The 144,179-nt window shown below is 43.9% G+C and overlaps 1 protein-coding gene across 2 annotated transcripts; it reads left to right on the top strand.

The window, feature by feature from the left end:
- Positions 1-26,615: 26,615 nt before the first annotated feature.
- LOC121540600 (protein Wnt-7b) lies at positions 26,616-82,467 on the top strand. Of its 2 annotated transcripts, none has more exons than XM_041849604.1 (4): positions 26,616-27,146; positions 38,860-39,086; positions 65,751-66,022; positions 80,800-82,467. In XM_041849604.1, exons 1-4 carry the CDS (start codon positions 27,070-27,072, stop codon positions 81,277-81,279), a joined length of 1,056 nt encoding a protein of 351 aa, XP_041705538.1. In that variant the 5' UTR covers positions 26,616-27,069; the 3' UTR covers positions 81,280-82,467. The 2 variants fall into 2 exon arrangements, with proteins under 2 accessions (XP_041705538.1, XP_041705537.1); XM_041849603.1 differs by lacking the exon at positions 26,616-27,146 and adding an exon at positions 28,872-29,224.
- The last annotated feature ends 61,712 nt before the right edge of the window (positions 82,468-144,179 follow it).

The raw sequence follows: 144,179 nt of genomic DNA, 5'->3' as shown, positions 1-144,179 counted from the left end.
TATAGAACCTGCCTATTTAGCTGCTATAGGTTAAACACATACCCTAAGCCCTAAGGTGTGCAGTGGATCAGATTACATTATAGTCATTATCATACAGGTAGAATACATCATAAAAGTAATCTATCCTCCTCTGGTGGGGTTATCCCAGGTGAAGAAGAGATAATGCAGGCACACATGAAGGAACCTTACCCACACATGAGTCTCACACTCAATTTGCGCAATAACATGCAAAAACTATCACAATGTGGCAGTGGCAGAACTTGGCCCCATGTGCCATGGGTGACAGCTCAGGTTGACACACAGCCAAAACCCAGGACGCACTAACAAGTCAGAGGGCTGTCCTCTATATCCTTATTCTCTGCCTCCTGTGACCTATTTTAAGGTTAACTCTAAAGGATGAGCTCCCATAGGCTGCTGCCAACTGCCTCCCCTAGCTGTCTCTGCTGTCTCTTGTTTGTTTTCACTAGCAGCACAATACACCGATAAGCTTAGGTTGGTTGGCAGATGTATCTTAACAAGCTATCAGGCATCAGGCATTTAAATGAGCTCACAGCCACTCTAGGTCATCATGGGACTCCGTGGACTCCCTCACCCCTGGAAGTAGTAGCTCAGGCAAATCAAACTATTTGCAAGTAAACAAATCATTAAAATAAACTGTTTTACTAGGGCTTCACCATAGCTAAAACTCGATTGGTTCAACACTCAACACTCACAGAGGTAAACGAGAGTACAGACTGAAGAGATTCATAAACAAGACCCCATAAAAGTTAGACTGAAAACAAATATTTATCACTTAATTTTAGGCTTGGCTTGTGCGTACTTGAGTGCACTCTATCTGTCTGCATATGTAATGTGTGTAAGTATACGTTTGTAATTATGCGTGTGTGCAAGGGCGTAACTTTTGTGTTGCATATTGGTGGGGTCAGGGTCAATGGGTTCCAGGGTCAATAGTCTTCTAGGGGGGTCTGGGGGCATACTGCCCCAGGAGATTGTTTTTGAAGAAATAGCTGTGAAATTGTTGTTTCTGGGGATTTTTGAAAGGAAAATACATCTAAAACTTGTCTGATAATTTGGTCAATATATCGCAACCACAACTGAAATAGCAGTAATTTAACTGATGGAGTAACTTGAACAGTTCAAAAAGTAACCACAGTTGGCATTTATTTTGTAGAATGCCTATGAGAAAGTCAGTTCTGGGGTGTGTTGAGTTTGATTGAATGTTTGCTACATTGCGTAATGGCTTGTACTAAACGACACGTTTCCCCAAAACATTCTTCAATGTTCTTGAACAGACTTTGAGGTAGCCTACGTTTGCTCCGTTTGGTGGGCGTGACGGGCTGTGGCTTGAAGCAATGAGTGACGTATTTGAAGGGCAGCGGTGCATTTTGAACCCACAACCCAACCCCTCCCCATTTTTCATCTGGTCGTCCAGAACCACACTGTTTCCGTTTAATTGAACGTTGCATTCCGATTTTTTGGGCTGAACCCAGCTCAGGTGACTTTTCCCCCAATCCCCCTCACCCCCCCACAAAAATATTGTATATGAATACATTTTACTCATCAAGAAACAGTACATACAAACACCAGAACCTGGTTTCCCTTCAATATTGAAATCAAGAAGTTAACAATTATAAAGGATAAATAAACCAGCTTACTGCTGTACAATGTCACATGCATCCCTATCAAAGAAGACTAGGGTGGGACAATTTATTTTGTAGATTTTCTCAATTGACATTACATATATAGGTGGTTCTGGAAGTATTCTTAGGGTGATTATTATGTTACACAACTTTGGCCTTCTAATTTGTTTTCTAAACATAAATAAGGAGGACAGGTTGCTGCTGGTGGTCAGAGTCTGTGAGTCTGACTGTGGAGAGAAACAGGCTTGCTTGAGCCTACTGCCTAAGGTTCAGAGAAACAGCCCTTCTCTAATTCTGTAGCCTACTAGAAACCAGTTGTTTCAAAGTTTATAATACTACCAAAGCTGTCTTTGAACTCACAAAATTTAGCACAATATAACCGTTACCAAATATCACTAGTTTTGAGAAATACTGGTCAGTCGCGAGATGTGCATCTCGTCAATTCGCAAATAAATCTTTCTCCATTTGAAAAATATCATTTTCTATATAATTCTTATTCGTGGTTATGAATTTACTGCGTTAAATGTGACTGTACTTTTTAATTTGTTACAAGTTAGTTCACAGAATTAAGGGTTTGGTAGTTAAATAACTAATTGCCTCATGGGTGGAATGTTATTAATATTTTTCATAATTTCATAATAACAGCCGGAAATCTGGTGTTTCTATGTCAAACAGTTTTGATATATATCAGTCTTCTGTGAGGTATAGTTGTATAATATTGGGATAAAACTCAGAATTGAATACATTTGAACTCTATATCTGACATGGTACAGGTGTCTTCTTTTTTTTAAGCCCATACCATGTGTGTGAGGTGTATACTTTTGTTTCTAAGCAGATTTGTTTAAGACCACCAAGAAACATTCTGTGTGACCCTGATTTAGCCCACTGCAGTAAAATGTTTTAAGAAGAGGACAGAGAGAGAGAAGAGAGAGAGAAAGAAAGAAAAAAAAGAAAGAAAGAAAGAAAGAAAGAAAGAAAGAAAGAAAGAAAGAAAGAAAGAAAGAAAGAAAGAAAGAAAGAAAGAAAGAAAGAAAGAAAGAAAGAAAGAAGGAGAGGAGAGAGAGATAGAGAAAGAGAAGAGGAGAGAGAAGAGGAGGGAGAGAGAAAGAGAGAAGAGAGAGAGACGAGAGAGAGAGAGAAGAGGAGAGAGCGAGAAAGAGAAAGAGAGGAGAGAGAGAGCGAAGAGGAGAGAGAGAGAGAGAGAGAGAGAGAGAGAGAGAGAGAGAGAGAGAGAGAGAGAGAGAGAGAGAGAGGAGCTATTGCTCAATTCTCCTTATAAGCCTTGCGCAACTTTTTTTCCCTTTACAAACCACGGGCCAAACCAAAAGCATAATTGGCGGGTGGGGGGGAGATCCAATCATAAAATGAGGAATTGTGTAATACTGTGTAATGTAAAGCCACAGAAAGCCAATAGCTACAGTGGGAAAATAATTTCCAATCCATCAAATGCATCATAGCATATTATTCAGGGGGTTAAATTGGCCTGTCTCCCCACGCACGCCCGCGTGTGTGTTTGTGTGTGTGTGCGCGTGCTTAGGTGCGTGTGTGGCATATGGTGTTGTTTACCTTAAACAACCTCAATCTGTTGCTTCCAGTGGCATTTATGTCTCGCCCAGTTGGATTCAGTCCTAGGCTAGCTCATATCTGCTCCACTCCAGGGTTCCTCCAAGCATCTGCCCCGAGACCTCCTGAGATTTAGGCTCATTGTCTAGCCAGCTACCAGCCTAGCTGTGGTTATGTTGCAAAACACTTTGTGTGTCATTTGTCATTTGTCATACATTGTCATTTGTCATACATTGTCATTGTCAAAGACGCCTGTGATAAATGTCTAGCATTCTGTTTACCAAACCGATGTGTTGGCTTTGTGGTTTGTCTGTGTTGTTATTATATTTAATTGATTGTTCATGTAAAGTTGTAAACTCCCTTATAAGGACTTGCCGTGTTATTACTCAAAGGAAGCAGGACTTTCAATGTCTAAGTTAAAGTGGTATAACAGATATAACAATGTTGTTTTATCCTTGCCTGTACTTACAGTAAAATCCTGCTTGAGAAACACACCAGCAAGACAATGGCGTAGTGAATGGTTGTGCTAGGCCTGCTGTGGATTTGTAGCAGAACAACATTCTCCCTCCCTATAGTAAGAATGACCTCTCTGAACTTACATTATGGAGCCAGACACACCATGGGCACACAATATCATTACTGTATGTCCCCCTCTCTGCACCCAGTAATGACAAACACGCATTGTCCAAGAGCAGAACCAGAACAATCACTTCCTTTGTGCTGCAGACACTCACGGGTCCAGCAAGGTCAAGGAACTTTTAAGAGTTTCAAGACACTCAATCATGTCAACAGAATCATAGCCATCTACTGTATGTTTATGAAGAAAATGAGTTTTACTAAAAAGATGGCTGTGACTATTACTGGTTTCTGATACTGTAGGAATGCTATTAGAAACAACAAAGTAAAACTCTTATTTCCATATTACTTCAAATATTTGTTGTACAAATTTGGCTAATAAAACTACTTATATTAGATAATCTCGATACAGCTATTAAACTTTCTCAAACATTTTCAATACCCAAACCAATTCCCAAAGCACCCTTCTCACTCTTTAATTGTTGCATTTGTACTTTTTCCTGTGCTCCTTTTAAGTAAGAGGCTCTATCTATTTAAAGGGCGACTGCACTTCCTGATTTGGCCTCATTTTAGATTTTGATAATTAAGAAATGCTAGAGGCCATGACTGAATTCAAAAGTGAGTTGGTTTCGGGGTTTGGTTTGATGTGGGTGTCTCTTAATGTGTGTTCACAGGTGGGAAGAGTTATTTAGCCAATTAAATCAAATCAAATCAAATCAAATTGTATTGGCCACATGCGCCGAATACAACAGGTGCAGACATTACAGTGAAATGCTTACTTACAGCTCTTAACCAACAGTGCATTTATTTTTTATAGAAAAGTAGAATAAAACAACAAAAAAGTGTTGAGAAAAAAAGAGCAGACGTCAAATAAAAGAACAGTAGGGAGGCTATATATACAGGGGGGTACCGGTGCAGAGTCAATGTGCGGGGGCACCGGCTAGTTGAGGTAGTTGAAGTAATATGTACATGTGGGTATAGTTAAAGTGACTATGCATAAATAATTAACAGAGTAGTAGCAGCGTAAAAAGATGGGGTGGGGGGGCAGTGCAAATAGTCCCGGTAGCCATGATTAGCTGTTCAGGAGTCTTATGGCTTGGGGGTAGAAGCTGTTGAGAAGTCTTTTGGACCTAGACTTGGCACTCCGGTACCGCTTGCCGTGCGGTAGCAGAGAGAACAGTCTATGACTAGGGTGGCTGGAGTCTTTGACAATTTTTAGGGCCTTCCTCTGACACCGCCTGGTATAGAGGTCCTGGATGGCAGGAAGCTTCAGCCGGGGCTAGTTAGGGACCTTTAATAAATTACAGAATGTAAATGAGACAATATTTTAATGTTGCACACCTTTTAGTTTTCTCATTATGTAACGATCCCGGCAGTCTGAGTCGGGTCCTGCCTGTGGACTAGTTTTTCTGCTCGGGATCTCCAGTTTCCCGAGGGTTCTGGAACGCTCCGGGGAGCTCTCTTGATTTCCGCACCTGCATCCCATCAGCAATCTGCACACCTGGTCCTGATCATCACCCTTCTTAGGCTCTGGCCTAACATCCATTCCCTGCCGGATCGTTAGCCATGAACAGTAGGTTTACCAGAGTATCAGTCTTAGAGCTTCTAGCGTTAGTTTTGTTGTTTTGCACCTTGTTGGTTTGTTGTTTACTTACCTCCGTTTTGTTCCATCTGCAGTCACTCGTCCGGAACCTTCATCCAACCTCTGCCTGGTGGTCGGCGGCTGCCGAGCCATGATTGGACCAACCACTGCACCCCCAACAACTAATCAACGCCGCCCGCTCTGTTCCCTGGATTATTCAGCATCACTCTTGAATTTGTAAATAAACACTCACCTTCGTTTCAACTTACCTTGTCCTGGTCTGCTTCTGGGTTCTGGCTTTGTAACTCGTGACACATTAAATGCTTAAAATGTTTTTATATTAATTTCTACAATTTATAGTTGGTTGGAGGTGTTTAAGTCATTGAAATTTGGAGCTATTGGAATATTTACACATTGTCCCATGTACATTGTGTAATTTACTGATGGTCCATAACTAGCCCTATAGGGATATCCAAAGTCAACCCAAATGTAATTTATGATTGGGTTGTGTGCAGCTGCACAATTGATGATTACTTGTGTGCTACCAGCTGTGGGCATGAGGGCAGGATTGAAACAAACCCAACCTTTATTTACATTGTGAGGTTGTCAAGACCACAAGTCTCACAAAACTCAGTTTTAGACAGGACTGACTTTATGACCGAAATTGTCCTATTTGCACTTTCTGACCCATATTGATGCCTCATAGGCTGTTTTGTAAATGAGAAGTTGGTTTTTAGAGGCAGTTGCTCTTTAAGAGAGCATTGCCTGCTAGAAATATCTTCCCTCCCTCCCTCCCTCACTCCCTCTCCTCCCTCATTCTCCACAGAGCCTGATTCAGCACACCAGGCTCTGGTGTCCCTCTGCGATGACATCATCATAATAATCATAATCATAATAATCAATATCATCATCATCATCACACGTCTGCCTTGCTGAGCTGGGCCCTTGCATCACCGACGGAACTTGGTCTCCCCAAATGACATAGCCAGAAAGGACAAAAGGGGTGGAGTCAGAGTGGCTTCCACCAGCAGAGCAGGCTCTAAGAGAAGGGGCACTGCCAACCAAAAGTTTCACAGAGTAAAAACTTGAGGGTAAGTAGACAATACAATTTAAAAAAAAAATGTATACCAGGCAAGGAAAGACACATTTAGATGCAGAAACGGTATACCTGCGGTGTCTTTGTGATGCTGTTTTCCCTATGGCTCTCTGAACAATCCAAAGTTTTATCAGATGACCCAAGCTTCATCTCACAAGTACTCCATTCAAGACAACTAAATGGGTTATGGCTGAATACATTCAAATCCTGAACACATTCATATTTGATTTAACTCTGCTTGTCGGAATGCTACATCTGAACAAAGGAAGAAAATCGTCACTCAAACTCTGCAAATGTACAATTGTTTTGAGCTGAACTTCCAGCTGACCCGTATGATTAAAGCGTCAATCAGCAGTTGAAACAATAACAAGTGATTTCCCCGCCCCTGTTTCAGTAAAAAGCTGAGGGATGGGGCTGGAGAAATGTAACCACTCTCAAATTCATAGACAGAGCTATGGATGCAAGGACTGACCATCCACGATATCAAGTTTTACCATGTTTGAGGCTATATAGTGTTTGTTTACATTTACTTTGTTTACAAACATTGGAGTAAAACAAGCTTATATTTGGGGTTATGATGTGGTACGACTGTTGAACTAAGCAATCAAGCATTTATAAGTTATATTCTTCAAGAATCAATGGGTACATATAATTCATTTATAAGTCCAAAAATAGGAACTGCTGATCTATCAATCAAGAAAACTTGTAACACATTTACTGTGAGTGATGGAGTTGACTAGGTTGTGGCTCTGCTGAAAGATGCCAAAACTAGATTGAAAGCGAGAGGAAGTTGATTATGCCGGGGTAGTGGAGTGCACAATATTAATTTTCACAAAGTCTGCTGCCTCAGTTTTGATGATGGCAATTTGCATATACTCCAGAATGTCATGAAGTGTGATCAGATGAATTGCAAAGTCCCTCTTTGCCATGAAAATGAACTTAATCCCCCAAAAACATTTCCACTGCATTTCAGCCCTGCCACAAAAGGACCAGCTGCCATCATGTCAGTGATTATCTCGTTAACACAGGTGAGAGTGTTGACGAGGACAAGGCTGGAGATCACTCTGTCATGCTGATTGAGTTAGAATAACAGACTGGAAGCTTTAAAAGGAGGGTGGTGCTTGAAATCATTGTTCTTCCTCTGTTAACCATGGTTACCTGCAAGGAAACAGGTGCCGTCATCATTGCTTTGCACAAAAAGGGCTTCACGGGCAAGGATTTTGCTGCTAGTAAGATTGCACCTTAATCAACCATTTATCAGATCATCAAGAACTTCAAGGAGATAGGTTCAATTGTTGTGAAGAAGGCGTCAGGGCGCCCAAGAAAGTCCAGCAAGCGCCAGGACCGTCTCCTAAAGTTGATTCAGCTGCGGGATCAGGGAACCACCAGTGCAGAGCTTGCTCAGGAATGGCAGCAGGCAGGTGTGAGTGCATCTGCACGCACAGTGAGGCAAATACTTTTGGAGGATGGCCTGGTGTCAAGAAGGGCAGCAAAGAAGCAACTTCTCTCCAGGAAAAACATCAGGGACAGACTCATATTCTGCAAAGGGTACAGGGATTGGACTGCTGAGGACTTGGGTAAAGTCATTTTCTATAATGAATCCCCTTTCCGATTGTTTGGGGCATCCGGAAAACAACTTGTCCGGAGAAGACAAGGTGAGCGCTACCATCATTCCTGTGTCATGCCAACAGTAAAGCATCCTGAGACCATTCATGTGTGGGGTTGCTTCTCAGCCAAGGGAGTGGGCTCACTCACAATTCTGCCTAAGAACACAGCCATGAATAAAGAATGGTTCCAACATATCCTCCGAGAGCAACTTCTCCCAACCATCCAAGAACAGTTTGGTGACGAACAATGCCTTTTCCAGCATGATGGAGCACCTTGCCATAAGGCAAAAGTTATAACTAAGTGGCTCGGGGAACAAAACATCGACATTTTGGGTCCATGGCCAGGAAACTCCCCAGACCTTAATCCCATTGAGAACTTGTGGTCAATCCTCAAAAGGCAGGTGGACAAACAAAACCCCACAAATTCTGACAAACTCCAAGCATTGATTATGCAAGAATGGGCTGCCATCAGTCAGGATGTTGCCCAGAAGTTAATTGACAGCATGCCAGGGCGGATTGCAGAGTTCTTGAAAAAGAAGAGTCAACACTGCAAATATTGACTCTTTGCATAAACGTAATGTAATTGTCAATAAATGCCGTTGACTCTTATGGAATGCTTGTAATTATACTTCAATATACCATAGTAACATCTGAGAAAAATATCTCATAACACTGAAGCAGCGAACTTTGTGAAGACCAATACTTGTGTCATTCTCAAAACTTTTGACCACGACTGTAGTATAATTTATTCACAATTCTGCTTGCATGTTTAGAGAAGCACAGTCAGACCTCATATCTATTGTAGTGTTAAATCCTTCAAAACCTTATGTCAAAACACTCTCTGTACTACCAGTATTGCTTCAGGTTATGTCTGGCTAACAGTTCTATTCAGGTGTTCAGGTAAAAGAAATGTGTTTCTTCTTAGGAGCTCTCTTTTCCTTTCAACTGAACGTGCTAGAAATTCCCTCATATGGCAGAGAATGAAATGACAATGAATTATATAATTCAGGTGTATTGTATGATTTCCTGGTTCACTCCAAGACATAAGAGGAGACAGCCTAGCCTTTTAATTCCGGTGCAGATTAATCTAAGATAGTTGATTACCTCCAGAATGAAACAGAACCTTTGGTCCGGTCTATCAATAACAACACATGATAGCCAACACGTTGAGAAAAAAACCGTGTTCTGTCTTCATACAGTGTGTGCAGCATCGATCTTTGATCATTTTAAATCACACACACACACATACACTCACACACACACACACTTCTTAGCTATCAATGTAATCCATGGCCTTGGCTGCACTCAGGAAGCGCTAATGAAGTTATTAATGATATGCATGTGTGCTGCGGTGCCGTGCAAGCCCTGGCTCCATAGGGCAGCTGGTAGCTCCTACTCAGCTTTGGTAAGTGGTGATTAATAGTGAGACAGAGAGAGAGGGAGGGGGGGTTAGTGCTGATTACTAGTGAGACAGAGAGAGAGGGGGGTTAGTGTTGATAAGTAGTGAGACAGAGCGAGGGAGGGGGGTTAGTGGTGATTAATAGTGAGACAGAGAGAGAGGGAGGGGGGTTAGTGGTGATTAATAGTGAGACAGAGAGAGAGGGGGTGAGGGTAGGGGGAGATTAGGCTTTTCCCCAGACTCTGTGACATGCAACACCAGGCCTGGGATCCAAATGGCACCCTTTTGCCATTTGGAACGCACATCAGCAGTTTCAGAGAGATGCCTCAGTCACCAACTGTGAAATACTGTGATTGAGTTCTTCTTATCCAGATACTCTGCATGTGAGCCTGGGGACAAGAGAAGGGAGTGCTTATTATACATTGGTAACAACTGACTGTATACACACACACACACGCACACGCACACGCACACGCACACGCGCACACGCACACGCACACGCACACACACATCCATCCACACTCCACAGAAATTCAGTCCCCATGATTACAGTGAGTAGCCGTCAAGGTCGGGTGAAAATGTCTCGATAATGGAGCGAGACATTTCTACCAAGACGGCAGCAATTAAGATGGCGGAATGACTGGAGGACATTCGGAACTCCAGCCCAGAATCACTGTTGGAGATGTTTGAGGCAGGAGCTCCTGCTCTACTCATTGTGAATACTTATGAAATAGCACCCTCTGGTGGGTATTATTGATAAAACCTCAAATGAACTCAAGGTGTTTATACAAATCGTATGCTAAAATAAATGGCCATTGTAAATCCAATTGAATTTGTCATCCATTGTGTGTGTGTGTGTGTGTGTGTGTGTGTGTGTGTGTGTGTGTGTGTGTGTGTGTGTGTGTGTGTGTGTGTGTGTGTGTGTGTGTGTGCATGTGAATCCAGAATGCTCCGCCGTTTGATTTTTTTTGCACCAATTCAGCCACTTAGTTTCTCAAACTAGAACATGTAAAAATATCACACAACACATGTTCTACAGCAGTAGGCAAACATGCATTCAAAGAATACATTCTCTCGTTCTCCCTGTTAATCATTTTTAGACCATTTTATATTGTCTGTTCACCCTGCTCTGTCTCCATCTACTGGGAGGGTTAGGAACTTCTTATTTACTTTCATGTATTTCTCTTTCAAGCCATTACACAACAAACATAGACTGATCACTCGATGCAACAGTGGAGGATTTTCACTGGGTGAGGATGACAGCTACATTGCAGAATATGTGACTGACTATGGCAGTGTCTGTGTGTGTTACAATGACATGACAGAGAAGAATGCATTCACCAACATACAGTATTGGCCAGTTACTCAATCATTTCAACAGAAATGGTAACAAAATACAGAGGATATATACTACAACATCTATACAACATATTGCAATGTATTGAACCACACAAAGACATAAGATATCTTATTTTAACATGCAATGAATGAAAAAGAGTGCATGCAAGGCAGGTCTGAATATCATATGAGTTGCCAGGTACAGACCAACCGACCACCCACTTAATCACTTGGTTATGAAATGATTTATCTGTCCAACAACAATCGGAGCCGGCCCTGTATTCAGGAGCCAATACAGCCATTTCAGTCAAAATTATGATAAATGAAATACTAGTTTATTGCCCTGTTCTGTTCTGGACTGTATAAAAGAGAACCTCATTGTCTAGAGACAGTCCTATCTGACACTTCCTGTGAGCTTTGTGTCTGTGCACGACTCAGCGGTAGCTTCAAATTCCACTGGATTCCAGTAAGTAGCATTTGACAGCTTTCCTGGGCTTAACGGGAAATCACTCGATGGGGACCAAGATTATAACCTCTGTAACCGCTGGTCAATGGAAAAGTCTTAATCCACTCATAGCCAACCACACCCTGGTGTAACATTGGCTTCGGCAGATACGGAGGTGGCCGATTTGACCATAAAGCAAATAAATTCAGTGAAGAAGAAATACATTCCCAGAGGAACAGTATGTTTGGAGTCACTGGATGGCATTTCTAGCCTCTCTTACTAATGGTCACTTCAGCATTTATATGTCCTTCTGTATTTATTTATTCACAGAAACAGAGGCTAAATTAGGTATTATCTAAACTAACAGTTTCTTAGACAGTGTGTCACAACATCAGCTGTGTCTTGTATAGCGCCCCCTGCCCTTAACAGGTTACTGAGGGTCCCAGTCTACGAACTATACTAGCCACAGCCTAGTTATGCTTACTAAACTAATTATTGATCCCAGCTTGTTTTACAGTGTAATCAGAAGCTCCTGGACCCTGAATAAAGACTTGACTTACTTGACTTATTACACTGAGCTCTTAGAGGAGCAAAGGGCCTCATGAGGGCCTCTGGAATAGAGACATAGCAACTTATTCCACGTAAACACATCACGTTGTATGAGAACATGGCTCCCCAGTGAGTCTCACTACACAGGTCTCATGCAGGCAGGAGCTGATGGCGACCAGTTTTACACTTCAGTATGCCCTCTGAGTAATTGTCTAAAGACAACTACAGACCAAACTGCCTTCTTAATTCTCAAAGAAAACACATGTAGTGAACTCATGCACCACAGCAAAATAAAACCAAATGGATGCCTTTCATGTCGAACAGCTCCAGTTTATAGATGGGTTACTCTGTGACTGAAAATGTCATTGTCATCTCTGTGGCAGCTGAGGTAATGGATTCAGCGTAGCCTTGAAGGTGGCTCCCTCTCCGACTCCCTCTCCAGCTGTTGTCACATCGGCCACACACTGGAAAGAAACAAGATGGAGACTGCAGAAAGAGTGACGCAGACTGAAAAAATAAGAAATAATCAATGAGGAGAAGAGAGGAGAGGAGTAAAGAGTCAATCACAAACCAACTCCAACAACAGAACCCAAATATGCCTTTTGATCTTCTGTCACCAAAAACCACAGAATGCTTTCTGCTTGCAGTTCCACTGGAGTTCAGCCGCTCAGCGGGGGCGTCTGGGTCGCCCATGGTGACTGACTGTCACTCTTCTGTCGCCGCAGAAACTGTCCACTTCCCATCCCGTCTCACATGGGCTGAGGGAAAGCCAGGGGGCAAATAGACAGACTGACAGGAGGACAAACAGGAGGACAGAAAGACAGACAGACAGACAGACATACAGGAGGACAGACAGAGCGACAGGAGGACAGACAGAGCGACAGGAGAACAGACAGAGAGACGTACAAACAGAAAGGAGGACAGAGACAGGAGGACAGAGAGGTGGACAGACAGACAAACCACAGGCACCCAAACTGGCTTGACTTCATATAATAGTCATTTCTGTGAGGAAGTCAAGCTCAATGTGACGGTCCATTACTGAAACACAACAAAGCAGCCTTTTCATCGACTCACAAACACCGGGAGAGGAACATGGGGCTCTACAAGATGGGGGCTGAAATAGAGTGTGTTGAGTACAAACGGTAGCTAGAAGACATTGAGAACTTCTTGTGGCTTTTTATAAGTAATGTCCTCAAACTAAAAATCTAATCCTGTTGAGAATAAGTGCAGCATTCCCTCTACTGTAGAGGTTGAAATCCTCCCCTGACCTGACTGAGATGTCATCAGGTTACTGTTGTTAGGTCCCAAACAAACAAGCAGTCTGTGTGTAATGTATCCCACTAAACATTCCTTTGTGTGTGAGGCCCTGTGGAGGCAGAGGCACTCTCCTTGACTGCAGACAGACACAACAAAGGGCACCTGTGTTTGACAGGCAGCACCATGCCAAACCTGAGGTCAGAAAGAACACTAGGACACACACTAGATCTAGGACAGGGGTTCTCAAAGTGGGGTCCATCCGCGGAGGTACTGCATGGGGTCTGCGACCAGAACAAAAAATAAATAAATAATAGATATATCTATTGTGGCAGATCAGGGGGTTGGGTCAAGACATTTACACAGATCAGACACGGACAGAGTATGATTAGCTCGGTTTCAAGGGTGTTTATTAATAAAATAATCAAAAGAAAAGTTTAGGTCTCCCCCATGAGACCCTCTCCAGGATACCGTCTCCAACTACACAGAAGATACCTTACTTCCCCCAGTCCTTCCCCTTCTGGCAGCTTTATGGGCCTTGCACGCCGTCTTCTCCCGGGAGGAGGCTGCCAATGGTACCTGCCAATATCCTTTGGTCAGGTCAAGGGTGCTGATGTACCGGGCCTTTCCCAATCGGTCGATTAGCTCGTCCATCCTTGGCATGGGGTAGAAGTCGAATACGCTTATGTCGTTCACACCCCGGAAATCATTACAGAAGCAGAGGCTACCGTCCAGTTTGGGCACCAACACGATGGAGCTGCACCATGCACTGTGGGACTCTTCAACGACCCCCATCCTCAGCATAGCCTCCACTTCTTGTTTCACAGCCTTCCGTTGGGCCTCCGGAATTTGATACAGCCTCTTACCGTTTACCCGGGCCGGGTACGGATGAGGGTCGTGCGGCCCGGCTTCTCGGAGAACACCGGCGTCTTCCGATCGACAAGCTCCCGGAGCTCTTGCTTCTGGGCCGGGTCGAGGTCCTCACTGCTCGGGACCCACTGGTACCGTTGGCATCCTGGGTGCCGACCATAACATGGCCAAGGCTGTCCTCTCGTGCCACTTCTTCAACAGGTTCACGTGGTAAATCTGTTGAGGTTTCCGTCTCCCCGGTTGCCGTACACGGTAGTTGACAGGTCCCAGTTTCTCAACCACCTCGTATGGTCCGTGCCATGTTGCCAGGAACTTACTTTCGGCCGTGGGGATCAACACCAACACCCTGTCTCCCACCTGGAATTCTCTGGGCTGGGCTCCCCGATTGTAGACCTGGGCTTGGGCGCGTTGGGCCTTCTCCATATGTTCCCTCACAACTGGCCATATGGCTGTCATCCGCTCCCGCATCGTCTCCACGTGCTCTACCACGCTGCGTAAGGGGGTCGGTTGGGCTTCCCACACCTCCTTGGCGAGGTCCAGTAGGCTACGTGGACTCCTCCCGTAGAGGAGTTCAAATGGGGAAAACCCAGTGGAGGATTGGGGTACTTCTCGGATTGAGAACATTAGGTGGGGTAGCAGCTGGTCCTAGTTCTTCCTGTCCTGCTCGATGACCTTCCGCAGCATCTGTTTGAGCATTTTGTTAAAGCGCTCGACGAGCCCATCCGTCTGTGGGTGAAAAAACTGAGGTCCGGATCTGCTTGATCTGCATGAGGGCACACAACTCTTTCATGAGGCGGGACATAAACTCTGTACCTTGGTCTGTCAGGATCTCGTTCGGGATGCCCACCCGGCTAAAGAGGTGGAACAGCCCCGGGTGATTTCCCTCGAAATCGAGAAGGGGGAGGCTGGGCTCCTCCTCCAGTGATTCCCCAGAGGGTTCGGGTTCCGGCTCCCCCTCCGACTCCGACTCCGGACCCGTAGAGTCAGGTTGGTTAACCGTTGGTGTCCTGGCCGCACAGGCGAGGGTTCGTCCCCGCTCTCTTCTTCGGCCGGCTCGTATCTTTTCTTTCAACTCGTGCCCCCATAGGGCTGTGAACAGCGGACAATCCCGTCCCACTAGGATAGGTACCGGCAGCTCTGGTACTGCACCCACCATCACCTTGGCCCTGCCGACTGTCGGTTCGGGGTACACCGCGGTGGGGTTGTCCTTCCGTTCCCTTGCACAGGTCGCCGACTCGTCCCGGCTCCCCCTCAGTGGGGCTTGAATGTTCTGATGCATCTCCACTGCTTCCAGGAGGCCCTCCAAGGTCTGGGGCATGCATAGGCTCGCTGCCCTCTTCATGTCGTGGGGTAGCGCCCCTACGAAGCGATCCAGGACCACTTTGTCAAGGAGGGAGAGGGTGGATAGTCAGTTAGGAGCAATGCCCTGGTGACGCACATAAGGTCGCTCATCTGGGCTCGGGGGATGCGTCGGGTACGAACCTCCAGTCGTGGAACCATTGAGCCTGATGGGCCAGGCTGTACCTGTAGCGGCTGAGTATCTCCCGTTTGAGTCCGTCGTAGTTAGCCGCCTGTTAGTCGTTCAGGTCCCAATACGCCTTTTGGGCATTCCCAGAGAGGAACAGCACCAGCAGACTTGCCCACTTCGGCCTTGGCTATCCTTTGCATAGCGCTGTCCGTTCAAACGTACAGAGGTATGTTTCAATGTCATCATCTTCCGTTAGCTTGATTAAAAACTGGCAGATCAGGGGGTTGGGTCAAGACGTTTACACAGATCAGACACGGACAGAGTATGATTAGCTCGGTTTCAATGGTGTTTATTAATAAAATAATCAAAAGAAAAGGTTAGGTCTCCCCCATGAGATCCTCTCCAGGATACCGTCTCCAACTACACAGAAGTTACCTTACTTCCCCAAGTCCTCTCTCATGTGCTGCCCTTCTGGCAGCTTTATGGGCCTTGCACAGCTGGTGAGCAATCCGCCCTTAATTACTCACGAGCTCCCAATCAGCCCCAATTAGTCCTGTCCGGGGAGCCCATCGAGACCTGGCACATCCAGCAGATGGAGCCACTGCCTCGTGATGTATACTCCATCTGTTACCAGGCCTCGACGAGTCTCCCCCTGGTGGCTGACTTGCTGTACGCCACACTATATATATACAATGGGGGAAAAAAGTATTTAGTCAGCCACCAATTGTGCAAGTTCTCCCACTTAAAAAGATGAGAGAGGCCTGTAATTTTCATCATAGGTACACGTCAACTATGACAGACAAAATGAGAAGAAAAAATCCAGAAAATCACATTGTAGGATTTTTAATGAATTTATTTGCAAATTATGGTGGAAAATAAGTATTTGGTCAATAACAAAAGTTTCTCAATACTTTGTTATATACCCTTTGTTGGCAATGACACAGGTCAAACGTTTTCTGTAAGTCTTCACAAGGTTTTCACACACTGTTGCTGGTATTTTGGCCCATTCCTCCATGCAGATCTCCTCTAGAGCAGTGATGTTTTGGGGCTGTCGCTGGGCAACACGGACTTTCAACTCCCTCCAAAGATTTTCTATGGGGTTGAGATCTGGAGACTGGCTAGGCCACTCCAGGACCTTGAAATGCTTCTTACGAAGCCACTCCTTCGTTGCCCGGGCGGTGTGTTTGGGATCATTGTCATGCTGAAAGACCCAGCCACGTTTAATCTTCAATGCCCTGGCTGATGGAAGGAGGTTTTCACTCAAAATCTCACGATACATGGCCCCATTCATTCTTTCCTTTACACGGATCAGTCGTCCTGGTCCCTTTGCAGAAAAACAGCCCCAAAGCATGATGTTTCCACCCTCATGCTTCACAGTAGGTATGGTGTTCTTTGGATGCAACTCAGCATTCTTTGTCCTCCAAACACGACGAGTTGAGTTTTTACCAAAAAGTTCTATTTTGGTTTCATCTGACCATATGACATTCTCCCAATCCTCTTCTGGATCATCCAAATGCACTCTAGCAAACTTCAGACGGGCCTGGACATGTACTGGCTTAAGCAGGGGGACACGTCTGGCACTGCAGGATTTGAGTCCCTGGCGGCGTAGTGTGTTACTGATGGTAGGCTTTGTTACTTTGGTCCCAGCTCTCTGCAGGTCATTCACTAGGTCCCCCCGTGTGGTTCTGGGATTTTTGCTCACCGTTCTTGTGATCATTTTGACCCCACGGGGTGAGATCTTGCGTGGAGCCCCAGATCGAGGGAGATTATCAGTGGTCTTGTATGTCTTCCATTTCCTAATAATTGCTCCCACAGTTGATTTCTTCAAACCAAGCTGCTTACCTATTGCAGATTCAGTCTTCCCAGCCTGGTGCAGGTCTACAATTTTGTTTCTGGTGTCCTTTGACAGCTCTTTGGTCTTGGCCATAGTGGAGTTTGGAGTGTGACTGTTTGAGGTTGTGGACAGGTGTCTTTTATACTGATAACAAGTTCAAACAGGTGCAATTAATACAGGTAACGAGTGGAGGACAGAGCAGCCTCTTAAAGGAGAAGTTACAGGTCTGTGAGAGCCAGAAATCTTGCTTGTTTGTAGGTGACCAAATACTTATTTTCCACCATAATTTGCAAATAAATTCATTAAAAATCCTACAATGTGATTTTCTGGAGAAAAAAAATCTCAATTTGTCTGTCATAGTTGACGTGTACCTATGATGAAAATTACAGGCCTCTCTCATATTTTTAAGTGGGAGAACTTGCACAATTGGTGGCTGACTAAATACTTTTTTTCCCCATTGTATATGAATTAGGTTTTTTTGGCCCATTTGACCTGCCGAGGTAAACTTTTTCACATGGTCAGGAGCAACTCCTGGCTCTATAGAGCTTGCCAGCTTGTAGTCCTAAAAAACGGAAATGAAACCACTGGTTCGTTCAGCCATATAAGGTCTGAGGTTAACACCAGTTTAGGAGATCTTATACGCTTTGTTCTATGAGATAATATCAGTCAACTCACATGACCTTTATGAATTATGAAACATTTATGTGCTTTATGTGCTTGTTTTGATTACATAAATGCTTCAAAATTCACAAAAAGTGAGGTTAGCTGATCAATATTATGTCATAGAACAAAACGTATAAGATCTCCTAAGCCTGTGTTTACCACATACCTTATTTTCGGCGTTTACCCCAAAACATTAATTTCTTCATAGGCTTTGGACAATGAGCCATTCTTCATAGGCAATGAGCCATGGCGGAGTTAGCCTCCATTAGTGGCTATAAAAATACGCCATTACCATTGCTCTCTATGTAGGCTACATCCTGTGGTGTGTGGCAATAGCATAGCATAAAAGCTGGCTTAATCATGACAAATGGTTTTGAAATTGACTAGTTAAACAAATTGTCAACTAGGTATGCAGTATAACTCATATGACCTACTGTGCCCCTGAGCTTTGAGAATGGCATGGGCTTAGAAGTCAGGAAATACTGGTTTTATTTTCTCAATACCACAGTAATACATTAGTCTGATATTAGACTCACGCTCCAAGCCATCGATGGACATGTGAGGAAATAACAGAGGACCTGCCTGCCGTGATATCAATACTCTGTGGTTGATGTTATGATTATGAAAGGACCTTGTCGCAGTGCCAAGAATGAAAACCCCAATCTTATAGCTAAACATATCAGCCCATGCCATGTTGAAACAAGAGCCTTAAATACACCCAAATACAATGTTAAAGATAAACAGTGAGAATCAATGAAGGACATGGTAGATGTTATGGTGAGAGATTGGGATGGAGGGGAAAGAATGCAAACTCTAAGCTGAAACAAGCGCACCTTAAATACTTGAAAGCTTTTGAATGTATTTGACTACATCTCTCTTCTATAGAGCACCCAGTGCGTACAGCATCATTATGCTGCTATTGTCACCCAGGACAAACTCATCATGCTCATCATGTGTGTGAAACTGCTTGGAATACCAACACAATGTCAATGAATGATGACACAGAACATTGGGAGAACACGCAAGGTACATTACTGGGATTCCGATTGATTTCGCAATGAATTGAGGCTCTTGTTTTTCCAGTGACGGTGCTCTGAGTCTCTCTCTCTCTCTCTCTCTCTCTCTCTCTCTGCAGTGTGTTTTCGTAACAAAAGCTAGGCTTTGAGTGTGGTTGAATGAGCTGGGGCTGGATGGGGATGGACACATTGGCTGTTTGAAGCACAGGGCCGTTGTGGGAGAGGAGAGGAAACTAGGTGAACCACTCACACATCAAACACCCCAGCTGTTCAGAGGAAGAAGAGCGGTGTGTGTGTGTGTGTGTGTGTGTGTGTGTGTGTGTGTGTGTGTGTGTGTGTGTGTGTGTGTGTGTGTGTGTGTGTGTGTTTGCGGGTGTGCGTGTGTGCGTGTGTGCGTGTGTGCGTGTGTGCGTGTGTGCGTGTGTGCGTGTGTGCGTGTGTGCGTGTGTGCGTGTGTGTGTGTGTGTGTGTGTGTGTGTGTGTGTTTGTAGATGGGTCCGTCCATAAGTACAGTCAGGTACAAACGCAGGGCCCTGCCCTGAGTCAATGCAGTCTGTTAAGTTTTTACAGGTATGTAAACTCATGTGGATTCCCATTCATTTTATGTTTCTGTAACGTTTGCCCAAGGAATGACAAGGAGATCAAAGTTAGTACTGTGACCTACCTGGCAACAGCCGCTGAAATAAATCAATAACAACTAAGCAACGCAGTAATATTCAAAACATAATACTAATATGCCACTTGGATGACAGTAGGTCTGTTTCATTAACATTACTTTACAGGATAGGTTTATGCAATTGTGACACGACTACGCCAACATACACAATCTATACTACGCCAATATACACAATTTATACTACGCCAATATACACAATCTATACTATGCCAATATACACAATCAATACTACGCCAATAAGCACTATCTAATAAATGGAGACTATTATTGTCTATCTCTGTCATGCCGTCTATTTGAAACCAAAACTAAAATGTACTAGAAGACTAGTTTCCTCTGGACGTAAAGACAATTTTTATAATTCTAGTATGACAGACAAAATCATGTCCAAAAACAAAATTAGATTTCATTGTCTGTTCTAAACGTTTCTCTCATATCCTCTGGTTTATTAACATAGAACAGAGAGTCATTAGTCGGCCATATACAAGCAATATGTCTGTCAGATTTCATTGTCAATGTAAATCCTTCAGTTCCATTTGCAGACCAGAATGTATTTATGTTTCTTGGGGTAACTGCAATAATTTTTTGTTTTGTTTTTGAATGATGAACTCATATATGACTGTCTGCTATTAGATGAACTGGGCCCTGTCCTTGTGTGCTATTAGATTAACTGGACCTTGTCTACAGGCAGCAGATGAAAACACTAACGCTTAATGCAGTAATTTGTCTACCGCACATTCCAAAACACAACACACATGCTCATTTATGGACAGCCTGTCCTCATTCCATTTGACAATCCCCGTCCACAAATGTGGTGATGGCCTCTTGTCCATCTGATTTAAATTGAAACATCTGCATACAAATTGTTTCTCTAACTATTGCAGCAGGCCTGAGAGCAGAGAGAGTCGGGCTTCTCTCCCTGGAATGAATTGGAGAGACTGATACATAATGACGGGATCTAAGGGGCTTAAGAGAGGCACATTGTGTCCGGATGCGGCGGGCGCTCACATATTCGGCATGGCCGGGAGACGATGATTAAGTGGAGTTCTGGTATGCTACAGTACTCTGCAGGGGAGTGGGTCTCACTCAGTATTACACATGGCCAAAGTGTTTGTTGAGTCTATTGTCTCAGAGCTTTGGGGAGGACACGTCACACAATGGAGTCCCAGACGTGATCATAAGTCATCAACTGACGGTTGTCCCCTGTAATCACCATGACTAGCCAGGGTAATGTGAGATATGACCAGTCCATCATTATAGAGTCACCACTCTACATATGTGTCCTTCAGTTCAATCATGGGACCATTCTGTTTAACAAGCTGTGTGTTGATTTGGGATAAAGCTGAAGTCAAATCGCATTTGGTGTACAATTGACGAATAAAGTGATCTTAATCTTAATCTGTTTAACAGAGTTGAGAAATCACTGGTCGCTCACCTCTGAAGATGGACTCTTCACGTGATTAGTGTTTTCTGCTAATAAGGTGATTTGTTCTGGAAAGACTCCTGACCCCTACTCAACACACACAGTCCACCATGACCCAGACAGAGTAGTGGCAGCACATCCTAATCTAATCTCTATACAGAGAGAGCTCCTCTTCAGTTTGAAACGGAATGCTTTTCTCCCTCTAAGCCACTAGACCATTTTTGTAAATGTACTCTTGACAAAAAGAGCTTTGGCTTTGATTCCCAAACTGTCAGATCTGGGTAAATCGATCCTGGTCTCTTTGCAGTGTCTCTGAGCCCGACTGATCAGAAAACACACTTGACAGGTTGGGAAGAGGCCCCAGTGAGAAGTGAGCCCTGTTTAAAATAGCAACATCGCAAATTATCGTTTGAAGGTTTAACATGAGCAAAACCCCCACTCACTTTTGAGTTTTTTATGAAATCTTTATCTAAGCACCCGATGTGGCATTCGGCTCTGGTAAGCAACAGTGAACCTCAGAAAACCTGTTTTCCATCTAGAGGGCATAGTGGAGCAATTCAGCTTACGCTAATCAGCCAGTGGAGAGAGCCGGGCCGCATGTGGACACAGTCTGGCGTATCCACACACGGCCAGGCAAGCCTCTCCTCTCATGCCCCAATATATCAGTGGGCATGTTGGGGAATTAATCAGGCCTTGGTCCACTCCACACTCCCGTACGGGCGTCCACAGCTGTGTCCGACCAGAAAAGTTCAATCACATCCGTCAGGTTAGGAGGATTGGAGGACTTGTTGGGCGGTTTTAGACCTTTGATCTTTAAATGGTTGAAATACCTCACTGTGTGATATACGAGGTGATGTTTTCAGCGCTGGTCATTCAGGTCACGCCCTCTCTCTCTCTTTCAGACTCTCTGTCCCTTTCTAACTCTCTCTTTCCCGCTCTCTTTCTCTCTCTCTTTCCCTCTCTCTCCCTCTCTCTTCCCCTCTCTCTCTTTCCCTCTCTCTCTTTCTCTCTCTGCTGTGATCCATATCCTGGTCTCAGTTTTTTCTCTATCAGACAGACCGTGAGCTGGGGCCCCCTTTCAGGAATAGGAAGCCCTCTTTCATCCACACCCTCTCCGTGCCAACCTAAATCTTCCCTAGGCTAATTGAGGGAAGTGTTAAAATCTGGAGAGAGAGTGTGGAGCTGATGGAGCCCGGGCCATCAGGGAGCAGCATAATAGCTAGTTGGTTCCCCCTCCGAGCTGCGTCTGCCTGGGGCCTTGGTTTGGCATGCTGCTGCATTCATCCATTTCACTGCACTGCTGCAGCCGCTTTCCAGCTGACAGGACTCCCACACAAACACATGGATGCCCGATGGGTTTCTTATTTAGTTGTCGGTCAAGAGTACTTAATAATATTCAAGAAGACAGTACGACATATCATCTGACGTCTGCCAAAACACAGGCCGATCTTTTTTTAAACTTTCCTTCTTCCCTCCTGTTTGAAAAGATCGCAAATGAAAAGAAGCAGATACAATCTTCAAAATAGTTTCACTGACCGTTAGAAAGCAATGTTGGATTACATAGGAGCATACTGTAGAGATCTCAGAACCTTTTAAGGTAACACCATGTAAATGGGACAAAACTGCCATTACAATTTTGTGTACGATTATAATACAGGTATTATATGGGAAACACAATGTTTATGATTGGGTCAAATAGTGATGGCTCTAGCGACAGGAAAGAGGACGTGATCAAATAGACAAAACAAAACATAATTTTTTGGTCCAGGAGTTTTCCTGATCATGTAGTTGGGGCCCAAGGTTTTGATGCTCCGAAAAAACTCCTGGCCCTATAAAGTGTCTTCAGAAAGTAGTCATACCCCTTGACATTTTCCACATTTTGTTGCATTAAAGCCTACATTTCAAATGGATTAAATTCAGATTTCTTGTCATTGGCCTACACACAATACCCCATAATGTCAAAGTGGAATTATATTTGTACAAATTTTTATAAATTAATTAAAAATGAAAAGCTGAAATGTCTTGAGTCAGTTAGAATTCAACCCCTTTGTTATGGCAAGCCCAAATAAGTTCAGGAGTAAAAATGTGCTTAACAAGTCACATAATAAGTTACATGGACTCATTCTGTGTGCAATAATAGTGTTTAACATGATTTTTTAATGACTACCTCATCTCTGTATTTCACACATACAATTATCTGTAAGGTCCCTCAGCCGAGCAGTGAATTTCAAACACAGATTCAACCACAAAGACCAGAGAGGTTATCCAATGCCTCGCAAAGAAGGGCACCTATTGGTAGATGGGTAAAAAATTATAAAAAGCAGATATTGAATATCCCTTTGAGAATGGTCAAGTTATTAATGACACTTTGGATGGTATATCAATACACCCAGTCACTACAGAGATACAGGCGTCCTTCCTAACTCAGTTGCCGGAGAGGAAGGAAACCGCTCAGGGATTTCACCATGAGGCTAATGGTGACTTTAAAACAGTTACAAAGTTTAATGGCTGTGATAGGAGAAAACTGAGCATGGATCAACAACTTTGTAGTTACTCCACAATACTAACCTAAATAACAGAGTGAAAAGAATGAAGCCTGAATGGAATAAAAAATATTCCAAAACATGCATCCTGTTTGCAATTAGGCACTAAAGTAAAACCCCCAATAATGTGGCAAAGAAATTCACTTCATGTCCTGAATACAAAGCATTATGTTTGGGGCAAATCCAACATAACACATCACTGGAGTTGTTTACCAAGACGACGTTGAATGTTCCTGAGTGGTTAGTTACAGTTTTGACTTAAATCGGCTTGAAAATCTATGGCAAGACTTGAAAATGGCTGTCTAACAATTATCAACAACCAACTTGACAGAGAAGAATAATGTGCAAATATTGTACAATCCAGGTGTGCAAAGCTCTTAGAGACACACAAGAAAATGTAGAATAAGTCAAGGGGTATGATTTATTTCTGAAAACACTGTATATGCTATTGTAACAGGATTGATTATGTTTCCACTTGCCTCTGCAGAAATATGTAGTATAATGGTTATGTATTCCTATTGTTTGGTTGAATTTACATATCAATAAGGTGTTATGCCATTGGTCATGCTTGCAGATAGGGGGTGATTGCGAACGTCAGTTCTTCCCAGTCTACAATTACAAGCAAGCAGTAGGTCACGTTCTAAAGCATTCTTAAAACAGGGTGGTTCGAACCCTGAATGCTGATTGGCTGAAAGCAGTGGTATATGAGACCGTATACCACGGGTATGTGAAAACATTTATTTTTACTATTCTAATTATGTTCGTAACCAGTTTATAATAGCAATATGGCACCTCGGGTTTGTGGTATATGGCCAATATACCATGGCTAAGGGCTGTATCCAGGCACTCTGCGTTGCGTCGTGCATAAGAACAGCCCTTAGCCATGGTATATTGGCCATATATCACAAACCATCTCGGGCCTTATTGCCTTAGTATTCTATTTATGTTATTTACTATTTGTACAAGTTCTTTATGTACACCATACACTGTAAATATGTAACTAATTTGAACATCATCAATATCTAAATACTCTTCACTGTCTGCAACTGTCTTAACTGTCTTAATTAATGATCTAATTAATTACAATCACATGAGTATCACTACAGTTTTCCTTTTGAAACAACTGGCTGCATTGTGTGATATGGCATATGACGTGGCTTGATTGATGAGTCCTCCCTGTCCCTAATGCTCTCATCCCTGCTCCTGTCCCCTAAGCTCTTTAAAGTAGAATAAACACTATAAACACTATGTCATAAGATGTTCCACATGCCAGCCACCTCAGTGTCATGAGTGTGTGTGTGTGTGTGTGTGTGTGTGTGTGTGTGTGTGTGTGTGTGTGTGTGTGTGTGTGCGTGCGTGCGTGCGTGCGTGCGTGCGTGCGTGCGTGTGAAGGCCTATGTGTGTGACATGTCTGTCTGCAATGACAGTGGCGGGTGACGAATGGCGCTGACGCATTTTGTCCCTGGTCTTTGAGGATCGGGTTTAATAAAACATTTAACTCCTTTGAATGTTTTAATTAAACTAAACAGGACCATCCCCACCCAGCCTCTACCAAGAGTTACGTTTGAAGAGAGAGAAACAAGTCCATCTTTTACAGGGACACATCAAATACGTGTCTTTTTATGTCACCCTGGGTCTTTATGTTGACGTTCATTATTTAAAAAAATCCATCTGGAATTTTGATGGAAATGTTTTGAAGGAAAAGGCCTGGAAACCACAAAGCAAGGATGTCTTGAAACAAAGGTTTCTGCAGTGTTGTCTGTTTCTTGTGGTTAACAACAACTCTCAGCAGCACAGAGATGGGTCATGTCTGCAATTTTTGTTTAAACTGCAATTATTATTCCAGTTTAGACGTTTTCCTGCATGTAGTTTTGTTCAAATATGGTATGACTTACATTTTATGTGCTGTTTTAACAAAGTGCATTATAGAATCATAAAATCTTAAGGAATCTTGAATAATGGATTACATTTCTTTGCAAGATAATTAAAATGCACAAAAAAATATATAGAGATTAACAGAACTCGATTTTAATCACATTTGCATATTGCATATTGATGGTGATTTACACTTTCTAAAGATTACACAGGCGCACATCATATTAAAATATAAGTGCATGAAATGAGCCACCAAACTGTCTGTAATTTCATTTACCTCTGACAGTAAGACAACAGTTGTCTCCTTCAACCACCAGGGGGAGTATTATTCAGCAGGAAGGGACCCCTGGGGACAGACACTCAAGGAGTCATTTTTACCTATTGTTCTAAAACGCATTAATTATAGTAGGAAAATCTGTCACGTATTTATTGAAAAGGAGCCCTATGATTTGATGTATCGAAAAATAAGAAATGCATTTCCCTAATGAACTTTAAATAGTGTCTATAATTCATAAAATGGCGCAGTGGTCTCTCCCGAGTGGCGCAGTGGCCTAAGGCACTGCATCGCAGTGCTAGCTGTGCCACTAGAGATCCTGGTTCGAATCCAGGCTCTATCGTAGCCGGCCGCGACCGGGAGACCCATGGGGCGGCGCACAATTGGCCCAGCGTCGTCCAGGGTAGGGGAGGGAATGGCAGGCAGGGATGTAGCTCAGTTGGTAGAGCATGGCGTTTGCAACGCCAGGGTTGTGGGTTCGATTCCCACATGGGGCCAGTATAAACAAATAATGTATGCACTCACTAACTGTAAATCGCTCTGCATAAGAGCGTCTGCTAAATGACTGAAATGAAAATGAAATAAAAGGTGCCATGATTATTTTTTTGCTATACGAATTAAATGCAGAATACACTTCTAGTCACTAGTCACAATGTAAGCTGGTGGACTAATCGCTACTAATTGGCTACTTGATGAGGGTAGTCTAACTCCTGGTGGGCAATACCCAAGGTTGCAACCTCAAATAGCCTATATAAGGACGTTTCGGTTCGTTTATCTGTATGTTACTGTACAACAACCGCACGTGTTCAGCTCAGCCCCGAAGCCCGTCCCATCCCCTGCATATCCATACCAGCTCAAAGGAGGAGGCGTGGATAGGACTTTTGTTACCTGTATTAGAGTACCTGCAGCTACATGGAAAGAATTTAAGATGTCGTCAAGAGAGAGGAACTGCAACCGATGTGTCACGGCTTCAATACAGGCGAGATTCTATTGAAAAAGAGGACATTGCACCGGGTGTAAATGTACCTGGCGCTAGCAAGAACAAGTGAGAATACATAACTTGCCCTACTTTGACACAAAGGACGAAATATAAGAACGCTTCACTCGAGAACTCATCTTTCTCCTCGACCCCTCTTTCTCTCTCTCATAAGTGTTTCGTTTTTGAACACGCACGTTTTGGATCACCATCACTCTGCGACTCTCACCTGTTGACCATGGATTTCAGACGGCTAAAGATTTCAAAGGAGATTAGATTTTACATTTTGGAAAACAGAAGTTACAGGCCTATCTGCATCTGGAAAGGTTAGGTATTGTAGTGTTGCCAATGTGAACGCAAGCGAGACCACTTCATTGTAGTGAATGGCCCGTCCCAGAAGCGATTATGATCATGCACAGACCCCTCCGAAGGTGGAGTTTTTACGTCTTCTTGTGTTTTGGCATCATCTACTTAAGGCTTGGGTAAGTGTAAATGTAATACTTATTGCAAGTGTAAATATGTTTATGTTGCTTTGTTGTGTGTATTATTATTTTAAATATAGCTTACAACATGTTGTACCACATACAGCAATGGATATTCTGAATGCATACAAATGCAATGTAATGCGGACAGCTGACGCACCTACCCTTTTGACCTAAATGACTTATAACAAACGAACTAAAGAAACTCAGTGTGATCCGTCCATGTCAGTGTTCAAATGAACCTGACACCCATAGCCATCAGGGACAACAGCTGGAAGTGCGGAAAAGGTGTCCAAATATTTAGCGGTTTGAAAAAATAAGAAGATTAATCCATATTCAATCTTAGTTTTTGTTCATCTCCTCAGAGTCTGGTTGGTCAGTCGCTCTGTAGCTAGATCATTTGACCCGCTGTCTGTCTCCGCCGCTCCGGCTCACTGCTGCATACCTTCATTAATAGCCGCAGCCTGGTTGAGTTGTATTTCCACATTCCACAGCCCAGACAGAGTTTTTACCTGTTTTGCAATAGCTCACCTTGATGCATAAAGTCAGATAATTTATATATGTTCTGTCTTTGCAAAAGCAAAAACGTCATAGACATTTTTGGATGTAATTATATTCAAACCAAGGGGATGGCTATTTGCGTAAATACAAAGGATATTACGCAAACGGTTAATTCATTTTGTTTACCTGTCTCTATTGTAGGCCTGTATTGTCTCCAAGGTAACCTACCCTGATGGTTTGGACTCGATTGGTATGAGAACAATTATATGCAACGTGTTCATTAAAAATAATAAACAAAACATCTATAGGATATTTCAACAAGAGTTAAGCCTCATCATACAATAATCCATAGCAATTTCATAGTTATCAAAACAACAGGTGTCATCCTCCAGCTCGTTCCATTGGTGTGATCCTTGAATGAAATAGGCCTAACGGGTAACCTCCACAGGTATTGATATCTTAACAGTTCAAATAGGAAAAAAATCACTCCAGGTGAAGCGTCACCAGATATCTCAGGGTTTCATCAAGCCAAACCAGTTAGCTCATTCCCGCGCATACTACCCCCTCCCTCAGCCTGGGAAAATCTTTCATGATGCCCTCTTCACACATAATGAGTGGAGTCTGCAGGTGACGAGTGACCACGTTGGGCTGAAGCGACTGTGCAGACAGAGCCTTTCACTCACCGGATTCAACGCAAAGATGCACCCTGGAGATCCTGAGTATTAAAACGTCTAATTCTGCAGTGAGACTGTGAGAGCTTGTTGGTATTAAAACCTATCAATTGATCATTTATATACAGTTAGTTATTAGGCTATTCACAATGTATGCCTATTAATTGCATAAATATATGGTCACATTAACCTTTTGATTAAGCATTGGATAAAATGTTTGCAAGCCAATTTAATATCTTTGCTTTACGCCATTACGCACATACGTTTTTTTCCAGCCTGATGATGTGTGAGTGTGAAGCAGTAGGCCTAAAGATGAAACCGTCGGTGAGTGCGCCAGTGTTTGTTTACTTTGGAGTTTGATTTGATGAATGAAAGGCAGCTTTTCCAAGGGAGTAGCGGATCACTGTCACCCTATTGTCCTGCTGTGGCGCAGAAGTGGGCGGATAGCAGTGTCTCTCTCTGCCCAATGGCAGCCACGACTCTCATGAGAGTGAAGAAAGGCACTTTTCTGCCATCCAAAATCCCTAAAACCATCATCATTCCGGCTCGGGAACCACACTCTGTAACAGCCTCTACCACTGAGAGATGACAGAGCCAATCTCCGCGCCCGCTGCACACTCACGGCCCTGGGACTGGGAGCTAGGAGCTGCATAGCACCGCCACTCAAGCGAGCACCGCAAACGCATCGCACCAAACCCGGAGTCAGCTCTTTGATTTTGGAGCAAAGGGGAACTAAAACGAGCGACATCAAGGAATTAAAAAGGAGTTTATCACAGTATTTTTTTTCACTCCATCAGAAAGCGGCCATTTGTTCAATGTCATCATGATCATATTCTCGTCGCGCAGTGTACTGCTATCAGTCTACTATCCACAGATCTTCCTCATCCTTACGAGTGGGAGCTACCTGTAAGTTGCCCCAATCAACGGGCCCCTTAATTAGCTCACTTGTGTGATTCTGTGTTTGGAGACATACTGAGTAGGCCTATATGAATTTCATTTTCGATGTACTTGATGGATAATTCTATTGTTAAATGTTTATCCGAAAGATTGGCGCAGGTTGTTGGTTACGGTATGGTTGTTTGCTTCCACAGTGCACATCCCTAATCAAAACGATTTGAATATAAAACATACAACATGCTTGAATATAGAACTAGTCATTTAAGACAACTAGGGTATATCAAAATGAAGATATTTCGATGTCAGCGCTTTTGCACTTTGGGTGTGCATTTTACACACCGAATTTCATTGATTATTTGGGTATTTCCCCACATTCGATTATGTTCTATGGACTTTACCGTTTAAAATGACGAAATGATACTCACATTTTATTCGTTATCAAAGCATATGCTTCAGGTAGCTGGGGCATCGCTCCTGTCCACGTGGTAAATAACGGATAGAGTTATATGTCGATGTCAATTACCTGACGTACTATTTTAAGGGCAGGTTGTAACACTGGACTTGCTTCTGATGAGGTAATATACATTATTTTTTTGTTAGGTCGATGTATTCTTCTTAAGGACCCAAATCCTTCTTACAACATTGTAATGACAGATGGACACGGTTTCATTTGGCCACAGAGTGGCAGAGATGTTCAAGACAATTAAATGAAACGAGAACATTATTTCCCCCTATGTTAGCAAATCCCGAAGGTATGTATAGCTTTTACGCATGCGGTGGATGATTACCTGTCACAATTTGTGGATAGGGATTAGGATTTATGCATTACATCACCATGGTTTTATGCAGATCTACCAAGTTATAATTTAAAGCCACATCTGGAAAGTGGCTGTAAAACATCGGTCTCTGACATGTATGCACGTGACTGACACTGGTCATAATACTTGCGTCGTTGAATCAGTTGCTCTCACAAGACAACGTTTTATTTTCGGCTTAAAAATAATTACCGAACCATACTTTGAATCCATCCCCGTGCTGGAGACCCCAAATTTGATGTTAAAATAGATGTGGTTTATGGTTGCAGTTAAAAGTGGCTATGCCTATGTTTAGTATTGGTTTGCACATCAGAAACTACATACCATTGTTTGTTTTTATAATTTAAACATGCTTTATTACAGTACAGTACACCAAATTAAATAGGTTTTAGGGATGAGGATGTTTTTAAAGTGGAATAAGGAACAGAGAGGATCGTGATCCCCATCCTCCAAAGTGCTCCTTTCTATCTCATTACATGTGCAGCTAATGTTTATATGTGTTAAACTCACATTGAAATTTGGTGAACTGCATGGGTGGCAAGTGACTCCTCCACACACAGAGGGATTAGTCAGAGCACGCTATCATCCCATTAAATACTATTCAATTAAGGTCAATCACACATTTAAAGCTGCCTTTATTGCACCAGGTCACCAAATGGTGATCAGTATAAGGTTTTTAAAATGGGGAACTTAGGAAATACGTTTTTCCATATTAAAGCATCATAACATCAACGTGGAATAAGACATGAAAACGAGCTCCATTGCTGTTCTACTTATTTATAGGCCTACATATATTACACTAGTTTTAAAAGCTTTTGATTACAGAAATATTTGTTATTACTTAAGCTAAATATTATGAATTGATATCATATCCTTAAATTCCACAAAACAAATCTTACAGTTTTATTTCGTTTCACAATTGATGTTCCAGCAATTTGCCACTGAAGCACTTTTGACGAAATTCACAAAAAAATCCACCTTAAATATCTGCCTCATGAGACCATTGTGGCTGACATCTTATTTATCAGTGAAACATACCTGTGAGGTTAATGCTGTGTCACATCAAAGGCATTCTCTCTGATGGAATAGGTGTGTGTGTGTGTGTGTTGGTGTGTGTGTAGGCCCCCACAGCCCCCCTCTGTCATCGAACCCACCACCTTATTTGTAAGAAGGTTATTTTGCCTGCACAATAATACACTGTGGGAATCCCTGGATTTGCTATTGTTAACATCCCTACGTAGCCTACTGTACATTTCTGGTAGCAGAATTGTTTCTATACTGGACAAAAATATAAGCGCAACATGCAACAATTTCAATGATTTTACTGAGTTACAGTTCATATAAGGAAATCAGTCAATTGAAATAAATAAATTAGGCCCTAATCTATGGATTTCACATGACTGGGCAGGGGCACAGCCATGGGTGGGCCTGGGCCCACCGACTTGGCCCATCGACTTGGGAGCCAGGCCCACCCACTGGGGAGCCAGGCCCAGCCAATAAGAATGAGTTTCTCCCCACAAAAGGGCTTTATTACAGACAGAAATACCCCTCAGTTTCATCAGCCATCCTGGTGGCTGGTCTCAGACAATCCCGCAGATGAAGAAGCCGGATGTAGAGGTCCTGGGATGGCATGGTTACACATGGTCTGCAGTTGTGAGACCGGTTGGACGTACTGCCAAATTCTCTAAAACAACATTTGAGGCGGCTTATGGTAGAGAACTTAACTTTAAATTCTCTGGCAACAGCTCTGGTGGACATTCCTGCGGTCAGCATGGCAATTGCATGCTCCCTCAAAACTTGAGATGTCTGTGGCATTGTGTTGTGTAACAAAACTCACATTTTAGAGTGGCGTTTTACTGTCCCCATGCAGCACAAGGTGCATCTGTGTAATGATCATGCTGTTTAATCAGTTTCTTTATATGCCACACCTGTCAGGTGGATGGATTATCTTGGCAAAGGAGAAATACTCACTAACAGAGATGTAAACAAATTTGTGCACAAAACTTGAGAGAAATAAGCTTTCTGTCTGTATGGAACATTTCGGAGATCATTTATTTCAGCTCATGAAACATGGGACCAACACTTTACATGTTAGAGCGTCTGCTAAATGACTAAAATGTAAATGTTGCGTTTATATTTTTGTTCAGTATACGCTACCGGTCAAACGTTTCTTTATTTTTACTATTTTCTACATTGTAGAATAATAGTGAAGACATCACATCTATGAAATAACACATATGGAATCATGTAGTAACCCAAAAAGTGATAAAAACAATTCAAAATATATTTTATATTTGAGATTCTTCAAATAGCCACCCTTTGCCTTGATGACAGCTTTGCACAGTCTTGGCATTCTCTCAACCAGCTTCACCTGGAATGCTTTTCCAACAGTCTTGAAGGAGTTCCCACATATGCTGAGCACTTGTTGGCTGCTTTTCCTTCACTCTGCGGTCCGACTCATCCCAAACCATCTCAATTGGGTTGAGGTTGGGGGATTGTGGAGGCCAGGTCCTCTGATTTACATTTTCATTTTAGTCATTTAGCAGACACTCTTATCCAGAGCGACTTACAGTTAGTGCATACATTTTCATACTGGCCCCCCGTGGGAAACAAATCCACAACCCTGGCGTTGCAAGCGCCATGCTCTACCAACTGAGCTAAAGGGGACTGTAGCTCTGATGCAGCACTCCATCACTCTCCTTCTTGGTAAAATTGCCCTTACACAGCCTGGAGGTGTGTTGGGTCATTGTCCTGTTGAAAAACAAATGATAGTCCCACTAAGCCAGATGGGATGGTGTATCGCTGCAGAATGCTGTGAATTCTCAATAAATCACATTGTAATAATAATAATAATAATACATTGTCACCTGCAAAGCACCCCCACACCATAACATTTCCTCCTCCATGCTTTACGGTGGGAAATACACATGCGGAGATCATCTGTTCACCTACACCGCGTCTCACAAAGACATGGCGGTTGGAACCAAAAATCTCCAATTTGGACTCCAGACCAAAGGACACATTTCCACCGGTCTAATGTCCATTGCTCGTGTTTCTTGGCCCAAGCAAGTCTCTTCTTCTTATTGGTGTCCTTTAGTAGTGGTTTATTTGCAGCAATTCGACCATGAAGGCCTGATTCACACAGTCTCCTCTGAACTATTGATGTTGAGATGTCTCTGTGACTTGAACTCTGTGAAGCATTTATTTGGGCTGCAATTTCTGATAATTCTAATGAACGTATCCTCTGCAGCAGAGGTAAGTCTGGGTCTTCCATTCCTGTGGTGGTCCTCATGAGAGCCAGTTTCATCATTGCGCTTGATGGTTTTTGTGACTGCACTTGAAGAAACTTTCAAAGTTCTTGAAATGTTCCGTATTGACTGATCTTCATGTCTTAAAGTCATGATGGACTCTTTGCTTATTTGAGCTGTACTTGCCATAATATGGACTTGGTCTTTTACCAAATAGGGCTATCTTCTGTATAGAGCATAGAATTAAAAAGGTATTGTCGGACATTATTCATTCTAATCAGACAGGTTTTTTACATGGAAGATACATTGGAGATAATATAAGGCAAGTACTGGAAACAATAGAACACTATGAAACATCTGGGAAACCAGGCCTGCTATTCATAGCAGACTTCGAAAAGGCATTTGATGAAGTACGACTGGGGTTTATATATAAATGCCTGGAGCATTTCAATTTTGGAGAATCTCTTATAAATTGGGTTAAAATCATGTATAGTAACCCTAGGTGTAAAATAGTAAATAATGGCTATTTCTCCGAACGTTTTAAACTGTCAAGAGGAGTGAAACAAGGTTGTCCACTATTGGCATATCTATTCATTATGGCCATCGATGTTAGCTATTAAAATCAGATCCAACAATAATATCAAGGGATTAGAAATCCAGGGCTTAAAAACAAAGGTGTCATTGTACGCTGATGATTCATGTTTTCTTTTAAATCCACAACGAATCCCTCCACAGCCTAATAGAGGATCTAGATACATTTTCTAACCTCTCTGGATTACAACCAAATTATGATAAATGCACTATATTATGTATTGGATCACAAAAAAAATACAATTGTAGTTTACCAATAAAATGGTCTGATGGTGATGTGGATATACTTGGAATACATATCCCAAATGAAATAAATGATCTCACTCCAATAAATTTAAATAGAAAGTTAGCAAAAATAGATAATATCTTGCTACCATGGAAAGGTAAATACCTGTAAATTTGTGGAAAAATCTCCCTGATTAACTCTTTAGTATTATCCCAGTTTACCTATTTGCTTATGGTCTTGCCTACGCTTAGCGAACAGTTTTTTAAATTCTATGAGAAAAAAATATTCTATTTTTTATTTGGAACGGCAAGCCAGACAAAATTAAATGGGCCTATTTATGTAATGAATATGAATTCGGAGGACAGAAATTATTAAATATTAAAGCATTAGACCTATCACTAAAAGCTTCAGTCATACAAAAGTTATACTTAAATCCGAACATGTTCTCTAGCAAATTAGTAAGATTGTCTCACCCAATGTTCAAGAATGGCCTTTTTCCCTTTATTCAGATTACAACCTCTCACTTTCAGTTATTTGAAAAGGAAATCATCTCCCAAATATCACTATTTCTAAAACAAGCCATAGAAAGTTGGTTGTAATTTCAATTTAATCCTCCAGAAACGGCAGAACAAATAACGCAACAAATATTGTGGTTAAACTGAAATATACTAATTGATAAAAAAACATAATTTTTTGACAAAACGTTTAAAAAAGGTATAATCTTCGTAAATGATATCATAGGTAGGACTGGTGGAGTTATGTCGCACATGCTGCAAAAAAAAAAAAAAATGGAAATGTCTGCTCTACCCAAAATTACAATCAAATAATTGCAGCATTACCGCAAAAATAGAAGAGGAAAGTGGAAGGGGGAAAAAGTAAGGGACTTGTCTGTCGGCCCTGCATTAAAGAACATAATTGGTTAAAGAAAATTGTGAGAAATAAAAAAGTATATCAGTTTCATTTAAGGACCAAAGGATTGACAGCCATCCCATATAGATTGCAAAATAGTTGGTAAGAGATTTTTGACGTACCGATTCCATGGCATAGTGTTTATGAACTGATACGCAAAACGACACCGGATTGAAAACTTAGAATTTTTGAATTTAAATTATGATATAAAATTATTGCTACCAATAGAATGTTATTTATATGGGGGATACAATCTTCCCAGATCTGTAGATTTTGCTGCGAAGAGACAGAATCATTAGATCATTTGTTTTGGTACTGTCCATTTATAGCTTGTTTTTGGACACAGGTCCAGGAATGGCTGAAGGATTGCAATATTTACCTGGAACTAACCCTGCAGATAGCACTACTGGGTGATCTGAAAAGTCATAGTCAATCGATCAATAATATAATAATACTTTTAGCAAAAATGTTTATTTTCAATTTACAATCTGTAGAAACAATGAGAATAGAACGGTTCAGAACTTTTGTGAAACATCAAAGTACAGTTGAAAAATATATGGCAAATATAAATCCAATATGGATGGTGTTAAGAGATAGAAGGGAGGTGTTGAATGGAGCTGAAGGATGGGACTAATAACAACTAACAACAACTAATAACAACAAGATAACTAATGTAAAGCATACTGTGTCCATAATAAGTATATTTGGTTATAGGTTGAGAGCTTTTGTGAAAGAGCACAGTTAGAAAGATTTGGCATATAGAAGCAAACCGGATGGACATCATTAAAATGATCAGAGAGGTTGAGGGTAGAGGAAGTTCAGGAGTAAAAACAAACAAAATATAATTATTGTAAAATTGACTGTGTCCATAAAATGTATATAGTATGTATAAGCTGTAAGTAGAGGCCTAAGCATTGTTGTTCACTAGTTTACTCCAATTAGGGAAGGGGTGGTGGGGTTGGAAAGTAATAAAGGGAAATATATATATTTTAAAGATATGTATATGTATGTATATGTATGTTTATGTAGATTAGGTATATGTATATGTGTATATGATGATCTAGCAAGGTAAACAGATGCTCTGAATTACACCATGTGATACAGTCAGGTGAACAAAAGAGTTTGGCAGACAGATCCCAAATATCCTACAACAACAATAATAACAGCAATACCTCTGTGTAGCTTCTTGGTTAGCAACAAGTCCCTGTCCACCTCACTGACTATTAAAGTGATTATGAGGACCTTTTTTTATTTGTTTTATTTTTTATTAGGGGGTAGATCAGCTTTAATATTGCAGATAGATTGTAACTTCCATCAATGTAATTGTCTGCATCACTTCCAATCCCCCATATGTTTTTTCTTTTCTTCTCACTAATATATATATGCCAAACTCTTTTGTTCACCTGACTGTATCACATGGTGTAATCCAGAGCATCTGTTTACCTTGCTAGATCATCAGTTCAGTGCACCTGACTTCATAAACATTAGCATCATGCGGTATAGGATTCACACATACATTTAAACCACAAACTCACTGGGGGTTGTTTTACAATAGAGAAGGTTGGTGGAGCATTTTGATGGTTTTGTTTAGTAGACATCAAGGAACCAGAGTTACTTTAGTGCTCTGTGCTTCACTCATTATTTGCTTTATATCTCAATTTCCGTTTTTGATGGATAAAAATGAAGCCAAGATTTTTAATGACATTTGAGAGATTTTTAATTACATTTGAGAGATTTTCAATGAAATTTGACAGATTTCTAATGACATTTGAGAGATTTCTAATGACATTTGTCGGACCTTGATTATGTACCTGATTTCCTGCATAGTGGTTATGTTATCTTTGCAAAGGTCAAACCATTGGTGAGCTTCATTTATCATATGGTTTTGGATATGAAAAACAGAGAGGTATATGTTACTTAGGATGCACAGCAATTTTGAAGCAAGCAGGGATGTCTGAATCGTCTCTCTTGAACTAATGAAATCCTTTGCTGTTCATTTGAGTTCACTTGGCTTAACCCTCCCGTTGTCCTAGGGTCAAAATGACCCGCCACTGTGTTGAACCAACTTTATTTAATTTTTATATTTTGGGGATCATTTGTGAGAAGGAGGCAGTGATACTTTCTTTAAAGTCTCACTGCCTCCTTCTCACAAATGATCCAAAAAATATAAAAATTAAATAAAGTTGGTTCAACACAGTGGCGGGTCATTTTGACCCTAGGACAACGGGAGGGTTAAATGTTTGAATTTTAAAGAATTTTAAACAACTTTTGCAACTGAAGCTTACACACAACACATCCATAGTACATCCTCCTCTAGTGCAGAGGATGTATCAAAGAGCCTGAATTAAACAAAAGTATTTATTGTTGCCAGAGATGTTGTGTTGCCGTTATAGTTTTATTTGAACATGTCATGTGGTTTTACATTCAAGGTTTATTTTTTATCTGGAGAAAGCCAATCAACAGAAGATGAACATGGTTGGCCATAAGCAATTTCCAATCAATATTCACTCTTTGGGTTCTTTGAGTCAGAGGGGCAGTATGGTTTTGTTCCATAATCCTTTTAAAGGGGAATCCACAAAATGCAGTCGACCCCGCTCTCTCTCTTCTCTCCCTCTTTTCTTTGTCACACTCCCCTCTCTCCCTCTGTCTCTCCCCCTCTCTCCACTCTCTCCCCTCTCTCTCTCTCTCCCCTCTCTCTCTCTCTCTCTCTCTCTCTCTCTCTCTCTCTCTCTCTCTCTCTCTCTCTCTCTCTCTCTCTCTCTCTCTCTCTCTCTCGCTCTCTCTCTCTCTCTCGCTCTCTCTCTCTACCCCTCCTGTCGTTTTTCGCTGACACACAACTTGCCTGCATCAGCCTGCCCTGCTTGTGGTAAAGCCCTTGAAGGCCTACGTCATACATCAAAGCTGGCATTCGTCTTCATGCTCTTTTATGGCTACTTGTCTACTGACATGTTTGAAAGGCATGTATCTGCAGGGTTTGGATGGCTATAAACATTCTGATGGAGAAACAACCCCATTTGTTCAGCAGTCTGTTTTCTGGTACATGACTGTTCCAAGCCCATCCAACATGTGTCAGGAATAGGGATGATATTAAGTCCCAAGGCGGTGATCAGAGGTACTACAAAACAGCCTCTGAGGAGCAGAACCTCCAAGGTGTCATGTCATGGGTTAAATGGCTGCTTGATCTGGGTTAACCCTTGAGGACTAACACCTCATAGGGCATGCAGAGAGGCTGGTGTCGGAAACCTTACTATTAGCCAGGCATACTGTAGCATTGCTCTTAAAATGTGGATAAAGGAAAGAAATCTCGCACAGGAAAGATATTTATAGGCGGTGTATTAAACTGCATGTGTGCTTTAAACACATACATCTCAAATTCTAAGGGATAACATAGTTGTGTGTGACTTCTTGGTTGAAATTGAAGGCACGGTCTATCCACGTTACCTAACAATTAACGCAAAACTCCAACTAATTTCTCCACAATCATGAGCCAAACCAATGCGGAGAGGCACTGTCAGTAAGCAAATAAACACAATGTCATTTTCTGCATTGGATCTGTTTTACAATGCTCTGCAGCGTCGGATAATAGTTTCAGATGCTTTCTTTGCTCTCTCACCTCTAATCTACTAAATTGTAATATTTTTGTAAGACAGCGGTGAGTAACTAAGGAATGCTCATCAAGGCTTTGGTTGAATTTATTCCTGGCCTGGAGAGCCCTAAAGTCTATGTAATCTATCCTCCAGTAGCACTGACTGACTATGTTTGTGTGTGTGTATGTGTGTATGTATGTGTGTGTGTGTGTGTGTATGTGTGTGTGTGTGTGTGTGTGTGTGTGTGTCTTTACCTCCCGATCCATAGGGCCCTGTCTTCTGTGGTGGCGTTGGGTGCCAACATCATCTGCAACAAGATCCCTGGGCTGGCCCCTCGCCAGAGGGCCATCTGCCAGAGCCGCCCGGACGCCATCATCGTGGTGGGGGAGGGCGCCCAGCTGGGCATCAATGAGTGTCAGTACCAGTTCCGCTATGGCCGCTGGAATTGCTCCGCCCTTGGGGAGAGGACTGTCTTTGGACAGGAGCTGCGAGTAGGTCAGTCTGGGCACCTTGGGCCTGTCTTGGCTGGGGGGTATTCGGCTTTGGAGGGGGAGATCATTGTCTGCTGCACTATGGGCTGACGCTGTAATGTCCTCAACTATGTATGTCAGATTCAGATTCCGAGTGTTTAATAGTCACATGTACAGGGTTGCAGGTGTGATTGCAGGGTACAGTGAAAATCTTAGGCTCTGAGCTCCAACATGCAGGACTAAGTTAAATAAAACAATTTAAATGATAATAAAAAACAACAACAATAGAAATAGCACTACATACATCATAACTGTAGCAGTGATGAATAAATACATGTCAGTTGGGGTGGAGGCAGAGTAAAGACTGTTGAGGGGGGGTGACCATAGGGGGAGCAGCATGACCATTGAGGGGATTTGGGGACTATACAAATTACAATAATACTAAAATAAGTTTGCTACATTTGTGGGGAGGCATAAGGCTGACATTTGAAGAGTTACTTCAAATCTTATTTGCAGGGAGGACTGCATTGCAATCAGGGTGCGAAATTAACACCAGCCACCAGCCAAATGTTTGTTGATTTTGGCATTGGCTGGTAGAATGTCTATTTCACCAGCCACATTAGCGAGTGGTCACACAGAGCATTTGGGAGCAGTACATCTTTTTTAAAATCCAAATCCCACATGTAAAAAAGCAACAACAACATGTGGGTGTGTGTGGGTGTCAACTCTGAAAGAGAGAATCTCAACACTACAGTGGTGAAAGTGGGGTGGGGTACAGTGTTTTCTGTTATTTATCTGGTAAACAAATTGAGTGGCTGGTAAAAATTAGGGCATCCACTAGTGGCTGGTGGACCAAAAAATTAATTTCCCACCCTGATTGCAATGGTAGTCATCGGTCATTGTTTCTGACAAAGTATTGAAGCCGTGATGGAAAAGAGGTTACATTTCGAATGGTAGCCTTCTCTAAATGGTAGCCTTAGAGTAGAACTCAATACACTACCAAGCCCCGACACCCCTAGCCTTGTGAAAAATGGCTCTTCACATGCCAAACCCAAGCTGTACACATCAGAGTCAAACTTTAACCAACTGCGCACAACTCTATTGTATAACCATACATATTGGCAATGGTTGCTTAGTGCACTCAACTCAAACTCAAGACGTCTTCATTATGTTACCATTCCAACATATTCCAGTCCGGTGTGTCCTCATCTCAGTTCACACTGTTACTTTTCTGCAGCATGGCTTGGTTTCTGTTGATGTAAGATTTGCATTGAACTTCTGGTTAAAAGTATGCCGTACATTGCTGGCTGCACCAAAGTTATGGAAAGGTTACCAGAAGCACTAAAGTCTAATGGGGAAAAAGTATGGTTGAAAAATGATATAGCAAATGAGGAGACAACCAATGGTATTATTGTAGAGAACGTTGTTGAACCAAAATACTGTAGATGGCCACATCTGTTGTTCATCTTAGGAAACTGGTTGTGTCCATTGCTTGGTTCGTGTGTGTTTGTGTGTGTGTGTGTGTGTGTGTGTGTGTGTGTGTGTGTGTGTGTGTGTGTGTGTGTGTGTGTACATACAGCCAGAACAAGCTACAAACAGACAAACATTTACATTTACTGTGTTTTTGTTCGAAACGGCATTCCGCAGTCCTCTTTTGCATGGCTTTTTTTTACAGGGACTTTTATACATTTCCTTTCATTTAGAAATGTTTTGTTGCTGTTAAAGTGCGGTTTGACTTTGCATTTAATCCAATAGCTCTGTTAACAATCACTGCTATTTAGGAGCGGCTGACTTAGCTCCAACCCCTCGAAAAGCATTTTTCTTTGTTGTAAATCTGGTGCTTTAGTAATGGATCTCGTCGCATTTTCTTCTGTATTCAGCATCTCTTTTGCCCTCCTTTTTCATCTTTTCTTTTTTGCCAAGCTTCAGAGAGACTTGAACTGAACAGTACCGCAGGATATACCTTTCTTATCACTGAGAAAATGAGCAGGCTACAGCATGTCTCCGATTACTGGATCTTCTTTTCTGTAGTCCCTGAAAAACTATACTGCTTATGTTTTTAGACAAATTTGTATGACTTCTTCTAATTATTTGACTCATGAACCCGGCCACGTCTATAGTCAAATCCTTAACTCAGTTAGTTAGTTGTGTACTTTAACTTTAGTGGGATGTTTCACTCCATCCTACACCCAGAGAGAGAAAGAGAGAGAGAGAGAGAGAGAGAGAGAGAGAGAGAGAGAGAGAGAGAGAGAGAGAGAGAGAGAGAGAGAGAGAGAGAGAGAGAGAGAGAGAGAGAGAGAGAGAGAGAGAGAGAGAGAGAGAGAGAGAGAGAGAGAAAGAACCTCTGCTCTAGTGGAGGCAGAGATGAGACAGGTTCCTTGTTCTCTACAGTACTGCCATACTGTCCCCTATGATAATCAGTGGCAGTGAAACCAGGGATGTTTCACTACACTCTCAGAACTAGAGCCAGACGATGGTGGTACTGTACAATATGACTCATAATGGTTAGTGATTGGCTGCTACCAGGGCCTCCATGGGCCAAATACCTGTGAGGTCAACCTTGCCAGTACAGTAGGTAGAAAGGTCATTGGATGGCCATTCAGTCAGTATTCAGCTCAGGGTTTTCATGTCCTTTACTAGGTCATCATGGGACACCACATCAACCACCACTGCTGCATCTCAACTTCCACTTCTAAAGGTGGCCCTATTTAGTGGTTTCCGTAAACACCTTATTGTCAATCCGCCATGGGTTTTTCAATGCCGCTTGTTTTGGAAACTAATTTGATATTTACAATTAGTGAACAATGAGAGTAGCCATGCTCTCTAATTATGTTGCATGTATGACAGTAGTGTTGTTCAGTGTGGGATATGAAGTCATGGAATACCTCCTTAGTAGACAAACGTTCCAATCCTTTTCCTTCTCCTTCGAATCTGCAAATTCCCACATAATCATAATCAACTGCAAGGAAAAGATCCCTGTTCCGTTCCTGCTGAAGTTTTTCATTCAAATCCCCAAATTATGAACACTAAACCTTTCCCCTTCTCAATGATCCAGTCTTCATTTTGGATTAGGAGAAATGCCGTCGTTTTCTGAAGAGTTAAAGATCAGGGAACCACAAGCCTAATGCTTTCTCTCTGTGCTGCTTGCACTTGGATGGAGTCGGTCAGTTTGGCCGAGCTCCGTGGTATTACATTCGCTTTCCAAGAAAGCACCCATTAATAGCTGGGTTATTGAGTATTACAGAACCCCAAATATCTTGATTCAAGGAAAGATTCTGTTTCAGAAAAGCCCAGTAATTTGATATTTATTTCTGTATTATATTGTAAATATAGATCCTTTAAAGAAAAAGGGGTGCTGTTGGCTAACGCAGCGCTCCTTGACACTGGCAGCTCTGTTCGATGGGACTTTAAAGGATGGATGGAAACATGGATGGAACCATGCTCATTACGGTCAAGTCCTTCAACAGTTCCTCTATTGTACAAAGGGTCGTTGGCTCTCCTGTTATGTTCTAACTGACACGTTGGAGACAAGGCCATAAACACTGAACGCTGGGTATTAAAATATGTTTGTGTTTCCTCCTATAGACATTTAGCAAGATGAAGATTTAGCAATCTCACTCACTCACGTTGTATGCCATAGCAGAATTACATTGGCACCGCTCTGTAAGTTGAGCCCATAAAATATGGAGTGAACTATCCCGTGCTAATAGGAGTGGTGTTATTGAACAGTATATTACACTCTATTAACAGTTAATAATACAATTGAAGTCAGATCCATCATCAAGGCAGGGAGGGGCTATGGATAGTCAAAGCAGATTGTCGCAGTAGGGCTGGACAGAGACATGGAAAAAGACAGGATAAATGGCAAGAGAGTGATACTCAGCAGCAAGGTTTTGATACAGTGCTGAATAATAGGGATGTATGGTGGGTTGATTCCATCAGTAGGTTATCACAACCTGTGGGAAGTCAACACCTTGTCAGTTTTAACACTGCTGTCTACTTTGGCCTGTTGCTCACCGGTCAGTTAAGATTATTAATGGCATCTTCAATTGGAAGTAGTTGATGTCAAAAGAACCCTGGTGTTATTTTATGTGAAATGGTAGATTCTAGGGAGCACCAGGGACATGCTAAGCCCCTGAGCCTGAGCACCTTCAGCTTTAACAGCCTCAGCCTGAACAGAAGAGCAGAGGGCTTGATGTTAGTGATTATAGTATGAAAACAGACACCTTTCAACGGCTACACTCAGCATCAAAGGCTCGTATAACTGCCCTGCTCTGGTTACTTTCTGTTTAACTTTCCAACCAGTTTGTCACGATAGGGATTCATGCTTTTCATCTCAAAGAGGTTCTTGTTGTGCTCAGTGATGAAATATTGCAAAAGTTAAATCACTCTAGCCCCTGGCTCAATCAGTCTTTCCCCTGGATCAATCACTCTGTCCCCTGGCTCAATCACTCTGTCCCCTGGCTCAATCACTCTGGGCCCTGGCTCAATCACTGTACCCCCTGGCTCAATCACTCTGTCCCCTGGCTCAATCACTCTGTCGCCTGGCTCAATCAATCTGTCCCCTGGCTCAATCACTCTGGCCCCTGGCTCAATCACTCTACCCCTGGCTCAATCACTCTGGCCCCTGGCTCAATCACTCTACCCCCTGGCTCAATCACTCTGTCCCCTGGCTCATTGCACAATAATGGAAAATGGTTGCAGCACAGGGGTAGGTGAACCTCTCAGTGCAGAATGAAAGAATGCTGCTATTATTTCATACCAACACTAAAAGCCTGGGTTGGGCTGGGGAATCCACTTTCTAGAATCTATTAGAGACTGGAGAACTCAACCCACAGACCTTGATTCAATGACAAAGCAATGCAGTAGTAGTCCATTCCTTAGTTTTTTGACCAGGTTGCTTTTAGACAAAAATATATATTCAATCATCAGAGAGGAGAAGCTGTCAGGCTAAAAGGCAGTTCTTCTCTGTGACCTACATTGCATTGCACCTTTTTTCATTAGCAGAAGCAGCAGGCAGCAGACAGACAGACAGACAGGCAGGCAGGCAGGCAGGCTGGGAGTTGAGTTATAGCGCTGAGCCTGACTCCGTGAGTACAGCTCTGGAGAGAGGCACTCCAAGGCACGACCAGGTAGGAGGCGAACGGACTGCAAGGGAAATGCCGACCAGCTCCAACTGCCTGGTTACCAAGCGAATGAGAGGGCCGGTGCTTTACGAAGAGGAGAAAACAAACAGGGGTGGAATGTGGGAGCTGGTGGGGGGTGGTTCCGTCTCTATTTCCCCTCCCCTGGGCCCATAGCAAACAGTATCATCTCCCCAAGGAAGCACTGTCTCACTCCCACACAGTGGGCTGATGGGTGTAGAGGGGGAGCGGTGAGAGGTGTAGAGGGGGTGGGCTGAGAGGTGTAGAGGGGGTGGGCTGATGAGAGGTGTAGATGGGGTGGGCTGAGAGGTGTAGAGGGGGTGGGCTGAGAGGTGTAGAGGTGGTGGGCTGAGAGGTGTAGAGGGGTTGGGCTGAGAGGTGTAGATGGGGAGGGCTGATGAGAGGTGTAGAGGGGGTGGGCTGAGAGGTGTAGAGGGGGTTGGGCTGAGAGGTGTAGATGGGGTGGGCTGATGAGAGGTGTAGATGGGGTGGGCTGAGAGGTGTAGAGGGGTGGGCTGAGAGGTGTAGAGGGGGTGGGCTGAGAGGTGTAGAGGGGGTGGGCTGAGAGGTGTAGAGGGGTTGGGCTGAGAGGTGTAGATGGGGTGGGCTGATGAGAGGTGTAGATGGGGGTGGGCTGAGAGGTGTAGAGGGGTGGGCTGAGAGGTGTAGAGGGGGTGGGCTGAGAGGTGTAGATGGGGTGGGCTGATGAGAGGTGTAGATGGGGTGGGCTGAGAGGTGTAGAGGGGGTTGGCTGAGAGGTGTAGAGGGGGTGGGCTGAGAGGTGTAGAGGGGGTTGGCTGAGAGGTGTAGAGGGGGTGGGCTGAGAGGTGTAGAGGGGGTGGGCTGAGAGGTGTAGAGGGGTGGGCTGAGAGGTGTAGAGGGGGTGGGCTGATGAGAGGTGTAGATGGGGTGGGCTGAGAGGTGTAGAGGGGGTGGGCTGAGAGGTGTAGATGGGGTGGGCTGAGAGGTGTAGAGGGGTGGGCTGAGAGGTGTAGAGGGGGTGGGCTGATGAGAGGTGTAGATGGGGTGGGCTGATGAGAGGTGTAGATGGGGTGGGCTGAGAGGTGTAGAGGGGTTGGGCTGAGAGGTGTAGATGGGGTGGGCTGAGAGGTGTAGGTGGGGTGGGCTGAGAGGTGTAGAGGGGTGGGCTGAGAGGTGTAGAGGGGGTGGGCTGATGAGAGGTGTAGATGGGGTGGGCTGATGAGAGGTGTAGATGGGGTGGGCTGAGAGGTGTAGAGGGGTTGGGCTGAGAGGTGTAGATGGGGTGGGCTGAGAGGTGTAGAGGGGGTGGGCTGAGAGGTGTAGATGGGGTGGGCTGAGAGGTGTAGAGGGGGTGGGCTGAGAGGTGTAGAGGGGGTGGGCTGAGAGGTGTAGATGGGGTGGGCTGAGGGGTGTAGTGTTGCCGGGGTAGGCCGAGCCAAACAGACGTCTAGCCAGATAAAAGTGCAAGTCAGCAGGTTCATTGAAAGCCACTCGAGTGGAACATTCTAGATCAGGAGCTGAAGATGGAAACTACTACGCCCCTAAACAGACCAGCTCCCCCGCCCTGACCAGCCCCGCCCCAGATCAGACAAGGTCACTGTCAACAGATCACATCGCTCCATAAGTCACAGTGATTAGAGTGTGTTTTTATCTCTGTTTAGAAGTGGGCTGCACAGAGGAAGGTGAATCATGTTTTGGCATTGTGTTGGAAGGAGAGTTTGACTTATACAGGTCACTCAAAAGCAATATCTGTGATTTATAGTGCTGAGCGATTAACCGAAATTCAGGTTATTATTTTTTATTTTTTAATAACAAATTGACCTACGTTGGTTCAATTATTTGAATTCCATTTCGTTCTGTTTTTTTCTGTGAGCTCAATGCGTTTCTCTAGAGATATATCAGATCAAGCCTGAATTGTGCAATGTAGTAGGGAGTTATAGTTTCCAACAGGCCAAGGTTCTACATAGTTTAGCGCAGAAAATGTGGTAATTAACTACAATGACCATAATCCATAAAAGTATGCCTTATTTACTTTATAGAACTACTAAATCAAATAAAACAAATGTAATATACACAACAACTGAAATATTTTATTAAAGTAATGTGAATAAATGATGGTTAATAAGTGATAACCAGTAATGGGCAGTCACTACCATCATAGGATTTTATTAATCGTTTTATTCTGTGTTGTTACAGCATTCAACCCACATCATGCATAGTGCATTTAATGTAAAAAATTATCATATCGAAACCGAAATAGAAAACCGTGATTATCTTTTAATAATAAAAACAAAACAAACCGACCTCAAAAGCACTAATTGCTCAGCACTCGTGATTAAATGTTTGTGTTTATGTTTTTGTATTAATGGCACTGGTCAGATAAAGTATCAGGTGCGCTAGATTGCGGTTGGAGCAAAAACCTACAGGAAGGTATTATTATTATTATATTATATTATATTATTAAATGTTATATAGCTCTCCAGCAACAGGGTTGGAGAGCCCTGTGCTAGGCTCATAGGGGTTCAAATAAATCAGGGTTTCCCAAAGTCGGTCCTGGAGCCCCCCCATGGGTGCACATTTTGGCTTTTGCCCCAGCACTACACAGCTGATTAGCTTGATGATGAGTTGGTTATTTGAATCAGCTGTGTAATGCTAGGGCAAAAAACAAAACGTGCACCGGGTGGGTGTTTGGCCCGACTTTGGGAAACCTTTAAATAAATGACGTCTTAATGGGCAATTCAGCCAAATGAAAACATTGCCTTGTAATGTCCCACAATTATGTCACGTTATTTCCTGTGGTCGTTTTAATCAGATAAGATGCTATCATTGAATTGGCAATAAAGTGCAAGTGATAGTGTAGACCTTGTTCATTTGCGGTTTGAGTGCAAACAAAGAAAGTATACTGTAGCTCTGTCTCATGGACTGTAATATAGCCAAAGCTCACAATTGGAGGACAACTAATAATCCATTCCAATTATAAATGAATTGGTAAGAGTTCCTTCCCTTTCTCAGAATCACTTGATGGTCATTTGTGGTGAAAGAATGCAAATGCAGACAGAATCTCTGTAGAATCTGATCCTAATAATGAGCTATTATGCTCCCAAACCTAACAATGTATTAAAATGTACTGCCAAAATCAAAATCATACACATATGGTTTAATTTATTCATGTATTGTATGCTTTCTTCCAATTTGACTGAATTAAAGGAAAGGCATTTTTCAATATTAATTTTGTCCTGCTGAAAGTTTTCTACAACCGCTACTTTCTTTTAAGAAATATTTTGATGCAGACATTGAAATGGAAAAGTCATATACAAATCTGAAAATAAACATATTTCCTTAAAATATAAACTATTGAGAACCCCCCCAAAAAAAACAACAACAAAAAAAGATTCTTAATGTGAAAGATGAACAGTCAGAAAATATCACCCTCTGCAAAGTAAACGCTATAAATTACTAATTGAATCCCATTATCCCAGTACATTATTACATGTGACAGTGGTCATCTATTTCCCTGACCTCTCCCCATAATTCTACATCCAACATGACTAGTGGGGAGGGAAACAAAGTAATTAAATTCTTGCTAGAATAATGATTTGATGCCCCATCTGATCACACAAGTCTCTGTTGACACACAGTACCTAACACATACCATTCCTCAGCCGAGTACTTTAACTAACCCATCCTTGTTTAATGTAGAGAGGAAAAACCATTTTTTTAAGAAAGCTTTTTTGGAAGAGCAATATAAGTTAATGCTTTGACACCGATGAACTCTCCCAAAATATAATTAATCACCTTAGTATAATACAGCTACTGAGGCCATTCCTTTTAGCGTCACTGTTTCTCCTCTTCCTGTTGGCTATGTTATTCTCAAGCAAATTATTGTAATCAAAGCTGATAATTATGCTATCATACGTTCTACAGCATTATGATGGATAGATATTTAATGTGCAACAACATCATGCCCATGCAGCTCTCAGAAAACGGAGTCACCCATAGCCAAGTAACTCATATCATGTGGATAACCCTATGCAAATGATGCGTATATTGTGCTATGCGAGAGTGGCAGCAAATAAAATACCTATGTTTGGAGCCATCATCATGTGGGTAGGCCTAATCCACTGGCCTCCTCCTTGTCAAGCTGCTGAGGCCAGGGAAAACAGAGTGGGACGAGGGACTCCTGATGGAAACATGTAGGATGTGTATCACCATCTGTAGGCTTTATCAGGATCATTAGAGTTTATCAGGTACTGTACTGTTTTCTGGCTGTGGGTTCCACTACAGTGTGGGCAGCATCTTTAGGCTTTATCAGGTACAGTAGTCTGGCTGTGGGTCGATCTACAGAAGTGGGTTGTTAGTATCCAAGGCATGGCAAAGGTCAGATATTTTTCCCCTTAGACAGTGGGCAGTGTTTTCCCTAATGCGTTTGTTCGCTAGGCGGGGCCCACCACCTACGTCAGGGAAACAGTGATGGCTGGTCTCTCTCTCTCTCTCTCTCTCTCTCTCTCTCTCTCGCTCTCTCTATCTAAATATATATATACCTCTCTCTCTCTCTTTCTCTCTCTATCTATCTATACCTCTCTCTCTCTTTCTCTCTCTTTCTTTCTCTCTCTATCTATCTATCTATCTATCTATCTATCTATCTATCTATCTATCTATCTATCTATCTATCTATCTATCTATCTATATATCTATCTATATATCTATATATCATCTATATATATATATATATATATATACACTACCGTTCAAAAGTTTGGGGTCACTAAGAAATGTCCTTGTTTACCATGAAAACATACATGAAATTAGTTTGAATAGGAAATATAGCAAAATGCATAGGAAATGTAGTCATTGACAAGGTTAGAAATAATGATTTTTAATAGAAATAATAATTGTGTCCTTCAAACTTTGCTTTTGTCAAAGAACCCTCCATTTGCAGCAATTACAGCCTTGCAGACCTTTGGTATTCTAGTTGTCAATTTGTTGAGGTAATTTGAAGAGATTTCACCCCATGCTTCCTGAAGACATCTCACAAGTTGGATTGGCTTGATGGGCACTTCTTACATACCATACGGTCAAGCTGCTCCCACAACAGCTCAATAGGGTTGAGATCCGGTGACTGAGCTAGCCACTCTATTATAGACAGAATACCAGCTGACTGCTTCTTCCCTAAATAGTTATTGCATAGTTTGGAGCTGTGCTTTGGGTCATTGTCCTGTTGTAGGAGGAAATTGGCTCCAATAAAGCGCCGTCCACAGGGTATGGCATGGCGTTGCAAAATGGAGTGATAGCCGTCCTTCTTCAAGATCCCTTTTACCCTGTACAAATCTCCCACTTTACCACCACCAAAGCACTCCCAGACCATCACATTGCCTCTACCATGCTTGACAGATGGCATCAAGCACTCCTCCAGCATCTTTTCATTTGGTCTGCGTCTCACAAATGTTCTTCTTTGTGATCCGAACGCCTCAAACTTCGATTCGTCTGTCCATAACACTTTTTTCCAAACAACCTCTCCCTCAATGTGAACAAGACAAAGGAGATGATTGTGGACTACAGGAAAAAAAAGAGGACTGAGCACGCCCCCATTCTCATCGACGTGGCTGTAGTGGAACAGGTTGAGAGCTTCAAGTTCCTTGGTGTCCACATCACCAACAAACTATCATGGTCCAAACACACCAAGACAGTTGTGAACAGGGCACGACAAAGCCTATTCCCCCTCAGGAGACTGAAAAGATTTGGCATGGGTCCTCAGATCCTCAAAAAGTTATATAGCTGCACCATCGAGAGCATCCTGACTGGTTGCATCAACACCTGGTATGGCAACTGCTCGGCCTCCGACCGCAAGGCACTACAGAGGGTAGTGCGTACGGCCCAGTACATCACTGGGGCCAAGCTTCCTGCCATCCAGGACCTCTATACCAGGCGGTGTCAGAGGAAGGCCCTAAAAATGATCAAAGACTCCAGCCACCCTTGTCATAGACTGTTCTCTCTGCTACAGCACGGAATGCGGTACCGGAGTGCCAAGACTAGGTCCAAAACGCTTCTTAACAGCTTCTACCCCCAAGCCATAAGACTCCTGAACAGCTAATCATGGCTACCCACACTATTTGCATTGCAATTTCTCGCATGGAATAGCCTTCATGTCTCAGAACAACAATAGACTGATGAGTTTCAGAATAAAATTATTTGTTTCTGGCCATTTTGATTCTGTAATCGAACTCACAATTGCTGATGCTCCAGATACTCAACTAGTCTCAAGAAGGCCAGTTTTATTGCTTCTTTATTCAGCACAACAGTTTTCAGCTGTGCTAACATAATTACAAAAGGGTTTTCTAATGATCAATTCGCCTTTTAAAATGATAAACGTGGATTAGCATACACAACGTGCCATTGGAACACAGGACTGATGGTTGCTGATAATGGGCCTCTGTATGCCTATGTAGATATTCCATTCAAAATCTGCCGTTTCCAGCTACAATAGCCATTTACAACATTAACAATGTCTACTCTGTATTTCTGATCAATTTGATGTTATTTTAATGGACCAAAAAATTGCTTTTCTTTTGAAAACAAGGACATTTCTAAGTGACCCCAAACTTTTGAACGGTAGTGTATATATATATATATATATATATATATATATATATATATATATATATATATATATACACTACCGGTCAAAAGTTTTAGAACACCTACTCATTCAAGGGTTTTTCTTTATTTTTACTATTCCACAAATTAACTTTTAAGAAGGCACACCTGTTAATTGAAATGCATTCCAGGTGACTACCTCATGAAGCTGGTTGAGAGAATGCCAAAAGTGTGCAAAGCTGTCATCAAGGCAAAGGGTGGCTATTGAAGAATCTCAAATATAAAATATATTTTGATTTGTTTAACACTTTTTTGGTTACTACATGATTCCATATGTGTTATTTCATAGTTCTGATGTCTTCACTATTATTCTACAATGTAGAAAATAGTAAAAATGAAGAAAAACCCTTGAATGACTAGGTGTGTACAAACTTTTGACATATATATACAGTGCCTTTGGAAAGCATTCAGACACCTTCCCTTTTTCCACATTTTGTTACGTTACAGCCTTATTCTAAAATATATTACATAATATTTTCCTCTCATCCATCTACACACAGTACCCCATAATGACAAAGCAAAAATAGGTTTTTATACATTTTTGCAGATTTATTAAAAATAAAAAACATAGTTACCTTATTTACATTAGTATTCAGATCCGTTGCTATGAGACTCGAAATTGAGCTCAAGTGCATCCTGTTTCCATTGATCATCCTTGAGATGTTTCTACAACTTGATTGGAGTCAACCTGTGGTAAATTCAATTGATTGGACATGATTTGGAAAGGCATACACCTGTCTATATAAGGTCCCACAGTTGACAGTGCATGTTAGAGCAAAAACCAAGCCATGAGGTCAAAGGAATTGTCCGTAGAACTCCGAGACAGGATTGTGTCGAGGCACAGATCTGGGGAAGGGTACCAAAACATTTCTGCAGCATTGAAGGTCCCCAAGAACACAGTGGCCTCCATCATTCTTAAATGGAATAAGTTTGGAACCACCAAGACTCTTCCTTGAGCTGGCCAAACTGAGCAATCGGGGGAGAAGGGCCTTGGTCAGTGAGGTGACCAAGAACCCGATGGTCACTCTGACAGAGCTCTAGAGTTCCTCTGTGGAGATGGGAGAACCTTCCAGAAGGACAACCATCTCTGCAGCACTCCACCAATCAGGCCTTAATGGTAGAGTGGCCAGACAGAGCCACTCCTCAGTAAAAGGCACTTGACAGCCCACTTGGAGTTTGCCAAAAGGCTCCTAAAGACTCTCAGACCATGAGAAACAAGATTCTCTGGTCTGATGAAACCAAGATTGAACTCTTTTGCCTGAATGCCAAGCGTCACGTCTGGAGGAAACCTGGCACCATCCCTACGGTGAAGCATGGTGGTGGCAGCATCATGCTGTGGGGATGTTTTTCAGCGGCAGGAACAGGGAGACTAGTCAGGATCAAGGCAAAGATGAACGGAGCAAAGTACAGAGAGATCCTTGATGAAAACCTGCTCGAGAGCGCTCAGGACCTCAGATTGGGGCGAAGGTTCACCTTCCAACAAGACAATGACCCTAAGCACACAGCCAAGACAACGCAGGAGTGGCTTTGGGACAAGTCTCTGAATGTCCTTGAGTGGCCCAGCCAGAGCCTGGACTACTGAGTAAAGGGTCTGAATACTTATGTAAATGTGAAAATGTCTAAAAACCTGTTTTTGCTTTGTCATTTTGTGTGTAGATTGATTTACATTTACATTTTAGTCATTTAGCAGACACTCTTATCCAGAGCGACTTACAGTTTAGTGAGTGCCTACATTTTTCATACTGGTCCCCCGTGGGAATCGAACCCACAACCCTGGCGTTGCAAGCGCCATGCTCTACCAACTGAGCTACACAGGACATTGATGAGGGGAAAAAAACAATTTAATCCATTTTAGAATAGGGCTGTAACGTAACAAATTGTGGAAAAAGTAAAGGGGTCTGAATACTTTCCAAATGCACTGTATATATATATATTTATTTCTCTCTCTCTCACTCTCTCTCTCTCTGTATACCTCTCTCTATATATATATATACCTCTCTCTCTGTATCTCTCTCTCTCTCTCTCTCGCTCTCTCTCTCTCTCTCCACCTACCCCTCTCTCTCAGACAGCATGGGGTTCCCCTCTCCCCTCCCTCCCCTACAGATTATATTGTTTGCTGACAGGGGCTGGGTTTCCCGGCCTGCCCCACCCCTTGACCCCCTGGGGGCCTGATGCCATGGGCCGGGGTGGGTGGATAACCCACGTGGCGTTATCGTCCGCTGGGATCTGTGTCCGTCTGTGTCCGCCTGGCCGCTAGACGCGGGGGAACAGGATGTGAGAGGATCAACTGTAATCTCAAAACGTGCTTTGTTCCACACAATCCCAGCACTAACTGTATTCACTACCGCAGGGCGGCACTGCACATTTACATGTGCCAACCATCACAGTACTATTGGCCATTAAAGAGAGTTGAGAGACATATACAGAGAGGTTTATGGAGGGAATTGTTAAAGAGGCTTTAACCCCTTATTAAGATGACGATATGAAAATGGAAGGCTTTGCATATTGTTAATGTCGGGATGATCAGATATCCTCTGAGACTTGAATGAGTGGTTGAGTTACAGTTCAACCAGTATGTTGGATATCTAGGTAGCATACTACTGTTGGATATCAAACAAGATGTCAGTAAACAAGATGTCACAAACAATAATTAAAATTGACTAGAACCTCTAACAATGACCTCAAATGAACTTCTTTCTGAGTTGCACAGTTAGATGAGGTCTTGAACTGTCCTGACTCATTATGGGATTTTCCATTAAAGGAGTTTGATGGATTCTGGCTCGTTTTTGACAGTGTCATCATTGTGTCGAAATCTTTATCCTCACCTGGGGGAAGACAGATGGGAGAAGTGTAGGCACATGAACAGTGTTCAAACTGTAGGTCTTATGGCCATGTCTTAGAGGCAGATTGGTTGGCTTCCCAGCATTTAAAACCATTGAACCCAAATGATCCCATATTGTTTTTCAGTTCTAATTACAACTTAACTCTTTCTCTCCTCATCATCACTCTATGGACCAGAACTTAAGACTCATTCTTATTCCGACTGCCCAAGTGTGTGACTCCCACAGTATTTCAGTATACACGCTGTATAATGTGAGTGCATCCAGTATGTAGTTCTGGTAAAACAATATTATTTTATTGTACAGGAACATGGCTGCGCTAATTCCTCTAGCTGCAAACCTCTTGGACCACAACTTTGTCTATAATTTGCTCAGAGCATACAGTATGTTCATAGCAACTGTACATAAAGAGGAATGGAAAACAGTAGTACAGAGCGTATTAGTTGGGGGGGAGAGAGAGAGAGAGAGAGAGAGAGAGAGAGAGAGAGAGAGAGAGAGAGAGAGAGAGAGAGAGAGAGAGAGAGAGAGAGAGAGAGAGAGAGAGAGAGAGAGAGAGAGAGAGAGAGAGAGAGAGAGAGAGAGAGAGAGAGAGAGAGAGAGAGAGAGAGAGAGAGAGAGAGAGAGGTTGGTTGGTTGGTATACAAAGCAGGGGTTTTCCTCTAATGAACCCTGAACCATACTGCTCAACTGCAGCACCTCGTGACTACCAGCAGGTGCCACTTTTTTCTTTGTTCCAAATGAATGATTACGTTTGTGCTGTACATTATGGTCTCTCTCTGTGCCTAAAGCTGCAATATGTAACTTTTTGGGCGATCCAACGAAATTCACATAGAAATGTGAGTTATAGATCTGTCATTCTCATTGAAAGCAGGTCTAAGAAGCGGTAGATCTGTTCTATGTGTGCTATTTATTTCTTAAGTTTCGGTTTTGTGTCTTTTACTTTCGGTTTTGTACACCAGCTTCAAACAGCTGAAAATACAATATTTGTGGTTTTGGAAAATATATTTCAGAGAGGTTTGGGTGGTACAATGATTCTCTACACTATACGTGCTTGTTTTGTCACATAAACTAAAATTAGGTGAACTATTAACATTTTTAGCAACCAGGAAATGGTGGAGAGATTTCTGCATAGTGCACCTTTAATGGAGACTTCAAACTACAACTATATAACTATCCTATAACTGTAATGCATCCATGCTATAAGCAACACACTCCTCCTCTCTCCGCCCTCTCTCCTCTCTCCTCTCTCCTCCTCTCTCCTCCTCTCTCCTCCTCTCTCCTTCTCCACCCTCTCTCCTCTCTCATCCCTCTCTCCTCTCTCCTCATCTCCCCTCCTCTCTCCTTCTCCACCCTCTCTCCTCTCTCCTCCCTCTCTCCTCCTCTCTCCTTCTCCCTCTCTCCTCCTCCTCCTCTCTCCTTCTCCCTTTCTCCTCCTCCACCTCCTCTCTCCTCCTCCCTCTCTCCTTCTCCCTCTCTCCTCCTCCCTCTCTCTATCCTCCTCCACCTCCTCCTCCTCTCTGAGTGCATGTCAGAGACAAGGTCTTTAAAAGTCTTTCCTCTCCAGAAGCCAAGGCTGTACCCCTCTCTTTGACAGACGCTGGGCTTGTGTGTAGAGGCCACTGGTCTGCCCTGCTGGGCTCAGTGTGTATGTGTGTGTGTGTGTGTGCGTGCGATTATTGATGTGTGTGTATCTGTATGTATATCTGTGTGCGTGTGTGTTCTGCCTCTGCTTTGGCTGGGTTCCCACCCTGATTCCGTCCGGGACCGGCTCTCCTCTCCCCAGCTTCTGCTGCTCCCCTCCTCTCCCCAGCTCCCCCTCCTCTCCCCAACTCCCCATCCTCTCCCCCTCTCCCTGCGCTCCGCTCCAGAGCAGTGATTAAGTCATCACTGTGCTCTGTGACTTACTGGGACAGCTCTCTGTCTGATCCTCTGATTCTCTGTCCCCAATCACCTACACAGCCTCTACAGAGACATCACACTACCACTCCAGAGGGATGGTTAGTTGTAGAGTCTCCACTCACTACAGCTTCCAGGCAGCCCAGTGTCCAGGCCAGGAGCTCACCAAAAGGACAGGCCAGGCCAGGGGCTGGCTGTAACCTCAGTACGTGTGAACCGGCTGCTGTTTCTATGGTGACTCTCCCCAATGTGTCCTTTCTGTGTCCTTTTGTGCCCTCTTTTCCTCCCTGGTCAGCAACATCAACATAGGCCTGGCGTGGTGGGGACACTGAGCCCAGAGAGGTCACCAGGAGAGTGTTGCTAGTGTAGCCTAGCACTGCCTGTACTCTCTCAGGTTGTAAATCTCCTTTGCTGTGTCATGCAAAATGTGTTTAGCGGTGCGTTCGCCTCCACTTTAAACACAGATTGTGGTAAAAGCGGCCGGCCACCACATCCAGAAATGTTTGGGTCCATTTGGGACGGCAAGACATGAAGGACACGCGGAGGCCAGGCAGTGGTCAGCTGATGTGAAGGCCATACTCTTACACCCACTCTCTCCGTACATGGTGTATTCCTCCGTACAGGGTGTATTCCACCGTACAGGGTGTATTCCTCCGTACAGGGTGTATTCCTCCGTACAGGGTGTATTCCTCCGTACATGGTGTATTCTTCCGTACAGGGTGTATTCCTCCGTACAGGGTGTATTCCTCCGTACAGGGTGTATTCCTCCGTACAGGGTGTATTCCTCCGTACAGGGTGTATTCCTCCGTACAGGGTGTATTCCTCCATACAGCGTGTATTCCTCCATACTGGCTGTATTCCTCCATACAGGGTGTATTCCTCCGTACAGGGTGTATTCCTCCGTACAGGGTGTATTCCTCCGTACAGGGTGTATTCCTCTGTACAGGGTGTATTCCTCCGTACAGGGTGTATTCCTCCGTAAAGCGTGTATTCTTCCATACATGGTGTATTCCTCCATACAGGGTGAATTCCTCCATACAGGGTGTATTCCTCCATACAGGGTGTATTCCTCCGTACAGGGTGTATTCCTCCGTACAGGGTGTATTCCTCCATACAGGGTTTATTCCTCCATACAGGGTGTATTCCTCCGTACAGGGTGTATTCCTCCGTACAGGGTGTATTCCTCCGTACAGGGTGTATTCCTCATACAGGGTTTATTCCTCCATACAGGGTGTATTCCTCCGTACAGGGTGTATTCCTCCGTACAGGGTGTATTCCTCCGTACAGCGTGTATTCCTCCATACAGGGTGTATTCCTCCATACAGGGTGTAGCGAGCGGTCCTGTATGGCCCCCGGATGTTGACTGGTAGCTGCTCTCAGGGAAGAGCTTGTGCCTTCCTTCCTTCTCCTTCTGTCCATATTGAACACTGTCACAGACACTTGCCACTGAACTCCATTAGACGGCTGGTTTAATATTTCTCTATTCTTCTCAACCAGACCGTTCCAATTTCATTGAGGTTTTTCTGGTCAGTCCAATTTTCCACTGGCAGCCTACAAGGCTATCCCAGGGTGGTTCCTCCTGGAATCCTGTCAGGACTATGGGGCCTGGTGCCTCTTTAGCCTTTCTCTCTTTCATAAACCACATGCCTGTTCAGCAAGCAGGGGCTCCCCAAGGGCATGGGAGTACACTACACAACTCCCATTCATGCTGTAGATGTAGATGTACTGGAGCATCACGCCCAACACAGCATGGAACATCTGTCTTCTCAATACACAATCAACCACCTCACGGATCAATGATTAAATATCTTCACCACCACTACTCCATCAAACCTTTCACTCACTGAGACTCAGAGGCTCAAACACAGAAATGGAGCATCAGAAATGTAAGCAGTATTAAAGTTCCTCACTGCTAGCTAGTCCAAGCATCAAGCAACTCCCTCCCTCACTCACACAGCATAAATCACAACCTTAAAAACACTAGGGTTGGTCTTGGGTCTGCAAACATTCCTTGCACAGTCGTAAAACAGTCAGATTCAAGAAGACGTAAACCAGTTGTAGAGTTAGAGTTAGAAAAATGTATAAAAGTGTCACTCCACATGCGCCAAATACAGTGCCTTGCAAAAGTATTCATCCCCCTTGGCGTTTTTCCTATTTTGTTGCATTACAACCTGTAATTTAAATGGATTTGTATTTGTATTTCATGTAATGGACATACACAAAATAGTTAAAATTGGTGAAGTGAAATGAAAAAAAATAACTTGTTTCAAAAAATTCTAAAGAATAAATCACGGAAAAGTGGTGCATGCATATGTATTCAACCCCTTTACTATGAAGCCCCTAAATAAGATCTGGTGCAACCAATTACCTTCAGAAGTCACATAATTAGTTAAATAAAGTCCACCTGTGTGCAATCTAAGTGTCACATGATCTGTCACATGATCTCAGTATATATACACCTGTTTCGGAAAGGCCCCAGAGTCTGCAACACCACTAGGCAAGGGGCACCACCAAGCAAGCTGCACCATGAAGACCAAGGAGAAAAAATAAGAAAAGGCATGTGGGAGACTCCCCAAACATATGGAAGAAGGTACTCTGGTCAGATGAGACTAATATTGAGCTTTTTGGCCATCAAGGAAAACGCTATGTCTGGCGCAAACCCAACACCTCTCATCACCCCGAGAACACCATCCCCACAGTGAAGCATGGTGGTGGCAGCATCATGCTGTGGGGATGTTTTTCATCGGCAGGGACTGGGAAACTGGTCAGAATTGAAGGAATGATGGATGGCGCTAAATACAGGGAAATTCTAGGGAAACCTGTTTCAGTCTTCCAGAGATTTGAGACTGGGACGGAGGTTCAACTTCCAGCATGACAATGACCCTAAGCATACTGCTAAAGCAACACTCGAGTGGTTTAAGGGGAAACATTTAAATGTCTTGGAATGGCCTAGTCAGCGCCCAGACCTCAATCCAATTGAGAATCTGTGGTATGTGGTATGACTTCAAGTTTTCAGTTTTTTTGTGTTATTTCTTGTTTGTTTCACAAGAAAAAATATTTAGCATCTTCAAAGTGGTAGGTAAGTTGTGTAAATCAAATGATACAAACCCCCCAAAAATCAATTTTAATTCCAAGTTGTAAGGCAACAAAATAGGAAAAATGCCAAGGGGGATGAATACTTCCGCAAGCCACTGTACAACAGTTGTAGACTTTACTGTGAAATGCTTACTTATGAGCACTTTCCCAACAATGTAGAGTTGAAAATTAAGATAATGTGCTAATAAAAAGATGATAATACAAAATACAGATTTTAGAAATCACATTGTGGCCACTCAAATAGCGTTTTGAGACACTAAAAGCAGTCAAAGTCAAAACATGGTCCAATGAAAGTCGTCCAGCAGTAGTAAAGACCATTAAGCATTATGTTGATATGATTGTCTAATGGATAATGCAGATTCCAAGTTGATATCATTGTCTAATGAATAACGCAGATGACCACTAGCAGAGCTCTCATTGTGCTTAGGATCACTGCAGGAGAATAAAGAGAGTGCTGCTCTCTGACCAGTTTTACTGGGCTTAGCCCTCTTAAAGTATCCGCATGCTTCCCAGCCGAAACCGTTCAGAACAGTTTGTGCCAAAACATTTTGACGTTTTAGTTAAATTTCGACTTCAGCAAGTTTTTGGGGGACTGTTCGGGCACACAATTTTTTTTTATTGAGGCAAGTTGAAGTCGGTACCTGAAGTCTATGCCCTCTCGTCGGCGATTGGTCAACAGTAGGGATTCTTCAATGAAGTGCCTGTTGTCATTCAACGAGAGACGACTCATCCTCATGCAAAAAATTTAACTTGAGAAATACTGCATCAAACATCCTAGTCAGAAGTAAAATTGTGCGACTAAGATCCCCTCGGCAAAAACGTCAAATTTAATGACAGATTTCTTAAGTTATACTAGTTTGAGTAAGTGTATACTGGCTACGGCGTCTCAAAATGGACAAACAGGACTATTGAGGCTTTCTTATTTTAGGCAACATGTGTAAGACTGATCAAAAAGGCTAAATATGATTATTATGTAACCACTCTTTCTGATTGTAAGGGAAACTCAGCTAAATTCTGGAAAACTGTCAAATCCCTAAAGGGTTGCACTACCTCCTCTCTGCCCCAGCCAATTAATTCAGACTCTGGCCCCATTACGGGCAAAAATGCCATCATACATTTTATTTCAGCAGGCTATCTTTTTGAAAGAGCGTCTGACCCTTCTATCTCTAACAATGGGCCAAAGGCTGACTCTGAAAATGGTAGTCAAGTTTGGGAACCACTGATCTAAGTGACAGAACTTAGACCATCGTGATTGATGGGGTTAAGTCAGAATTTCTTGAAGTACATGTAGGTGTTCCGCAGGGGTCGATTCTAGGACCCGTTCTTTTCACTATTTATATAAATGCTATTGGTCAATCTGTAAAAAGTTGTACATTTCATCTATATGCAGATTATACTAAAATGTATGCAATTGCTCCGACTGCTGACCTGGCTGTAACAAGGCTACAGTCCGATTTTGCAGCCCTTACTGATTTAAAACTTGTATGCACTCACTAACTGTAAGTTGCTCTGGATAAGAGCGTCTGCTAAATGACTAAAATGTAAATGATGTAATACAGGCAAAACTAAATACATGTTGTTTTCAAGTTCTTGTAAGATTGTCTCAGATGGATTACATCTTCACTCATTGGATGGTTCTATAATCGAACAAGTCTCTGCATACAAATACCTTGGTATTTGGATTTACAATGATTTATGGTTTAAAAAACATACGAATGAGCTTGTTAAGAAACTAAGATTTAAAGTGGGCTTTTACAGAAACATATATTTTCTCTCTCTAGTCAGCAGGAAGCAGATTGTGCAGTCAGCCTTTCTACCTGTTGTTGATTATGGTGATACTATTTATCAAAGTGCAGCTGCCTCTACTCCTAAACCCCTGGATTTATTTCATAGAGCTCTTCATTTTATCACAGGAGACAGTTTTATTACCTATCACTGTATTCTTTACCAAAAGGTTGGCTGGACCTCTTTGAAGTCATGTAGATCACATCATTACGCTCTTTTTGTTCACAAAGCCTTGCTCCACATGCTTCCGACTTACTTAACTTCACTATTAAGATTTAAAATTACGTTATCAAACCCGTTCACAGGGTTGGTTAACTTTGGAGGCTCCTTTGGTGTCTTCAGAGTTAGGTAAATCAGCGTTTAGTTTTCTGCTCCGTATGTTTGGAATAATCTCCAAAAAGCAGTACACATAGAGGCCTTAGTGTCCCTGGGGCAGTTTAGAGAGATGCCTTAGTGTCCCTGGGGCAGTTTAGAGAGATGCCCTAGTGTTCCTGGGGCAGTTTAGAGAGATGCCTTAGTGTCCCTGGGGCAGTTTAGAGAGATGCCTTAGTGTCCCTGGGGCAGTTTAGAGAGATTCCTTAGTGTCCCTGGGGCAGTTTAGAGAGATGCCTTAGTGTCCCTGGGGCAGTTTAGAGAGATACCTTAGTGTCCCTGGGGCAGTTTAGAGAGATGCCCTAGTGTTCCTGGGGCAGTTTAGAGAGATTCCTTAGTGTCCCTGGGGCAGTTTTGAGAGATGCCTTAGTGTCCCTGGGGCAGTTTAGAGAGATGCCTTAGTGTCCCTGGGGCAGTTTAGAGAGATGCCCAAGTGTTCCTGGGGCAGTTTAGAGAGATGCCCTAGTGTCCCTGGGGCAGTTTTGAGAGATGCCTTAGTGTCCCTGGGGCAGTTTAGAGAGATGCCTTAGTGTCCCTGGGGCAGTTTAGAGAGATGCCCTAGTGTTCCTGGGGTAGTTTAGAGAGATGCCCTAGTGTCCCTGGGGCAGTTTTGAGAGATGCCTTAGTGTCCCTGGGGCAGTTTAGAGAGATGCCCTAGTGTCCCTGGGGCAGTTTAGAGACAGAGGAATGTTATAATGAACGTGTTTTATTTTAGTTGATTGTGTATATTTATGTCTGTCTGTATTTTACTTGTTTTATACTGTATTTGATTTTGTAGTTCTATGAAATTGTATATGCAGGGCTGCCTTGAAAAAGAGACATCGGTCTCAATGGTGACTCCCTGCGAAAATAAAGGTAAAATACAAATAAATGTTTTCAAGCGAATGTCTTTTAAGGAACTGAAGCATGTTGACGCCTTTAGCGTTAGTTGACAGTTCCAGACCCAACAGGGGTTGTCAACCAATACCAGCCCACCCCATCATCATAATTTCCCCCATGAGCAGTGTTAGTGCAGGCTGAATGGGCCCAGAAACAGGCCTGTATCTATGGCACAGGGAACCACCCTTCCTACCCTGGAAACTCCAGCCTCCATTCTGTTTTTACCATTACACTGCCCCGCCATGTGTGTGTTCGGTGTGTGTGTGTGTGTGTCTGTGTGCATGTGTCTGTATGCGATTCTGTGTGTGTGTCACTGTGTGTGTGTGTGTGTGTGATGAGGGTTACTGAGAGTGACCACAAGCTGGCAGGGCACAGCTCTGTTGGTAACCAGTAAGGCTGGTGTTTGTGAGTCAGTCCCCATACAGTACATACGGCAGGCAGTGGGCAGGCAGTGGGCAGTGGGCAGGCAGGGCATTAGAAGCAGAAGCAGCAGTCATGGCCGGGCCTATCTCCAGCAGTACAGACTAGCAGCCTCAGCCCTCAGCCTCCACTAGATGTGACCACAGTGTTTCGGGCTGTAAAATAAGGTAGAATAAGCAGTGATTTTAGGTCTAGTAAGTTTCTAAATTGTTAAATATGTATTTGTTTAGCCAAATAATGTGTAACTTTTCACAATTTAGGTTTGTCATGTTTTTTCTGTAATTTGGCTGTATTTATTGCAATATGCAGTGGTCAAGATCCTTTTCCCTTCCCTCATGCTGGTAGCCTGGTACAGTAGGCCTCCTCTGCCTTATGGACCAGACAGCAGAAAGTACATGTCGGTCCAATGATCATAAAATCTCCTGGATATCTGAAATACTTGATTAATATTGTTTACATGAGATGGAACACACATTTGAGTAAGAAGAAAACACAACCATGAATTCTACAGACTGATGTTACAGGCAAAGTATGTTACGTAAAGAAACAGGAACATCCATGTAAAAAAATGATACCCCACTCGCCTCCCCGCAATAAATTCTTAAAGGCCCACTAACCCCACTGGTTTGTCACTAGTAGCATTTGTTCTCCTTCCACCCTCTACCCTCTCTCTCTGAGGCCCAGAGCCCCTCTACCCTCGCTCTCTGAGGCCCAGAGCCACTCTACTCTCTCTCTCTGAGGCCCAGAGCCCCTCTACTCTCTCTCTCTGAGGCCCAGAGTCCCTCTACTCTCTCTGAGGCCCAGAGCCCCCTACTCTCTCTCTGAGGCCCAGAGCCCCTCTACTCTCTCTGAGGCTCAGAGCCCCCTACTCTCGCTCTGAGGCCCAGAGCCCCTCTACTCTCTCTGAGGCACAGAGCCCCTCTACCCTCGCTCTCTGAGTCCCAGAGCCCCTCTACTCTCTCTGAGGCTCAGAGCCCCCTACTCTCGCTCTGAGGCCCAGAGCCCCTCTACTCTCTCTGAGGCACAGAGCCCCTCTACCCTCGCTCTCTGAGTCCCAGAGCCCCTCTACTCTCTCTATCTCTGAGGCCCAGAGCCCCTCTACTCTCTCTCTCTGACACCCAGAGCCCCTCTACTCTCTCTCTCCCTGAGGCCCAGAGCCCCTCTACTCTCTCTCTCTCTCTGAGGCCCAGAGCCCCTTTACCTCTCTCTCTCTCTCTCTCTCTCTCTGAGGCCCAGAGCCCCTCGACTACTCTCTCTCTCTCTGAGGCCAGTAGACCCTCTACTCTCTCTCTCTCTCTCTGAGGCCCAGAGCCCTCTACCTCTCTCTCTCTCTCTCTCTCTCTCTCTCTCTCTCTCTCTCTCTCTCTCTCTCTCTCTCTCTATCTATCTCTCTCTCTCTCTGAGGCCCAGAGCCCCTCTACTCTCTCTGAGGCTCAGAGCCCCCTACTCTCGCTCTGAGGCCCAGAGCCCCTCTACTCTCTCTGAGGCACAGAGCCCCTCTACCCTCGCTCTCTGAGTACCAGAGCCCCTCTACTCTCTCTCTCTCTGAGGCCCAGAGCCCCTCTACTCTCTCTCTCTGACACCCAGAGCCCCTCTACTCTCTCTCTCCCTGAGGCCCAGAGCCCCTCTACTCTCTCTCTCTCTCTCTGAGGCCCAGATTCCTTCTACTCTCTCTCTCTCTCTGAGACCCATAGCCCCTCTACTCTCTCTGAGGCCCAGAGCCCCTCTACTCTCTCTGAGGCACAGAGCCCCTCTACCCTCGCTCTCTGAGTCCCAGAGCCCCTCTACTCTCTCTGAGGCTCAGAGCCCCCTACTCTCGCTCTGAGGCCCAGAGCCCCTCTACTCTCTCTGAGGCACAGAGCCCCTCTACCCTCGCTCTCTGAGTCCCAGAGCCCCTCTACTCTCTCTATCTCTGAGGCCCAGAGCCCCTCTACTCTCTCTCTCTGACACCCAGAGCCCCTCTACTCTCTCTCTCCCTGAGGCCCAGAGCCCCTCTACTCTCTCTCTCTCTGAGGCCCAGAGCCCCTTTACTCTCTCTCTCTCTCTCTCTCTCTCTCTGAGGCCCAGAGCCCCTCGACTATCTCTCTCTCTCTCTGAGGCCAGTAGACCCTCTACTCTCTCTCTCTCTCTCTGAGGCCCAGAGCCCCTCTACTCTCTCTCTCTCTCTCTCTCTCTCTCTCTCTCTCTCTCTCTCTCTCTCTCTATCTATCTCTCTCTCTCTCTGAGGCCCAGAGCCCCTCTACTCTCTCTGAGGCTCAGAGCCCCTACTCTCGCTCTGAGGCCCAGAGCCCTCTACTCTCTCTGAGGCACAGAGCCCCTCTACCCTCGCTCTCTGAGTACCAGAGCCCCTCTACTCTCTCTCTCTCTGAGGCCCAGAGCCCCTCTACTCTCTCTCTGACACCCAGAGCCCTCTACTCTCTCTCTCTCCCTGAGGCCCAGAGCCCCTCTACTCTCTCTCTCTCTCTCTGAGGCCCAGATTCCTTCTACTCTCTCTCTCTCTCTGAGACCCATAGCCCCTCTACTCTCTCTGAGGCCCAGAGCCCATTTACTCTGTCTCTCTCTCTCTCTCTCTCTCTCTCTCTCTCTCTCTCTCTCTCTCTCTCTCTCTCTCTCTCTCTCTCTCTCTCTCTCTCTTCTCTCTCTCTTCTCTCTTCTCTCTCTCTCTCTCTCTCTCTCTCTCTCTCTCTCTCTCTCTCTCTCTCTCTCTCTCTCTCTCTGTCTCTGAGGCCCAGACCCTCTCTAATCTCTCCCACTTGAATGACTACTCAGGGGACACCTGGGTAACTCACAGTGACAGCACAGTGCCCACGGCCCCTTTTGGAGCACATTTACATTTACATTTAAGTCATTTAGCAGACGCTCTTATCCAGAGCGACTTACAAATTGGAGCACAGCAGCCTTTTAAAGACTGAGCACTGCCTACTGACCATGGGACAGCACCATCTGGGGGATGCATACTGGAAAAGGGATGGTAGAAAAAAGCATTTGTATTAACGGTCCTGAACAATACATGTCATTGGAGGAAATACTATGTCATACCGGCATCACTTTTGTCTGTTGATTGTCCTCTGTCTGACATTGTGCATACATGGCCTTGGCCTATGCCAGTAATGCTGAAGTCCTAACCACTGCAAGTGTACTATATAGAGACAGAACACCAGGCTCCCAGAGAGAGAGAGAGGGAGAGCCAGGGAAAGGGAAGTAACTGCACCAGACAGCCAGACAGACCTGCAGATCACAGCTGTAGTAATGTGGGCATGCAGTACAAGGTGCTCGAGGAGAGGAATTCAGCACTTTGGACAGCACCTAGCTACAGTTCTCTCCTCTCCCCACGCTGCCTGGAATCACAGCACTGCACACTTGGAGGCTGTCCTTGAAGACTTTGTGGTCTGACGCTGTGACCACCTTGTTACCAAGGTGCAGGAGGGACCGGAGGTAGGAGGAAGGGATGTAGGGGAGGTCTTGCCTGGAGGATTGTGCCTGATTTCCTTATCTAGAGATCATCAAGTCAAAATAGAGCAACAAGGTCATAGTATACACCCGCTTCTATGGTGTTCTGTTGTGTCATCGCTGTAATTCCAGAATTATTTAACGTCCCTAACCTCCCCTCCCTCTTCTCAGGTAGCCGGGAAGCTGCGTTCACGTATGCCATCACGGCCGCCGGCGTAGCCCACGCCATCACGGCGGCGTGTAGCCAGGGCAACCTGAGCCAGTGTGGCTGTGACCGGGAGAAGCAGGGTTACTATAACCAGGAAGAGGGCTGGAAGTGGGGAGGCTGCTCGGCAGACATCAAGTACGGCATTGAGTTCTCCAGGAGGTTCGTGGACGCCCGCGAGATCAAGAAGACAACGCGACGGCTAATGAACCTCCACAACAATGAGGCAGGGAGAAAGGTAATCAACTACATCGAATAAATACATCTTTATCTTTTTAGATCGGTGTGTGTGTGTGTCTGTGTGTGTGTGTGTAAAACCCCCAGCCCAGATAAAGAATGGAAACCTACAGAGTGGTGGCAGCAACCTCTAAATGGGGGACGTGCTGATTGACAAGTCCCATTTAGCCTCTCAGCAGCTTGTTTTGCTTTAGCTCAATTAATGTTTTTTTTCCTACAATAATGTGGGGTGTTTTTCTCTAGGAGATCTGGCACCCTTCTCCTGGGCTATGTTTGTTTGTTATTAGTCATCTCAGAACAAAGAACAACATGAATCATAACAGAGAGAGAGAGAGAGAGAGAGAGAGAGAGAGAGAGAGAGAGAGAGAGAGAGAGAGAGAGAGAGAGAGAGAGAGAGAGAGAGAGAGAGAGAGAGAGAGAGAGAGAGAGAGAGAGAGAGAGAGAGAGAGAGAGAGAGAGAGAGAGAGGGAGGGAGCGAGCTAGTGAGAGAGAGCAAGAGAGAGCCTGCCTGCCTGGGCTTCTCTGGCATTCTGGTGACAAATGGATCTAATTAATAAGTCCAGGGTTTAATCGTGTGTTCGCTGGGAAAGCGGAGCGCGGCCGGCCGCCGGCTGCCAGATGGAGTTCTGCCATGGCCCTCCATCCAGCCCTTTCATGGAATTATGAAGTGTAAAGTCAGGAACAGGATATTATTGCAGTTCTCTCGACCGTTCCAAAAACACAGCACTGCCATTTCAATGCGTCCATTCAGTTTCTGAAAGCACAGCGACAATGGCGGAGTTAACGCAGGCAGACTGATATGAGGGGATCATAGTCAGATGACCTGTCTGAGTCTGAGCTAAGCCTGGCAGAGGTTTGGTACGGAGGATGGGATTCAATCAAACACACGCTGTGGAAACTGGTGTTGTGGGGAACAGTACATGTTTAAGTGCAATCTATTGAATAACGAGACAAGAGGGAAACTCAACTAAACACGTGGATGCATTTTCACAGCATAGGAATAATGTCATTTTCTTCACAGTGTTTGTGGTTTGATTGAAGCTGGCCCTAGACCTTTTGGTGAAAAACAAGTTGAGAGTCTACTACTCTACCACTACAAAGATCCCTCTGCATCTAGAACATTCAGACACAAACACTGTAGGCTCCAGTTCTGTGAATCACAAATAAATACAGACAAACCCATGGAATGATTTAGTCTCTCTGTATACTGGGATCCAGTGAGTTTGACAAATCTGGTCAAATTTGACTAATTGGTAGCAGACAAGGTTTTGATGGACACAGTGTAAAGTAAATGTTTTCAACCATTCAATCATTCTGTTTCACACAGACATTCATTGTGGTTTATACCACCATAGATTTTGGGAAATCCTCATTCTGAATCATCATCTGTAACGAGATTGTCAGTTGACCCTCAAGTATTTGATGTACCTTCTCCCCACTCTTTCAATCAAATATCTGCTAATGAGAGATTTCAAATCACATACAGTGTCAATGTAAGGCTCAGGCATCATGTATTCATCCATAACTCTGTGTACATTGTGTACATTGTGGAAGTGTCTGACAGAAACGATGACTACTGCTTGCAAGGCGTCATGCCAGGAAAAACCCTGCTCTGGAAAAAACATCTTATATAACGAATACATGCTTGGTTCTTACAAGTAGAAGCACCCAGTTAGAGAATGAAGATTTACAGTAGGTAAGTAGAGGCCTGTTGTAGAACAAGGATTGACTCAGTCCTGACACTAAACTGCTGAGGACACCACACAATATTTCCCAGAAGCCCTAGGATTAGGCATTTAAGAGGAGTTCTCTACTATACTGTGTACCACATGTCAGTGATGAGCTTAGTAATGAATGGGTACTAGTGCATTTTGAAACGATTCAGTTTCTAAGAGATATGTCTGCTATCTGAACATGTAAGAGTGTTTTGATTTAAGATAAGAGGCCTTGAAGTGTTGCTTTGGATGATCTGTTTTATTGTGACAACCAGTATTTAATACTTATTTTATTCAAACGCCATGTTTCCTTAGTTAATAAACCAAACCATGATCCCAGCATACACTCTGATCCAGATGCAAACACTTAAAGGTCATCTGTCAAGTATGTCGTATCTGCAATGCATTAAATAGCTGAATGATCCACATTTAACTCAAGCTGTATGGTTATATGAGATTTATATTTATTTTCCCTTGATATTGATGTAGTCTTCAGGAAGGTAGGGATAATTATATGGTTGAATATTACCAGTAAGTACATTTCCCCCTGTTTCTGACATATAGCTGGCATCAGTGTCCCTCTTAGAATTTCAGATATGCCTGGTTCGGTCTACTTCATAAGGAACAGTCACTCTACGCTTAGCCAGATTGCGAATGTTTGACCCTCAGACGTAAATGGATGTGGCACAACGCACAGAACAAACAACCAGTGTGAATTCAGATCAAACACAACTCTCCATTCTATAACACAATATTAACTCAAATACTTTAAAATCAAAACAACTGTCTTTGGAATTGCACACATTGTGAACATCCGTTTCCACTTACAGGCACTCCTCCATACAAAGAGTGCATTCACCAACCGTCTGCTGAAAACTCTTTGTTATTCATTAATAAACACAATATTGAACTCAAATAAATACGTCCTCTTCACTCAGAATGTCTCTTGGTCTCTCTCTGAAGAATTTACACTGAGTGTACAAAACATTAGGAACACCTGCTCTTTCATTTACATTTTAGTCATTTAGCAGACGCTCTTATCCAGAGCAACTTACAGTTAGTGAATACATATATATATATATATTTTTTTTTTTCTCAAACTGGTCCCCCGTGGGAATCAAACCCACAACCCTGGCGTTGCAAACGCCATGCTCTATCAACTGAGCTACATCCCTGCCGGCCATTCCCTCCCCTACCCTGGACAACGCTAGGCCAATTGTGCGCCGCCCATGAGTCTCCCAGTCGCGGCCGGCTGCGACAGAGCCTGGATTCGAACCAGGATCTCTAGTGGCACAGCTAGCACTGCGATGCAGTGCCTTAGACCACTGCGCCACTCAGGAGACATAGACTGACCAGGTGAATCCAGGTGAAAGCTATGATCCCTTATTGATGTCACTTGTTAAATTAACTTCAATCAGTGTAGATGAAGGGGAGGAGAAAGGTTAAAGAAGGATTTTTAAGCCTTGAGACAATTGAGACATGGATTGTGTATATGTGCCATTTAGAGGGTGAATGGGCAAGACAAAATATTTAAATGCCTTTGAAGGGGGTATGGTAGTAGGTTCCAAGCGCACTGGTTTGAGTGTGTCAAGAACTGCAATGCTGCTTGGTTTTTCACACTCAACAGTTTCCCATGTGTATCAAGAATGGTCCACCACCCAAAGGACATCCAGCTAACTTGACACAACTGTGGGAAGCATTGTAGTCAACATGGGCCAGCATCCCTGTGAAACACATTCGACACCTTGTAGAGTCCATGCCCCGACGAAGTGAGGCTGTTCTTAGGGCAAAAGGGGGTTCAACTCAATATTAGAAAGATGTTCTTAAAGTTTTGTCAGTCAGTGTATGAGAAAGAGACAACAAAGAGAAGAGAAACTAAGAAAGCATTGGTGGGCAAAGAAATTCAAAAGGGGTGATGATATTAATTAATAGTAATTTCGATCCGAATGTGCAAATTATCCAAATAGATACGCAAGGTAGATGGATTATTTTAAATATGTTATTGGACCATAAACAGATATGGCTCATTAACCTTTACGGACCAAATAATGATGATCCACAATTCTTTGACAATATATATAATAAATTATCAAGCCTGCAAGCAACTCAAGACAATATTATTATGGTGGGGGATTATAATACTGTTTTAAATAGCTCAATGGACCGTAAAGGAAATCACACCACAAACAATCACCCACATGCTCTTAAGGAAATTGTGAATGTCATGGATACATTAGAACTAGTAGATATATGGAGGCTTAAATATACTGATCTAGTGAGATATACAGTGGGGGAAAAAAGTATTTAGTCAGCCACCAATTGTGCAAGTTCTCCCACTTAAAAAGATGAGAGAGGCCTGTAATTTTCATCATACGTACACGTCAACTATGACAGACAAATTGAGAGAAAAAAATCCAGAAAATCACATTGTAGGATTTTTTATGAATTTATTTGCAATTTATGGTGGAAAATAAGTATTTGGTCGCCTACAAACAAGCAAGATTTCTGGCTCTCACAGACCTGTAACTTCTTCTTTAAGAGGCTCCTCTGTCCTCCACTCGTTACCTGTATTAATGGCACCTGTTTGAACTTGTTATCAGTATAAAAGACACCTGTCCACAACCTCAAACAGTCACACTCCAAACTCCACTATGGCCAAGACCAAAGAGCTGTCAAAGGACACCAGAAACAAAATTGTAGACCTGCACCAGGCTGGGAAGACTGAATCTGCAATAGGTAAGCAGCTTGGTTTGAAGAAATCAACTGTGGGAGCAATTATTAGGAAATGGAAGACATACAAGACCACTGATAATCTCCCTCGATCTGGGGCTCCACGCAAGATCTCACCCCATGGGGTCAAAATGATCACAAGAACGGTGAGCAAAAATCCCAGAACCACACGGGGGGACCTAGTGAATGACCTGCAGAGAGCTGGGACCAAAGTAACAAAGCCTACCATCAGTAACACACTATGACGCCAGGGGCTCAAATCCTGCAGTGCCAGACGTGTCCCCCTGCTTAAGCCAGTACATGTCCAGGCCCGTCTGAAGTTTGCTAGAGTGCATTTGGATAATCCAGAAGAGGATTGGGAGAATGTCATATGGTCAGATGAAACCAAAATATAACTTTTTGGTAAAAACTCAACTTGTCGTGTTTGGAGGACAAAGAATGCTGAGTTGCATCCAAAGAACACCATACCTACTGTGAAGCATGGGGGTGGAAACATCATGCTTTGGGGCTGTTTTTCTGCAAAGGGACCAGGACGACTGATCCGTGTAAAGGAAAGAATGAATGGGGCCATGTAACGTGAGATTTTGAGTGAAAACCTCCTTCCATCAGCAAGGGCATTGAAGATGAAACGTGGCTGGGTCTTTCAGCATGACAATGATCCCAAACACACCGCCTGGGCAACGAAGGAGTGGCTTCGTAAGAAGCATTTCAAGGTCCTGGAGTGGCCTAGCCAGTCTCCAGATCTCAACCCCATAGAAAATCTTTGGAGGGAGTTGAAAGTCTGTGATGCCCAGCGACAGCCCCAAAACATCACTGCTCTAGAGGAGATCTGCATGGAGGAATGGGACAAAATACCAGCAACAGTGTGTGAAAACCTTGTGAAGACTTACAGAAAACGTTTGACCTGTGTCATTGCCAACAAAGGGTATATAACAAAGTATTGAGAAACTTTTGTTATTGACCAAATACTTATTTTCCACCATAATTAGCAAATAAATTCATAAAAAATCCTACAATGTGATTTTCTGGATTTTTTTTCCTCATTTTGTCTGTCATAGTTGACGTTTACCTATGATGAAAATTACAGGCCTCTCTCATCTTTTTAAGTGGGAGAACTTGCACAATTGGTGGCTGACTAAATACTTTTTTTCCCCACTGTACATGGCGGAGACTGAATCAAGCTAGTCGTCTTGACTTCTTTCTTATCTCATTCTCGTTGGCACCAAAAGTAAAAAAAAGTGTTGATAGGGGACAGAATGCGGTCGGACCATCATATAATAGGCATATACATTACTCTTACTGAATTTCCACGTGGGCGAGGATATTGGACATTTAATCAAAGCCTATTGGATGATAATATATTTATAATTAGAACAAAGGAATTTATAACTGACTTTTTCCAACATAACATAGGTACAGTGAATCCCCTTATTGTATGGGACACCTTTAAATGTGCCTTTAGAGGCCATGCAATTCAGTACTCATCTCGAAAACAAAAGCAATTTAGGTCAAAAGAGGTTATACTAAGAAAGGAAATAGAAAGTCTAACAGAACAGATGGATGGCAATAAAAACTGTAACATAGAGGCTCAGAATAAATTAGAGGAAAAACAAAAAGAAATGGAGAAACTTATTCAAGAAAGATCAAGTATAATATATTATAAAAATAAAGCAAACTGGATGGAATATGGGGAAAAATGCACAAAATTATTTTTTTATCTTCAACATAGGAATGCTACCAAAAAGAACTTAATGAAACTGGTTACAATTGACGGAGTCACCCATAATTCACCAAATGAGATTTTGAAGGAAGAAACAAAGTACTTTAAGCATATGTTTTCTTTTCAGTCGCCTCCATCTCCTCTAACTGAAGCTAATTGTAGAGATTTTTTTTCTATTGACAATGTCAAATTAACAGCCACACAGAAAGACTCATGTGAAGGTGAAATTACAGAGGAGGAACTTCTGGATGCAATTAAATACTTTAAGTCCAGGAAAACTCCAGGGTTGGATGGCATACCAGTCGAGGTATACCAAACCTTTTTTGATATACTAAGAGGACCGTTATTAGCATGTTTTAACCACTCCTATGTAAATGGTAGATTATCTGACACTCAAGAAGAAGGTCTGATCTCATTATTACTGAAACAGGATACAAGTGGAAAATATAAAGATCCAGTCCATTTACAAAATTGGAGGCCCCTTACACTTCAGTGTTGTGATGCAAAAATCCTAGCAAAATGTATAGCGCATAGAATTAAAAAGGTATTGTCGGATATTATTCATTCTAATCAGACAGGTTTTTTACATGGAAGATACATTGGAGATAATATAAGGCAAGTATTGGAAACAATAGAACACTATGGAAAATATGGGAAACCAGGCCTGCTATTCATAGCAGACTTCGAAAAAAGGCATTTGATAAAGTTCGACTGGGGTTTATATATAAATGCCTGGAGCATTTCAATTTTGGAGAATCTCTTATAAAATGGGTCAAAATCATGTATAGTAACCCTAGGTGTAAAATAGTAAATAATGGCTATTTCTCCGAAAGTTTTAAACTGTCAAGAGGAGTGAAACAAGGTTGTCCACTATCGGCATATCTATTTATTGTGGCCATCGAGATGTTAGCTATTAAAATCAGATCCAATAATAATATCAGAGGATTAGAAATACAGGGCTTAAAAACAAAGGTGTCATTGTACGCTGATGATTCATGTTTTCTTTTAAATCCACAACTAGAATCCCTCCACAGCCTCATAGAGGATCTAGATACATTTTCTAACCTCTCTGGATTACAACCAAATTATGACAAATGTACTATATTACGAATTGGATCACTAAAAAATACATTTTTTACATTACCATGTAGTTTACCAATAAAATGCTCTGATGGTGATGTGGATATACTCGGAATACATATCCCAAAGGAAATAAATGATCTAATTTCAATACATTTTAATAGAAAGTTAGCAAAAATAGATAAGATCTTACTACCATGGAAAGGAAAATACCTGTCAATTTGTGGAAAAATCACCCTGATTAACTCTTTAGTATTATCCCAGTTTACCTATTTGCTTATGGTCTTGCCTACGCCTAGCGAACAGTTTTTTAAATTATATGAGAAAAAAATATTCAATTTTATTTGGAACGGCAAGCCAGACAAAATTAAAAGGGCATATTTATATAATGAATATGAATTCGGAGGACAGAAATTATTAAATATTAAAGCATTAGACCTATCACTAAAAGCTTCAGTCATACAAAAGTTATACTTAAATCCGAACTGGTTCTCAAGCAAATTAGTAAGATTGTCTCACCCAATGTTCAAGAAAGGCCTTTTTCCCTTTATTCAGATTACAACCTCTCACTTTCAGTTATTTGAAAAGGAAATAATCTCCCAAATATCACTATTTCTAAAACAAGCCATAGAAAGTTGGTTGCAATTTCAATTTAATCCTGCAAAAACGACAGAACAAATAATGCAACAAATATTGTGATTAAATTCCAACATGCTAATTGACAAAAAACCTTGCATTAAAGAACATAATTGGTTAAGGAAAACTGTGATAAATAAAAAAGTATATCAGTTTCACTTAAGGACCAAAGGATTGACAGCCGTCCCATATAGATTGCAAAATAGTTGGGAAGAGATCTTTGACGTACCGATCCCATGGCATAGTGTTTATGAACTGACACGCAAAACGACACCGGATTCAAAAATTAGAATCTTTAAATTTAAATTATTATATAAAATTCTTGCTACCAATAAAATGTTATTTATATGGGGGATACAATCTTCCCAGCGCTGCAGATTTTGCTGTGAAGAGACAGAATCATTAGATCATTTGTTTTGGTTCTGTCCATTTGTAGCTTGTTTTTGGATACAGGTCCAGGAATGGCTAAAGGATTGCAATATTTACCTGGAGCTAACCTTGCAGATAGCATTACTGGGTGATCTGAAAAGTCATAGTCAATCAATCAATAATATAATAATCCTTTTAGCAAAAATGTTTATTTTTAATTCACAATCTGTAGAAGCAATGAGAATAGAAATGTTCGGAACCTTTGTAAAACATCACAGTACGGTTGAAATATATATGGCAAATAGAAATCCTATATGGATGGTGTTAAGAGATAGATGGGAGGTATTGATTAGAGTTGAAGGATGGGACTAATAACAAATAACAACAAATAATAACAAAGATAGCTAATAATGTAAGCATACTGTGTCCATAATAAGTATATAGGTTGTATGTTGGGAGCTTTTGGGAAAGAGCACAGTTAGAAAGATATGGCATTTAGAAGCAAACCGGATGGACATCATGAAAATGATCGGAGAGGTTGAGAGTAGAAGAAGTTCAGGAGCAAAAAAATAAAATAAATAAAAATATATATATATATATAATAGAATTATTGTAAAATTAACTCTGTCCATAAGGTGTAGATAGTAAGTATAGACCGGAAGTAGAGGCCTGGGCATTGTTGTTCACTAATTTACTCCAAGTAGGGAAAGGATGGTGGGGTTGAAAAGTAATAAAGGGGAGTATATATATTTTAAAAAAAACATGGGGGATTGGAAGTGATGCAGACAATTACATTGATAGAAGATACAATCTATCTGCAATATTAAGCTGATCCATTCCCACCCCCCAAAAAAAGAAAAAAAAAGAAAGCATTGGTGTGAACTGTGAAGCTAACGTTATATCAGAGAAATACCATCCATAAAGCAATGCCATCCAAACGTCTGTTCAATCAATGAAAACAGCAACAATGTCAACAACAGCAACAAAAAATATATGTTTTTATTTGTCACGTTTCATAAACAACAGGTGTACACTAACAGTGAAATGCTATATATATATATATATATATATATATATATATATATATATATATATATATATATATATATACAGTACCAGTCAAAAGTTTGGACACACCTACAAGGGTTTTTCTTTATTTTTACTATTTTCTACATTCTAGGATAATAGTGAAGACATCAAAACTATGAAATAACACACATGTAGTAACCAAAAAAGTGTTAAACAAATCAAAATATATTTTATATTTGAGACTCTTCAAATGGCCACCCTTTGCCTCGATGACAGCTTTGCACACTCTTGGCATTCTCTCAACCAGCTTCACCTGGAATGCTTTTCCAACAGTCTTGAAGGAGTTCCCAAATATGCTGAGCACTTGTTGGCTGCTTTTCCTTCACTCTGCCGTCCAACTCATCCCAAATCTTCTTAATTGGGTTGAGGTCGGGGGATTGTGGAGGCCAGGTCATCTGATGCAGCACTTCATCACTCTCCTTCTTGGTAAAATAGCCCTTACACAGCCTGGAAGTGTGTTGGGTCATTGTCCTGTTAAAAAACAAATGATAGTCCAACTAAGCCCAAACCAGATGGGATGGCGTATCGCTGCAGAATGCTGTGGGAGCCATGCTGGTTAAGTGTGCCTTGAATTCTAAATAAATCACAGACAGTGTCACCAGCAAAGCATCCCCACACCATAACACTTCCTCCTCCATGCTTTACGGTGGGAACTACACATGCAGAGATCATCCATTCACCCATACCGCGTCTCACAAAGACAGGGCGGTTGGACCCAAAAATCTCTTATTTGGACTCCAGACCGAAGGACAAATTTCCACTGGTCTAATGTCCATTGCTCGTGTTTCTTTGCCCAAGCAGGTCTCTTCTTATTATTGGTGTCCTTTAGTAGTGGTTTCTTTGCAGCAATTCGACCATGAAGGCCTGATTCACACAGTCCCCTCTGAACAGTTGATGTTGAGATGTGTCTGTGACTTGACCTCTGTGAAGCATTTACAGTGGCTTGCGAAAGTATTCACCCCCTTTGCATTTTTCCTATTTTGTTGCCTTACAACTTGGAATTAAAATAGATTTTTCGGGGGGGGTTGTATCATTTGATTTACACAACATGCCTACCACTTTGAAGATGCAAAATATTTTTTGTTGTGAAACAAACAAGAAATAAGACAAAAAAGCTGAAAACTTGAGAGTACATAACTATTCACCCCCCCCCCCCCCCAAAGTCAATACTTTGTAGAGCCACCTTTTGCAGCAATTACAGCTGCAAGTCTCTTGGGGTATGTCTCTATAAGCTTGGCACATATAGCCACTACTCCAGCTCCTTCAAGTTGGATGGGTTCTGCTGGTGTACAGCAATCTTTAATTCATACCACATATTTTTTATTGGATTGAGGTCTGGGCTTTGACTAGGCCCTTCCAAGACATTTAAATGTTTCCCCTTAAACCACTTGAGTGTTGCTTTAGCAGTATGCTTAGGGTCATGTAGCTCAGTTGGTAGAGCATGGCGCTTGCAATGCCAGGGTTGTGGGTTCAATTCCCATGGGGGGCCAGTATGAAAACAGGATGCACTCACTAACTGTAAGTCCCTCTGGATAAGAGTGTCTACTAAAATGTAAAATTGTCCTGCTGGAAGGTGAACCTCTGTCCCAGTCTCAAATCTCTGGGAGACTGAAACAGGTTTCCCTCAAGAATTTCCCTGTATTTAGCGCCATCCATCATTCCTTCAATTCTGACCAGTTTCCCAGTCCCTGCCGATGAAAAACATCCCCACAGCATGATGCTGCCACCACCATGCTTCACAGTGGGGATGGTGTTCTCAGGGTGATGAGAGGTGTTGGGTTTGTGCCAGACATAGCATTTTCCTTGATGGCCAAAAAGCTCAATTTTAGTCTCATCTGACCAGAGTACCTTCTTCCATATGTTTGGGGAGTCTCCCACATGCCTTTTCTTATTTTTTCTCCTTGGTCTTCATGGTGCCCCTTGCTTGGTGGTGCTCCTTGCTTAGTGGTGTTGCAGACTCTGGGGCCTTTCAGAACAGGTGTATATATACTGAGATCATGTGACAGATCATGTGACACTTAGATTGCACACAGTTGAACTTTATTTAACTAATTATGTGACTTCTGAAGGTAATTGGTTGCACCAGATCTTATTTAGGGGCTTCATAGCAAAGGGGGTGAATACATATGCACACAGCACTTTTCCGTTATTTATTCTTTAAAATTTTTTGAAAGAAGTTATTTTTTTTATTTCACTCACCAATTTGGACTATTTTGTGTATGTCCATTACATGAAATCTAAATAAAAATCCATTTAAATTACAGGTTGTAATGCAATAAAATAGGAAAAACGCCAAGGGGGATGAATACTTTTGCAAGGCACTGTATCTGGGCTGCAATTCCTGAGGCTGGTTACTCTAATGAACTTACAGTGGGGAAAACAAGTATTTAGTCAGCCGCCAATTGTGCAAGTTCTCCCACTTAAAAAGATGAGAGAGGCCTTTTATTTTCATCATAGGTACACCTCAACTATGTCAGACAAATTGAGAAAAGAAATCCAGAAAATCACATTGTAGGATTTTTAATGAATTTATTTGCAAATTATGGTGGAAAATAAGTATTTGGTCACCTACAAACAAGCAAGATTTCTGGCTCTCACAGACCTGTAACTTCTTCTTTAAGAGGCTCCTCTGTCCTCCACTCGTTACCTGTATTAATGGCACCTGTTTGAACTTGTTATCAGTATAAAAGACACCAGTCCACAACCTCAAACAGTCACACTCCAAACTCCACTATGGCCAAGACCAAAGAGCTGTCAAAGGACACCAGAAACAAAATTGTAGACCTGCATCAGGCTGGGAAGACTGAATCTGCAATAGGTAAGCAGCTTGGTTTGAAGAAATCAACTGTGGGAGCAATTATTAGGAAATGGAAGACATACAAGACCACTGATAATCTCCCTCAATCTGGGGCTCCACGCAAGATCTCACCCCGTGGGGTCAAAATGATCACAAGAACGGTGAGCAAAAATCCCAGAACCACACGGGGGGACCTAGTGAATGACCTGCAGAGAGCTGGGACCAAAGTAACAAAGCCTACCATCAGTAACACACTACGCCGCCAGGGACTCAAATCCTGCAGTGCCAGACGTGTCCCCCTGCTTAAGCCAGTACATGTCCAGGCCCGTCTGAAGTTTGCTAGAGTGCATTTGGATGATCCAGAAGAGGATTGGGAGAATGTCATATGGTCAGATGAAACCAAAATATAACTTTTTGGTAAAAACTCAACTCGACGTGTTTGGAGGACAAATAATGCTGAGTTGCATCCAAAGAACACCATACCTACTGTGAAGCATGGGGGTGGAAACATCATGCTTTGGGGCTGTTTTTCTGCAAAGGGACCAGGACGACTGATCCGTGTAAAGGAAAGAATGAATGGGGCCATGTATCGTGAGATTTTTAGTGAAAACCTCCTTCCATCAGCAAGGGCATTGAAGATGAAACGTGGCTGGGTCTTTCAGCATGCCAATGATCCCAAGCACACTGCCCGGGCAACGAAGGAGTGGCTTCGTAAGAAGCATTTCAAGGTCCTGGAGTGGCCTAGCCAGTCTCCAGATCTCAGCCCCATAGAAAATCTTTGGAGGGAGTTGAAAGTCCGTGTTGCCCAGCGACAGCCCCAAAACATCACTGCTCTAGAGGAGATCTGCATGGAGGAATGGGCCAAAATACCAGCAACAGTGTGTGAAAACCTTGTGAAGACTTACAGAAACGTTTGACCTGTGTCATTGCCAACAAAGGGTATATAACAAAGTATTGAGAAACTTTTGTTATTGACCAAATACTTATTTTCCACCATAATTAGCAAATAAATTCATAAAAAATCCTACAATGTGATTTTCTGGAATTTTTTTCCTCATTTTGACTGTCATAGTTGACGTGTACCTATGATGACAATTACAGGCCTCTCTCATCTTTTTAAGTGGGAGAACCTGCACAATTGGTGGCTGACTAAATACTTTTTCCCCCCACTGTATGTTCTGCAGCAGAGGTAACTCTGGGTCTTCCATTCCTGTGGCGGTCCTCATGAGAGCCAGTTTCATCATAGCACTTGATGGTTTTTGCGACTGCACTTGAAGAAACTTTCAAAGTTCTTGAAATGTTCCGTATTGAAATAATGATGGATTGTCATTTCACTTTGCTTATTTGAGCTGTTCTTGCCATAATATGGACTTGGTCTTTAACCAAATAGGGCTATCTTCTGTATACCCCCCATGCCTTGTCACAACACAACTGATTGGCTCAAACGCATTAAGACGGAAAGAAATTCCACATATTAACTTTTAAGAAGGCACACCTGTTAATTGAAATGCATTCCAGGTGACTACCTCATGAAGCTGGTTGAGAGAATGCCAAGAGTGTGTAAAGCTGTCATCAAGGCAAAGGGTGGCTATTTGAAGAATCTCAAATATAAAATATATTTTGATTTGTTTAACACTTTTTTGGTCACTACATGATTCAATATGTGTTATTTCATAGTTTTGATGTCTTCACTATTATTCTACAATGTAAAAAATAGTAAAAATAAAGAAAAACTCTTGAATGAGTAGGTTTGTCCAAACCTTGACTGGTAGTGTATGTATATATATATATAGTGTCAATTTGCCACAGTGCCATGGTGTGTACTGTACTGAGACATTAGCAAACAGTGCTCCAAATACATCACACACAACAGTTATCTTTTGGTCCATGCAAAAGTGTGGTATAGCTCCATGTTCTGACACTTTTTTAATTCAAGAATATTAAAAGACTGTTAGAGACATTTAAACTGGATGGTTTCAAGTATTCTCAGACTTGTCTTGTAAAAATTGGTTCATGATTGTTATCTGAGTATGTCATTCTTAAAATGTCAGGGAAGACTTTAGAGCAGTGTGATTCATAAGTATCATTAAATGTTCTCATACTTAAAAAAAATAAACATCATTAATGTCACCAAGCCCAATAGAGGATTGTTGGACAGAATCCTGTCACGTTTTCACCTTGCATTTGGTTTAGGAGATCACTAGTTATTGCCAAACGCACTAAAATAATATCCATTCAAAGTACAGTTGTTGGCTCAAGAGGTAATTCGTAGGGAGTTTTGAGAAAAGTGTGGTGGTTCACCAACATTTGAGAACAGCTTGGTCTTGTCTAATGTTCTTTTATTACAGAAAAAAAATTCATATTATCCAAGGACCATCTTTTCTCACTGACCTTCTGTGGACTGTTTTTTCCATCATTCATTTAGCAGCAGAGCTAGCTAGCAACCTCTTCACCCTTAGGGTTTCTCTTGGTTTCTCTTTCCGCCTAAGTCAGGTCATCCCTTTATTTCAACGCTGGGCCTGCCCCTGTAATACAATGTAATGTGTGACTCTCTCTCCCTGTTTGTCCATGTAATGTCATGTAATGTTCAGTAATGTAATCTAACGCCATGTAACCTCCTCTATCCCTATGTGTCCATGCAGGTCCTGGAGGAGCGGATGAAGTTGGAGTGTAAGTGTCATGGCGTGTCAGGCTCATGCACCACCAAAACCTGCTGGACGACCCTGCCCAAGTTCCGAGAGATCGGCTACGTCCTGAAGGACAAGTACAACCAGGCGGTCCACGTGGAGGTGGTCCGGGCCAGCCGACTACGCCAGCCCACCTTCCTCAAGGTGAAGAAGACCCAGGGCTACCGCAAGCCCATGGAGACCGACCTCGTCTACATCGAGAGGTCGCCCAACTACTGCGAGGAGGACGCGGCCACGGGGAGCGTGGGCACCCAGGGGAGGCTGTGTAACCGCACCTCGCCCCACACGGACGGCTGCGACCTCATGTGCTGTGGCCGGGGCTACAACACGCACCAGTACACCAAAGTGTGGCAGTGCAACTGTAAGTTCCAGTGGTGCTGCTTCGTCAAGTGCAACACGTGCAGCGAGAGGACGGAGGTGTTTACCTGCAAATAAAGGGGCGTGGCATAACGGACCTACGGTACTGTACGATGATTGGGAGGGGCGTGGCAGGACTCTCTGGATGACAAGGAAGGCCCCCAGAGGAAAGATAAAAGGACATGTCTTGGAACAGGAATAGTGAGAGATTTTAAAATAAAAAGGAATGGAATTTTCAATATCAGCTCTTCATGGCATCGTTTTGCACAGCAGAATCTATATGAGCTTTTTAAGAAAGTAAAGGCTAAATATCAATAGGTAATAATACTAAAATCTTTGACTGACTGAGACAGAATAATGTGTGATCATGTACTGATGTAAAGGTTAGGACTACAGGAAACAAATGGTGCCTGGATGGGAACTGTGCATTGCACTCTGGGATTTGTAGTTCTTTTTTTCACGGAATGGCTTCTACATGGAACAGAAAGACAGACTCTGGAGATGTGGTAGAAAATGACAGTAACTGTTGAGGGATGAGACTGGCATGAGACTCTAAAAGTCCTAGTGAGAACTTTTTAGTTTTCTTTTCTTTTTCTACAGAGGGAGAGAGCAGAGGTGAATATTTGAGCCCCCAAACTGGAGGTGTTTTCTTTTTGGAGCTGTGTAGACATGAAGAACGCTGTGTAAGTGTGGTGCCTAGGGGCGACCGGAAAGCTGAGTGGAGAAGTCTCTATAGTAAGCCCTCTGCTGCCAACTGGAATACGGTGGAGTATGTTAGTTTTCCAGTCACACTGGAACTGTCTGTTTGAACACTGAAAATAAATTGTTTATTTATGTTATAGTATCTTAAAACAAAGCACTAACGGGTAGAAATGTCTTTTTTTGTACTAAGTGTAAAAAATACTTTTTAGATAATGCATGTCTTTTAGAAAATGGCCCCCATCCCACTATCAATCCCCCTTTTTCTAAAATGGTTTCATTGCTACTGGTGTGTTGACTACAAAAAAAATCTACAATACAGGGTATTTCACATCACAATCAATCACATTGGTTCTATGTTGCTGTAGCATAGCTTTTGTTTGCAGTCATTTATGCAGCAGACGTTAGGCCTACGTCCTGTCTGGGTTATTTAGCATAGACAGTAGCAAGATAACTCATTTCTTAACGCAAAGATCCTTCCTCAATTATTTAAACATGATATTGCTGGATGCATTGTAGAGTGGTGCACTGATATTATTTTCTATTCACAAACGACTCAAATTAAAATGAAATAATCTCCCATTTGACTGCTTTTTGAAATGTATTGCAAAGACAAACAAGACTAAGAATTAGTGAGTGAAGTCTGCTGGTATCGAGAGGAAATGTTAGGTTTTAGCCAACAGCTTCATTAATTCACTGCATCCAAAGCTGTGTTCGCATTCTCATCTGTATTCATTGGTTGTGGTTATACTATACCAAGTGTCAGGCTATGTAGAGCTTCAGTGACGTAAAGCATCACTATACATCATTTGGCACACTAATGGCTGATCATAATCAGTCATTATTTTCAGCATCTTTTCGTCATGCTTAAAGCTAGAATACTTAGTTGCAACATCCATTTTTGGACTTATAAATTAATGATATATACCCATTGATTCTTGAAGAATATAACTTATAAATGCCTCATGAGCTTAGTTCAACTGTCGTATCCCATCAGAACCCCAAATACAAGCCTGTTTTACTCCAATGTTTGTAAACAACGTAAACAAACACTGTATAGCCTTAAAACATGGTTGAAACTATCATGTTGGTATCGTGGATGGTCAGGCATTGCATCCATAGCTCTGTCTATGCATTTGAGAGTGGTTACATTTATCCAGCCCCATCCCTCAACTTTTTCCCAAAACAGAGGCGGGTGACCGCTTTGGTATAGTTTCAACAGTGGATTCTAGCTTTAAGCTTCAAATGTTGATAAGAGAAGATTTGCTTTCTGCTGATTTGAGATTATGATGACCCAAGGTTTACCTATCAGATAGGCCAGTTTCTTTCTTGGCTCATTTTCTTGGTTTTCATAAGATAGACAGATCTGTGCACATTGAATAATAACCACTCAATTTAGGTGAAGGTGCTGTTTTATTGTGGTAATGATGTAAATCTAGTCCTTTAATCGTTTTTAATCATGCTATCAATGTAAGTGCTACTCCAATGCAATACTAGTGTAATTAACTGGATAGTCTGCTGACTAAAGCTAACTATTTAACGTAATCTAGAGCTGGAGCTGAGGAACGCTCAACTCCGTTCTCTTATCCGCTTATATCCGTCTTGATATAAGAGAACGGAGTTGAGCGTTCCTCAGCTATTAGGGTGCAGGTGTATCAAATGAATATGCGTTCTTATTTTAATTAAAATCACCGCAGCCTGTTGCTATTTCTAGATACAGTATAAACTCAGCAACAAGTGGATAAAAGTGTGAAAATGATCCAAATGATCTCTCAGATAGTTTCTCATAATATCTACTAATACACATTTAGCGACACCAAAACAAACAATCTGAAAAACTCATCCTGAATCAGTTGTTCTTTTCAAACCTGTTTGGCAGAAGACCAGATATTGTTTGGGCCCAGTGCATGTTGATTCACATAATGTTGTATGTCGGTGCTCATCTCAGTTGCCGATGTCAACTGTTCCATCAAATACCCAAAGCCCTTATTTGGGCTCTGACTCCCTGTAATGGAACACATTCTTTATATGTCTGGCCATTGTATGTAGAGGTTTTGAGCTGCCAACGTTTATATATAAAATATCCCTTATTCAGAACATCCAACCACCCTTAATATGGCTATTGGGGTTGCAAAGGAAGTGTAAATCATTAAATATCATAAATACATTATTTTGTACACAGCACATTCATAGTAATCTGTGCTTCGTTTGTCTTGATTGTGGCACGCACGGAACAAAAGTTAATTATTTCTCGAAGCCCATCTCTGAGTCAGTCAGTCACATGCAGGCAGCGAGTGGGAGAGAGAGAGTCTTGGGCACAGGAGGCTGGTGAGGGGAGGATAGCAATAATAATAATAATGTCTGGAATGTGAATGGAATGGTATATTTTTTTGATAGCAGCCATTACAATGAGCCCGTCCTCCTCAATTAAGCTTCCACCAGCCACCTGTGGTATTGGGGTTTTGTGAAGCTTCATTGGGAGTTCTTATGTTGGGTAATTGGAGTTGTCTGGCTTGGATTGTCAGAGCTGCCTGTGAAGATAAACCTTCTCACTCTATCATCTGATTAATTGGTCTAACTCAGTCACCATTCATTGCCCAGGTTCCTGACCGTATGTCAATATATCACCATTTGATATAAGATACTATTATTGACGTCAATAAGTTATCTCTCAAGTGTTACGAACGCCTTTATATGTTGATAGAGTACTAGTACAGTGATTATCTTAACTCTCTGAACCCTCTCCATACTCTCTGTGTTGGCAACATTGGCGTCCAGTGTCACTGGGGAAGTGGAGCTCCATGCAAATGACATGTGCTGAATAGGCAATGCCTCAGTCTGCCTCTTGCTTCTGGACACAAACGAGAGTGTCGTTCTTTTGAGTGTGTTTCCTAGATGGATGGGATGGCTGGATGGAACAAGGATGTGCATGTGCAGCCGGAAACAGCAAGTGAAAAGACTGGTTACTTAGGAGAGAGAGGTTGGTGAAAATGGGTTGGGAGAGGGAGAGAACATGTGTGGATACTGTTAAGGAGCTACAACCGTAGGATCAACCTATCAGTTTTGTGTGGCGGAGAGAAAATGGTGTGAATCACAAATGTTTGATTTGTGTTGCTGTCTTTTCCTCAGTCAATATTCAAATCTAATTAAGATCAGATCAAAAAGTAAGAAGAAACCCATAGCCTACTCATCTTTGAACCAATTCATTTGTTGGTTAGTTCCCTTGTTTGTTGTTGATGGTTAAATCAACTTTTCTATGGATTCTAATATGGACTCTGAAAGTCAGTGAGCAAGACTTGGGTTTGTTTACGTAGCCACAGCTTCAAATGAATATTGTAGGAGCTAACAAGGTCATGTCATTTCCTAGCTGGGTTTCTCAACTCAGTCGAGGGAACAGTCAGTGGTTGTATTTGATTAACTTTTTATCAAAAAGTATTGGATTCCAGCAAACAAAGAAAGGCACGTAGCTACAGAGGACAAACACGGTAAGGGTTTAAGAATGTACATTTTTACAAGTATCGATTGACAGAGACTCGATGTAGTTGGAGGAAAACACTCCGCCCACAGTCATCTCCGCTCAACTCCATTGATGTGATGTACACTACCTACTCATTCAAGGTTTTTTCTTAATTTTTACTATTTTCTACATTGTAGAATAATAATGAAGACATCAAAACTATGAAAAAACACATATGGAATGATGTAGTAACCAAAAAGTGTTAAACAAATCAAAATATATGTTAAATTTGAGATTCTTCAAATAGCCACCCTTTGCCTTGATGACAGCTTTGCACACTCTTGGCATTTTCTCAACCAGCTTCATGAGGTAGTCACCTGGAATGCATTTCAATTAACAGGTGTGCCTTCTTAAAAGTTAATTTGTGGAATATCTTTCCTTCTTAATGCGTTTGAGCCAATCAGTTGTGTTGTGACAAGGTATGGGGGGTATACAGAAGATAGCCCTATTTGGTTAAAGACCAAGTCCATATTATGGCAAGAACAGCTCAAATAAGCAAAGTGAAACGACAATCCATCATTATTTAAATACGGAACATTTCAAGAACTTTGAAAGTTTCTTCAAGTGCAGTCGCAAAAACCATCAATCGCTATGATGAAACTGGCTCTCATGAGGACCGCTACAGGAATGGAAGACCCAGAGTTACCTCTGCTGCAGAGGATAAGTTCATTAGAGTAACCAGCCTCAGAAATTGCAGCCCAAATAAATGCTTCACAGAGTCCAAGATGAGGCGATTTTGATGGAGTCAGGCGCAGGAGGGTAAATCACAGAATAACAGGATTTATTCTTAACCACAGAGTTATGCAGTAATGTGTAAAAACACTCCAGTGGGCAAAACAGGCGCACTGGAAAATACAAGGCACACAGGGAATATTCCCGGCGATACAAAATACACGGAGCTCCACCGAGCTTCTCTCTCCTCCACAAAAAGCAATCACACACAAAGACAAGGGGGCAGAGGGAACACTTATATTTTAGATCCTCTGGGACGACCAAGAGGATGCGGAGCAGGGCGAGCCGGATGGCGACGGTGGAAATCCCGCAACAGGGAGGGATCGAGGATATCCCTCACCGGGACGCAGCACTGCTCCTCCGGACCGTACCTCTCACACTCCATGAGGTACTGAAGGACCAACCACCACCGGCCTGAGGAGAAACACATGGAACGAGGGGTTAATGCGGTAATCTGGAGGGAGTAGTAACCTATAAGTAACCTCGTTTATTCTCCTCAGGACTGCAGGCTCAGCTTCTGGCAGGGCAGGTGGAGGGGCAGATTCCGGGTCGAGAGCCAGACCCGATCACTCGGTACTGGGGCCTCATTGCGGTGGCGGTTGGCCTTCTGGCGTTAGGTTAGTGGAGGAGTGGCGGAGAGAGGTCTGAGCATATTCGGCCTATGGCAAGAACACCGACCACTCCCCCGGCTGATCCTGGCAGTAGGACCGCAGGAACCTACCCACATCCTGATTCACCCGTTCCACCTGCCCATTAGACTCAGGGTGAAAACCATGAATGCCTTCCAGACCCTGGATGTGAACTGGGGAACCCCGGTCAGACACTATGTCCTCTGGCACCCCGTAGTGCCAGAAGAAGTGTGTAAACAGGGCCTCCGCAGTCTGCAGGGCCGTGGGGAGACCGGGCAGAGGAAGGAGGCGGCAGGCTTTGGAAAAGCGGTCCACAGCAACCAGGATGGTGGTTTTACCTTGAAAGACGGGAAGATCAGTAAGGAAGTCAATACACAGGTGGAACCATGGCCGTTGTGGAACTGGTAAGGGTTGTAACTTACTCGCTGGGAGGTGCCTAGGTGCCTTACTCTGGGCGCACACCGAGCAGGAGGAGACATACACCCTCAAGTCCTTAGACAAGGTAGGCCACCAGTACTTTCCGGTCAGGCAGCGCACTGTACGACCAATACCTGGGTGACCAGAGGAGGGGGACGTTTGTGCCCAATAGATCAGACGGTCACGGACAAGAGAAGGCACGTACTGCAGCCCAGCTGGACACTGAGGTGGAGATGGCTCTGTGCGTAAAGCCCGCTCTGTGTCCGCGTCCATCGCCCATACTACCGGCACCACAATGCAGGAGGCCGGGAGTATAGGGGTGTTGTCTATGGGCCTCTCCTCTGTGTTGTACAGCCGTGACAGTGCATCTGCCTTCACATTCTTCATACCCGGGATGTAAGATAGAGTAAAATCAAACCGGGTGAAGAATAGGGCCCACCTGGCCTGGCGAGGGTTCATCCTCCTCGCTGCCCGGATGTACTTCAGGTTACGGTGGTCCGTCCAGACGAGGAAAGGATGTTTCGCCCCCTCGAGCCAGTGCCTCCACATGGTCAGGGCTCGGACAACAGCTAACAGCTCCCGATCACCAACGTCGTAGTTCTGCTCCACTGGGCTGAGATTCTTGGAGAAGAAGGCACAGGGGTGGAGCTTGGGTGGCTTGTCCGAGCGTTGAGATAGGACAGCCACTACGATCGGTAGTGATGAATCGTGAAGGGCCAGTACCGGGACTGAGGTGAACAGAACCCTCAGGTTACTGAAGGCCCTGTCAGCCTCAGCAGACCAGAGGAGCCGGGACGGCCCACCCTTCAAGAGGGATGTGATGGGAGCTGCGACCTTGCCAAAGCCCCAGATAAACCTCCGATAGTAGTTGGCAAAGCCAAGAAAGCGCTGCAGCTCCTTGACCGTGGCCGGAGTCAGGCAATTACGCACGGCTGAAATGCGATCTCCCTCCATCTCCACACCTGAGGTGCTAATGCGGTATCCGAGGAAAGAGACAGACTGTTGGAAAAACAGACACTTTTCTTCCTTGGCATAAAGGTCATGTTCCAACAGTCGGGCCAGCACTTTGCGAACCAGGGACACATGCTCAGCGCTCGTAGCGGAATACACCAGAATGTCATCGATGTAGACCACTACACTGCGACCAAGCATGTCCCGAAACACCTTGTTCACAAAGGACTGGAAGACGGATGGAGCATTCATCAAACCGTAAGGCATCACCAGGTATTCGTAATGCCCCGTGGTTGTGCTGAATGCTGTCTTCCACTCGTCACCCTCTCAGACACGCACCAGGTTGTACGCACTCCGGAGATCTAATTTTGTGAAGAAGCATGCCCCATGCATTGACTCGATCACAGATGGAATGAGGGGTAGAGGATAGCTATAACGTATTGTCCCCTTGTTCAGTGCTTGGTAATCAATGCAAGGGCGCAGACCTCCGTCTTTCTTTTTCACAAAAAAAGAAACTTGAGGAGGCGGGCGAAGTGGAGGGACATATGAACCCCTGGCGCAAGGACTCAGAGACGTATGTCTCCATAGCTTCAATTTCAGCCTGCGACAGGGGATACACATGACTCCTGGGAGGCACAGCGTCTACCCAGAGGTTTATCGCGCAATCCCCCGCCTGCGTTTTGGAAAACGTGTGCGCCAAATCGAGGTATTCGGGGGGAATGTGCACGATGGAGGTAGTGTCTGGACTTTCCACAATGGTTGCACCAATGGAAACACCTAGACACCTACCATGACACTCTCGCGACCACCCCGTGAGAACCCTCTGCGGCCATGAAAAGGTGGGGTTGTGTAGGGATAACCAGGGAAGACCTAACACTACAGAGAAATAAGGAGACTCAATAATAAAAAAAGTGACTTGCTCTCGATGAGTCTCATGCGTAACCATAGTGACTAGTGCCCTAACGAACCCGGACCCTAACGGTCGACTGTCAAGTGCTCTAATGGGGAGTGGAATGGATAGGGGAACCAATGTAACGCCTAGACGATGTGCAAATGACCCGTCCATGAAGTTCCCAGCTGCGCCTGAATCGACCAACGCCTTACACTGTGGAACTACTGTGTAATCAGGAAAGTGGATGTTTAGGGTACGGTGCACAGCAGAGGGCTCTGAACGAGTGTGGGTGTCCTCCCGTGCCACAAGAGTGACACTGGCCCTGTTGTCCTCCACTCTCCCAGATCGCCGCTCCACCCAGCTCCATCCTCTCATGATCCGGGTTGGGGGGGGGGGTAGAATGGGCAGGCCCCTTCCAGGATGTCCTCTAGAAGCCAGCAGGTTGTCCAACCGGATGGCCATGTCCACCAGTTGATCGAAAGACAACGTGGTGTCCCGGCAGGATAGCTCCCTTCGGACATCCTCTCGTAGATGGCACCGGAAGTGGTCGATGAAGTCCCGCTAGAGTACGAAACTCCAGGGCGAAGTCCTGCGCGGTCCTCGTCCCCTGCCTCAGGTGGACCAGCCGCTCGCCCGTGATCGAAGACAGCCCGAAAGAGGCGAGCGAACTCCCCGTAGTTGTCCAACGCGGCTCCTCCTTCCCTCCACACCGCGTTGGCCCACTCCAGGGATTTCCCTGAGAGGCAGGAGACGAGGGCAGACACCTTATCCTGCTCCGATGGAGCCGGCCTGATGGTCGAGAAGTATAAATTCATTTGTAGGAGGAATCCCTGGCAGAGGGCAGCTGTCCCGTCAAAATCCTGTGGTCGAGATATATGAATCCCTCTGGGTGCTTGGGTGTGGGTGGCTGGATCTGGTCGCTCAGCTGGTCCCGAAAGATCGGGTCCTCACCTCTCCAGGCGTTGGATGACCTGGAGAACCCGATCCATCGCTTCTCCCAAGCTGGTTAGCATAGTCGAATGCTCCCGGACCCATGCCATGACTCCAGGCAGGTGCTCCTCTCCTGCTGACTCCATGTTCAGGTGTGTGATTCTGTGATGAGGTGATTTTGATGGAGTCAGGTGCAGGAGGGTAAATCACAGAATAACAGGATTTATTCTGAACCACAGAGTTACGCAGTAATGCGTAAAAACACTCCAGTGCGCAAAACAGGCACACTGGAAAATACAAGGCACACAGGGAATATTCCCGGCGATACAAAATACACTGAGCTCCACCGAGCTTCTCTCTCCTCCACAATAAACAATCACACACAAAGACAAGGGGGCAGAGGGAACACTTATACAGGTACTGATGAGGGAATATGAACCAGGTGTGTGTAATAAACAAGACAAAACAAATGGAATGATGAGATGAGGAGCGGCAGTGGCTAGAAGGCCGGTGACGACTAACGCCGAAGCCTGCCCAAACAAGGAGAGGAAGCAGCCTCGGAGGAAGTCGTGACAAACAGACACATCTCAACATCAACTGTTCAGAGGAGACTGTGTGAATCAGGCCTTCATGGTCGAATTGCTGCAAAGAAACCATTACTAAAGGACAACAATAATAAGAAGAGACTTGCTTGGGCCAAGAAACACGAGCAATGGACATTAGACCGGTGGAAATGTGTCCTTTGGTCTGGAGTCCAAATTGGAGATTTTTGGTTCCAACCGCAGTGTCTTTGTGAGACGCGGTGTGGGTGAACTTATGATCTCTGCATGTGTATTTCCCACCGTAAAGCATGGAGGAGGAGGTGTTATAGTGTGGGGGTGCTTTGCTGGTGACACTGTCTGTGATTTATTTAGAATTTAAGGCACACTTAACCAGCATGGCTACCACAGCATTTTGCAGCGATACGCCATCCCATCTGGTTTGGGCTTAGTGGGACACTCATTTGTTTTTTAACAGGACAATGACCCATCACACTTCCAGGCTTTGTAAGGGCTATTTTACCAAGAAGGATAGTGATTGAGTGCTTCATCAAATGACCTGGCCTCCACAGTCCCCCGACCTCAACCAAATTGAGATGGTTTGGGATGAGTCGGACCGCAGAGTGAAGGAAAAGCAGCCAACAAGTGCTCAGCATATGTGGGAACTCCTTCAAGACTGTTGGAAAAGCATTCCAGGTGAAGCTGGTTGAGAGAAATCCAAGAGTGTGCAAAGCTGTCATCAAGGCAAAGGGTGGCTATTTGAAGAATCTCAAATATAAAATATATTTTGGTTTGTTTAACACTTATTTGGTTACTACATGTGTTATTTCATACTTTTGATGTCTTCACTATTATTCTACAATGTAGGAAATAGTAAAAATAAAGAAAAACCCTTGAATGAGTAGGTGTTCTAAAACTTTTGACCGGTAGTGTACATCGTGGAGTTGAGAAAAACCTGGCTAGTCATTTCCCAGTGAAGGAGTCATTTGGGTGAATGTTGCCTTTAAAATTGAAAACTTGGTATTTTGGCATTGCTATAACTGATTAGTTATCCCTGAAAAATAAACAAAAGCTAATAAATACAATTCTGATACGAAGATATTACCAGATAATTTAGACAACAAAATATTATTGTTTCATTTCTATTTAAATCCATATATTTTTTTTGTATCAATGGTTTCAACATTGCTATTTTTATACATGACTATGAGTCAAAATCATTATTTTCATGGGTATTGTTGTTGAGTTTTATGGTATATTTGACATGTGATATATTTATATCTACAGCTTTGAAACAGACATGTGTCCATCCTAATTTGTAAAGATTGGAATAAAAACATAAACAATATTAATGCATAAGTAGAAGGTCTGATTGTCGGGAGAGGTCGTGTTTTTCTCTAGCTGGAGGTAAGCAGGAGGTAAGCTTCTCATATGGTGTTGAGTAAAGCTTAACCATGTTTTAGATCGTAGGTAGGTAGTTAGCTGTAGTTAGGTATTGTATTTATTATAGGTTAGTATTGTTGTTATTGTAGGTTTCCGTAGGTAATTGTAGGTTAGTATCGAAGCACGAGGCTAGCTAGCTAGCGGGTTGCTACTGGTATCGATTAGCAACGCTGGAGAGCTGTTTCCAAATGTTAATGTAGTCCTAGCCAACGTAGGTAGGTAGTTAGCTGTAGTTAGGTATTGTATTTATTATAGGTTAGTATTGTTGTTATTGTAGGTTTCCGTAGGTAATTGTAGGTTAGTATCAAAGCACGAGGCTAGCTAGCTAGCGGGTAGCTACTGGTATCGATTAGCAACGCTGGAGAGCTGTTTCCAAATGTTAATGTAGTCCTAGCCAACGTTTAATTTTTGCTGCGTTATGCGTTATGAAAGGAACTAGACACGGACTTGAATTATCTGTTTAGTGTGCTAACACACTCTTGGCAGTTTGTCGTAACCAAGTATTGATGCTAAATTGTGTGTTAATGGATGCTAGCTTGCAGGTTAGCTACGGCGTCATAGCTAAGCATCGTGGGTTGTTGTGGGTAGTTACTGTGTCCTGGCAGTGCCGGCTGTAGCACGGAGCGAGCTACCTAGCCGTTTTTTCGAACTGAGTTAGAGTCAACACAATAGCCATTGTGTGCCGGGTGTAGCACGAAGCTAGCCAGCTAGCCGTTCTTCAAACAAAGTCAACACAGTGGCCATTGCTAGCTGGATTAGCTACTACCAGCTTAACTGTACGGTAGTAGCTAAATACAATATACTTGTCCTAGCTAGCCAATGTCTAATCATTGCTGTGTCATGAAAGGAACTTGACACAGACACGAATGATCTGTTTAGTGTGTTATCACACTATTGGTGGTTTGTTGTGACCAAGTGTTGGTGCTATACGGTGTGTTATTGTTATTGGATGCTAGCTTGCTAGTTAGCTATGGTGTCATAGTTGAATAAAGTGGGTTGAGTCTATTCCTTTAAACATTGAACCGCTGTGGTTCACAACAATTCTGATTTCTAAAGGTGGAAGTTGGGAGAGTTTTTGTTCGGATGGTTCAGTGAAACAATTTTAGTTTCTGAGGTAGAAGTTTTGGTGAGGGAGGTCCTGCTCTCTCCGCTCCCAGATGCTCAGCTCATTTCATTCCGATCTCCTCTGCATTTTTGTAGCCATTTGCTACAGCCTGTCAACTATGCCTCTGCCTATCCCTGTTCTCTCCTCTCTGCACAGGCTACACAAACGCACCACACCGCGTGGCTGCTGCCTCTCTAACCTGGTGGTCCCTGCACGCACCACCCACGTGGAGTTCCAGGTCGCAGGCAGCCTCTGGAACTGCCGTTCTGCTGCCAACAAAGCTGACTTCATCCCAGCCTATGCCAACCTCCAGTCCCTCGACTTCCTGGCGCTGACGGAAACATGGATCACCACTGAAAACACTGCTACTCCTACTGCTCTCTCCTCGTCTGACCATGTGTTCTCACATACCCCGAGAGCATCTGGTCAGAGGGGTGGTGGTACAGGAATCCTCATCTCTCCCAAGTGGACATTCTCAATTTTTCCCCTAACCCATCTGTCTATCTCCTCATTTGAATTCCATGCTGTCACAGTCACTAGCCCATTTAAGCTTAATATCCTTGTCATCTATCGCCCTCCAGGTTCCCTTGGAGAGTTCATCAATGAGCTTGACGCCTTGATAAGTTCCTTCCCTGAGGATGGCTCACCCCTCACAGTTTTGGGGGGATTTCAACCTCCCCTATGTCCACATTTGACTCATTTCTCTCTGCCTCCTTCTTTCCACTCCTCTCCTCTTTTGACCTCACCCTCTCACCGTCCCCCCTACTCACAAGGCAGGCAATACGCTTGACCTCATCTTCACTAGATGCTGCTCCTCTACTAATCTCACTGCAACTCCCCTCCAAGTCTCTGACCACTACTTTGTTTCCTTTTCTCTCTCGCTCTCCTCCCACACTACTCACTCTGCCCCTACACAGATGGTAATGCGCCGCCGCAACCTTCGCTCTCTCTCTCCCACTACTCTCTCCTCTTCCATCCTATCATCTCTTCCCTCTGCTCAATCCTTCTCCCTCCAATCTCCTGATTCTGCCTCCTCAACCCTCCTCTCCTCCCTTTCTGCATCCTTTGACTCTCTGTGTACCCTATCCTCCCGGCTCGGCCCTCCCCTCCAGCTCCGTGGCTTGATGACTCATTGCGAGCTCACAGAACAGAGCTCCGGGCAGCGGAGCGGAAATGGAAGAAAACTAAACTCCCTGCCGACCTGGCTTCTTTTCACTCCCTCCTCTCTACATTTTCTTCATCTGTTTCTGCTGCTAAGGCCACCTTCTACCACTCTAAATTCCAAGCATCTGCCTCTAACCCTAGGGAAGCTCTTTGCCACATTTTCCTCCCTCCTGAATCCTCCTCCCCCCCTCCTCTCTCTCTGTGGATGACTTCGTCAACCACTTTGAAAAGAAGGTTGACGACATCCGATCCTCGTTTGTTAAGTCTAATGACACTGTTGGTCCTGCTCACACTGCCCTACCCTATGCTCTGACTTCTTTCTCCCCTCTCTCTCCAGATAAAATCCTGCGACTTGTGACTGCAGGCCGCCCAACAACCTGCCCGCTTGACCCCATCCCCTCCTCTCTTCTCCAGACCATCTCCGGTGACCTTCTCCCCTACCTCACCTCGCTGATCAACTCATCCTTGACCGCTGGTCATGTCCCTTCCGTCTTCAAGAGAGCGAGAGTTGCTCCCCTTCTCAAAAAACCAACACTCGACCCCACTGATGTCAACAACTACAGACCAGTATCCCTTCTTTCTTTTCTTTCCAAAACTATTGAGCGTGCCGTCTTTAGCCAACTCTCTTGCTATCTCTCTCAGAATGACCTTCTTGATCCAAACCAATCAGGTTTCAGGACTGGTCATTCAACTGAGACTGCTCTTCTCTGTGTCACGGAGACTCTCCGCACTGCTAAAGCTAACTCTCTCTCCTCTGCTCTTGTCCTTCTAGACCTGTCTGCTGCCTTTGATACTGTGAACCATCAGATCCTCCTCTCCACCCTCTCCGAGCTGGGCATCTCCGGCGCGGCTCACTCCTGGATTGCGTCCTACCTGACCGGTCGCTCCTACCAAGTGGCGTGGCGAGAAGCTGTCTCCGCACCACGCGCTCTCACCACTGGTGTCCCCCAGGGCTCAGTTCTAGGCCCTCTCCTTTTCTCCCTATACACCAAGTCACTTGGCTCTGTCATATCCTCACATGGCCTTTCATATCATTGCTACGCTGACGATACACAACTAATCTTCTCCTTTCCCCCTTCTGATAACCAGGTGGCGAATCGCATCTCTGCATGTCTGGCAGACATATCAGTATGGATGACGGATCACCACCTCAAGCTGAACCCTGGCAAGACGGAGCTGCTCTTCCTCCCGGGGAAGGACTGCCCGTTCCATGATCTCGCCATCACGGTTGACAACTCCGCTGTGTCCTCCTCCCAGAGTGCGAAGAGCCTAGGCGTGACCCTGGACAACACCCTGTCGTTCTCCGCCAACATCAAGGCGGTGACCCGCTCCTGCAGGTTCATGCTCTACAACATTCGGAGAGTACGACCCTGCCTTACACAAGAAGCGGCACAGGTCCTAATCCAGGCACTTGTCATCTCCCGTCTGGACTACTGCAACTCGCTGTTGGCTGGCCTCCCTGCCTGTGCCATTAAACCCCTACAACTCATCCAGAATGCCGCAGCCCGTCTGGTGTTCAACCTTCCCAAGTTCTCTCACGTCACCCCCTCCTCCGCACACTCCACTGGCTTCCAGTTGAAGCTCGCATCCGCTACAAGACCATGGTGCTTGCCTATGGAGCAGTGAGGGGAACGGCACCTCTGTACCTTCAGGCTCTGATCAGTCCCTACACCCAAAGCGAGGGCATTGCGTTCATCCACCTCTGGCCTGCTGGCTCCCCTTCCTCTGCGGAAGCATAGCTCCCCCCTCAGCCCAGTCAAAACTGTTCGCTGCTCTGGCACCCCAATGGTGGAACAAGCTCCCTCACGACGCCAGGACAGCGGAGTCACTCACCACCTTCCGGAGACATTTGAAACCCCACCTCTTTAAGGAATACCTGGGATAGGATAAAGTAATCCTTCTAACCCCCCAAATTGTAAAGTGGTTATCCCACTGGCTATAGGGTGAACGTACCAATTTGTGAGTCGCTCTGGCTAAGAGCGTCTGCTAAATGACGTTAATGTGCCCTTGAGCAAGGCACTTGACCCTAATTGCTCCTGTAAGTCGCTCTGGTTAAGAGCGTCTGCTAAATGACTAAAATGTAAATGTAAATGTACATTACTGGGTTATATTTTGACCGTTGTACAAGAAGAGCTTTTAAACTTACAGCTATTGAAAACAAATCTCGTAAATTATGTTTTTTTTTAATTATGTGAAATGTGTAAATGGTTGCTGTGTGTTAAACTTGGACAACATTTCGAATCCAGATCTTAATATAAAGTGGCGCTACATAACTGTGAAAAGTGCCATTATACTTTATTAATTTGGTGGGCACTCCCACTCGTTCTCCTGTATGTGAAAAGCATTACAGCCAGGCACCAGAGCAGAAGTAAGATGTGTTTTGTTAGTTGTCTGAAACCCTGGGGACCGGAACCACATAAGCTCCCCATACTATACCCTGGATTGAAAAATATAAATCCATTTGTGTCTGACAAACATTTTGTCATTAAAAAATATGAGATAGAAAAACAGACTTTGCTGTGTGTGTGGCTTCTTGTAAACCAGCTATTGTTTAGGTGTCAGAATCTTTAGTTCATTGGGATATATTCTGCAAGCTAATGCTTCTGGTCTAATTCACACTAGTAGAGAGCGACGTGTCTGCTTTTCCAAATCAGGGCCCGGGATGGGAGAGAGAGGGGGAGGTCTGATCCAATGTACATCACTTTGGCAAGAGAACGAGATTCGTTAACTTAAAGATGACTGAGGGTGCATCCAAAATGGCACCCTATTAGGGCTCTGGTAAAAAGTAGTGCACTATATAGGGAATAGAGTGCCATTTGGGATACAGTCGGAGTCTAAAGAGCATAAGAGAGGCCCAAATGGCTGCCAAGTCTCATTTGAGACCAGTTGGTTGCCCACAGCACAGAGCAAAGAGAGGATGAAGAGAGGACAGGAAGCTGGATGCCCTCCCTCGTGAGATCCTGATCAAAACTAGTGAATGTTTTCTCTCCTTTTTTTCTGGAAGTCTTTGCTGCTCAGACCCATTGAAGTGCCTCCACAGATTGACCATGCAGTGTTGTCCTCCTTCAGCTGACAAACATCCTCATTCACTGATTCTGGAAATCGGGCACCGTTAGTTACCGCCTATGGTCTAATGGGCCTGAGCCAGCCCAGAGGCACAATAACCAACTGTCAGCTTCAAGTGTCAGACCAACTCAGGCCTCAGGGAGGCCCTATGTATAATAGATATGGGGTGGTCACTAAAGAGGTAACAAAGACGTTAGGCGGTCCTGCCTTGCACAGAACTACCGGAAAAACACCAGTGTAGGTGCCAGGGTTTCCTCTGTCTTTTCCCTTAACATTTATGAATTGACAAAAGCATATAGATTACTCCAGCTTGGCTCAGGGGATCTGGCTCCACCTGTTACAGGAGGGGATCGCAGTTCCGGAGAGACCCACTAGGTGTCATCCTCCGACAACCTTAGGCACCTCCTCACTCCGAGTCGGGACTAATCATCATCCTATTGGTGTCACCTGTGTCTATCGGTTCACCTGTGTATTTATGCCCTCACTTCCCTGTGTTTCCTTGCTCAGTTTTCTCTGCTAGTTTCTCATGTCCAGCAGTACTACTCAGTGTCTGATCGGAGATCTATGTACAGGTACTTGAGAAGTGTTCTCCCTGTTTCGTTATTTGTTTCAGTCTTAGGTAGTATTTCGTATTTTGTCTGTCAGACAGTTTTTGGAGACTTATTTGCTCCGCCTTTCTTTTATCTTGATAAGTCCGTTATTTTGTATTTTGGCTTCGGGACCACCAGTAAAGATCCTTGTTTTACCATCTCTGCCTACTGCCTACTGTATATCCTGCACCGCACTTGGGTCACACCTCACCCCAACCCTTACACCACCCAGTCATTTATAACTACAGTGAAACAAACGAGAACCTTAGGATTAGAGGCTAGCCCTCATTCAAGGAGTCAGGAGTCGTTAGAGTTGACGTTTGAGATTATCCAGGGATCAAGAGAGAAGAAAGAAAGGACTGTTGTCTTCCAGACACTGAACATCAATTACAGTGTGCCTGGGAGACACATAGGGAACATATGTAAAAGTCTTCAGAGTGATGCATCATTCTAAACCATTCTACCATGTCTTGTTTTTTGTTGGAGGAACATCCCACTTGGAACACACTGGTTGATCAACATTGTTTCCACGTCATTTCAATGAAATTAAGTTGAACCAAGGTGGAATAGATGTTGAATTGACGTCTGTGCCCAGTGGGATGATGGCTTTGGATGAGCTGATAAGAAAGTCCGGAGGCACTACTGTGCTGCTGAAACCCTCTGTCCTGGTATGGTAGCACTCTGTAACGTGATGTAAGAATTTCTATAGCATACTATGTAATTTGATTGTAATCTTAGGCCTCTATTCAATCTGTATTGCTGAAGCGTTACAGATTGCACATTATATGTTTTAAGGTAATTTCCGATTGAGCCGACATATGCAGCATTTCCTGTGAATGCAGTCTCTGCTAACGCAGGAACAATGTCTTTAAATTTCAACCACGCTGTAACGCCATACGGATTGAATAGGTCGCTTAGTTTGACTTCAGTGTTCCTGTAAGTGAGGTAAATCAGCTGACGTCCAAGGATCTCTATTTGCTCTAAAATGTATTTCAGCTCTAAAATGTATTTCAGATCAAAAATGCATGTTATCCTTTTCTGTAATCTAAGAACAACACACCAAAACTTATGAAGTGTTCTTACAGTAAATGGAATCAATAGAAAATAGGTGCAAATTATTTTTGCCAACTCAACAGGACCTATTCCTCGAGCGCAACAAAGGTTGCAACAATGTACTGTACCCAATTCCAAAATCACCATGGCCTTTCATCTGCTGTTAGGTTAGAATAGTGTTTCTTTAGTTATTTTACATTGTTTTGACTGCTTGTCTTATTGAAAGACCATCATTTTGAGGTTTCGCATCATCTGTTTGATATTAGTGGCAAGGAACACATGGATATTCAAAGGCAGAGGCATGAGTGACATCATACACCGCATAGCGAAGCCGGGATCGTATCGTCAGACCCTAGTCAGAGACTTCTTAAATATATACTGAACAAAAAATATGAACGCTACATGTAAAGTGTTGGTCCCATGTTTCATTAGCTGAAATAAAAGATCTCAGACATTTTCCATACTCACAAAAAGCTTATTTCTCTCAAATGTTGTGCACAAATTTGTTTACATCCCTGTTAGTGAACATTTCTCCTTTGCCAAGATAATACATCCACCTGACAGGTGTGGCATATCAAGAAGCTGATTAAACAGCGTGATCATTACACAGGTGCTCCTTGTGCTGGGGACAATAAAAGGTCACTCTAAAATGTGCAGTTTTGTCACACAACAATAATGCCACAGATGTCTCAAGTTTTGAGGGAACACGCAGTTGGCATGCTGACTGCAGGAATGTCCACCAGAGCTGTTACCAGAGAATTTAATGATAATTTCTCTACCATAAGCTGCCTCCAACATCATTTTAGAGAATTTGGCAGCACGTCCAACCGGCCTCACAACCGCAGACCACGTGGAACCACGTGGACCTCCACATCCGGCTTCTTCACCTGCGGGATCGTCTGAGACCAGCCACCCGGACAGCTGATGAAATTGAGGAGTATTTATTTCTGTAATAAAGCCCTTTTGTGGGGGAAAACTCATTCTGATTGGCTGGGCCAAGCTCCCCAGCGGGTGGGCCTGGGTCCCAAGTGGGTGGGCTTATGCCCTCCCAGGCACACCCATGGCTGCGTCCCTGCCCAGTCATGTGAAATCCATAGATTAGGGCCTAATGAATATATTTTAATTGACTGATTTCCTTATATGAACTGTAACTCAGTAAAATCGTTGAAATTGTTGTATGTTGCATTTATATTTTTGTTCAGTATACCTGACTACCCCACTACCCTGCATCTTACTACATTGTTGTATTGGTGCAGTCTTCATCTATGGGATTCACCTTGGATTCCCCCCTTTAGAATGATTCCAATGACCTGCATTTATTCAACAGTACCAGTTACTATATGTAGTCCTCTAGTTAGAGGCTTGTTCAGGAGGCTATAGCCAAATTTGCATAATTACATTTACGTCATTTAGCAGACGCTCCTATCCAGAGCGACTTACAGTTAGTGAGTGCATACATTCTTTTTTTATTCTATACTGGCCCCCCGTGGTAATCGAACCCACAACCCTGGCGTTGCAAACACCATGCTCTGAGCTACATCCCTCTGATACACAACTGAGCTACATCCCTGCCGGCCATTCCCTCCCCTTCTTTATTTTTACTATTTTCTACATTGTAGAATAATAGTGAAAACATCAAAACCATGAAATAACACTTGTGGAATCATGTAGGAACCCAAAAAGTGTTAAAACAATCTAAATATATTTTATATATGAGATTCTTCAAATAGCCACCCTTTGCCTTGATGACAGCTTTGCACACTCTTGGCATTCTCTCAACCAGCTTCATGAGGTAGTCCCCTGGAATGCATTTATTTCCTTCTTAATGCATTTGTGCCAATCAGTTATGTTGTGTCAAGGTAGTGGGGGTATACAGAAGATAGCCCTATTTGGTAAAATACCAAGTCCATGTGAATCAGACCTTCATGGTTGAATTGCTGCATAGAAACCACTACTAAAGGACACCAATAAAAAGAAGAGACTTGCTTGGGTTAAGAAACACAAGCAGTGGACATTAGACCGGTGGAAATGTGTCCTTTGGTCTGGAGTCCAAAGGACACATGTGTCTTTGTGAGAAGCGGTGTGGGTGAATGGATGATCTCCGCATGTGTATTTCCCACCGTAAAGCATGGAGGAGGAGGTGTTATGGTGTGGTGGTGCTTTGCAGGTGAGACTGTCTGTGATTTATTTAGAATTCAAGGCACACTTAACCAGCATGGCTACAACAGCATTCTGCAGCGATACGCCATCCCATCTGGTTTGGGCTTAGTGGGACTATCATTTGTTTTTCAACAGGACAATGACCCAACACACTTCCAGTCTGTGTAAGGGCTATTTTACAAAAAAGGAGAGTGATGGAGTGCTGCATCAGATGACCTGGCCTCCACAATCCCCCGACCTCAACCCAATTGAGATGGTTTGGGATGAGTCGGTCCGCAGAGTGAAGGAAAAACAGCCAACAAGTGCTCAGCATTTGTGGGAACTCCTTCAAGACTGTTGGAAAAGCATTCCAAGTGAAGCTGGTTGAGAGAATGCCAAGAGTGTGCAAAGCTGTCATCAAGGCAAAGGGTGGCTATTTGAGGAATCTCAAATATAAAATATATTTTGATTTGTTTAACACTTTTTTTGGTTACTACATAATTCCATATGTGTTATTTCATGGTTTTGATGTTTTCACTATTATTCTACAATGTAGAAATTAGTAAAAATAAAGAAAAACCCTTGAATGAGTAGGTGTGTCCAAACTTTTGACTGGTACTGTATGTGGAGACGAGACATTAGCCTAGGGAGTAATTTTGCCAGCACACCTGTTTATGTTGGACGGGGGTGGAAAGCGTTGCTCGTAAAATATGAGCAAGGTTAATACTTATGTGGTGATTCCCTCAGTCAGGCCCCACAGCTACTGTTAGGACAGCATCAGTGCTCTTACATGACGGGATGGGTGCAACCCCAGGCTGAGCAGAGGGGTGTGTGTGTGTGTGTGTGTGTGTGTGTGTATGTGTGTGTGTGTGTACACCCTAATGTGTGTGTGTGTACACCCTAACCCTAGGTTTAGGGTTAGGGTTAGAATTAGGGTTTTTGAATGGGAATCAACTGTTGGTCCCCAAAAATTCCTCACAAGTATGGTAAGACATAGCTGTGTGTGTGTGTTTGTGTGAGTGTGAGTGAGAGAGAGAGAGTGAGAGAGAGAGGGGGGGGGGGCATGAGAGTGTGTCTGTCTGTGTGACTGTATCTCTGTCTGTATCTCTTAGTGTCTGTACTGAATGTGAGTGTCTGTATGTATGTATTAGTGTGTGTCTTTGGGAGACAGACAGATCCCTTAGGGAAGTGGGTTTCCACATGGAGACATTGGTGGGGAGAGTTCGAGGACAGCCCACACGCGCTTTGTGCAGCGCGGCTCGGTGTCCGGTGGTTGGCTAGGCCACGGCTTTTCCTTGAGGATATTTTCTTCCTAGCGTTTTGTTTTCATGAAGTGAGGTTGGGGTTCTAAAAGCAGACTCCACCTAGGGAAAACTCAGAGAGACCCTTCACAGCTTTTCTTAGCACATCCATTGAAAGTTTCAATTTGAAACTGGCCCCTTCCTCTATACCCCAAATCAAATCAAATCAAATTGTATTTGCCAAATGCGCCGAATACAACCTTACAGTGAAATGCTTACTTACAAGCCCTTAACCAACAATGCAGTTTTGAAGAACATTTAAAAAAGTGTTAAGGCAAAAATAGATAAGTCAAAAATAAAAAAGAGCAAATAATTAAAGAGCAGCAGTAAAATAAAATAACAGTAGGGAGGCCATATACAGGGGGTACCGTTACAGAGTCAATGTGCGGGGACACCGGTTAGTCGAGGTAATTGAGGTAATACTTTGAGATGGAGCCGGAGAAGATGGCTGCCGTTTTACAGCCCTCTAACCAATTGTACTATTATGTGTGTTTTTTCGCGTTATTTGTAATTTATTCTGTACATAATGTTTCTGCCATCGTCTCTTATAGCCAAAAAGAGCTTCTGGATATCAGGACAGCGATTACTCACCTCGTATTGGATGAAGATTTTTTCTTCAACGAGTCGGACGCGAAGTATATCCGACAGACAACCGACAAGGCCCAAATCCCCGTCATCCGCAGGAGAAAGAGACGGAAATATCGTGGACGTAGGTCGGGATTCCTTGTAAGGATCCGACGGCGAGCGAGTAAACTGCCTCTTCCATCAATCCTATTAGCCAATGTTCAATCATTTGAAAATAAATTAGATGACCTAAGATTACGGTTATCCTACCAACGGGACATTAAAAACTGTAATATCTTATGTTTCACCGAGTCGTGGCTGAACGACAACATGGACAACATACAGCTGACGGGATATACGCTACATCGGCAGGATAGAACGGCTGAGTCCGGTAACACAAGGGGTGGCGGTCTGTGTATATTTGTAAACAACAGCTGGTGCACAAAAGCAAACACTAAGGAAGTCTCAAGGTTTTGCTCGCCTGAGGTAGAGTATTTTATGATAAGCTGTAGACCACACTATTTACCAAGAGAGTTTTCATCTACATTTTTCATAGCTGTCTATTTACCACCACAAACCAATGCTGGCATTAAGATTGCACTCAATGAGCTGTATAAGGTCATAAGTAAACAGGAAAATGCTCATCCAGAGGCAGCGCTCCTAGTGGCCGGGGACTTTAATGCAGGTAAACTTAAATCCGTTCTACCTAATTTCTGCCAGCATGTTAAATGTGCAACCAGAGGAAAAACAACTCTAGACCACCTTTACTCCACTCACAGAGACGCATACAAAGCTCTCCCTTGCCCTCCATTTGGCAAATCTGACCATAAATCTATCCTCCTGATTCCTGCTTATAAGCAAAAATTAAAGCAGGAAGCACCAGTGACTCGGTTAATAAAAAAAAAGTGGTCAGATGACGCAGATTCTAAGCTACAGGACTGTTTTGCTAGCACAGACTGGAACACGTTCCGGGATTCTTCAGATAGCATTGAGGAGTACACCACATCAGTCACTGGCTTCATCAATAAGTGCATCGATGACGTCGTCCCCACAGTGACCGTACGTACATACCCCAACCAGAATCCATGAATTACAGGCAACATCCGCACTGAGCTAAAGGGTAGAGCTGCCGCTTTCAAGGAGCGGGACTCTAACCCGGACGCTTATAAGAAATCCCGCTATGCCCTCCGACGAACCATCAAACAGGCAAAGAGTCAATACAGGACTAAGATTGAATCGTACTACACCGGCTCTGACGCTCGTCGGATGTGGCAGGGCTTGAAAATTATTACAGACTACAAAGGGAAGCACAGCCGCGAGCTGCCCAGTGACACAAGCCTACCAGACGAGCTAAACCACTTCTATGCTCGCTTCGAGGCAAGCAACACTGAAGCATGCATGAGAGCACCAGCTGTTCCGGATGACTATTTGATCACGCTCTCCGTAGCCGATGTGAGTAAGACTTTTAAGCAGGTCAACATTCACAAGGCCGCAGGGCCAGACGGATTACCAGGACGTGTACTCCGAGCATTTGCTGACCAACTGGCAAGTGTCTTCACTGACATTTTCAACATGTCCCTGACTGAGTCTGTAATACCAACATGTTTCAAACAGACCACCATAGTCCCCGTGCCCAAGGACACTAAGATATCCTGCCTAAATGACTACCGACCCGTAGCACTGATGTCTGTAGCCATGAAGTGCTTTGAAAGGCTGGTCATGGCTCACATCAACACCATTATCCCAGAAACCCTAGACCCATAGATGATGCAATCTCTATTGCACTCCACACTGCCCTTTCCCACCTGGACAAGAGGAACACCTATGTGAGAATGCTATTCATTGACTACAGCTCAGCGTTCAACACCATAGTGCCCTCAAAGCTCATCAATAAGCTAAGGATCCTCGGACTAAACACCTCCCTCTGCAACTGGATCCTGGACTTCCTGACAGGCCGCCCCCAGGTGTTAAGGGTAGGTAACAACACATCTGCCACGCTGATCCTCAACACGGGGGCCCCTCGGGGGTGCGTGCTCAGTCCCCTTCTGTACTCCCTTTTCACCCATGACTGCATGGCCAGGCACGACTCCAACACCATCATCAAGTTTGCCGATGACACAACAGTGGTAGGCCTGATCACCGACGAGACAGCCTATAGGGAGGAGGTCAGAGACCTGGCCGTGTGGTGCCAGGATAACAACCTCTCCCTCAACGTGACCAAGACAAAGGAGATGATTGTGGACTACAGGAAAAAAAAGAGGACTGAGCATGCCCCCATTCTCATCGACTGGGCTGTGGTGGAACAGGTTGAGAGCTTCAAGTTCCTTGGTGTCCACATCACCAACAAACTATCATGGTCCAAACACACCAAGACAGTCGTGAAGAGGGCACGACAAAGCCTATTCCCCCTCAGGAGACTGAAAAGATTTGGCATGGGTCCTCAGATCCTCAAAAAGTTATACAGCTGCACCATCAAGAGCATCCTGACTGGTTGCATCACCGCCTGGTATGGCAACTGCTCGGCCTCTGACCGCAAGGCACTACAGAGGGTAGTGCGTACGGCCCAGTACATCACTGGGGCCAAGCTTCCTGCCATCCAGGACCTCTATACCAGGTGGTGTCAGAGGAAGGCCCTCAAAATTGTCAAAGACTCCAGCCATCCTACTCATAGACTGTTCTCTCTGCTACCGCACGGCAAGCGGTACCGGAGTGCCAAGTCTAGGTCCAAAAGGCTTCTCAACAGCTTCTACCCCCAAGCCATAAGATTCCTGAACAGCTAATCATGGCTACCCGGACTATTTGCACTGCCCCCCCCCCCCCACCCCCACCCCATCTTTTTACGCTGCTGCTACTCTGTTAATTATTTATGTATAGTCACTTTAACTCTACCCATATGTACGTATTACCTCAACTACCTCAACTAGCCGATGCCCCAGCACATTGACTCTGCACCGGTATCCCCCTGTATATAGCCTCCCTACTATTATTTTATTTTACTTCTGCTCTTTTTTTCTCAACACTTTTTTGTTGTTGTTGTTTTATTTTACTTTTAAAATTTGATTTGATTTGATTTAATTTGTTTTCAAAAGAAACACAGAGGTCAAAATGCTTTGGAACTCACCAGTGACCGTTTGACCAGTAGCAGGCATGTAAAACACAAGAAAAAAAATGCCATTTTGTCAATGGTAATAATCCTGTTCCTCTTGCATGCTAGAATTAAACAGGAATAATAAAGAGAGAAAGAAAGAAAGAAAGAAAGAAAGAAAGAAAGAAAGAAAGAAAGAAAGAAAGAAAGAAAGAAAGAAAGAAAGAAAGAAAGAAAGAAAGAAAGAAAGAAAGAAAGAAAGAAAGAAAGGAGCATTGCTGTGTTTTCTTGCCTTTACAAACCAGGTCCAAGCCAGAAACATAAAAATGGCCCAGAATGCCATGCTCTGAGTGATCTGTTCTCAATTGATAAACATCAATGTGCTACACAGCTGAGACCACAGAACTTGATACCCAACAGCCCAATTCCCTGGACATTTGGAAAATATTTGCATTTTCAACGTTTTGGTTAGCATTCAGAGCACGCGAGATGTTGTCTACAAGCTAAGAAATGACCTTACAACTGTGAAAAGAGATCAGACTGTACAATCATTTCAATGAGGCACTTTTCGCAACGGTTCAACTCGGATACAGTAAAAAAATGAATCTATATTTGGAAAGTAATGTATACGACAGCACTTCATAACATTGCCTTGTGCTGGTGCTGTGTTGGAGCAGACAGTGGCTTGTGTACAGAGATGGGTAAACTCCAGTACTGAGCATCATCCTCCCCTGTCTGTCTTTCTGTCTGTCTGTCTGTGTACAGAGATGGGTAAACTCCAGTACTGAGCATCATCCTCCCCTGTCTGTCTTTCTGTCTGTCTGTCTGTGTACAGAGGTGGGTAAACTCCAGTACTGAGCATCATCTTTCCCTATCTTTATTTCTTTCTTTCTTTCTTTCTGTCTGTCTATCTATATGTCTGTCTGTCTGTCTGTCTGTCTGTCTGTCTGTCTGTCTGTCTGTCTGTCTGTCTGTCTGTCTGTCTGTCTGTCTGTCTGTCTGTCTGTCTGTCTGTCTGTCTGTCTGTCTGTCTGTCTGTCTGTCTGTCTGTCTGGCCTGTCTGGCCTGTCTGTCTGTCTGGCCGTCTTTCTGTCTGTGTACAGAGATGGGTAAACTCCAGTACTGAGCATCATTCTCCCCTGTCTGTCTGTCTGTCTGTCTGTCTGTCTGGCCTGTCTATGGAAAGAGAAGCGGTGGAGGTAATGATTCCAGGGAAAGCTACTGATCTGGTTCACTAACTTGGAAATAACGATTTACACTGCTTTTCCATGGAGGTGGGAGGTCTAAGGAACAACATACACAGCACACAAATACTACAGTTCAGCCTGGGGCTATGACATAGACCTACAGTACAGTATTATAGCCACATGGGTTGGTGCGACTATAGTATGCATCGGTTGTTAAATTAAAATCTCCCTACCATCATATCTAAGCCATTATGACACCAATGTCGATGAAAATTCTCAAATCAACTTGATTGGAGGTGCACAACACACTCCCCGTCTCTCGTCATGATCTGTTCGGCCATTACCGAGAACCACTATACCGGATTTTTGACAGGGTCATTAGCATTAGGGTCGTCAGACAATTTCTACCCCAAACCTAGCTCACAATATAGACGTTGGATGTGGTCCTCTGTAGCTCAGCTGGTAGAGCATGGCGCTTGTAACGCCAAGGTAGTGGGTTCGATCCCCGGGACCACCCATACACAAAAATGTATGCACGCATGACTGTAAGTTGCTTTGGATAAAAGCGTCTGGTAAATGGCATATTAAAGGAAGGCTACAGCGTCCATAAGGTGACCATTAGACTTAGATCCATTTGGACTAAATAAGTTTGTAGGTGCAACAGTTTTGATTAAATTCACAATTTATCGCTCTCACGTGAACATTTCTGCCCAATAAAAACCAACGATGTCTTACCTTTTTTTGTTTTTTGCATTTCTGACAATGCTAACATCTTTTTAGCCGAATTTCAGATTTCTAAAACTGGGTTGAGCAACTGGGTTGAGCAACAGTAGCAGCTAGCTAGTAGAAGGCTAGCAGATGTAGCTAGCTTACACCAGTTGGATGAGAAGCAAAAGGAAGGTAGCTAGCTAGCTAGGGAAGGTTTTTCATATGGAGGAAGTCATCTGTGTAAACTGCTGACCTGGACACTTGCGTGTAATCAGAGCACAAACAAATAAGCTAGTGAACGTCCTTGGCTGCTATTATAGCCAGTTAGATACACCAAACTTTGAGAACTTTGGGAAAACTTCCACTCTGCTAATTTATAATACATGCACACACCAGACCGACACGTCACTGTTAGAAGATCCAGAGCAAATTCTAGCCTTTACCTTATACATTAATTCAGTACACTCCCTCTTCTGTCAATGCAATTTTCTTCTTGCAATTATAATCCACATTTAAACTGACTAATCAGCACAGTTGAAAGTTACTTTTCAATGTGTACCCGAAAACCTGAAGTCACCATCCACAAGTAAAAACTGGAAGGGGTACGGGTTGCACACGAAGCATCTAGGTAAAACAACAACAACATCATAATGATCATTGCTTGCTTGCGCGACCTGTGCACAGTCAAAAGAAACCCCTGTGCTTGCTAACTTGGTTAGCTATTTGATCAAAGGAAACTGTTTTCAACACATCAACTGTTTTAGACTATTTGTTTTTAAGCAAAAAAATGAAATAAACGTTCAATCAGTATTGAGTGAATGAATAAAAACATTTTGGAACAAACGTTTGCTGTCATCACTAGACTGGCCATTTAAATAGTGTCAAGTTAACGCATCTATAACAGGGTTCGTAGCGTAACGGTTAGCGTCACTGCCCTGGGATTTGAAGGTCCTGGGTTTGCCTACCTGAGGGGATATTTTGACCATTCTCTTTCATTTAAAGCTTTTGACACCTCACTCCCTTTCCCGACATACACACACACACACACACACACACACACACAAGCACGAAAACGCACGGTGTACAGTATGCTTATTTTTATTTATTATTTGTCTCTTAAAAGAGCCTTAGTTGAGTGGCAAGGGACAGGGAGTGTGACTTGTACTAGTACTAGTGCGCGCGTCTTGCTACTGAGGAAGAGAGAACAGTGGAGAGATCAGCCACAGATAGCGCTCAAACTCTCAAGGAAGATGTCTTTGCTCTCATCCATTCTGAAATGCTCATTCATATGCACACAGTACATCACACAGTATCAATAGCACCTATGTATGTTCTGTTGCAGATCTGTGAGTACTCCCATCTGTTTTCATATTTATACTTCCATTTATAAATGTGGGAATGTGTGCTCTTTTACTGGAGTTGGACAGCAGTGTACAGCATTACTAAGAACATCTGTAGCTAAAGGATTTAGACCCCCTATCCAATGTCAGATTTGTAAAAACGTATTCTTAAAAGTGTTTTGTACTTGTCTAATGACTTTGTATTTTACAGGTGTCTTTCAGCAGTTTGTCATTTGTCACAGTGTTTGTATCAGGAGTTACCAAAATTGCTATTGAGGAGCCACAGGGTTATGCAGGCTTTTTTGTTAAATCCCAGTGCTACCACACCTGATTCTACTACTCAGCTGTTCATTGAGACCTTGAATAGTAGAATCAGGTGTGGAAGAACTGGGCTTGAACAAACAAGCCTGCATAACCCTGTAGCTCAGTGGAGGCTCCTGAGAGGAGAAAGGGGAGGACCATCCTCCTCAGTGAAATTCATTAAAATAAAAATTGTAAAACATTGAAAAGGTTATCCTTTTTAGATAAAACTATACTAAATATATTCACATGTCACCAAATAATTGATTAAAACACACTGTTTTGCAATGAAGATCTACAGTAGACTCAACAGCACTCTGTATGGTAGCACAATGGTGTAGCCGGAGGACAGCTAGCATCCGTCCTCCTCTTGGTACATTGACTTCAATACAAAACCTAGGAGGCTCTTGGTTCTCACCCCCTTCCATAGACTTACACAGTAATTATGACAACTTCCGGAGGACATCCTCCAACCTATCAGGGCTCTTGCAGAATGAACTGACATGTTGCCACACCTATTTTCAGGTCTCTCCAGAGATGTTCGATCGGGTTAAAGTCCGGGCTCTGGCTGGGCCACTCAAGGACATTCAGAGACTTGTCCCGAAGCCACCTCTGCGTTGTCTTGGCTGTGTGCTTAGGGTTGTTGTCCTGTTGGAAGGAGAACATTAGCCCCAGTCTGAGGTACTGAGCACTCTGGAGCAGATTTTCTGTACTTTGCTGTACTTTGCTCCGTTAATTATTCCCTCAATCCTGACTAGTCTCCCAGTCCCTGCCGCTGAAAAATATCCCCACAGCATGATGTTGCCACCACCATGCTTTACCTTAGGGATGGTCCCAGGTTTACTCCAGACGTGATGCTTGGCATTTAGGCCAAAGAGTTCAATCTTGGTTTCATCAGACCAGAGAATCTTGTTTCTCATGGTCTGAGAGTCCTTTAGGTGCCATTTGGCAAACTCCAAGTGTCATGTGCCTTTTACTGAGGGGTGGCTTCCGTCTGGCCACTCTACCATAAAGGCCTGATTGGTGGAATGCTGCAGAGATGGTTGTCCTTCTGGAAGGTTCTCCCATCTCCACAGAGGAACTCTGGAACTCTGTCATTGTGACCATTGGGCTCTTGGTCACCTCTCTGACCAAGGCCCTTCTACCCCGATTTCTCAGTTTGACCTGGTGGCCAGCTCTAGGAAGAGTCTTGTTGGTTCCAAACTTCTTCCATTTAAGAATGATGGAGGCCAATGTGTTCTTGGGGACCTTCAATGTTGCGGAAATGTTTTGGTACCCTTCCCCAGATCTGTGCCTCGACACAATCCTGTCTCTGAGCTCTACAGACAATTCCTTCGACCTCATGGCTTGGTTTTTGCTCTGACACTGCACTGTCAACTGTGGGACCTTAAATAGACAGGTGTGTGCCTTTGCAAATCATGTCCAATCAATTGAATTTACCACAGGTGGACTCCAATCAAGTTGTAGAAACATCTCAAGGATGGTCAGTGGACACATGATACACCTGAGCTCAATTTCTAGTCTCATAGCAGAGAGTCTGAAAACGTATGTAAATAAGGCATTTCCCTCTGATAAAAAAAGAGATATTTATACACACACACACACACACACACACACACACACACACACACACACACACACACACACACACACATACATACATACATACACTACCAGTCAAACGTTTGGACACACCTACTCATTAAATTTTTTTTTACAATTTTTTACATTGTAGAATAATAATGAAGACATCAAAACTATGAAATTACACATCTGGGTGTAGACAAGTTGAATGTACCGAGCTGTCTGTTTGGAATGCTGGCACACAGCTCGGACACCCATGCGTACCCCACGAGACATGCCACCACAGTCCCCAAGTCCAGAACAGACGCACAGTACTAAATAGAGCCATGACTACATGGAACTCTATTCCACATCATGTAACTCAGTCAAGCAGTAAAATCAGATTTAAAAAAAAAGATAAAACTCCACTTTATGGAACAGCGCGGACTGTGAAGACACACACACACACACACACACCCAGGCACACACACAGCATTCACAAACACTTGCTAACACACACACATTTTAATATTGTTATTTTGCTGTATTATTGATTTTGTATTGTAAATACGTTATGGTAGAGTAGTGTGTAATAAGGTGTTGTGTTATGTATTGTTTTATTGTATGTAAATTGTGGTTGGACCCCAGGAAGAGTAGAGTTACCATCCTCAGAAACTGCAGCCCAAATAAATGCTTCACAGAGTTGAAGTAACAGACACATCTCAACATCAACTGTTCAGAGGAGACTGTGTGAATCAGGCCTTTATGGTCGAATTGCTAAAAAAAAAACACTACTAAAGGACAACAATAAGATGAAGAGACTTGTTTGGGCCAAGAAACACGAGCAATTGATATTAGACATGTGGAAATTTGTCCTTTGGTCTGGAGTCCAAATTTGAGATTGTTGGTTCCAACCGCCGTGTCTTTGTGAGACGTGGTGTGGGTGAATGGATGATCTCAGCATGTGTATTTCCCACCGTAAAGCATGGAGGAGGAGGTGTTATGGTGTGGTGGTGCTTTGCTGGTGACACTGTCTATGATTTATTCAGAATTCAAGACAAACTTAACCAGCATGGCTACCACAGCATTCTACAGCGATACGCCATCCCATCTGGTTTGGGCTTTATGGGACTATCATTTGTTTTTCAACAGGACAATGACCCAACACACCTCCAGGAAGTGTAAGGGCTATTTTACCAAGAAGGAGAATGATGGAGTGCTGCATGAGTTGACCTGGCCTCCACAATCCCCTGACCTCAAGCCAATTGAGATGGTTTGGGAAGAGTCGGACCGGAGAGTGAAGGAAAAGCAGCCAGCATATGTGGGAACACCTTCAAGATTGTTGGAAAAGCATTCCAGGTGAAGCTGGTTGAGAGAATGCCAAGAGTGTGCAAAGCTGTCATCAAGGCAAAGGGTGGCTAGTTGAAGTATAAATATACAATATAAAATATATTTTGATTCGTTTAACACTTTTTTGGTTACTACATGATTCCATATGTGTTATTTCATAGTTTTGATGTCTTCACTATTATTCTACAATGTAGAAAATAGTACAAATAAAAAAAAATCCTGGAATGAGTAGGTGTGTCCAAAGTTTTGACTGGTACTGTATAAATATATATGTAGTTGAAGTCGGAAGTTTACATACACTTAGGTTGGAGTCATTAAAACTCATTTTTCAACCACTCCACAAATTTCTTGTTAACAAACTATAGTTTTGGCAAGTCGGTTAGGACATCTACTTTGTGCATGACACAAGTAATTTTTCAACAATTGTTTACAGACAGATTATTTCACTTATAATTCACTGTATCACAATTCCAGTGGGTCAGAAGTTTACATACACTAAGTTGACTGTGCCTTAAAACAGCTTGGAAAATTCCAGAAAATGATGTCATGGCTTTAGAAGCTTCTGATAGGCTAATTGACATAATTTGAGTCAATTGGAGGTGTACCTGTGGATGTGGTTCAAGGCCTATCTTCAAACTCAGTGCCTCTTTGCTTGACATGATGGGAAAATCCAAAGAAATCAGCCAAGACCTCAGAAAAAAAATTGTAGACCTCCACAAGTCTGGTTCATCATTGGGAGCAATTTCTAAACGCCTGAAGGTACCACGTTAATCTGTACAAACAATAGTACGCAAGTATAAACACCATGGGACCACACAGCCGTCATACCGCTCAGGAAGGAGAAGGGTTCTGTCTCCTAGAGATTAACATACTTTGGTGCGAAATGTGCCAATCAATCCCAGAACAACAGCAAAGGACCTTGTGAAGATGCTGGAGGAAACAGATTCAAAAGTATCTATATCCACAGTAAAACGAGTCCTATATCGACATAACCGGAAAGGCTGCTCAGTAAGGAAGAAGCCACTGCTCCAAAACTGCCATAAAAAAGCCAGACTACGGTTTGCAAATGCACATGGGGACAAAGATCGTACGTTTTGGAGAAATGTCCTCTGGTCTGATGAAACAAAAATAGAACTGTTTGGCCATAATGACCATTGTTATGTTTGGAGGAAAAAGGGGGTTACTTGCAAGCTGAAGAACACCATCCCAACCGTGAAGCACGGGGGTGGCAGCATCATGCTGTGGGGGTGCTTTGCTGCAGGAGGGACTGGTGCACTTCACAAAATAGATGGCATCATGAGGAAGGACAATTATGTGGATATATTGAAGCAACATCTCAAGACATCAGTCAGGAAGTTAAAGCTTGCTACCAATTTAAAGGCAATGCTACCAAATACTAATTGAGTGTATGTGAAGTTCTGACCCACTGGGATGTGATGAAATAAATAAAAGCTAAAATAAATAATTCTCTCTACTATTATTCTGACATTTCACATTCTTAAAATAAAGTGGTGATCCTAACTGACCTAAGACAGGGAATTATTACTAGGATAAAATACTCCTGAGTGGCGCAGTGGTCTAAGGCACTGCATCGCAGTGCTAACTGTGCCACTAGAGATCCTGGTTTGAATCCAGGCTCTGTCACAGCCGGCCGCGACTGGGAGACTCATGGGTGGCGCACAATTGGTCCAGGGTAGGGGAGGGAATTGCCGGCAGGGATGTAGCTCAGTTGATAGAGCATGACGTTTGCAACGCCAGGGTTGTGGGTTCGATTCCCACGGGGGGCCAGTATAAAAAAATATGTATTCACTAACTGTAAGTTGCTCTGGATAAGAGTGTCTGCTATATGACGTAAATGTAAAAATGTCAGGAATATTGAAAAACTGAGTTTAAATGTATTTGGCTAAGGTGTATGTAAACTTCCTACTTCAACTGTATACATACAGTCGTGGTCAAATGTTTTGAGAATTACACAAATAATAATTTTCACAAAGTCTGCTGCCTCAGGTTTTATATTGGCAATTTGCATATACTCCAGAATGTTATGAAGAGTGATCAGATGAATTGCAATTAATTGCAAAGTCCCTCTTTGCCATGAAAATGACATTTCCACTGCATTTCAGCCCTGCCACAAAAGGACCAGCTGACATCATGTCAGTGATTCTTTTTTTTTAACACAGGTGAGAGTGTTGACGAGGACAAGGCTGGAGATCACTCTGTCATGCTGATTGAGTTAGAATAACAGACTGAAAGCTTTAAAAGGAGGGTGGTGCTTGAAATCATTGTTCTTCCTCTGTTAACCATGGTTACCTGCAAGGAAACACGTGCCGTCATCATTGCTTTGCACAAAAAGGGCTTCACAGGCAAGGATATTGCTGCTACTAAGATTGCACCTAAATCAACCATTTATCGGATCATCAAGAACTTCAAGGAGAGAGGTTGAATTGTTGTGAAGAAGGCTTCAGGGCGCCCAAGAAAGACCAGCAAGCGCCAGGACCGCCTCCTAAAGTTGATTCAGCTGCGGGATCGGGGCACCACCAGTGCAGAGCTTGCTCAGGAATGGTAGCAGGCAGGTGTGAGTGCATCTGCACGCACAGTGAGGCGAAGACTTTTGGAGGATGGCCTGGTGTCAAGAAGGGCAGCAAGGAAGCCACTTTTCTCCAGGAAAAACATCAGGGACAGACTCATATTCTTCAAAAGGTACAGGGATTGGACTGCTGAGGACTGGGGTAAAGTCATTTTCTCTGATGAATCCCCTTTCCGATTGTTTGGGGCATCCGGATAAAAGCTTGTCCGGAGAAGACAAGGTGAGCGCTACCTTCAGTCCTGTGTCATGCCAACAGTAAAGCATCCTGAGACCATTCATGTGTCGGGTTGATTCTCAGCCAAGGGAGTGGGCTCACTCACAATTTTGCCTAAGAACACAGCCATGAATAAATAATGGTACCAATACATCCTCCGAGAGCAACTTCTCCCAACCATCCAAGAACAGTTTGGTGACGAACAATGCCTTTTCCAGCATGATGGAGCACCTTGCCATGAGGCAAAAGTTATAACTAAGTGGCTCGGGGAACAAAACATCAACATTTTGGGTCCATGGCCAGGAAACTCCCCAGACCTTAATCCCATTGAGAACTTGTGGTCAATCCTCAAGAGGCGGGTGGACAAACAAAAACGCAAAAATTCTGATAAACTCAAAGCATTGATTATGCAAGAATGGGCTGCCATCAGTCAGGATGTGGCCCAGAAGTTAATTGACAGCATGCCAGGGCGGATTGCAGAGGTCTTGAAAAAGAAGGGTCAACACTGCAGATATTGACTCTTTGCATAAACTTAATGTAATTGTCAATAAAAGCCTTTGACACTTATGGAATGCTTGTAATTATACTTCAGTATACCATTGTAACATCTGACAAAAATATCTAAAAACACTGAAGCAGCAAACTTTGTGAAGACCAATACTTGTGGTCCTCTGTAGCTCAGCTGGTAGAGCACGGCGCTTGTAACGCCAAGGTAGTGGGTTCAATCCCCGGGACCACCCATACACAAAAATGTATGCACGCATGACTGTAAGTTGCTTTGGATAAAAGTGTCTGCTAAATGGCATATTATTATTCTCAAAACTTTTGACCACGACTGTATATATATACTGTATATATGAGTTACCTCAACTGCATCGTACTCCTGCACATTGACTACCGGTACTCCTTGTATATAGCCTCGTTATTGTTATTTTGTTGTGTTACTATTTCTTTCTTTTTTTGTGCAAATTGTTCTTGCTTTTTAACTCAGCATTGTTGGGAAACGGCTCGTAAATAAGCATTTCACATTTAAGTCAACACCTGTTGTATTCGGCGCATGTGACATATACATTTGATTTTATTTGATGTTTGACTGTGTCGAACACACCACCTCCTCTTGTTATGTTGGGTACCGGGTGGAACGAGTGGGCCCTGATCGACCATTTCCGGTGCCATCTGCGAGAGCACGTCCGACGGGAGCTAGCCTGCCGTGACACCATTGACCAAAAAAGACGTTATGAAATATATGTATTTTTCAATGTATTGTTAAAATAAATGTTTAAGGAAATACAGGCAGGCACCACATTACTACAAGACAAAATAGATCACTGTCACGACTTCCGCCGAGGCTGCCTCCCCTCCTTGTTCGGGCAGGTTTCGGTGTTTGCCATCATCGGCTCACTAGCTATTGCCGATCCATTTATCATCATTCCATTTGTCTTGTCTTCAATCACACACACCTGGTCCTTATTCCCTCATTAGTCATTGTATAAGTGTTCCCTCTGCTTCCTTGTCTGTGTGGGTAATTGTTTATTGTGGAGGTTAGTGAAGCTCGGTGGAGCTCGTGTATTTTGTTTCGACGGGAGTTTTCCTGTGTGCCTTGTATTTTTCAGTGCGCCTGTTTTGTGCCCTGGAGTGTGTTTGACGCATTTCTGCGTAAACCTGTATTTTGCAGATTAAAGCCTGTTATTCTGTGAATTACTCTCCTGCGCCTGACTTCTTCAACACCACCTCCTCACAGAATCACCCACCCGCTATGGAGTCAGTGGGACAGACACGCATGCCTGGAGTCGTGGAACGGGTCCAGGAGCATTCAACGATGCTAGCCAGCTTGGGTGAAGCGATGGATCGGGTTCTTCAGGTCGTCCAATGCCTGGAGAGGAGAGAGCCCGATCCGTCGAGACCAGCTGGCCAACCGAATCCCGCCACCTACACCCCAGCACCCGGAGGGATCCAGATATCCCGACCACGGGAGTTCGACGGGACAGTGGCGCTGTGCCAAGGATTCCTTCTCCAACTGGAACTCTACTTCTCCAGCATCCGGCCGGTCCCATCGGAGCAGGAGAGGGTGTCTGCCCTCGTCTCCTGCCTCTCGGGGAAGGCCCTGGAGTGGGCCAACGTGGTGTGGAACGAAGGAGGAGCCACGTTGGAGAACTACGGGGAGTTCGCTCGCCTCTTCCGGGCGGTCTTCGATCACCCGCCCGAGGGTCGAGAGGCGGGCGAGCGGCTGGTCCACCTGAGGCAGGGGACGAGGACTGCGCAGGACTTCACATTGGAGTTTCGAACTCTGGCAGCTGGTTCCGGGTGGAACGAGTGGGCCCTGATCGACCATTTCCGGTGCCATCTGCGAGAGCACGTCCGACGGGAGCTAGCCTGCCGTGACACCATGTTGTCATTCTCGCAACTGGTGGACATGGCCATTCGTTTGGACAACCTGCTGGCAACCAGAGGACGTCCTGGAGGAGGTCTGCCCGTTTCCATCCTGGCCGACTCGGATCCAGAACCGATGGAGATGGGTGGAACCGCTAGCCGAGAGAGCGGAGGACGACAGCGCCAGTGCCACACTGGTGGCGTGAAGGGACATTTCACCACACGTTTTCGTCCATGCTCTTCTGGGTTTGGAGGCGGCAGGCAGGGCACTCTCGCATCACCCCAGGTATCGAACACCCACATTCGTTCAGAGCCCTCTGCTGTGCACTGTAAAATACACATCTCCTTTCCTGAGCACAAGGTAGTTCCCCAGTGTAAGGCGCTAGTCGATTCAGGCACAGCTGGGAACTTTATTTTTTATTATTTTTATTACATTTCCCTTCATTACTTTCCAACCCCACCACCCCTTCCCCAATTGGAGTAAACTAGTGAACAACAATGCTTAGGCCTCTACTTCCAGCCCATACATACTATATAGGGTGGGGAGAACAAGTATTTGATACACTGCCGATTTTGCAGGTTTTCCTACTTACAAAGCATGTAGAGGTCTGTAATTTTTATCATAGGTACACTTCAACTGTGAGAGACAGAATCTAAAACAAAAATCCAGAAAATCACATAGTATGATTTTTAAGTAATTAATTTGCATTTTATTGCATGACATAAGTATTTTATCACCTACCAACCAGTAAGAATTCCGGCTCTCACAGACCTGTTAGTTTTTCTTTAAGAAGCCCTCCTGTTCTCCACTCATTACCTGTATTAACTGCACCTGTTTGAACTCATTACCTGTATAAAAGACACCTGTCCACACACTCAATCAAACAGACTCCAACCTCTCCACAATGGCCAAGACCAGAGAGCTGTGTAAGGACATCAGGGATAAAATTGTAGACCTGCACAAGGCTGGGATGGGCTACAGGACAATAGGCAAGCAGCTTGGTGAGAAGGCAACAACTGTTGGCGCTATTATTAGAAAATGTAAGAAGTTCAAGATGACGATCAATCACCCTCGGTCTGGGGCTCCATGCAAGATCTCACCTCGTGGGGCATCAATGATCATGAGGAAGGTGAGGGATCAGCCCAGAACTACACGGCAGGACCTGGTCAATGACCTGAAGAGAGCTGGGACCACAGTCTCAAAGAAAACCATTAGTAACACACTACGCCGTCATGGATTAAAATCCTGCAGCGCACGCAAGGTCCCCCTGTTCAAGCCAGCGCATGTCCAGGCCCGTCTGAAGTTTGCCAATGACCATCTGGATGATCCAGAGGAGGAATGGGAGAAGGTCATGTGGTCTGATGAGACAAAAATATAGCTTTTTGGTCTAAACTCCACTCGCCGTGTTTGGAGGAAGAAGAAGGATGAGTACAACCCCAAGAACACCATCCGAACCGTGAACCATGGAGGTGGAAACATCATTATTTGGGGATGCTTTTCTGCAAAGGGGACAGGACGACTGCACCGTATTGAGGGGAGGATGGATAGGGCCATGTATCGCGAGATCTTGGCCAACAACCTCCTTCCCTCAGTAAGAGCATTGAAGATGGGTCGTGGCTGGATCTTCCAGCATGACAACGACCCGAAACACACAGCCAGGGCAACTAAGGAGTGGCTCCGTAAGAAGCATCTCAAGGTCCTGGAGTGGCCTAGCCAGTCTCCAGACCTGAACCCAATAGAAAATCTTTGGAGGGAGCTGAAAGTCCATATTGCCCAGTGACAGCCCCGAAACCTGAAGGATCTGGAGAAGGTCTGTATGGAGGAGTGGGCCAAAATCCCTGCTGCAGTGTGTGCAAACCTGGTCAAGACCTACAGGAAACGTATGATCTCTGTAATTGCAAACAAAGGTTTCTGTACCAAATATTAAGTTCTGCTTTTCTGATGTATCAAATACTTATGTCATGCAATAAAATGCAAATTAATTACTTAAAAATCATACAATGTGATTTTCTGGATTTCTGTTTTAGATTCTGTCTCTCACAATTGAAGTGTACCTATGATAAAAATTACAGACCTCTACATGCTTTGTAAGTAGGAAAACCTGCAAAATCGGCAGTGTATCAAATACTTGTTCTCCCCACTGTACATTTTATGGACACAGTCAAATTCTACAATAATTATATTTTGTTAGTTTTTACTCCTGAACTTCCTCCGATCATTTTCATGATGTCCATGGAAGACCACATTCAGCACAACCACGGGGCATTATGAATACCTGGTGATGCCCTATGGTTTGATGAATGCTCCCTCAGATTTCCAGTCCTATGTGAACGAGGTGTTTCGGGACATGCTTGGTCGCGGTGTAGTGGTCTACATCAATGACATCCTGGTGTATTCTGCTACGCACGCCGAGCATGTGTCCCTGGTTCGCAAGGTGCTGGCCCGACTGTTGGAAAATGACCTTATGCTAAGGTAGAGAAGTGTATGTTTTTCCAGCAGTCCGTCTCCTTCCTTTGATACCGCATTTCCACCTCTTATGTGGAGATGGAGGGAGATCGCATTTCAGCTGTGTGTAATTGGCCGACCACGGTTAAGGAGGTGCAGCGCTTCCTTGGCTTTGCCAACTACTATCGGAGGTTTATCCGGGGCTTTGTCAAGGTCGCAGCTCCCATTACCTCCCTGTTGAAGGGTGGGCTGTCCCGGCTCCGCTGGTCTGCTGAGTCTGACCTGGCCTTCAGCAAACTGCGGGGTCTGTTCACCTCAGCCCCAGTACTGGCCCACCCCGATTCATCACTACCGTTCGTAGTGGAGGTGGATGCTTCCGAGGTTGGGATAGGACCTGTCCTGTCTCAACGCTCGGGTACGCCACCCAAGCTCCGCCGCTGTGCGTTCTTCTCGAAGAAGCTCAGCCCGGCGGAGCAGACCCACGGCGTTGGTGATCGGGAGCTGTTGGCAGTTGTCCGAGCCTTGACCGTGTGGAGGCATTGGCTCGAGGGGGCGAAACAGCCTTTCCTCATCTGGATGGACCACCATAACCTGGAGTACATCCGGGCAGTGAGGAGGCTGAATCTTCGCCAGGCCAGGTGGGCCCTATTCTTCACCCGGTTTGATTTCACTCTATCATATATCCCGGGTACGAAGAACATGAAGGCAGACGCGCTGTCCCGGCTGTATGACACAGAGGAGAGGCCCAGCGACAACACCCCCATACTGCTGGCCTCCTGCATTGTGGCGCCGGTTGTATGGGCGATGGACGCGGATATAGAGCAGGCATTACCCACGGATCCCTCTCCACCTCAGTGTCCAGATGGACTACAATACGTGCCTGCTCTTATCTGTGATTGTCTGATCTACTGGGCACACACGTCACCCTCCTCTGGTCACCCAGGTATCGGCCGTACAGTGCGCTGCCTGTCCGGAAAATAGGTGGCCTACCTTGGCTAAGGACGCCCAGAGTAAGGCACCTAGGCACCTCCCAGCTGGTAAGTTACAACCTTTACCAGTTCCACAATGACCATGGTCTCACCTAAGTGTTGATATTCTAACTGATCTTCCCCTCTCCCAAGGTAACACCACCATCCTGGTCGTTGTGGACCGCTTTTCTAAAGCCTGCCGCCTCCTTCCTCTGCCCGGTCTCCCCACGGCTCTGCAAACTGCGGAGGCCCTGTTTACACACGTCTTCTGGCACTAAGGGGTACCAGAGGATATAGTGTCTGACCGAGGTCCCCAGTTCACGTCCAAGGTCTGGAAGGTGTTCATGGAACGTCTGGGGGTCTCGGTCAGCCTGACCTCTGGGTTCCACCCCGAGGGTAATGGGCAGGTGGAACGGGTAATTCAGGACGTGGGTAGGTTCCTGCGGTCCTACTGCCAGGACCGGCCGGGGTAGTGGTCTGTGTTCTTGCCATGGGCAGAATATGCCCAGAACTCTCTCCACCACTCCTCCACTAACATAACGCCTTTCCAGTGTGTTCTAGGTTACCAACCGGTTCTGGCACCGTGGCACCAGAGCCAGACCGAGGCTCCTGCGGTGGGATGCTGCCCACATTCACCTCCAACGCGCTGTGCATCGTCAGAAGGCCAACGCTGACCGCCACCGCAGTGAGGCCCCCATCTTTGTACCGGGTCTAGCTCTCGACCCGGAATCTGCCCCTCTGCCTGCCCTGCCGGAAGCTGAGCCCGCGGTTTGTGGGGCAGTTCAAAGTCCTGAGGAGAGTCAACTAGGTCACTTATAGGTTATTAGTTCCCCCGGATTACCGTATTAACCCCTCGTTTCATGTGTCTCTCCTCAGGCCGGTGGTAGTTGGTCCGCTCCAGGAGTCTGAGGTGCGGGAGGTCCCTCCGCCTCCTCTGGATATCAAGGGGGCCCCGGCGTACTCTGTCCGTTCCATCCTGGATTCGAGGAGTCGGGTGGGGCGCCTTCAGTACCTCATGGAGTGGGAGGGGTACGGTCCGGAGGAACGGTGCTGGATCCCGGTGAGGGATATCCTCGATCCCTCCACGTTACGGGATTTCCACCGTCGCCTTCAGGCTCGCCCTGCTCCGCGTCCTCCTGTCCATCCCCGAGGCCGGGGTCGGCGTGCTGCTGGAGCCGCACGTCAAGGGGGGCGTACTGTCACGTCTTCTGCCGAAGCTGCCTCCCCTCCTTGTTCGGGCAGGTTTCTGTGTTCGGCGTCACCGGCTTACTAGCTACTGCCGATCCATTTATCATCACTCCATTTGTCTTGTCTTCAATCACACACACCTGGTCCTTATTCCCTCAATAGTCATTGTATAAGTGTTCCCTCTGCTTCTTTGTCTGTGTGGGTGATTGTTTATTGTGGAGGTTAGTGGAGCTCATGTATTTCGTTTCGACGGGAGTTTTCCTGTGTGCCTTGTATTTTCCAGTGCACCTGTTTTGTGCCCTGGAGTGTGTTTGACGCATTTCTGCGTAAACCTGTATTTTGCAGATTAAAGCCTGTTATTCTGTGATTTACTCTCCTGCGCCTGACTCCTTCAACACCACCTCATCACAATCACTCTATCAACCCTGATTGTGTTGTAAGTATAAAAGCAAAGCTTGCTTTAATTTAATAAAAAAAAGCTTGAAAATGGAATGGGGTAATGTCTTAGTGTGGGGTGGGAAGAATGCTATACATTTCCTTGTAAGCGACACAAATCACACTATTGTGGGAGCACCACCTCTAAGACTATGAATTAGGCTGTGAGAAGGTTTGAATCCTAAGCAACCTGCTTACACATCGTTGGAAGTACAACAGACCAACATAGCTACTGTAGTAGGTCAAAGCTGTGTGCTGGAATACCTTGGTAGAGCTGGGTACAAGTACACATTGTGGTGCTCATGTGAATTTCCTTTTAGTCTTAAGACCAATGCCTACTTGGCACTTAAAACTCAGTTTTTTGTTTTAAATATAATGGAGGTTCTTGTCATCTCACCATTGAACTCTTATCCTGGGTGACAGGACAACTGATCCACTATACTAAATTAAATGGTTCCCCTGCCGCCAATATTTCGGTCTCCATCTGTGTCACAGGGTTGGAGCGGGCTGGAGTACATGCCTTTGAATATGTAGGGCTTTGGACATGAACGTCATTTTGTAGAAGTAAAAATATGGTTGGGTTTTAATCCAGCACTCCTCCTCCTCCTCCCAGTTTTCACCTCTTGTCTATGCTGGTCCCAGTCCCCCCACCTCCCCCATAGTCCAACCTCACCAACCGGTCCACTTCTAGCTACAATACGGAACCCTAATGCCTGATGGATCCACCGAGGTCGCACTGACGATCTAGCAGAGCCCTTTGGTCCATCACTGGGCCTTTGATCTCAGGGTTTAACCCCCTCTCCCTCAGCAGAGCAATAGGCTGCAAAACATCTTCTGGTAACACGTGCCTTTGTTAAAGGCTCTCCTCTCCTCAGGCAGACAGCTCTCTCTCTGGCACAGTAGACACTGCTCTGCCAAGCTCCACTGTGACCCTACCAGCCCCACCTGCTTGCTACAGAGGAAGATTCGTACACAGAGAGGGGGGGGGGGGGACAATCAAACCTAACGAAACATATCATTTGAATGAAACTGAAGTGCACAGATACCTTGAACTGAGCAGTAGCCTATATGATACAGTATGTAAACCCTCGCCCACTTGAGTCACTCAAGAGGGGAGTGAGCCACTCAATGTTTCTGTGGATTGCTCTGGCAGTTTAAGACCATCTGGCTTGAAGGACCACAAAGAGGGCCACCCAGCGATGGGTGAACTCACAATCCACTATTTCACTATTTAAATAATGATTTCACTATTTCACTTAATTATTTCCTTAAATCTTGTACCACAAAACATCCAGTAATCATGCGCCTCGGTCTCTGTTTGAAGTTAAATTAACTTGTGGTGCTCTGACATCTTAACAATAGACTCTGTTTGATCAAAGAGGTACACCAAAGGTTGAGTCAGGGAAAGCATGCAAATTAGTCAAATGACTGGAATCTCAAATGACTTATTTGTTTAGTCTATTAAGTTCTGTGGGTGAGAGATTGTAACACATCAATACAATGCCATATGTGTGTTGTAAATGTAAATCAAGGAGAAACAAGTGGATGCATCATTATGGGGTGTTAATGAACTCATTTGTTATGAGTCCTCATGACACAACACAGCAAGTCAAATGAATGCTTCAAGCTATTTGTGAAAAGAAAAATCATAAACTCTCTGAGTTGACAGACTAATTGACTTTCAAATTCATACTGATGATTTTCACTGCAGTTGCGTCGTCTTTCAATGCGTGGTCAGTTGCCGGATATGTTTGATCAATTAGCGTCTTGAGGCTGAAAGCAGGGAAAACTTAATGTGTTTCTAATTTTAATATCTTCTGGTTTCTACATGTATTTATCATCTTTCCAAAGAAAACTTCTGCCCTTACGTTTCTCTGTTTTATTGAGCTGAATTGCAATAAATCCACAAGTACATAAACGCATTAGACCTCATTGGGAAATGCCATTAGGTCTCTGGAGCAGCAGTAAAATCCATTTTTAACTCCCAGCCAGTTAGTTCACTGCTCCCTGCCTGGCTGGGATGCCCTGCAACCCACAACTACACCTCTCATCACACCGGCCATAACAGCCTGCTCCCTGGGCCATGTAGATGACCATGTGGACAGGGAGATGGGGCTCAGGCCCAGTCAGACACAACCGGCCAAGCAGCCCAGACCGTGTCTGTCCTGTCCCCTGGCCAGCCTCTGTCTGGCTGGCTCTAGCCAAGCTTTTCCAATGAGTCCAGGTTGGTTTGAGAGGGGAGCTGTCAGACAGTGGTTGTAGGAAGGGCGTGGTGCCTGACCAGTGGGCTGACCGGTCGACCATACAACGCGTGCTAGCTTAGACGTGACCTGGGAAGCATTTGTCTACTGGCCGGTGGGTGAGCCAGCGGCGAGGTTCTCATCTCCAGATGGATGACAGAATGGATAGAACTCCTCAGCCTGGACGGACAGAGGTCTGTCTGTCTGTCTGTGGCCATGTTTCCTAGTGTGCTGCCTTCACCAGAGAAGGCTAAGGAAGTGAGGACTCTGTGTCTCCTCTTGTGACCATAGTTTGAACCATAGTCTGGTGTTATTTCAGAAAATAGGTTTAAATACAACTTCAGTGTTGAGTGTGTGCTGTAGATATACAGTCTTCCTATCAACAAACTGACACGTCTTTGTTCTGTGACAGATTGAAATGTCAATATATTTTGGCATCCCTCGGTTTAAACCTCTTACTTTTAAATTATCTTTCTCCTCCTTACTTTACTGTGAATTATAAATGTAAGACTTTCCTTTTGAATTCCTCCAATAAATGTGCCCTGATTTGGCCAGAGGACAAAAACACTGCCCCGAAATGGAGGTGGTTAGAGAGGGTTAGAGATGGTTAGAGGTGGTTAGAGATGGTTAGAGATGGTTAGAGATGGTTAGAGATGGTTAGAGATGCTTAGAGGTGGTTAGAGTAGTGTGTGAGTGATGACTGTCACTATGGCAACCTCCTTGTGTTTTCAGTTTGATGCTGACATCCCAATAGCTGCTGTTGTGCTGATATGTGGGGCAGTTAAATGTTCTATACATATGTATTATGGTGATGTATTAGGAAGCCTGTTAATTACAGAGGTAGAACTGGATATAAATCTCTCCGATTATAGGCTGGATGCTGAAGCAAAACAAACCGTGAGCCCAGACACTTCTTACATTCAGACCAAGCGATAGCGGAGGGATCTAGCCTCAATATCAAGGTTGGAATGGAGAACTTAACCCCTCAATTCACCAATGAACACAGATTTAGCTAGACCGCTAACCCCATCTAAAGGGTAGTAATGTTCATTAGCTATGAAGGATGAGAGAAAGACAGAAATAAAACTCTACATGTCTTCAATTGAAGCTTAGAAAGTCAACTTAAAGTTTAGAGATGTGTGTGGACAAATAAGGTCAACGTACAGTGAAATGGGTTAAATCCAATGACAAATGAGTCAGCCAACTTCCAAATGACATTATTAATTGGAGAGATACAACTGCATACCTTCCATTGTGCTTATCAACAATAACACATACAAGACAGCTGTGGGGAGGGGGGTGGGTTGTAATGAAAGAGAAAGAGAGAGAGAGAGCAGGCGTGGGGATGGGGTAATGAGAGATAAAGAGAGAGAGAGAGAGAGAGAGAGAGAGAGAGAGAGAGAGAGAGCAGGCGTGGGGCTGGGGTAATGAGAGAGAGAGAGAGAGTGAGAGAGAGAGAGAGAGAGAGAGAGAGAGAGAGAGAGAGAGAGAGAGAGAGAGAGAGAGAGAGAGAGAGAGAGAGAGAGAGAGAGAGAGAGAGAGAGAGAGAGAGAGAGAGAGAGAGAGAGAGAGAGAGAGAGAGAGAAAGAGCAGGCATGGGGCTGGGGTAATGAGAGAGAGCAAGAGAGAGAGAGCGAGAGCAGGTGTGGGGCTGGGGTAATGAGAGAGAGCAAGAGAGAGAGAGAGAGAGAGCAGGTGTGGGGCTGGGGTAATGAGAGAGAGAGAGAGAAGGTTAGGAGGAGGCTGATAGCCTGAGTCCTGGAGAGGAGATGGAGAGACAGACAGGTCTAAGAGCTGCAGCATTCACACACAATGGGCCCTGAGAGGCTCCTTTCTCCCAATTGCAGGCCCTTTCACAGGTCCCCCCTCACCCCTGACTGGCCCCTGAAAGGGAGCGAATGCCACACCACCCGGGAAGGGCAGCGTCCCAGTGACAAGTCAGTCTATTTTCCTTTCCCATCATTCTCTCCCCAATCCACCAGCTGTTACATGGCTGTGGCATCTTGTCTTTATTTGGTTACTTTTACAGTTTAGGGCTAATGAAGAGACATACAGTTGAAGTCGGAAGTTTACATACACTTAGGTTGGAGTCATTAAAACTTGTTTTTCAACCACTCCACAAATTTCTTGTTAACAAACTATAGTTTTGGCAAGTCGGTTAGACCATCTACTTTGTGCATGACACAAGTAATTTTTCCAACAATTGTTTATAGACAGATTATTTCACTTATAATTCATTGTATCACAATTCCAGTGGGTCAGAGGTTTACATACACTAAGTTGACTGTGCCTTTAAACAGCTTGGAAAATTCCAGAAAATTATGTCATGGCTTTAGAAGCTTCTGATAGGCTAATTGACATCATTTTAGTCAATTGGAGGTGTACCTGTGGATGTGTTTCAAGGCCTACCTTCAAACTCAGTGCCTCTGCTTGACATCATGGGAAAATCCAAAGAAATCGGCCAAGACCTCAGAAAAAAATGGTAGATCGCCACAGGTCTGGTTCATCCGTGGGATCAATTTCCAAACACCTGAAGGTACCACGTTTATCTGTACAAACAATAGTACGCAATTATAAACACCATGGGACCACGCAGCCGTCATACCGCTCATGAAGGAGACGCGTTCTGTCTCCTAGAGATGAACGTACTTTGGTGCGAAAAGTGTAAATCAATCCCAGAACAACAGCAAAGGACCTTGTGAAGATGCTGGAGGAAACAGGTACAAAAGTATCTATATCCACAGTAAAACGAGTCCTATATCGACATAACCTGAAAGGCCGCTCAGCAAGGAAGAAGCCACTGCTCCAAAACCGCCATAAAAAAGCCAGACTACGGTTTGCAACTCCACATGGGGACAAAGATCGTACTTTTTGTAGAAATGTCCTCTGGTCTGATGAAACAAAAATAAAACTGTTTGGCCATAATGACCATCGTTATGTTTGGAGGAAAAAGGCGGTGCACCAAAAAAAAGGTGCACCACCACCACCCTGATGGATTGGAAACAATCTTATGTCTCTAACTAACTCCAGGATAGTGGTAATTAAATTGCTATGAAACAATTAAAAACAGATATAGCCTACTGTTAGTTGGCTTGTGCCAGAAGATAAACGCTATAGGATCCCCATGTGTGGTGGTGGTGAGCTGGGGAACACTCAGAATGTTGGCAGAGAGGTTCTGCATCCTGTCTGCACATGCGCAGTAATCAGGCGGATTCTATTCCCACTCGTTTGATTTTACTTCACACAAACTTCATTGTCTATGTGGTATACATCTCAAAAGATAAGGCCATGGCTTTGCATTTTCACACATTTAGTTTGCGCCCGGTTTACACCAAGTTCTACATCATCATCAGACAGTACAGACTAGATTTCCCTTTGTCAACATTACTATTCACACATAGAAAGTGTATGTCTCATTCCTGCTTTTCAGGTGCATTTAGATTATCATTTGTGGCCTACGGTATTTCAGTGTTTGTCTCTGGCACTATGAGTGAATCTGATGGGTATTCAGCTGAAGGCTATCCAGTCCTACCAGTCCAACACTTGGACACTCAGCTTGCTGCCTGTGGAATGTTTTCAGTCTGTGAGTGGTCAAGGCAATTAGACAGTTAATAAACACTTGTAATTGTGTAAAGGGGGGAATTACATGATCAAAGCAGCCTTCTAAGACCATTGTCACATTTGGCCTAAATCAGTTGTTGTTGATTTTGTTGCTAGCTCTGCTTTGTTTTGTGAGATTTGAGAGACTCTACGTCATGAGATTACAACTCCTGTATGTCTGATGTGATGTTCCGTGTGCATGTTTCTGTCTGACACTGTGATGTGCATCATTGCCACAAGAAATGAGACATGACATTGGGGACAAAAAGGGATCAATCACTGATTGTGACATGAAAAGAGACGATGAGGGATATTTAGACATCTCACATCACAATTGCTAGGTTGGCACCGAACTCATGTTTATATTCCTAAAGAGTGATAATGCATTGACTGGTGTGGAGTCAAAAGAGGACAAAATACCAGAGGAGGGTAGGTAAGGTAAGTAGTTGCTATTTGAGGAATTTGGGCACCAGCTGATGCGACCATATAATATGCTCAAATAAATATGGGTTCTAACCTGAATTGAGATATAAACTAGAGCAATTTTGTATCAAAACAACAACAACAACTCCATACCACAGATATTTATTTATATTTTCGTCCTTTAGGTAACTTTTTGATACTCAATAAGAGAAAAGTTGTCTAGGTTTACCCTCCCATTGCTATTCTTCCTTGGCCCCACCATGGCTAACGAATGGGAGGTCATTTCTAATGGTCAGTAACTGCAGCCAGGCAGCTCTGAATGGGATTCCCTGACCGCCCGCCCATTCCCTTAAGTAGCTGTGCCAGTCATAAGGCCCAGGCAGGTCAAGACATCCAATCTGCAGCACTATGGTCACCATGGTCCAGTTGCTAAACATTGAGTATGTGCCTTGTGCTGACACTAAGCGGTGAGTCAGTTCAGTGGCCATTCAATGGAATTCTATCCTGGGCATTCCAATGGGCATTCCAATGGTAATATTCACTCAGGTTAAGGCCAGGTGGGAGGGGAAGTGGGGAATGGGGACGACGGTCAAACAATGTGATCTGCGTTGGTCCTCCTGGGTGGGGTGGATGTGGTTCACAGCTCTCTCCTAACTGCCTGAGATATAAATTAAACATGTGGAATTTTAAGCTGTCAATGTGTGGTCATGGTCCTTTTTTAACCGGCTGTGATTTGAATCACGAAGCCGTGCTTGCCGTGGTTCTCTCCCTCCCTCCCTCACTACCTCAGCCATCCATCCCCCAGTCCCTACCCATCAACTGTGATTAGAGGTAACCCGCTCTGACACACTGATGGCCATGAGAGGCATCCCTGGCTGGGCCAACAAAGCCACATGTCACCCATTGATGGGCGGCAATCTTGTTTTCTCCCACCAGGCCTGTGGAATGTAGTTCATCCCTTCACCCTCCTCAATAAGCCATTCTAGAACATTCAGAGTGAGAGACCATTGTTTCTCCTTCTCTTAAGGGGATGCAAAATACCCCTCACCATGTGAAACTATGTAGAACGAATGCATTTCAGCGCCTGCATTATCTGGCGTTGACTGTCTTCTCACTTAAACCAGAGTGATCCGAGACCACATCTTAGTAAATGTCTTGTCAGAAATAAAACAGTGAAACAGACAACTGCATGGGCTGATAAACTTCCCAAAGGAGAAGTATTCATTGTGCTCCCTTTTACTTGAAAATCAATGTCAGAGTTTTGAAATTCTTTAAACATTGTCAACATTACTCGAGTGTGTTTGAATAAAATGTATTGTAGTAAGGAAGTGAAAGATGCATTTTTTTTACTCCCAATATGCTTGGATAAATGTATGCCATGTTGGAAAAACATTTGTACCACAGCTCTGGTTTGTGGTGGGCTATTGTACCCGGAGTGCTATATCACTTATGAAGTGATTCCGTTACAGCTGTCCCCCCAAAACCTCCTGCACGCACTCACTTACTAACACAGACACACACACACACACAGACACACAAACACACACACACACATACACACTACAAAAAAACTGGTTATTTTAGAAATTGCTCAATATTATGCCAAGTTGCACATCTGCATAGCGGGACTTCCAGGCCCTGCCATGTGAAACAGGATCTAATGCTTGGTTTCCAATGAATGATATCCTCACGCTTCTATCTGTTGAATAATCCATTTCACTTAAGCCCTTAGATAGCTGGGCTCTCTAGCTGGGGAAACAAATCTTGAAAGTATTATGCATTTACTTATTTGGCTGGGCCCAGAGTTGATATGGGAGGTAGTTGTGGCTTTTGTGGCCTTATGTTTATGCTTTGTTTTATTTTTTAATTAATGCTGTGTTGACGACCACTGTCACAGACACCACCGAACAATGATTGAGTCTCACGCAATGTGTTGCCGGTTTCCGTCCCCGTCTCAAGGCCGTGCCGTGGCGTGGCGCAGAGCGTTTCCTCCCGCCCGTGTCTCTCTCTCTCCGTCTCTGAGCTCACCTCGCAGCGGAAGACAGATGTGATAGAACAACACACACACCAAACCAAACTGTCAATCTGCATCCCCCTCATCTTCAAACGCACTTTGGACTCGTTCCCCTTTTATTCAGCATGCTGCACTTCAGAGTCGAGGAAGTTCAACAACATGTTTTTGTATATTAGAATACTTTAGTATGCTTATCCAACTGCCTGGGGGGAAAGCACACACAGGGTCCACTCAAGAGGTTACAGTCAGGTCTCAATGACCCCTATTACAATGCACACTGGTTTTCAGGACAACCAGCACAACCAGTCTGTTTCTCTACAATTATTGTGTTCAGATTATGTGTTCACTGATGGATGATGTGCATGATGGGGAAGTGATGATATGTGACGGTTGTCCAAATAGTTATTGAATTCTGAAAGGACATGGCTGTCCAGTATGGAATCCGTTCCCACTGGGCACAGACATCAATTCAACCTCTATTCCATGTTGGTTCAACGTAATTTCATTGAAATTACGTGGAAACAACATTGATTCAACCAGTGTGTGCCCAGTGGGATGCTACACTGCAACAGCATCAACAGCGATCAACAGCCAAGTTCACTCATTTTCTACACACTTTTCAATGCTAAACTGATAATCATAAACTGATAATGGCATGATGGTTAATTGCTAGGTTCTGGGCAATTTCTATCTAATCTCTAGACTTTCTTATGTAAATATGACTCTTGGTTACTTTCAAATGGCGTACTAGTGGCAATGTTTTCTCTGTTGAATGTTCTGGAATAAGATCTTCTCTCCTTCTTACACAATAAAGAAGTTAAAGACCTTTGTGGCTTTTCCAGTCAAGCATGGTGGACTGACTCTTTGCTGGAGATGTTGACTCACACTAAATATATACAGTTGAAGTCGGAAGTTTACATACACCTTAGCCAAATACATTTAAACTCAGTTTTTCACAATTCCTGACATTTAATCCTAGTAAGAATTCCCTGTCTTATGTCAGTTAGGATCACCACTTTATTTTAAGAATGTGAAATGTCAGAATAATAGTAGAGAGAATGATTTATTTCAGCTTTTATTTCTTTCATCACATTCCCAGTGGGTCAGAAGTTTACATACACTCAATTAGTATTTGGTAGCATTGCCTTTAAATTGTTTAACTTGGGTCAAACGTTTCGGGTAGCCTTCCACAAGCTTCCCACAATAAGTTGGGTGAATTTTGGCCCATTCCTCCTGACAGAGCTGGTGTAACTGAGTCAGGTTTGTAGGCCTCCTTGCTCGCACACGCTTTTTCAGTTCTGCCCACACATTTTCTGTAGGATTGAGGTCAGGGCTTTGTGATGGCCACTCCAATACCTTGACTTTGTTGTCCTTAAGCCATTTTGCCACAACTTTGGAAGAATGCTTGGGGTCATTGTCCATTTGGAAGACCCATTTGCGACCAAGCTTTCATTTCCTGACTGATGTCTTGAGATGTTGCTTCAATATATCCACATAATTTTCCTTCCTCATGATGCCATCTATTATGTGAAATGCACCAGTCCCTCCTGCAGTAAAGCACCCCCACAGCATGATGCTGCCATCCCCATGCTTCACAGTTGGGATGGTGTTATTCGGCTTGCAAGGCACCGCCTTTTTCCTCCAAACATAACGATGGTCATTATGGCCAAACAGTTCTATTTTTGTTTCATCAGACCAGAGGACATTTCTACAAAAAGTACAATCTTTGTCCCCATGTGCAGTTGCAAACCGTAGTCTGGCTTTTTTATGGCGGTTTTGGAGCAGTGGCTTCTTCCTTGCTGAGCGGCCTTTCAGGTTATGTCGATACAGGACTTGTTTTACTGTGGATATATATACTTTTGTACTTGTTTCCTCCAGCATCTTCACAAGGTCCTTTGCTGTTGTTCTGGGATTGATTTGCACTTTTCGCACCAAAGTACGTTCATCTCTAGGAGACAGAATGCGTCTCCTTCCTGAGCGGTATGACGGCTGCGTGATCCCATGGTGTTTATACTTGCGTACTATTGTTTGTACAGATGAACGTGGAACCATCAGGCGTTTGGAAATTGCTCCCAATGATGAACCAGACTTGTGGAGGTCTACCATTTTTTTCTGAGGTCCTGGCTGATTTCTTTTGATTTTCCCATGATGTCAAGCAAAGAGGCACTGAGTTTGAAGGTAGGCCTTGAAATACATCCACAGGTACACCTCCAATTGACTCAAATGATATCAATTAGCCTATCAGAAGCTTCTAAAGCCATTACATCATTTTCTGGAATTTTCCAAGCTGTTTAAAGGCACAGTCAACTTAGTGTTTGTAAACTTCTGACCCACTGGAATTGTGATACAGTGAATTATAAGTGAAATAATCTGTCTGTAAACAATTGTTGGAAAAATTACTTGTGTCATGCAGAAAGTAAATGTCCTAACCGACTTGTCAAAACTATAGTTTGTTAACAAGAAATTTGTGGAGTGGTTGAAAAACTATTTTGAATGACTCCAACCTAAGTGTATGTAAACTTCCGACTTCAACTGTACCTTCTATTTTAGTAGTTGAAGGGCTTTGCATGTCAAGCCTTCAGACTACCCTATAGAGTAAAACAGAACACTTCTATAGTTGGGTTTTATCCGGGGTCAGATTCTCCCCAATGGAGAGCGAGGGTTTTCTCTCCACCCGCTGACTGTACCATGGGGGCCACCCCAGCATGTATAATCTGTGATGCACAGCTACCCTTTACTATATACTACTTACCTGTGCCCAGCAGCCTCCCAGCCTCCCAGCCTCCAGCCTCCCAGCTTCAAGCCTCCAGCCTTCCAGCCTCCCAGTCTCTCAGACTCCAGCCTTCCAGCCTCCAGCCTCCCGGCAGCCCTGTGGTTTGGGTGGGGCAGACCCTGGAAGTTTGTTTTTATCTTGAAGGTCCTAAAATCATATATCACCACCTAAGGACAGGAGTAGTAGCGTGATTCACTAGCGTGTGGTGAGATAATGGAGCTTGGAGAAACATTCTCCCCAAGATTACATAGACCACTGCTTTTTCTATAGATATAGACCGTTTTAAGAATGCTTGACTTGAAATGACATTTCTCTGACATTAGTCTACTTACTGTTAAATAATTAAATCAAAGACCTAATGTGTTCTTTAACCTATAGGAAATCTATGGACCCATTTCTGTAGTCCTGAGGCTAAGAGGCTCTCGCCCTGAACCCTGTACCCTCTGTTCTGTACACAGGTCCTATCTAGAACCTAAAATGGTTATTCGGCTGTCACCATAGGAGAACCCTTTGAATAACTATTTTTGGTTCGAGGTAGAACCCTTTTGGTTCCATGTAGAACCCTCTTGGGTTCCATGTAGAACCCTTTCCACAGAGGGTTCTACATGGAACCCAAAAGGGTTCTACCTGGAAGCAAAATGGGTTCTCCTATGGGGACAGAAGAATAACCTTTTTTTCTAAGAGTGTACCCTGCCCTGTTGACATGTGGGAAAGGGAGCAGCCTGGCAGGGGAAGGGGGGAAACCAGCATGGCCCAGGCTGATGGCTGGGCAGAGAGAGAGATGCTGCCTTGCCTCAGTCCCAGGCCCCATCCCAGGCCCAGCAGGGGCTCGCTGACTGAGCTTCCTCCGCAGTACCAACTGCAGCCCAGCACCCGCTGTTCCATCTCCGTCTCCCTCTGTGGTGTGGCCAGCATCCAGCCAGCCACAGGAAGTGGGCTTAGTGGGTAAGAGCGTTGTGCCAGTAACCGAAAGGTCGCTGGTTCTAATCCCCGAGCCGACTAGGTGAAAAATCTGTCGATGTGCCCTTGAGCAAGGCACTTAACCCTAATTGCTCCTGTAAGTCGCTCTGGATAAGAGCGTCTGCTAAATGACCAAAAAAAAAAAAAAAAAAAAAAAGTGTCTCCCACCGCTCCCTCACTCTTTTCCTCCTCTTCTCTTCTCTTCTCTTCTCTTCTCTTCTCTTCTCTTCTCTTCTCTTCTCTTCTCTTCTCTTCTCTTCTCTTCTCTTCTCTTCTCTTCTCTTCTCTTCTCTTCTCTTCTCCTCTCCTGGCATGGAAACTATTAGCAGTGCAGGGTTCCATGGTGCTGTGTGGGGAAGTTATCGTTCAGGCAGCTCTCCAGCCTCCTACTGACCCTCTCTCTCTCGCTCGCTCTCTCTCTCTCTCGCTCTTGCTCTCTCTCTCTCTTGCTCTCTCTCACTCTTGCTCTCTCTCTCTCTCTCTTGCTCTCTCTCTCGCTCTTGCGCTCTCTCTCTCTCTTTCTCTTTCTCTCTCTCTTCCTCTCAAAGACCAGTAAAGTAAACCCCACCACACAGCCCAATATAGAGAGGAGACTCACTTCACTTTGGCTTTGCCCTCTTTTTTTAACCTCCACGCGACAGGGTAACCATTTTTCCTGATATGCACGTGGTGAAAATGCGTAAGACCTGACCTTTTTATTTGGTCCCTTGTGTGTCACAGGCAGGGGTGACATAGGAGGAAAGAAAATGTGATCGCCAGCAAACTGCAAAACAGTTTTTTAAAGTGTCAACAGGTGTCAAAAGAAGACAGATTCTCTGAATGTAATTAAAAAGTAATAAGTGAATTCACTTACACGACAACTTGAGAGCTGACTATCACTTGGCATGTAATATACCTTCTCTGGGGGCACTGAGTCCAGTCCAGTCTGTATCGCTCTTCTCTCATACCCTAATCTTCCTCCATTTCTCCTCCTCCTCCTCCTGTTCCCCAGGCTGCTGAAAAGATGTCATTGATGAAACTGCTGTGAGGGGGTGAGACTGCGGCACCCAGGGTCCAGCAGGCCAGAGGCTCGTGTTGCGTTGGGTAGCCTCACTGAAAGACCTCCATTTAAAAACCTGCTAACAAACAGCAACAACGGCCTGCATGGCTGCCAGTTCAGTGAGCTTCTTACGCTGACCCCTCTCCCACCCCCCGGCCCCCTGCCGGATATTAAAGGGCCTCTATTACGCAGACCGGCACACAACTCAGCTCGCAACACAGCAGTACAGCACAGTGAAGGCCCTAGCCCCACAAAGATTTGCCAGGGGTGTCCTCAATTGACCATTGTCCAGAGACTGGGAGGCGTATGTTCAGAATGCTGAGGTAAAACTGAGGTTTTGCAGTTGTTTCTGAATCTCAAGCTCTGCCTGAGATATTGGAGAAGAGCTTGGGGAAGGCACATGAGTAAATCCCTGGCAAAAAAGTACTACACAGCAACTTCTGCATGTGCCCAAAGATAAATCTAACGGTATGCAGTATTTGTGTCTGATTGAACAGTTATGACCCTAAATGTTAGCTTGTCATTAGCAATGAACTTCGGAGGTCAATCCCCATGCTATCACCATCCCTGTAACTCTCCTCCCTCTCTTTCCTATTGCTTATAGAGACACATGTTTTTATCACCCTGCATCAAACAGAATATCTGAGTTTAGTAAGTTATAGGCTATATAATGTGAAATGAAATGATTGCTTGTATTAAAGATACACTCTCAAACTTTTGTATAATTTCAGCCTTTAGCTTTGAAAGTGATGCTCACGAGCCAAAACGGGTCCCCATTTTTTGTGTACTACTTCATCCAATTGTGTACTACGTCATCCATTTCATGTTACGAATTTATTGTGCTTACGATCGCAGAGTGCATCTTTAAGATAAACGGTGTCTCCTCCTCCTTGGTGGAGGTACAGGGATAAAGCCATGCATCAGGCTGGGAGTCGGTTATACTGATGGCTAGCATTCTTCAGATGGGGCCATTCTCCAGCACAGCTCGGCCCTGGCCACTCCTTTTGTGTGCTCTGAGGGGGGTGACCCATTCAGACCTATCTGAGGGATAATAGCCCACTGGCCCACTCCCTCAGCAGCCCCATCCTCCCATCAAATTCCCCTCTTTAATTGCATTCCATGGAAGCCAGGAGAGAAGAAGAAGAAGACAAAAAATGCAAAGAAAAAAAAAGAAAAAAAGGAAGATAAAAAAAATCTAAAGTGGGCCGGCTTTATTCATCCAAGCCTACACATTGTTTTGAAACAACAAACTGTGAACCCAGTTTTCTATGAAGAAAGACACAACAGTCAAAAGCATTTGGAGGACTGGCCCACCGGTTTCCAATTCAGCCGGTTCTGGCTTCTTTAATGACCGATCGGGTTGAGAATTAATCCCCCCTGGCTGGTAATAGAAGTCTCTTTAGAGGCTCAATTGCCATTAGTGGGAGACAGGGGGACTGTTGTGTCCTGGGGATTAGAGCCAGCGGAGGAATCAAAAGGCCCTGTACAATACAGTAATCAGCATGTTTTCTCTCTGAAAAGAACTCCCGGTCCCCCATTTAGAAAACACAGAGCATTACCCTCTTTCTGCTCTCCCCAAAACCCATTCCTGTTGTATTATATGGATTTTGTGGCCCCCACTGCTTGGCAGGGCGGGGCGGAGGTGAAGAAGTGTACCACTCCAGATGGGTGAGTGTGTGAAGGGGAGTGAAGGGGACACCCACTGCCATGTTCCCCAGGCTGAGCCAGGCCTCTCCTCTTCTCTCATCCATGGCCACTGAGGAATTCCTATCTCCAGCTGCCCTCCTGGAGTTAACCCTTCACTGTCTAGAATCAGTTCAACCAGACGATCTCACTGCATGGATCTACAACATGCAAGTGGTGGACATTGGTCATCAGATGTTAGGTATCTAATCCCTGAAAATGTTCACTGAGCGTTATAATTTGAAGGTCTTTCCTTCCGGTCACCTTTACTATCATCAAAGGAAGGAATAGGGAAACTATTCAGCTTTGGTTTGATTTATAATCATGTTAATAATAAGTTAACAAGAATACTCATTGGAATATGAATTGCAGAATACAGAGCTGCATATTTTAAAGAACAAATACTTGAGAACAAAAAGTAATTTTATGGGTAGAAATGTTTACTGATGAACAAACTGCAAGTGGCTGAAAACAAGAACCACCTGGGAAGAGAGGAGGAATGGAAGAGAAGAAGAATGGAAGAGAAGAGGAATGGAAGAGAAGAGGAATGGAAGAGAAGAAGAATGGAAGAGAAGAGGAATGGAAGAGAAGAGGAATGGAAGAGAAGAGGAATGGAAGAGAAAAGGAATGGAAGAGAAGAGGAATGGAAGAGAGGAGGAATGGAAGAGAGGAGGAATAGAAGAGAACAGGAATGGAAGAGAACAGGAATGGAAGAGAAGAGGAATGGAAGAGAGGAGGAATGGAAGAGAGGAGGAATGGAAGAGAAGAGGAATGGAAGAGAAGAGGAATGGAAGAGAAGAGGAATGGAAGAGAAGAGGAATGGAAGAGAGGAGGAATGGAAGAGAGGAGGAATGGAAGAGAAGAGGAATGGAAGAGAGGAGGAATGGAAGAGAGGAGGAATGGAAGAGAAGAGGAATGGAAGAGAAGAGGAATGGAAGAGAGAAGGAATGGAAGAGAAGAGGAATGGAAGAGAAGAAGAATGGAAGAGAAGAGGAATGGAAGAGAGGAGGAATGGAAGAGAAGAGGAATGGAAGAGAGAAGGAATGGAAGAGAAGAGGAATGGAATGGAAGAGAGGAGGAATGGAAGAGAAGAGGAATGGAAGAGAGGAGGAATGGAAGAGAAGAGGAATGGAAGAGAAGAAGAATGGAATGGAAGAGAGGAGGAATGGAAGTGAGGAGGAACGGAAGAGAAGAGGAACGGAAGAGAGGAGGAATGGATGCCATTTATCTTATTAATGATATCAAAGCTGTTATTATGTTGTCAATCTTTTCATAAGGTTCAGAATAAATCCTGGTCTGGTATCATGAAAGCTGAGTCCCTTGTACCGGGGATGAGGAGAGGAAGTATTCAATTTCTCTGTGCTTCAACTTTTTGATGAAAACCACGATGGTCCATCTGCCTTCATTTACAGTACATTATCAACCACAGTCTCATTGATCTCTGTAACAAAACAAGCACTGTGTATGTCAGACTGAGACTTAGCTTTAGGCTAATCACAAACTCCTTCCTACCCGTGACTTTCTGACACTCCTTAACCAATCAGAGACCAGAAAAACTAAATTTCAAATGTCAGGAAAATAGTATTTCGTAACCGAATGAACGTCAACAGACCTGACATCTGTAACAGTAATCGTAGTGTAGCATTGACCTGTTGTTAGCTCAACCCTTTGCTCTATGAGCTGTCGCTTGTGGACTAACAAACCATTAACAGACCAGAGCCAACCAACGCGGAGGGAAAGTGGAATGTTTGCTTACCCTACAGCCAGCCTATTAGGAGGTGTTGTGAACAATACGGTTCAGATGAGTCATGGGGTTGAAAGACGTTGCTATAGAGGAGGAGGAGGAGGAGGAGGAGGAGGAGGAGGAGGAGGGCAGTGATGCAAAGACCAGGCAGAGACCAGGTTCACAGAAGGGCAGAGATGCTGGGCAAACTGACCACTGAAAGGAGAAGTTGGTAAATGGTCAGAGGTCAGAGATCCTCAGTCCAGACTCCAGACCTCTTCTGTGGGATCTCACTCCATAGGTCAGACCAGAGCCTTTTATAGAGAATATCATAATATACTGTATGCTAAGGCTATGGATCAAACAGGTGGTCAGAGGCAGCAGACAAAGTCTGTTTAAAAGTTCATTGACTAGAACAGGGCACTCCAACCATGTTCCTGTAGGTTTTCGCTCCAACTCCAGTTGTAACTAACATGATTAATCTTATCAACCAGCTAATTATTAGAATCAGGTGCGCTAGATTAGGGTTGGAGTGAAAACCTACAGGATGGTAGCTCTCCAGGAACAGGGTAGGAGAGCCCTGGACTAGAAGAAGATGGCTACCAGAAGGAAAAAGCATTTTCAAACATCCATAATGGAGACAAGAGGCTGGCAGTGCAGTAGAATACAGTTCATAATAATCCAACACCAAGACGGGATAGTCTAAGTAAAGACAAACTTTGATCATTTTCTAAAAGCTCCCACACATTCCTGACTAACCCCCCTCACTGTCTTCTTCTTCTGTGAACGTGTTGCAATAACCCCAGTGGTGACCCTTTAGCTTAAATCAGAGATGAAAAAATGCAGAATAACAAAATGGTAGTCCTGTACAAGTGTTCTGAACAAGGAGGAGGAGGAGAAGGAGGAGGAGGAGGAGGACGATAACATAAGATAATATCCTGAAGGTATTGCTGTGTGTGGCACACGGTGTCATGACAGATGAGTAACTTTATTTCAGTACTCTAAGGGCATCTCCTGTCTCTCTTCCCTCAGTGAATTGTGTAACCTTTTTAGGAAAGGAGGAAGGGGGATGCTCACTTTTGGTCTGATAAGAAAATAGCTCCCCCAATGAGAGATAGAGAGAAAGAAGGAAAGTAAGAGAGGAGAAAGGGTCAGGTGAGTTTGGCATCTTTCCATACAAACCATTAAAGGTCCAGAGTGTGTGGAGGACTTGGTGCACTCCTCTCCTCCTTCCAAGGTTACCACTCTAGCTACTTCCCAAATGGCACCCTATCCCCTATATAGCGCACTACTTTTTAACAGCTCTGGTCAAAAGTAGGGCACTCTATAGGGAATAAGGTGCCATTTGGGACACATCCTCTGTTCTGCTCTGTCTACTGGGGCTGTTCTGTTGTAAATACTGGCCACTGGTTAAAGTGACGGCTGGACTAAATAACTATTTCCTAGGGGGATTTACTGCCAGACCAGACTTGGGGAGACCTGTGCCATCACTGCCATCCACTTGAGCTTTTAACACGGATCGCATGGATCCCAGGTCCCCTCCCGTGGGATGAGATTCTTGGTCTGCTACTGGGCTCCACTTATGGAGCAGGACATTCCATTAGCACTAAGAGGCAATCTGAACCCATTTACTGGGTTATCATCAAACTGGACGTTGACATGTTAATGTGATAATAAGGGTGGTTGAAGGACCAGGTTTTTCAGACGCGCACAGATAGTGTTGACAACTTGTAGGGTAGTACATCATTCTCATGTGGTTGAAAGCAAGGATGAAAGAAAACAATGAAAGCAACGATACACATGCTGAAGAAGAAACCACAGAAAAGTACATGTACCATGGACCTTAAGAGAATGTTTTTTAGGAGACTAGGGAGGAGTGAGCAGACCACTTGGGAATTTAAGTTTATCAGCGGTGGTGGTTAGAGTGCTCATGATGGAGAAGGTGATGAATATATGTGGTCCTCTGTAGCTCAATTGGTAGAGCATGGCGCTTGTAACGCCAGGGTAGTGGGTTCCACCCATACGTAAAAATATATGCACACATGACTGTAAGTCGCTTTGGATAAAAGTGTCTGCTTAATGGCATAAAAAATATTCAATGAGTAGTGCTATTGTTCACATGTGTCGTCAGACTAGATAGGCCCCCATGACCCTCCCACCTAGGAGGCTCATGGTTCTCACCTCCTTCCATAGACTTACACAGTACAGATGTATGATGCCGTTTGAACTGACATGTTGTATTATCCAATCAAAGGATCTGAATCCAGCACTGAAAGCATAAGCTACAGCTATAGATAACACTGCAGTGGATAACATGTGGTGAGTAGGTGACTCAAAGAGAGAGAAAGACAATAGTTGAACAGTTTTGAACAGATTCATTTATAGAGAGAGAGAGCGAGCTATATTTTGTTGTATTTTTTCTCTTCTTAGTTTATTAATGTATTGCCACCGGGGCCCACCGGTGTAACTGCTAAACTGTGTGATTGTACACATGGATTGGATTGTGGGTTTACTAACTCGTTAGTTGTAGTTTGTTGACTATAACGTTAATATGGTGACAACGATGTAGGCTGTGTAGCGGTTAGCGGTTATGGTATGAAGGTTTGGCTTGGAGAGGGTTTTGCGCCTGGTCACAGACAGCTGTTGTGCACTGAAGTCCACAAGCGAAGGGAAAAGGTGAGAGGAGGAGAGCACGTAGATGAGAAAAGGAATTATACAAGGAGTGATGCTGTATGTGGCTGCTATGAAAGGGAACTGTGTGTGCGAGTGATCAGGGGTGTATTCATTCCACCTATTCTATTACAAAACGTTTCTTAAATGGAAGCAAACAGAAAGAAACGGGGAGGGACCAACCTGAATTTGTCCAATAGAAACTCTCATTTTAGTTGCAAAGCGGAACGTTTCGCAAGTGTTTGGACTAATGATTACACTCCAGATCAGCTGGATGCAGGCGAGAGTGTGCAAGGCGGTATTGAATGTGTCACTGCCTGTCACCTTGATTACTCCAATTTGTCTCTCGACCTATGCACCTATGTTATAAACTGTATAAACTCATTTGTAGGCTATGTTGTAGCAACCTCATGATGGGTATAGGGCAAATTCAAGTATCATGTATAGTAGCCTAAACCTATCAATGTTACATTGAGCTGGGTGAATGGAATATGAATGACAGTCATCCAGTATGCTGTAATAGAAGGCCATGCTAATAAATAAATAAATTGTCCACCCTAATCTTGAACGGCACTGAACGCCGCTGCCACCCACCCAGCCATCCACCTTCCCAGCCGATGGGGCCGGCCAGTTGGTCGGTCGCTGTGGGCTGAAGTGCTACAAGGAGATTAGCTGCATTGGGAGTACTACCAATACTCCCATCACTCTGGTGTTCTGCAGCCCAGAGGTGAAATGAAACATGGCCCAGTCCCTAATCCTAGAAACACTCAACGCTCTTGGATTGTGGAACGCAGATTCACTCATATTCACACTGGTGTCCGATGTTGCCATGGTGACTGTAGTAATACCACTGGTGTATTGGTTGTAAATCAACAAAAGAGGGTTTCAAATAATTGGGATATGAAACTAACATAACTGCGAGACAGAGACTTTTATAGTGTTATAACTTCTGCAACTACAAATGTATTCTAAAGGGCTAAGCCAAGCTTTTGTGTGTTGTGTTTTACTACATTATCAATCCACTTCAAACTTTGAATTTGTGCATAATGTGAATTAGCACAATAGAAGCTCTTAAGATATGGGATCAGATGAGTGCCGTAGAAACCAGGCTCACTGCCAAGAAATGATCACTAATCCCTCTAGGCTCACAGAGTAGGAAGGAAAGTGTGTGTGAATGTGTGTGTGTGTGTGTGTGTGTGTTTTGCCAGTTCAACATAACCCCCCTTCCCCTTTGACTAGCCTTACATCCAAAAGAGTCACAATGGCTAGTTAAACATTACAAGAGAGCGCTGAAGGAGCTTGAACCACCTGGCACTATGGAACAACATAGCCAGTGTTTCTCAATATCAACAACATTCATAAATTAAACCTGCATCAATGGACACTGACACAAACACAATCTAGCAAATGTTGAGAGGTGGGTTAACTGGTTCCGAGCGTCTTTAAGTATTAATTCATTGTTGATCAAGTTTAAAATCTGATTCCAAAACCATAATAAAATCCATATTTTAGCTCTGCCAACTTTTATTCACTTACTAACTCAGTTGTTTATGCATCGCGGAAATATTTATTGCTTATTTACAGCTGCTAGTACTTTTATAGGAGGCTGCAAATACTCTATGCTTGACCTCAAATTGGGTATTATACATACATCTTTCCTCTTTTTCTATGCACTCCCAGTGACAACTGTGAAAAGTATTCTCAAAACAAAGCTGTTTTTCTAATTAATTGTTGGCTGAAGGTGAAATCCTCACTGAACTGAACTCCCTGTCCTCCAACTCTCCTCCACCCCGTCCGCCCAGAGAATTAACTACCAAAATAAAAACTACAGAGCAGCCCTCTTCTCTTCTCTCCCTCCCCTGCCATGAACAAACACATACCATCAGGCTGCGACAAAGCCTTCCCATGCATGTCTGCATGACAGCCGCCAATATCCCCACGGAAACCACAGAGAGATGAATTAACCCACACACATCTCACAGCGGAGAGAGAGGAAGCAGAGGGAGGACCGAGCCAGACTAAGCCCAGGACGGTGTGTTACAAAGGACATGCCACGCAGAGTTCACAGGTCACTACTGAACTAGGCTGTGGCTCACCAGATTCTTCAGTCACTATTTCTACTGGAAGTCATGTATTATTCTAGTCAATAGGTTTAGTTTTTTTCTGAGTGTCAGGATGTGAGTTTGAGAAAAGCTGTGGTTAGTCAGTTCCTATTCAGATGAGAATAGCGTTTGGACATGCAGGTATGGCACTTCTTTCATTGTCTTTTGTTCTCTATTGACTTTCTCTATTTACTCAACTCTACCATTTTGTTCCTGAAATAAACTCGCAGTCACAGAAAGAGCTTGATGGATCTTTTTTGAGGAAACCACTAACACTTC

Source organism: Coregonus clupeaformis, chromosome 26 (genome assembly GCF_020615455.1).
Source record: "Coregonus clupeaformis isolate EN_2021a chromosome 26, ASM2061545v1, whole genome shotgun sequence".
Lineage (NCBI taxonomy): Eukaryota > Metazoa > Chordata > Actinopteri > Salmoniformes > Salmonidae > Coregonus > Coregonus clupeaformis.
Note: the sequence above shows the minus strand (reverse complement) of the source record. Positions and strands in the feature narration are given on the sequence as shown.

Coding starts and splice junctions, on each gene's coding strand:
- LOC121540600 (XM_041849603.1), top strand. CDS start 29,142: ATGATCATATTCTCGTCGCGCAGTGTACTGCTATCAGTCTACTATCCA. Junction 39,087..65,750: donor TGGACAGGAGCTGCGAGTAG/GTCAGTCTGGGC, acceptor CCCTCTTCTCAG/GTAGCCGGGAAGCTGCGTTC. Junction 66,023..80,799: donor ACAATGAGGCAGGGAGAAAG/GTAATCAACTAC, acceptor GTGTCCATGCAG/GTCCTGGAGGAGCGGATGAA.